Below are 132,853 nucleotides of genomic sequence, written 5' to 3' on the forward strand. Positions count from 1 at the left end.
GCTACATTCTTGTAAAATGGTTACTTTATGCTAGCAGTTATTTCAACAACGTCTGGCTATTATTGGAAATCAGACAGAAAGAGAAATATCTACAAATCTCTCCTGGCTTCGGAGCTGTGGTTGAAAATGTGCACAATGTGTGAAGGCAAAGTAACCCAAAGTGACATTTCAGGACCGTCGTGGTGGCTCAGGTACCTAAAAGGTATCAAATGCAAACTGATGATTTGAAAGCTTAGGGCTTAATCAAAGTGTAAAACAGCCTTTAAAAGAACAAGGAAGCATGTTATTCATTTTCTATAGTGCAACATAAATATTTGAAAAATCCATTAAGGCATAAAATAGTTTTCTACTGTACTTAATGTTTTAAGAGAATTGTATGAGTGAGTATGTGAAAAAACACATACTTGCTCTTTTAAGATAGTTTAAAGAAATAGACAAAAACATCAATACAATATGAAATATCAAGTGTATATATATATATATATATATATATATATATATATATATATATATATTTTGGACTAAATTGTGTGTTGATGAGTATTCAAAACAATAAAATGTGATTCATAGTTTAATGTAATCTAACAAAACCTTTTTTTTTTTTTAAATGAAATGCCGGTGGATTCTCAAAAAGTTTATCATAATCAATCTGTATTTGTTTCTTGAAGAGAGACGTGTTGTATAGAAACACTACATCAGCGAGAAGTCTTTATATTTTGATAGAATGGCCCGTTTCTAATAACTGCTTTTGTGAATATTCAGACAACAAATGTTCAGTTTTACTATCAAACAACACGGTTTGAATTATTTTAACAAAAGTAATCATAAATTAAAGGCTGATGTGTTGGGCGTTAAAAGAAGCATTTTTATGGTAATACCAAAGTACTTTTGAAAAACCTTAGACGACTTCACATATCCAGTTTAATCTGGTTTTCTTTATCTGTCTTTGTGTTTCAATCAAAGAGGAACAATCTCTCCCAACATGCTTATCCCATCTAGTAGAATAACAGATGTTGACTTGAAGCTATGTACTGAAGAAGCAGAGGATTTTCTGGTACAACTTCACCAACTACCAAGGTGCATGAAGAGTGAAACGCTTAGAAGAGGTCAAAATGCTCCAACAACACTTGTAGTATGAAGAGCAGAGAATTTTTCAATTTTTTTATACTACAAGTGTTGCTGAGACTTTAAGCTATGTGTCAGGTTGGTTGAGGAAAAAATAATCATTTAGCACAAAATTTCTTATTTCTATACTAACTAATGTACCTTGTAACTTCTGACAAAGTCTAGTCTGTAGTTATTTTTACTATAGTCATTCCAGAGACTTTTTCCATTACAGTACCTACTGAACAAGTTTGATCAGATTAAAATATGAATCCCCAAATCATCACATAAAATTTGTTCCAGAGTATGATTTCAACACCTTATGTGTACTTTAGATTTGTCTAATAAGAATAATGTTGAAATATCAGAATGGGTTTTTGGTATAAATTTAGTGGGATGACTTTGGTTTGTCTCACATGTTTAGTAACGAAATCAGCTGTTTGAAACTAACTGCTGAACAAAAGTAAAAGACCAGACTAGACAGATCTGGAAAAGAGTAATCTTACCAACTTTATAATCCATCAGAAGCGTAGTTTTAATAATGAAAGTATCTGTTGTATTTAACCAAAATGACAGAAAGTTTTAACTTTAAAGTTTGCAGCAGCAGCATGTTCAGGAAGTTAAAAGAGCCAGAGTTCAAACAATCATCTGAGAGTCACATTTTGATTTTGTAAAGGAGGCTAATTTATTTTTTGTACTTTTCAATTAAGGAATAAAAAATCATCATTCTGAAAATAATTGTAAAGTAATAAGTGAGGCTAAATAAAAAAATAATTGTAGCCGAATGCGTATTCCACTATTTGCCTAGACTACAGTCAAATAACTCTCTACAGAACATAACTACAACACAACACTTTCAACTTTATTCACTCGGCTTATTAGAGCAGATTGCTGCTCATCGCCTTCTTCACAGAGCACCCATATAGCATAGCTGACAGCAGTAAAGAGAGAGAGACGCACACACCAACTCCTCACACTTTTCTACGCTAACCAGCTGTCCCCCTGTGGTTTCAGCCTCGGCCAAAGCTTTGAAACGTCCTTCAAGGCATAAAAAATAAAGAAGCAACATCATGCACACTGCTTTGGGTAAAATCCTATTTGTACACTGTAATTACGCTTTGAAAAGTTGCAGAGTTGAAAGTTTCAGGACCTTCATTTTTTTCTCCTCTCATTTCTGATATTGATTAGGCTCTAAAACACATGTTTCTAAACCACAGACTGTTCCGAAGAACAAAGAGCTTTCTCATTACGTGCTGCGCCTCAGACAACTTTGAATGTCTCACAATGGGTTTATCGGTGTTATCAAGGGAAGCAATCAGAAAGAATGCAGTCAATAATTTTGTTCACAACAATGGAACCACCATTCATTTCTTTTAAATAACCACACTAGAGGCGCTTCAGACGTGGTATTTCACAAGATAGATGTTTGGGGTGATAGGTGTCCGTTATGTCCTCAATACTAAAAACACAGAGAAATAAAATATCATTAAAGGTTGTGTGGTAAGTCAACATTCAAGCCTATTCATCAGGAATCAACGTTTTCATTCTTGACTCGAAAAGCTTTCAAAAATGGCATCAGAACCATTTTTATGTTGCAATAAAAAATGTTCATGTTAAACAAACATAGCATTTGCAACAAATCTTGATTACAGGACAAAATACCATTGCACAATATTTTCTAATCACCCAAAAGTACGGAGATGGGAAGTGATTAAGTTGTTTGGTTGCAATGCTTGTGTAAGAGTAATTCCAAGTGAAATAGTTATTGTAACATTAATGCCTGACCTTGTGATCATGTAATCTGTTTCTGTAGTTTTCATGTTACATTTTAGCCTCTTAAGTGCATCCAACATGTGTTTCATCATCACTTAAATATGCTTTAATTGAAATCACTGGTGGCGGAAACCTGCTTTTTAGATTAAGTTTGAGATACAGAGTTGGAAAGTCCCATTGTGCTTAAAACAATTCACTCATTTTTTTTTTTGTCCCTGATGTGAAATACAGTGACCTTTTCAACACTGACCTTTACTTGTGTTTCCTGAGTTTACGCTGGGGAAGCAGCGAGTCAGGCTGAGATATCAGGGACCACTCCTCCCTACAGTCATCTTTAGCTTCGTACACACCAGGTGCTCAGCCCAGCTGCTTCAATGGAGATGGAATATGAGTAGAGAAAAGAGAGGGGAGTTAGACACAGATGTATTGTTGTTATTCGTGCAAAAGAAAAAAGTCTGGACCAAGTTCATTAGAGGCTAAATTGAACGCACAGAAGGACTCATTTCTTGAAAATGAGTGCTACAAAGATGACAAGTTAACATTTGGATTTTGCACAGCAGAAAAAACAAACAGTTGTGAGTTAAGAAAAAGAAAGATGGTAATTATTAAATTGTGCTGACCCTTTATATGAAAGTAGCTTCGATAATTAAGGTATGTCTAGACCAGGGATGGGTAACTTTGGTGACAGCAGAGGCCACATTAATTGAATTCTTACTGCCAGAGGGCCAAACTATAGTATACAAAAACAATTACAATCAATTATGTCTAAAATTTAAATCAACATATACCAGGGATCAAATATTATTATGGACATATTTCTGGATTTTATGGCAGATTTTGTCATGTTTTCTTCATGTTTCCAATTAATTGATATGTAAAAATTGACCTGAGGGTCACGTTGAGGGTTGATGGGGGCCGCATGTGGCCCCCGGGCCGCCAGTTGCCCACCCCTGGTCTAGACCATAGACTGTAAATATTGGGTCTAGATTTGCAAAAATATAAAATGAAAGTACAGGTGGTGGTAGAATTAAAAAAATACATTTAGTGACCTGTAGCCTACTTGAGTGCAATTTTGAGATAATGCACTTGAGTATCACTTTACTATCAGTTATCAAGGCAAAAAAATACTTGTTTTCTGCTACATTATTTAAAACATAGCCTACAGTGACTGATTTACAGATTCATTTGACATCAAAAGCACATCAATGTATTAAAAATGCAAGATTGCTGCAGATCAATTTACAAGATGAAAAGGTCAAATGTTCACAGCAAGGTATAAAGCCTACTACAACACTTTTTGGATATGCTTTTTACTAGATTATTTTTCCTTTTTTCATACTTCAATAATAACCTTATATAATACTTAGGAAATATTGTGCGTTTTACAACCATTTAATATCATTTCAGAATACCTGCTGATAACAGAAGGCCTATTTAGGGAGAAGTCTGATCGCTATGCCTACCTCATCATTGAAAGGCTTTTTGTGTATTAAAACAGCAGTGATACTTATATATATTATTATCTTATCGTATGGCCAATATTGTGTTTAAATATCGAACAGTGTCATTTTTCAGCAACTAATTAGAAAACACTTTTTATGCTCATTTACCTGAGGAAGATATTGGACGCAGGACCTGAAATTATTATTATTATTTTTTTTTTTTTAAACGCAGTTTCCAATTCAGTCACAAACTAGGCCTACTGGAGCTTAAAATGAAGGACACCGCAACAATATTCTCTCAATCATTTGAAGGAAAACAAAACCTTCAACAGGTGGTTTGTTTTATCAGAAGAGGAGCCGCCGCGTTGGGCAGGTTGAACTATCACCCGGAAGGTCTCGCGATAACACGTAGTGGTTACCAGGGGAACGAGAGAGCCTGGGAAGTTGCGGTTATCTGCTCCGCTTTCACCCGGGGTAACATGGACACCGCAGATACTAGCGTTACTTTTCTAATTCACAGGTAAACAGACGTGCGTGGAACATCTTCGTCCATGCGGGACGTATTGTAGAGCCTGCTCGACATTACAGTTTATTCACCCCCAAGGTTTGTATCTTTGTTTATCGAGGAAAAACGTAAAGTAAGCCTGCTAACGCTATAGTTAGCTAACAAACTGTTGTTGTCTGCTTCTTCCACGACAACGTTACTTACTCTGTCGACCCCGGGATCCTCCTTTTCTAAGTAGTCTGACAGCTTTAACCGATGCTTGCTGGTTTAAACCTACTCTAAGCAGCTGTTTTCTGACAAAGAAGTTATAAATAGCCAACTTTACCAGGGTCAATATGGGTTCACGTTTACTTCGCCTGCGGGTGAAGTCATTGACGTTTCGCGCTAAAAAAAAAATTCAATAACGTCAGTGAGTGTTTTCTGTGAACTCACAGCAAGGACAGCTGATACCAAGCAATTGCAAGGTTTTTTCCTATCAGACACTGTGTTTACAACAACTTATTCGACTCCTCCGGGTACAGTACCCCCCCCCCCCTTTTTATTCACAGCGGCTGTGCAGGAAACACAGAAGCAAGTTGGTGTGTTGTAAACATTACTTCTTATTTCCACACAGGTAAGTTCGTTTGGAGAAGACAAGAAGCTAAATACACTGCAAAATGCCGTCACCACAAGTCCTCCAGCCTGTTCTTAAGATGAAAGTGGATGAGCTCTTTCTTAACTGGTTGAGTGATCCTGCCACACAGTCACTTCTCAAGGATTATCTTGACCTAATCAAAACTGGACAAGACATTGACCTGAGCAGTGGGGAACCGCAGGACAAAAGGTTGTTGACCTTCAACGAGAACAACAATGTTGCATCCCAAAAGAACCTGGCAGAAAAGAAGCCTGCCCACCTTGGTACTCCCTCCAGCCCCCCATCTGCCAGCACCCTGCCCTCTGGTAGTAGCAGTAATACAAGAATGACTGGACCCAATGGTAGAGTACTACGGCGGTCTGTCAGCACAAAAAAGGTAAATACAAACAGTAAACAAACAAAACTAAAGGAGTGTATCACCAGATTTTCTTTAAGCATGTAGCTCATCATTCTCATCAACATTGTAATGAAACAGTTAAGCAGGTTTTGCCAAGATTAAGAGGTTCTTAAATCACCAAGCTACAGGGCATCCAAGGTGGCTCTTTCATAAAATGTACAAAACAAGGTGTGTCTGGCAGTATGAGCCATCTTGAGATACCAATAACTTAAGAGTATGTTACACAATCTCCTTAAGCCTTGTCCATTTTTGGCAGCAGGTGTTAGCAATAAATTATAGGTAAATAAGGTGCAGATAGAATGTGGCATGTGCCATTATTTTTTTTTGTGTAAGTTTAATATAATTGAAACCCAGATTGATGATCAATTCACAGTTTCAAATGGTTCTTTTGTATTAAAGTAGACTGTACACCACTCAGATAGGGTGTAGGGTGTATTTAATGCACCTAAACAATGGGATGCATTCCAGTACTGGAATGAAGTTAATAACTGCCTCAGCAATACGCATGTGCTTTATACATCACTAAGGCCAAGGAGATGATGAAGGATTGTTATGCTCTTGTTTGTTTTTTAGAGGTTGAGTTTGAACAAAGCGTTTAGCTATTTAACACCTACAAAACATACATTAAAAGTTGCCAAAACTTAGTGCTAATCAGCCTTTATTTTTTACAGAAGACAGGCTTTTTTGCGGTAGAAAAAGTGCAGATGTAAGAATATTTTACTGAATGCTTAATTACATTTAGGCTCTTTATTATCAGGGTTTAATGTGTCACACTTACTGGGCTTACTTACCAACATAGGCGCAGGTAGTAAGACCTTTGCTTTTTCTTTTACGATACTTCAAAATGTCTGCTGTTAGAAAGGCCTAGAGAGGTATCTGCTATCTCAGATTATGTTGATCTTTACTATACTTTCTTCGTGTTTGTTAACTTGTGAATCCTGCAACAACAATATATTGTAAATTTCAAATCAGCAGACACAGAACGATACTACTAGTTATTGACTTCATAGTAAATCTTTCTCCTCCTGGCCAACGGTTTGAAAGTATCTTTCAGCCGAGGTACTGTAACTTAAAAAGTGCCCTAAAGTTAGAAAGTTCATTTTCCAAGGCTGGCCACAAGAGGCTGCTGAGTATCCTACAGGATCAGGGAGACTCAATGACTGTCCACCCTGCACCATCATAGTGGAGCCTCCATGTCTGTAGGCAAATGCTGTGATTGTAAGTCAAATACTTTCCAAATGTCCATGCCTCACCCTTGAGTGTGGTATGGGAGGTGGGAGTGTCTGAACCTAGCCTATCCCTGGTAACTTCTTTCGGCCTATGGGCTGCAGATTTTATTGTGGTGTGACTGAAGTCTCTAGAAGGGAATAGTATACTTGGGCCTGCTTTAATTACAGAAACAATCAAGCAGCACCACTACACATTTAAAAGGCTCAAATGTGTCTGTTCAATGATTCTGCCTCTTTCAAGAAGGGACATTGTGATCATAGTAAGGGTGATGACAGTGAGTCAGCCAGACAGCTGTGGCAATTCCTGTTAGGTACTCCTCTTTCTACATGTTGTTGACATGCTAAAGACAGGCATGAGGAGGCAAGTGGTCACTGGTGCGATATCTGTACTTACTCTGACTTAACAAGGAAAATCCTGTCTTTCAGATGATGATGAGTTGTTATTTGTAATTATTGTGAGACATATTTCAGTCTAACTAGATATTTTGTGGAAGAGTATTAAAAAGTCTTCAATGCTAGCAAAGGCATCAAAGTTAACGTTCTTGATCTTCTGCACACTAGAATTCCCACGTGTAAATTGACAAAACATAGTCTGACCAAGGCCTTTTTGTGACTCGCTGAGAAATTCTACATTTCTCAAACCACACAATCACAGGTGGAAGGGGCTGAAAAGGACATGATGTCTCTTCCTCCCATTGATTCTTGACCCATAATGCCACTCTCTCACCCCAGCTTAAAATAAAGCAACTGCTGGACAGTTTGTGTATTCTGCTGTGATATGTCATGGCATGTGGCAACACTGTGTCACTCCTTTTTAAAAGGATTGTGAGGATATATAAAGTAATACTTCTATTTTAAGACAACAAAATGAATTCCTGCATAGAGATGCATTCTTCAAAGGATTAGTGAAAAATTCAATTTATGTCAGGCTGGTGCAGCCTGGAACAGCTGGTGTGACTTTGACATCAGACACTGATATAGATAGCCTTGGTTCCCGTGTGTTGGCATTAAATACCCAGAACTCTAGCCAGTGAGATGAGGTGTGGCAGAACATTCATCCCTTGTAATTTACTCTGAAACAACTTCAGTTATATGCTGCTCATTGTCAGAATATGTGGTGGTAGATCTTGTATTTACATCATGTACAGTAAATATGAGCTCCTCATTAAGGCCAAACTGTCAGTGCTGCTGTGAAGCTCAGAATTTTCTTTCTTTTATTTGTATGAAGGTCACACTCAGTCACAGAGAGGTTAAAAATGAAGAGCATTAGAAAGAAAATAACTTAGGTGTTTACTTTTTAGTATGTTCTCAGCATCTAGATTTAGGATATGAGGTTATTCTTCAAGATGTGACTTTATTTTTAACACACTTCGTACGGCTCAGCCCTATTGAAGCTATTTGAAGCAGGGGTCCAGGGTCACGTTATCAGTTGCCTGTCTTACCCTCCTGAGAGAACTGAGTGTTAGACTGTTACCCACAAGTCCTTTTATTTTGGAGTCTTCCTAACTTGGGGGTGTTTTAGTGTAAAATGGCAGCTTTTGGGTTTTGGCTTTGACTGAGCATGTTAAGGCCCAATGTAAGAGTGTACAAAGAAATATGAGGTGTATGTCAAACTAGTTTGCATGCTTTAAATATTCCTTGAGCCTAACCCTTTTTGTTTATTTGTTTTAAACCTCTACAGAAGTACTGACAGGCTAATATAATTTAACAATACAGGCGTATCAAGAAACATCAGCATCTGTATGTTTTCTGATATGCACCAATTTTAAACCTTTTTTAACATTCAATTGAGTAGACAAGGCTTAGTGTGATAAAGATAAATAGATAAATTACATCAACTGAATGTCCTGCAAAGCTTGCTCCTATTTATGCATTAGCCTTAGCACTGCTTGTCTGCAGTAAACATAGATCACCTCAACTAAGCAGACTGCCGTCGGCACTAGAATTGGTTGATAAGGTTACACATACCTGGTAAAGATATTTGATTAAGAAAAGCAGCTGTTTAAGTACCTTGGCATAGTCATAAATAACTCAGAGCTCAATCCCTGAAGAAAGTACTAACTTTACTATATTGTCTGTAATCTGTGAATGTTTTCCCCAAAGATGGATGTGGTATTATTAGTCACAAAAGACTTGTATAAGTTGGGTTACTTTCACTGTCTGAAAAGTAAGTTTTATTTCCTCATACTTTTTTGTGCATATGATCCATTCATTTTTTGCCTGTGCAGCTTAATGTCACTTAAAACAATTATTTAAATTAAGTCAATATAGTACCAACTCTAAATATGAATATTACAGCTTTTGAGGAAAATTTGGCATGTAAGTTTTGGTCATGTCAACAAACAGAGTAGATCAATATTTGCATTTTCAAAGTTGCTCTATAGTAACATTTTCCTGTTAAATATGGACAGTATGTAAAATGCAATTAAAAGTAGTTAATGGTCTTGATCACGACGGCGGGTGTCTCTAAATACTAATAAACCGTCAGTGTTTATATAGTAGTAACACTTTATTATTGTTGTATTAGGTGGGGGGGGGGGTATTTACAGTAACCTCTTATCTGCAGATTCCTTCTTTAGTCTTCTGCCCCTTTGCTCCACTTCTGGTGCCATGTAGACTATGTAGACATCTAGGCAGACCTCCATGATAACTGTCAGGCTCTGTTTTTGTTTCACTGTGATGCAAACCAGCTGATCTGCCTACATCATGTAATGCATGTCAGCCTTCCCGGAGCCCACCATGTTGTCAGTCAATAGGACCTATTTTTGGGCCATGTTCACATGTATCCCAAATCCCAGTCTCAGACAGATGATTTTGGTGGATAAGCTTGAGCTTTCTGGATTTGGGTTTAGTACTCAATGTTGTGGGCCAGTTGTGGATCTACCCCATAGTCATGAGTTGCCACTTTAGGCACATGTCACTGGTTAAATCATGTTGCTGATGCAGACAAATATAGTATTTTTTGTGGGACACTGTGACTGTGTACGCTTGTATTGACAACATGGAGAAGCCTCTGGGGAGTTTTGATCAGTATTTGTGTTCCACCCATCTGTCATTTATTTCAAACAACTGTGGTCTGCTACATGTTGTGTCTTGAATATCAATGTTTTAAAGTATCTGTTATGAATTCCTTCTTGATTAAAGCTCATCTAACTTGTAAAAGTCACCTTACTGCTGGGAGCTCTATAGCCTAAACCTGCCAATAGTTACTAACTCATTTGTGTTTCATAAGCTCATCTGTTATGTAATGAAGTAAACATGTCTGGACACATGTTTTTGTACTTATCAAATTAATTACCGGTAGTTCACAGATTACACATTTTGTTGGGTCAGTCTGGGTTCACGTTGTGTTTGTCACACTAGACCATTAGAGTGTGAACATAGTACTTGGGATTTGGACAACCTTCCTGCAATTGGAGTAATTCAATACAACCCCCACCAGTATTGTAAAGGCCTTGGATACAATCACTAATCCATGAAGGATTTAGTATCAGGCCAGTTCATAAACCAGTCTGATTGAGAAATGTATACTCCCTCAAAAAAAAGTAAGTGCTTTGTTTTTTAGAGTTTAGGATTAATTCAGTGTTTAATTTCCCCAAAGTTGTTTTACCCAGATTAGAAGGCCACAGCAGATAGCTGTTGTCCTTGCCACTGTTTAAAAGTACTTGCCCAGGCCATTAGTGTGTGAATGTCTGGTTTCTGTGAATAGAAAGACTACCACCTAGATCTGCTCTTTTTGAGAATTTCCATGCAATAACTTTGGTTTGAACTTGATTTATACTCTGTAAGGGCAGATTTTGCAGTTTCAAGTATCAGAATTGGTTTTGAGTGGGAACAAATACAACCAGATTATCTCCTCCTCCACTAACTCCTAAGATAATTTTGTTACTTGGTAATACTTGCTGTAGTTTGTCCATTCTGGTTATTTAAAAGTCACATGATGAGGGGGAGCTCACATTGAGACTGTGTTGTGGTTGCTGTTCACTGGCTTTGCGTGTCCTTGATTTTAAAACATCAATGGTAGAGTTGCCTCATGTGTAAACAAACACATCATTATCCCTACTGCGTTGTGGACCACTGTTTGTGATACACACTTCAAATATTGTTTGCTTACGCACAAAAACAGACACAACGGTGTTCCATGCGAGTTGACAGTTCAATGTGATCTAACAGGTTATATTTTGGCCTTAGTGCTTCTCTTTCCATATTTGGTTTGAATTGATGAGCGTGAACAAAAGGCAGCCAGTGTGAGAAGCCATCATACAAACAGCTTATCAAGCGTGTGCAGTGTCCTGTGTGGTGGATAACAGGAACTGGGTTTGAGCAGAAACCGGTGGAAAACTGTGGACGCTATGAGCCTGTCAACTAAAAATACCATGGGTTGGCTTTCACTTTTATTGTAAAATAACAAAAACATTAACACATACAGGCTTATTCACGTAGTCTAATGATGTGAACATCTGGGTACGGTTCATTCAGTCTTACATTATGTAGATGTTGGGCTTTCCTTGTGTACAGTGAAGGCAACCCCCGAGCTGTTAGATCAGCACATTCATGGTGAATTGATGTAATTGCCATCACTCCCGGACATCAACCGGAAGTAGATGTTTGTTGGAGGACTAAAGATACACCCTTCTATCTCTGGATGTTGTTCCTTGGATTGTCCAAACTGTGTTTGCTGGCGCTATTAATAGACGCAGACTGGTTGGGACATCATTCTTTGAATTTGGCATAAACCCCCTACTACCCATCAACTATAATAAGATGTGGAATGGCTGGCAGCCCAAGCTTGCAAAGAGAAGGCAAAACACTGCCATGAGATCGGAAGCAGAATAGGTAATTATTTTCTCAGTGTTTCTTACTGTTGTGTGTGTATCATCAGGTGATTTGAGCCACACTCTTGTGAGCTCTTTTCAAGTTGTCATACCAAGGTTGTTAGTTGTTGTTGTTTTTTTGCCGAAGTCTTGTTAAGTATATTTTTTCTGCCAGTGCTGCTATTATGATACAATAACAGACGCTGGCTGATTTAGCAGAAGTTACACTTCTGTTTTTACACTCATTCACTTTATTGGATTTACTTGAATTTTTTTTAAATTTGCACCACAAGAGCACAAGTAAAGTTTCTCTGAAGCTTTTGGTAGCTTTTCAGAAGGCCATTGAACGTGAGCATTGTAGCATTGAGGTGCATCCCTTCAATTTGGTTCTGTAGCAGCAGCGTGCTGATACAACAGGCCTGTCTCTTTACATAACCTTCATGAGTTGTGAGGAATGCAAACTGGGAAGGGCAGATCCATTGCACACACCCCTCCTATTCCACACATACACTAAGTGACTCCCACACGCATACAGCCCGTCACTTCTTATCTCCCCTGCAGCTTTGAGGCAAGGGCTTCCTGACCCTGTGCAGTGTGTGTGCATATATATGTGTGTGTGTGCGCGTGTGTGTTCACATGTAAGGCAGAGACAGGGACAGAGCGGCAGGCAGAGCTAAGATTGTGCGACCAGATCTGGAATGGGAGAGAGAGTCACAGTAGCAGCTGCTCCCTTGCATTAAGAGGCTCTCACTCTGACAGAGGACAATCAGAGGGACACCACACACACAGGATCTCCACTGCTGCCACTGCCCCTCGCTCACAGAGCTGACTAGTACACTGTGATTTGTACGTTCAAGAGGATAACTCTGGATTGAGTGTTGTTTGTGTTTATGTGTTCCCCGTCCTGTCCGGAGCAAGGATGAGGATGAGGGAGCTCTCCCTGCGTCAGGACCCTGACCTGAGGAAGGAGTTGGCTCTGCTGGCACGCGGCTGTGACTTTGTGCTGCCCTCTCGATTCAAGAAGAGGCTCAAAGCCTTCCAGCAAGGACAGGCAGGTGTTTGTATGAGTGTACCCTCTTAACGTACAGGCGTTTGTGGCCCTGTCAGCCTGTGGGCATGTCTAATAATATGGACTAGTATTTTGGACTACATGTCTTAGAATAAATCCCTGGCCTTTAAACTAAATTAACTGCACTAATCCTCACTCTCACTAAGTATTCCTAACAAAGGGTAAATAAATAAAGCCAGTTTTATCCAGGACAAGTGAGGACCAACGCCCAGTTACATCACAGGAATTCTAAACTTTAAACATATAGAATATTACTGTGCCTGTGAAATCTGATCCCAATACAATCATTTCCCCCTTTGTAAGGGAATAACTTCTGCAGTTGTTTCAGGGAAAGGTATTCTTCTTTTGTTCAGAGAGATATGAGATTTAAGCCTTGGTTATTCGATTATGTTTAATCGTGTGTGGTATGTTACCCTCAGCTGCTTAACTGTCCTCTTTACAACCACATCATTGTGGATGTGCAAAATGTCACGGGGCTTAGCTGTTGTGCTCAAGAGCTCTGTTAGCTGTTAGCTTTAAGCAAGAGAGAGTGGGGACAGTGCTGGGAAGGGCAACAGGAGATGTTTATGTCCTTTTATAGCCATAGCTGACACCAGCACAGGGGACAGAGAAGATCAGAGGATCATCAGCATTTCTCATTTATTATGTTAGCCTGAGCAAGTTACCTTTAAGAGAAATTAGAAAGAAACAGTCACACAAATTCTTGTTGAAAAAGACTTGCTTTAGAGCCTTCATGCACTCCTCTATGATTTTGTGCTTGCTAAGCAGATTTTTTTTATTCGTATTTGCTGCAAACTTGGCTTCATTGAAAAATGGTATTTTTAGCTTTTAGCAGAGGGCCTTGTTTTTGTGTTTATGTGATTATTATAAGCCATGGAAACTGATCTAGTGTGCAGATTCCTGAGTCATGTAAATAGTCTTGATGACTGAGAGCAAAGCATTTTCTGCTTGGCCTGTTTTTAGTAACTGGCTAATATGCTCAACATAGAGACATATTTGGATACTTGTTATGTGTCTGGCTTTGTGTGAGTCTGTGATATTGTCTTTACTGATTCATGTCATTTATATTATGGACACACAGTAGATTATGATTGACCAAGACAACTCTTTGTCTTGGTAAATCCTACTGGTGTCGAACAAATTCATCAATACATAAAGAAGTGGCTTCAGTGTTGTTGAGTGACATAATCGTCACATGGCTTCAAAGCATATGCTTTAGAGACCTCACACAAAGCTGTTACTTTGGCCCTCTGGCAGATGTTGTTATTAGGCACACAGAGAAAGATCTAGGTTGTTACATACTGAAATTCTGTGTTACTGCGAAGTGCAGCACTTTGACATCTGTTGCATCATATGTCAGTCCAGAAAATTCAATGTACAGGGCTGTTACTGACTACCTGTGTGAGGTACATAGTTTTCTAAGGGAAAACAAGTTTTTGCATCATGACATTGTAGCCATACTAGTCCTTTAAAGGGACTGTCTGCTGAGGAAGCACTGCTAGTTTGTTTTAAAATTTGACACTCCAAAGGAGAAACAGAGCAGCTATAATTAATAACACTGAGTAAGTTTTCCATTCAGGCCTGTAGCTTCAAAGGCCATTATATTTTCCATGCTGGCTCACAGTCCTAGCTTACTGAGAGGCTCAAATGAACAAATAGGAATGCATTTTCTTTTCTGTAGTCAAAATCTCATGAAGGAGCAGATATATTGACTACCTTGATATTGTTCCTACAATTTAAGTGTGTATAAAATTTGACCACATAGCCGTTTAGGAGAGTTGGAGCATATCATCTAAAAACTGAGTTTGATTTATTTTTAATAAACAACCTGTGTTTTCCTTAACTTATGATTGGAAATATTGGTCTGTTTTTAAACATAACTAACCCAAAGAAAAACGTTAAAAGCATTAACTTATTATTACTAATAAGTCAAAGTTAGAGGTTGTGATGTGTCATGTGTCACCATTTCTCATGCTGTTTAGAGCTATCTCTTTGTTTACACTTAGATCATGGATCATGCTGTAAAATACCAGAACCTATTTGTAAACATTACCGTGATGCCACAGATGTGGTGATTATTATCCTGCAGTGATTTATCACTTATCTTCATTTTCAAAATGAACTGATGTTCCACTTTGTCACCCAACTTACATAAATGTATACTCAAAAGCATCCAAGTAACTTATTTATGTTCAAATGCTTGTGTTTATCATACAAAAGGATGTGAGGCTGTGTATCTGAGTAGATTATCATATACATATATTGTAAACATGTCTAGTATTTTAGTCGTGATATTACCTGCTTCTGTATCACACTCATGTCCTTACTCTTTTGACCATCATCATCATCATAATTTCCTAAACAGATGACGCTAACAAGTTGCAAACATATTACGGTTTGTCATGATTTCAGTCAGTTCATTCTACACATAAGTACATCCTAATTGACATCTATTACAATGTAAAAATGTATTAGAAAGGATTACTTCATTATGCAGCACAGTGATAGCAATTAAAGATAAATGGATAATGATTATGATTGCTCTTCCCTGATGGGCCCTGGGGCTAGTGAAAGATGTGGTTAAAGTAAAGCAGCGTAAACTTTGTGTTAAGGCGAGCCTGTGCACATGCTGGATTGCTTCAGCTGTGAGTTGTTAGCATTAGCCAGCATCAGTGGCTAACAGTTTGTATCTCTCTGTTTGTCTCAGGCCCAGGTGAGGACGGAGGAGCCCGTCACCACAGCGCTGAGTGAAAGCATTCCAAAGTTTTACTTCCCCCTGGGCCGGCCCCAAGCCAACATCAACATCGACAACCTCATTTCCAAAGTTGAGAAAATATTTTCCCAATTCCCAAATGAAAGGGCCACCATTGAGGACATGGGGCAGGTTGCCAAGGTGAGAATGTGATTTGCAGCATGGAGGTTCAGCTGCCACCAAGCAATTTAGCCCAACTTTCAAAATGTTTGCCGATTATAATTTTTTTTAAACCTCTCGGAAAATATTATCTCTGTCCCCATGATGAATGTTAGCAATGGCCTTAAGGGGGACCTGAGTGAAGAGTGATATGACAGTTAGGTTTCCTCAGGGAAGTCTTTAAGTGATGTAACCCACTTATGTCGTTCCGCTCGTTTCTGCCTGAAAATTTGCAAGTAAATGTAGAAAGTTTAGCATGTTGCTTAACTTGTTTTTATATTCTCTGAACACAACACACTGCCCCATTTCTCCCCAGGCCTGCGAGTGCCCTCTCTACTGGAAAATGCCATTGTTCTGCTTGGCTGGAGGCGACAGGACGGGCTTCGTGTCTGTTCACAAATTTGTGGCTATGTGGAGAAAGTAAGACAATGCCTCTTCTTTTCTCACAAGACCTCTAGTGTACTCACAGCCAAATGACACATACACAATCGCCTTTGAACAATGATGACCACTCGCTGAGACAACAGACGCTGTACGCAGCTGTCTACTATTATGACATTTGCCTTTTTATCTGCTAACAGAAGTAATTGAATAAAAGCCTCACAAATACCCACAAGGGAATGGTTGTTTGCCATATACAGTATTTGAATTAAAACATCCGTTCAGAGTCACATACAGATCAAATTGAAAGAAATACTGCAGGGCTTTTTGTAATGGCTGCTGCACACTTAGCAGTGTGGTTAATGCTTTCGTATGCAATAAGCATGCTCTTGTATTAATGTGTTAGCCTCCTGAGGGCTGCACGGACCTGGCCTTTGACTTGAGCTCATGACTGAGCCATTCTTAGACGAGAGGCCACAACACACACTTGGATTATTCCGCTGTTTCTACTTTAACACTCAACACTTGAAATCACAAGGCGCTGATTCAGAATCCTAATTTCAGAATGTATTAAAGTTGCACTTAAACATTTCAGGGGAACAGTTTTTAAAAACTTGCGCTCTTGAAAGGATGATAACAAGGATAGAGAGAACATAAAGGCAAAGGACTGAGTAACCTTGCAACCATCTGTTCTCTCTTTTCTTCTCCAGAACTCTGCAGACCCGTCACGACGACGCTTCTAAATTTGTGCACCTCTTGGCCAAGCCTGGCTGTAATTACCTGGAACAAGACGACTTTATTCCATTCCTGCAGGTACTGGCTGCAGCACACCCAGGGAGAGGGCTGGACTTGGCAAATGCCGGGGTAGCTAAATTGCATTGGCTGGGATGGTGCAAACTGGACTTAATTTTAGGACTGTGCTGCTGAGGCGGTGCTTTTTTAATGTGGTGGGGGAATCATTCAGGGACGTTACTGTGAGCCAGTAATAAAGAGAGGTTCCCCGTGGTGATGGAGTTGAGTTCAGCAGAAATGAACAAAGTCGAAAAAAGGAAGTGGAGATTTGTTTAATGTAAAACAAAAAAATGCCCCGAAATAATCCCTAAAAACATGGAGCAGATTGATCGAATTGTTTCATAGAAATAGTCTAATTGACTGTTGGTTCAGTCGTACCATGTGGACCTACTGTGCTAGCTTTTGTATTCTCACTCCCCCTGACAAGCTGTTGTTGCTCCACACAGGCCCCCGCCCTACACCTGATTCATTTTCATGCTGGCAGGAGTGGCTGGGCTGCACTGAACACCCGTTAGCATACCAACAGAGATGCCTTGTGGCACACGCTGTTTAATTTGTATGGTTCTGTTCAGCGTATCGGCTTTGACTGTTTTGATGAATGAAAAGCGGATTGCAGTGGAGTAGATTTGACTGTCCCCGCCTGTTTCCTGTGCCCTGTGATTTATGTGTTTCTCTATGATTTAATTTCTCACAGTAAGAGTCAAAGAGGCACGACGGCTGCCCTGAAATAAGGCCTTTTAATTTCATTGCCGCCTTCGCGTTTATGTCAACAATTCTTTCCCTCAGCAGAAGAGAAGGGAAGAGAAAAAAAAAAAAAAGACACAGGGTAGGTTCATGGCAGGGATTTAGCGAGAGTTCATTTAAAATGCAGCACACCCCCTGTGACTTTATGGCATGAGGAAGGAGAGAAGGTTAAGAGCAGTCACTGGCAAACGTCTTTACTATGGCCTTCTCACCAGTTAGCTGTCAATCAGAAAGGCTTAAGATCATCCCAAAACCGGTCGACCCAGTGTTTCCTGACTTCAAAGAAACATTTACATTTGATGGCCTCTCCCAACGAGGCCTGGTGCCTTTTATTTATACAGCCCAATTTATAAAGCATATGGTATGACATAATGACGTAGATAGACACTGACAGCTTCTGATGTTTGAATAAGTATGCATTTATATTCCTGCTCTGAATGTCATCTGTCCTGTCTACAAAAATAAGAAAGACAGATGTAGTTTGCCATTCAAGTCCTTTCTTTAACTGAACTCACTGTGTGTGCGCAGCAGGTCACAGAGTTGCTCTTTTGCAATTGTGTTTGTTAGTTTTGTGGACTTTGTTATGGAAATGAGTCAAACAATCACTACACACAAACTGAGCTGACTTTACTTTATGTTTGCAGGATGTTGTGAACACACACGCAGGCCTGGCCTTCCTGAAGGAGGCGCCAGACTTTCACTCAAGATACATCACCACGGTATAGTACCATATTAAATTACAAATAATGTTTTTTTAAAAAGTAGTGAAAATTTTAAATATTAAAATTTTGTTGTTTTTCAGCGATAAATGCTCAGATTGTGAACTGTTATTTCAGGTGATTCAGAGGATATTCTACAATGTGAACCGGTCATGGAATGGAAAAATAACATGTACTGAACTCAGGAAAAGTAACTTTCTTCAGGTACACAGTTTGTTTCTTTTCTTTTTTGTCTCTGTCTTAAGATTAAAGTGGTCTGTTGGTCCTTACGTCTAAAAACATTGAATGTTTTAATTACCCGCCTTTAAAAGTCCTTCAATTTCCTTGAAGTCAATTTGAAGTTATTGAATAGAATTATTTATTTCATTCGTCCAATCACATGGTTTGATTTTTTATTCTTATTCTTAAAGCTGAATAGCATATCTAATTGAGTGCTCTGTGTATTTTATTTTTTGCTAACCACTATGTTTGCAGGATTGCAGAATCCTTGTGTTAAAAACCTAATGGGGTTTATTTAGAAAATACTATTTTTAGGCCATCGTTACGATTTAAGTGTGGCGGCTGTGGCTCAGTTGGTAGAGTCGTCGCCTGTCACCCAGAAGGTCAAGGGTTCGATCCCAAGCTGAGCAACATGTCTGTTGTGTCCTTGGACAAGACACTTAACCCTGAATTGTTCCTGCTGCTTCGGTGGCGGTGTATGAATGGATTAGTGTTTTACTCTCTGATGTACGTCGCTTTGGATAAGCGCACTTGGAAACGTACATTAATATGTCAGCAGTTTCATCTGATTTTCTAAACAACTCTTTGTGAAGATAAAACCAAGCCCAACCCCATAATGTTGTTGTTCTTGTTTACACTGTCAAACAGTTTGCATTTACAACTGACAACAGTGGTCAGTCAAAGTCTAGTAACATGTTTGTCTGTAAAAGATATTGGACAAGAACAACAAACAGTTTTGATATTACTGACAGATGTTCACAGTTCATAATAAAGAAAATAACTTGTCTCAACTCAACTCTTATGTTTTCCCTTTCATCCCAGAACGTGGCTTTGCTGGAGCAGGAAGAAGACGTGAACCAGCTGACAGAGTTCTTCTCCTATGAACATTTCTATGTTATCTACTGTAAGTTCTGGGAGCTGGATACTGACCACGACCTTTACATTGACCAGAAGGACCTGGCACAGCACAATGACCAAGGTACATGACACCAGAACACACTGAAACTGTAGAATAATGTATTGGTTTCACATGTGGTGTGTTTGGATTCACTTTATATCCTGCCACATATGGAGAGAAAAAAAAGCAATGACATAAGACAAGTGCTGATAATTTGTCATACTCACCTAATTAGCTTCATCTTCCTGGTGTTTATTGTTCCAGTTGTTGGGATGAAAGTACAAGAAAAGAATTAGTAAATATTACTTGTTCTGCTACTGACATACAAACACGTACTCATGAGAAAGACTTGTCTTTGACGCTTTCTCCCCACACACTCAACACCACATGTTCCTGGTTGATGGCCTGCGAGTGAGACAGGGGAAATGAGACACGAGATCAATAAGAGAGCAGCGTATATACTCTGCTCGAATGACGCCATGTCTGGAACAATTTCTGCCACTATATGGTCAAAATGATGACCAGAGGATTTATAGCACTGTCAAGATAAAACAGAGCTACATTAGCTTCTCTGGATTTACAGTCTGAGAGAATGGATTACATGTGTTGTGAAAGAGAGAGCTGTTTTTATCCCCATGAGTCAGGATTGTAAGTAATCTGTACTTTTCTTCCCAGCCATCTCCCATAAGATGATTGAGAGAATATTCTCAGGAACGGTAACAAGGCAAGACAAAATGTAAGAAGAAAGCTTATCCTACCTAGTAAACAATTCATTCTGATTTAATTTAGGTTTTGTTCCAATAGTGATTGTGCTGTTTTTTTTCTTTTGTTTTTCTGTCAGAGACAGACGGATGTTTAAGGAAGGGCGACTGAGCTACGCTGATTTTGTGTGGTTCCTCATCTCTGAAGAAGACAAGAAGACTGAAACCAGGTATGTAGACACACAGGGTGCTTTTATTATGCTAACGCTCACCATAGTGACCAAGTTGTAAATTGTCTAAAAATCTAATCTTACCAATTACTGCTCATTGTGGACCACCTGTGCAAGGTCTCTTTGAAAAAAGGTTTATTTAAGAGTACAGCACAGACCTGCTCTTTTCACTTCTGTTTGACTGTCTGCTACATAGATACAAATTGATTGAATGATTGAAAAACAATTTCAAAACTTTCCACCCATCCCCCATAAATTCTAACAAACAGACAGAAAATCTTAATTTTAAAATGTAATGAATGAGATGTATTATTGATGTTGTTGTTTTAATCATTTATTGTCCTGTATTTTTTAGATCTGTTATTTTCTTTTGTAACTTCACATTTTATTCATTTGGATTATTGTTATCGGCGAAACAATAAATTGTCATAAAAATGTTATTTGAGTGAACCCGCGACAAATTGAAATTTAAAATTGTTAAAATGATTTTCTGAAGAGTTGGCTGTAACACTCGAGCTGGTTGCACATTATGTAACCTCTCAATATGTGAAAGTTACGGGAATAAAGTGTGTCAAAGAGTTTTTAGCTTACATTATGTAATTTGATATAAAAGACTTTCAGGTAGGGTACACCTGCGTTTCCTCGCTCTAAGCTCCTCCAGAAACCTCCTTGCTCTCTGTGTCCTTACCATACATTAAAGGGATTCTCCGTTATGTTAGAGCTAGAATGATTTCAGAGTGACAGGAGGAGAGAAGAGGTGATAAAGCATAGCTCCTTAAGTCACTTTACATTTTGTGTTTGTTTACAGTCTTTTCTCACATGTACCCTTGCTCACTGGCCTTTTTCTTTATTTGGCTCCAGTATAGAGTACTGGTTCCGCTGTATGGACCTGGACGGGGATGGGGTGCTCAGCATGTACGAGCTGGAGTACTTCTACGAGGAGCAGTGTCAGAAGCTGGAGACCATGGCCATCGAGCCCCTTCCTTTCGAGGACTGCCTCTGCCAAATGCTGGACCTGGTCAAGCCTGAGGTGGAAGGTAAGCCACAGTCTTTACATTTATACAACTTTCAGAAGTTTGCACACCGATCAATCTGACAGGCTCCACAGACACAGTTTCAGGCCGGGGGCATTGATCACAAGCTGAGTGAACAGTTATAGATGAAACGCTGGCTAACTGATCGGGACAGCCAGCTGTTGGTGTCATCCACACTGTCGACAAATTCCCTCCAGCACTTAGCTTTACTGCCTTCCCATTTAGAAGACACTGGTACATGGTGAGGGTATGCATGTTTAGTATTGATAGCCACCTCAAGAATGTGACCCTAAGTCGACCTGCTGGTATTCTGCAGTATAGGAGCTGTGTAACAGAACGTGTAATCTGAACCCTCCCCCCCCCGTCGATACATTTTTAGCCGATTTTTAAGTCTGCCCTTAAATTATTTTGAGATTTCTTGTCTGTGGTAGATGGAGATGTTATATTTGATGACATGGATAATGACTTAATATGCAGATAAGAGGACTATTATGACGTTTTCATAACAACCCAGCAAATGTCTGAAAAGGAACACAGAACTGGATATCTCTGTTTTTTTTCTACTCTTTAAAAAGCAAAAACTAAGATTTCTGAATGCTACAAAGGCATAAAAATCACTTTATTTAAGGAGTTGTTTGTTGGGGGAAGAGTTGAAAATAAAATCAAGTTTATGTCTTATTGTAAGTCCACCTAGACATCTCACGCTTTGTCAAAGTTGAACTGTAGCCACCAACCATCAGGCTGCAAGTCTCATTTGATGACTTAACTCAGGGCGCACTCACACTAGCAAAGTTGTCCCGTACCGTGCTTATGCACACCTCTTCAAAGTGAGCCAGGGCCAAGGAAGTGTACGGGACTTGAGCACGGATCAGAGCACTCACACCCAGACACAAACGTGTGTCTGGGCTTTAACAAGTAGTACAGAGCTTTTTGAGCAGCTTTATGACAGTAAAATCAACATGATATAATAAATATTATCCAGTTTATCCAATTAAGTCTGATCTTCTTTGAACAGTTGTGATGATTTCATATCATTGAGCACAATTCCAAACATTTCTGTCTAACAGATTTTCAGATGAGACACTATGCTGCTTTTTGTGTTTACATGTTTAAAAATGTATTTTCTTTGTTTCTCAATCAAAAAAAAAGTTTGAGGACTTGTCACTGAGCTCTGATAACTTGTTACAGACACATTGTTTTACATTTCAAAGAGTACAGAGAATTCAGTTAATTGGGAAAAAATGATTGACAGGTTAATAAATAATGAAAGAAAAAGATTTGCTGCAGCACAAGTTTGAACATCATATGCCAATCTTTGTAGTTTGATCAGTAAGCAAATAAAGATGTCAATTATCTGTTTAACAGTCTACAAAATGATTTATGGAGCTTGTCGGGGCCAAAACTCAATATTTACTGAGTCATCATAGTCTCAGGAAAATCTTGAAAGCTACATTTGATGTCTAGGTCAATATAACAATCCTTCCATTGAGCCCCTGTGTATAGTTTAATACCCACACCAGAAATAATCAGTCACTGCTTGAGCTCGAGTTTGAGAGTGTTGATTCTGTCTGAACTGCCTCCTTTTTTGGTTCAGGTAAGATCACGCTGCGGGACCTTAAAAGGTGCAAGTTGTCCCACATCTTCTTCGACACGTTCTTCAACATAGAGAAGTACCTGGACCACGAGCAGAAGGACCCCTTCTCCGTGATCAGGGTAAGAAGGTTCAACTCTGATAGGCTGTCAGCAGATGTGAGATAGCACCATGACTTGTTGTCCTGTCAGAGGTCAAGTGGATCATGTAACTGTTCATGTTTTTCAGGAGTTGGAGACAGACGGACAGGAGATGTCAGACTGGGAGAAATATGCAGCAGAGGAGTACGACATCCTGGTGGCTGAAGAGGCCGCCAACGATCAGTGCAACGACGTGTAAGTCTGCGTTTACATAAAGTGGATGTGATGTGTAGATGTGGCTCCAATCATCATTCTGGATCACAGATTATCAGTTTACTAACTTACTAATTAAATCAATTGTAAAGTTGGACGTTAACAATTAACCACTCTTCTTCACAATCTAAACAAATTATACCTCCTACATATTTAAAATGAGTTGCTGTTTAAAGGCAGTTGTCTGGTGTACCTTTTCTGCCAGCAGCAGAATTTCTTTATTTCTCAAATACAGCTTTCTTTTTCTATCAATTTCAGCCATTTTTCTTTTTTCATCTTTATTTGTTTGCTTAAAATACATGAGATTGTTATTCATTTTGCATATTCATTACAACAGGAGATAAGCAAAGTGTTTTACAAAAATAGTAAGGGCCGACCTATATAGGATTTTTCTGGGCAGATACTAGAACTGATATTAAAAAGAGAGAAAATGCTGATACAGATATATTGGCCGATATCTTTCTTAGATCTAGCTTTGATCTTTAGCAATAGATTGATATAGATACACACACATTTATTGTGTTGTTCCCTTAAACGCAGTTATCAAACACTTGGGAATAAGGTATAATTAAGAAAAAGAAAAAAGTATTTATTTTACAGTTGAATAAAAGCCTTTATTGGCCAGACTATCAGCAGTTCAGTGAAAGACTAATTTTTAGTAAGGAATTAACAATTATAAAATTATCATTTATGAAATAAATAATAAACTTAAATTGATTAAACCTAGTAATATAGACTCTTATCGGAGATCAAATTAGCCGATACCGATAGTCACTTGATTTGCTAATAACTGCCGATATTATCGTCCTTCTGATTAATCTGTCAAGCAAAATGTGAGGGCATTTATAAAGAAGAAATGGCAGATCCCTGATTGGCCATTTCTTATAGAGGAATAAAAATCAATAATAGGTCATTTGATCACTTAATATGTATTCCCGCTCTATGCAGTTAGAAGGTGAGTGTTGTCTTATTTCTGAGATAAGGAATGATATAATAAAATTACATTCAGGACTAATGCTAGCAAATCAGCAGTTGTGTGCCAGGTTAGCTTGTTTAAAACAGCAGATACATTTAAATACAAAGGGGTCCTGACTGTCGTTGTGACTGATTGATGTTATTACAAACAAATGATCCACATTATGAGTTCTGTAAAGCTACTTTAGTATTGTAATCAAGTGTGGAAAAATACTTTTGTTGCACATGTTTCTACTTGTCGCGGCAGAAACTGGATAATCTGAGAACATTTTTATGACAGTTTATCGTAGAGTAAGGCATTATGATGTCAAAGTTCATGTATGTAGATTATAATGCCTTTACAGTTTTTGATGTAATTTTGTAAAATCACCTAACACAAGGTGATCTTTCTAAGTATAGGATGTTAACGGCAGAATGACAGAGCTGAATGTCTCCTTGCTAAAGCCGGTGTTGTGTCGGGCAGCAGAGCCCCTCTGAGAGAGAGTCAGTGATAGATGAGGCTGTTGACAGGAATGTTGTATGGCGGTTTTAGGAACACCACCGACTTCTAAAGACAGACTGCTAACCAGAACAGGTAAGACACTCAGGGTACCAGCAGGGACTAAGTGTTCTCCTCTTCCTCTTTTAGAAAGTCTAGTCCTAAACCCCCTCCTGGCTTCTGCCCGCAACCCTCCAGTTGAATCAACCTGTTGACAGCAGATTGTAGTTCTGTCAGGCAGCATGGTGTGTGTATGTGGCACGTCTTAGAGCGAGGAGTCTGTTTTTGGACCGGACAGCTTTTGGTTTTATCCTTCCTCTTAAGAAAAGTCTTTCCTGCACCATCTTCGTCCAGCCTTTATGTACTACTCCTTTGTCCTTTCCAGTCACAATGATGAAAATGTCTTGAAAAATGTGTTGAAAATGTCTGTTTGGGAACAACTCTTATTTGCTGTTCTGCTTTTGTACGGTAAATATGAAGCTAAAAGCAGCCAGCTAGCTCCGTTTTGCATCAAGACTCGATATGGGGGAACTAGTGACTTGGCTTTGCATATCAGCAGCTCTAAAGCTCATCATTAAATATGTTTCAACCCTAACCCTAACTATTTAAACTGTCTCAGACACCACATAAATAACAGATCCAGGCTTTGCTAGAGTAAAGGTTTGGATTATTTATATATATATATAACTATATACTATACTATACTATAATATCTGCACCTAATTTTATTTTTATATTTAAATACATGCTGCTGTTTTTTATCCTGCACTACAACGAGCCAAATGCAACAAAATTTCGTTCTTATCTGCACTGTAAAGTACAAGTTTGTATGATAATAAAGAAAGTCTAAGTCTAATTATTTCATGGTTGGATTTGGTTACTTTTTGGATTCATGCTGGATTGGATTGGGTCACTAGGCAACCAGAAGGGACTCGTGTTTACAGATTATACAAACAAGAAGAATAACATGTATCTCAGTGAGGTTTAGGGGTAACTTTGGATAGACTAAAAGTAATCCCGTTTTCAGTCTTTGTGCGAGGTTATTCAACTTCTGGTGGTAGTTTCAAATTTACCGTTCAAATAGAAAGGTTTAGTTAACTTCTTACGCTTTGCAGAACAGCAAAATACTCATAACAGACATGGTTGTGCTGTTGCATAATCACCAGAGTAAGTAGTTCTCCTCACTGTGTTTCACTGACCATATTATGAACTAAAGCAAACTCTCCCTCTGAGTGCTATATAACCTTTTCTCCATGTTTCTGTTTAGGTATGAAAATCCTCTGAGCCCTCTAGGGCAGCACATCTCCACTGACCTGGGTCTGACAAAGAGACACTTCTTTGAGATCCCAAGTCCACACTGCAACCTCGACCTGGATGAATATGAATATGAAGACGACTATGAATGACCCGACATCCTGAAGGTTTTTTGGGTTTTGTTTTTTTTCACACATCTGCTGAGACACACAAAGTTATTGGACGAATCTCCTCAAGCTAGAAAGATTTGCAGGTTCAGGCCGGTTCCCATCCTGCATACCAGGCAACACTTCATTAAACTGGAAGTGATCACAGTGCCAAACGACTCTGTTGGAGCTCTGTTGGGTCGGATGTGCCGGAGGAATCTGATACCGTATTACACATTTGGGAAACGGGAGATGTGACGCGGTTTGAGCACAATACGGTATCACATTCCGATACCAACACCAGATTAACTGCCATTGAGTCTGCCATTATTACACAGATGTCATAACCAATTGGACCCCCAATAATGAACTGGTTTCAGGTAAATTATCATGCGACAACCAACAACAGTGGGGGGGTTGGCAGAGAGTATAAAGCTTAAGCTAGAAAAATGTCAGAAATCATGGTTTTTCACCAATTTGTCACTCTGTATCTGATGATATCCAACCATGGGTATCAGATCGATATCAGTTTGACATAAATGATATCGGAACATCTCTATTCTACCTGATCCCTTTTTTTTTTTTCTTTTTTTTTAAGTCCCAATACCAACTTTATGACACGAGCAGCTCATTCAGACCTTTGCTTCATCGCCGTGGCAACACATTGAGGGTTGTGGTTTGCATGTAACGCTTTGTACAGATGATGTGTTGTCGAGTGTTTTTTCATCAGCGCTGTTGTCACACTCACACGGGCTAAATCGCATTCTTTGCACACTGGAGCTCGCTGGATGTTTTGCACATAAAACACGTAGATTGGATTCAGGATCTTGAACTAATTCTCATCTGATGTCATTGGCTAATACATTCCAGTGATAACGGAAAACTGTAAAAAAAAAAAAAAAAAAATGTATTCATAGATGTTTTGCTGAAATGAGGAGTTTCTGTAAATGCCAAACAAGCCACCTTAAAGCCTGCTGTACACACGAGCACACAGTCCACACTGACACGCTGGGTATATTGTACAGGTCTGTATTCATTATGATGTCCACTTTCTGTCTGTGTGAGGTGGGGTTCTAAATTATTAGAGATGGATTTATAAATAAGTGTAAATATTTATTTGGTGCTTGCTGTGTTGTATATGGTTTTGGCAAGTGTTTTTAGAAATATTGTTTTTCTATGTTATGAAGTCATTTGAATGTACTTTCACAAAACAAAAGGAACCAATTTACAAACGCTGTGCTTTTCTTTAAATTCATAATAAAGCCTTGGTTAATTAAAGAGTCCAGAGAGAAACCTGTGATTTCTAACAAAAGCTTGTGCAGTTTAATTTCTCCCTGAAGATGTCCGACAGCTGAATACCAAAGGAAACAAATGGTACTAAAATATAACAATAGTTCAGTTTGAGGGATGAACTCATTTCTTTATTTCATTGACAATAATACATTAAGAGTCAGTTTTGGCAAACTTTAATAAAAAATAAAGTCCTGTAAGGTGCAATGATAAAGTGGCAGACAGCATATCACACATCTCATATTAAAGCAAGCGAGTCTAATCTGGAAATGAGTGTGAAAGATGCATCACTGTGCTAGTGTTGTACTCGAAATCCGTCTTGGTCTCGTCTCAGAATCAGAAGAGTTTTTATTCTGTCTTGTCTCGGGTTTAGACTAGTTGGACTCTGGAATTTAAATGAAGACGACCACTGATCGGCTATTTCTTTACATCATCACTATGATTAGTTCGGTTAGTGTGGTCTTTTATTACAACACTACTTTGTGCACACAGATAAATGTTTACACACACAGATACACTTTGTCAATAAATGAGAACGTAAAGTCTGCAAAATAAAAATACAGTAAACCGTAGTCTGAAATTAAAGCTAGTGTTTTGTTTTCATATCTCTGAATGTTTAAAAAAAAAAAACTTTTAAAAAGAAATCTTTAAATCTGGTAACAGGTCTGTTGTTCCCTTTTTATTAATACATAATCTTAATATGTTTTCTGAATAAATATTACCTCAACCAGAATAGAAAGTGCATTAGCTTTGAATTACCTTTAGCTGTATATAAATACATTGTTGGTGAGCTGGTCGGTATTTGTGGCAGCAGGATCTTAAATTTAGGGTAGAAGATTTGATAATGAACGTGGGAACTATGAGGTCACTATGAGGTCACACTGAGCAACAATGACCTGGCTGTTAACCTTGTGATATAGCGGGGGTCACTGATGTCTTTTGAATACATCATGGGCGACAAATAAAGTGTATAGCGCTGGTATTTAAAGTGAACGGTATATCAGACATTAGCCAAACACATAACAGAAGGAACATAATTTCTTTGATTAAGTTAAAAGAGAAATATATAGAAATAAAGTGCAACCCTTTTCTGAACCATTCATTCATTACGCTTCATTGGCAGATCATCAACACGTCTGTGGAGTGTGACGACAGACAGACTTACAGACCTAGAAATATAATACAAAACACTGAATAAGTCTTTTTTTTTGTCTTGTAACCACAGAATGTCTGTTCCATATTTGGAGATGATAGTTTAAAATATATAAGCAAGGTACTAAACAAAATTATGTAGACAAAACTTAATTTTGTCTTGGGGGGGGGGGGATCTTTTTGTGCCTCCACTGAAGACAAAATCAGGGAGAGAGAGATGGGAACGACATGTGGAAAAGGGGCCACCTGCTGGAGCCTCAGTACGAGGGGCACGTGGACTTACCACTGAGCCACCAACGCCCCAATGTAGACAAAACTTAATATAAGTTTATGAGACTTTGTTCATGGTCATACTTACAGACTGACTGTCTACTGGTCACCAGAGCGTAAAGCATTAAAGAGATTTAACGGGCTTTGTTACACAATGCTGTCCCTGTTTGAGTAAACTTTGAGGGTCAGGTAAAGCTAAACGTCATGCAGAGGGAAATCATAATTTCAGCTTCATCCAACCGTGTTCTGGATCAGATTTTGGAGTTAGACAGATTTGGACGGAATTCAAAGTAGATTGTAAAACAATCTTTAAAAAAAAATGGGCATGGTGTATACTGAATGGATTCAACTGGATCAACAACACCATAGAGATTAGGATCAGACATTTTCTAACATTCAAAAGTCCGAAAGTTACAATTTAAATGTAACATTATTTTGAATAAATTGCATCTAAATTGGCACTGCACCACCTTGGTTCCTTTAGCAATACATCGATAATCATCAGTGATTATCGTCTCTAGACTATCTCTCCTCCCCGTTACATAACATGTACAGGATGTGATCCCCTTCTCGTCAGAGTCCTTGGATATTACTTTAGGACACTCCAGATCGCCCGGTCACGCCCTACAGCTCATCTTTAAAGAAACTATGCTGCCGTGTAATCACTGATAGTTTGATCTAAACGTGTCTCTGAGCTGGCTTAGGGCTGGAGAGATAGTCTCTTCTCTTCATTCAAAGGTTACAATGTAACCCAACCATTTATGCTTTTAACAAAAATTGTAGGAAATAAAGACGGACTAAGGTTCTATTCATAACCATTAGATATCCTCATATAAAATATTAAGTGCTGCCTTTTTAACACCTGTATCGACAGAATGAATAAATGGACATTGGGATGTCTCTCCCGTAGTTCATCGTGTCACCTTAGGTCCAAACAGATGCACCGATTCCCTCCAAACCTCCACCTTCTCACAGTTCCACTTCCACAGTGTCGCTCTCCACCTCGTTGCTGGTGCCGCCGTCTGATCCTCCCATGTTTAACCTTTTTGCTGGCGGTTCCACAGGGACAGAGAAGGGGTCCGCGTCTGTCGTTTTTTCCTGACGGCTGAGAAGTTGCATGACGTTAAAGAAATGAATTAATGAGCAACTCGTAAAATAAAACAAGACTACTAGAGGAATAAGAAGCTGATTGTCCGTCTCACCTTGGACTGAAGTTTGATCTTTGTACTTTACTGACTTTGGAGTGGGTGGAGGTGAACAGGCCTGGGGATTTGCTGCCTAAAATAAAAATATACACATAAGGTGCTGATGTTTGGTGACAACAAAAGACACAAGGATTCTGCGCTTGATTTTGCTTTATTTTGTGTTGTACCTTCTAGTTTTTGTTTGTAAAAAGGAGAACGATTGGGTATGTGAGGCCTCCTGTCAGAGCTAACGTTGGACACAGCGTCCTCCCCTTCTCCCGCAGCCAATAGGGAAGCTCGATAGTGGATAAGAGGCTGCCAGCCCTCCTCCCTGAGGTCAATAACGTGCTCTGCGGTGTGCTTCTGCAGGTAGGAGAACCTGCAGAGACAAGAACAGTCTCAAAAGGCAAAGTTCAAAAAGACTTTCAAAGCCTGTTTGTAACTCTGTGCAGCACTTACACCGTCTTCTTGTCTGGTTTGAGCAGCTTGCTGGAGAATTCGCTGAGGATGGTCAGGTAGTAGAGGTAAAGGGGCGTAGGTGTTTCTGGAGTCTGAGTAAACTCTTGGAACACAAATTCAATCCCGTTCCTGCACATGTTACAACACACAAACCTTAGGGCTCAAAAATCCAGCAGCGTTATCGAAACATTGAGAAAAACAAGAGCCAACGACCGACCTGTGGATCACGACGACGCACTCGCGAAACTTGACAAGGTCGCCGAAAGTGAGGGCAAAGCGCCTGGCGAGCTCTTTGATGCTGGTGAAGGTCTGGACTCCTGGGTGAGCCCTGCCGCCGCTCTCCTGCTCTCGCTTCAGGCGAACAAAGAGCTGGGAGAAGTGGAGGAGAAAAAAAAAAAAAAAACATGTCAGAGTGCTGCGGCAGCCTGGGTGGAGCTGAAGTTCATTTTGGAAGGATGAAGTGTACCTGCTGCAAACAGAGCACCAGAGTACGAGCACTCTCTATCTTATCCATCTGCCGGGTCCGGTACATCGTCTCCTTGATGATGTCTCCAAAGTCACTGTAGTACTGGAGACAGAAAAAAGGAGCAACTGATTAAACAATCCAAACGGTTTTACTAACCATGAAGGAAAACTATAAATAAAGCCTGATGGTTGTGTAGACATAGACATAGATTTACTTTATTGATCCCAAACTGGGAAATCGTGGTGTTACATCAGCAGATAACAGATCAAATAAAACAATATAAGAATAAGTATAAGGTAATAAGCACTAAAAATATAAAATAAGAATAAGAAGTATATACATCAATGATTCCACCAAACATTCCTGTCACAGTTAACAAAAATGTGTCCAGACTCTGATAATAGATGTAGGGACGACTTTGAAGGTAACAAGTGGTTTGTTTGTTTTTTTTAAGCAGATTTTCATATATAAACTTGTTGGATTCTAGTGAATCATTTTTTAGAAGCCTTTTCAGACAGAAGAGCTTCCACAAACATGTGGAGAGAATAGGTTCAGAATATTCACACAATTTAATCCTTGAGTCCACGTGAACGGTTTTGACAACAAACATTACCCGAAGGCGTGCCTGCTCATTTTAAAGTGCGAGAATGCCGTGGTGGACGGACGATTAAGTTTCTTGTCTTGTCAGTTTGATACCTATCTTGCGTCTGTTTGTTTAATATGATGCTATAACCAGCAGTCGTTTATCTGAGCTTAAGATAAAGACTAGACATAGACTGCTCAGCGCTATGAGTACAAACAACACTACATTTGTCTGTTTTTCAAATAACCCTAATTTCACAAAATCCTTTTATGTAAGTTTATTAAGCCTTTTATTGTTAAAACATTTCCAGTAACCTGCTGTGGATTATTCAGTGAGTTATGAAGTTCCTGAGCAGCTAGCTGCCCTTTTGTGGCACAGTTTTTCCAACTTCTCCAAGAAGTTCTTGGTCCTCCAGACAGCTCAGTGTGATATTTATGTATTTACTGCCCCTATTGTGTTTCCTGGTGTCCAATGTGTTTCTTTCATTTGTTTGGGTGATCGTTTTGAGGCACTGCTGGTTGTAAAACAAATTTCCCGACGGGGCAAATACAAATATCTCTCTGGCCTGTATTTGGGATCACTTTTAATGTATTTTTTTTTTTCAGCCACGGCTCCCAACCTTATTTAAGACCAGCTTTCACTTGACGTACAGCTTTTATTTCAGGAGATATGGTTTTCATCATACAGACATCAGATGTATCAATCATCATATCTCACTGTAAGAAACTTTTTCCCAAAGTGTCCAACTATTCCTTTAAGGAGTCGACGTTTACCTTCATGTAGTACGTATACACCTCAGCCGCCATGCTCATCTCCAGCACTCCATGTATGATCAGTTTGCAGAAGGCCACGAGCAGATTTCTTCGCCTGTGCAGGTCCTCCAGCTTCTCCACTTCACAGTTTTCACTGACTGAGGGATCCAGATGGAGTCGAGGCGTGCGGTCGGACGCGGAGTGGTCGAGAACGAGATGAGAAGAAAGTAAGTGATTAATCATGAGAAATCATACAGCAGAGAGCAAAGAACAAAGTGGAGAGGGGGAGAGTGTTTGAGTAGGTTTCAGGACAATGGCTTTAGCAGGTGGAAATCAAAGATAACATAAGACTAGAGTTATAGTTGTGACACCATGTGGCTTCAATCTTTCACAAGGCTAATAAAATAGGCTCGGAGGTGAGCCAGAGTTAATGGAATTTTCTCACGGAAAGAGATTGGCCTGATTTTATGATTTAACTCTGTGCCCCTGCCCTCCGAGTGATCTCTGATCCAGCAGCTAATAGAAAACACTGTCTATATATATAACAAAACCATAACCAGGCAAATCCAATAAAACAATCGCTTTTTATTACATGTTCAAAAACCAATAATCCCCTATTGCATTTGGTTGAACATTTAAGAGATTCCCACCAGGACCGCTAGTGCGTGCTCTGAACTAGCCCATATTTGGATGCAATATGTCTCAGAAAGTAGAAGCTGTTGTAAAGATGATCCAATGTTTAGGATACAGTCAGCCATGAATGAAATCAAATGTTCACCTGCAGGACTTCAAACAGAGAACTCAGTTTATTCCCAACATCTTGTTTTTCTTTTTCTTTTTTTTAGAACATATTGCCACCAACAATTTACAAGCTTCATCACTTTTTTTATACGCCATGTCAAACATATTAGTGGAGCGTGTTCCAGTCTGGGGTTTTTTCTTAACTGGGGTTTCTTTTGGGGTAATTGAGGGTCCATTGTGAGGTCACGGTGGGAATCAGACCTGGTTTGCAGTCAGCAGGCAGATCAGCAATGAGATAATAAGCCTAATGTGTGACCGTGCATATAATACCACAGCAAGCTGAACACTGAATCAATGCTACACTCAGAGCAGACCTGAGAAACATAGTGAGAGCGCCATCTGCTGTGTAACAGTGCAATGTGTTTCCTCTCAAATGCACCATAACTAGGACGCTGTGTGTAAATGATAGTTCTCAAAGGTTTAAGATACAAAACATACGGTACGATTACTGAGCTCAGTTTGGTTGTAGTTGTGGAAAACACACTTTTATTCATGTAATGTAATCACAATTCATGGGTTCTTAACTCACACATCTTTAAATGTTGTTTTACATTCAAACTACACTCCATTTCAGAGGTCAACAAACTTTTAAATGTTTATTTCGGGGCTTTTTGTGTCTTTACTTTAGAGATAGGACAGTGGATAGAGTCAGAAATCTGGGAGAGAGAGAGTTAGAGAGAGAGAGTAGGGAATGACATGCGGGAAGGAGCCACTGTCAGATTCGAACCTGGGTTGCCCCCTTGGAGGAGTACACATGGGGCGCATGCACCAACCACTGTAAATATACTTTCATATATACTTACTGGAAGCAGCAGTTTCAACTTAATTTTCACACTCAAGCTTTTAAAATAAATTTTTAAAAAAATTGTAACAACTTAAACCCCGGATCTCCAAACTGTTTGGCCTTCTGGGTCGGTCTGGTAAAAGTCAGTCTGAAGGTAGGGCACCTTTATCATATCTTACATTTCTATGAGTCATTAACGTTTACAGAAAATTTAAATAATCAAAGAGGAAGAATTTAACGAAAGTTGAATGAAAAACAATGATTCTAAAAATGTGTAGAACAGAGTTGCTTTCTCTTACTCTATTCTCACTCTTAGAGAGTCACTAACTCACAGTTTGATACCTTCACAATTTGTCCTGAAGTAGGAATTGAATGCAGCAGGTTCTGATTTTGGTGTCTTTTTTTGTTCGTTTGTTCAATTACTTGACTAGTGTTTATTAAACTCAGGGAAGGATGTAGCCTGGCACCATGAAAAACAAATTGTATCTTTGTATGCCAGTCGGACCAGATTACATAATAAACAACACAAAAAGTGACATGAAGCAGCCGGCAGCTGCACCTAGTTTAAAGTTATTGAGGATGTGATCTCACCACTGCTCCGGCTGTCACACTCCGATCCAACAAAGGCGTGCTGGCATATAAAGGTCAACAGCGCCCTCTGCAGTTTGGGACTGGTAGTGTAGAGCAGGGGACCGAAGGAGGTGGGACTCCACACCTGAAGCTGGTAGGAGTGAGCCGTCAGAACGTCACACACACCCAGAAAAGCCTTACGCAGAAAGAAAAGGTGAAGTTAGAGAGGGAAGAAGACAGAGATGATGATGCTGTCATCTGTTAACAATAAGTGTTACCTGCTGTCGCACACTGGGGTCAGAGTGAGACAGGCAGTGATGACTCCTCTCACAGAAAAGACGCAGCTGCATTCTCTGGGCCACGGCTTTATCCTGAATCACACAAACAAACAGACAAACAGCACATCAGCGTTCGGCACACCAAATAAATACAGAAATGATGCAGCAATATGACTGAAAATGTGTAAATTACACCAAGGTATAACCTCTGTAGAGGGGATCAGGAGAAAAAAAACAGTTGAGAAATTCTTATCAAGCACCGTCACCACATGCCAGCTTCTAGATTTCCAGTCCTGCATTAAAACTCTTAAGTTTATAAGTTTATGTTTACAGAACTTTGGATATAATGTCAAAACTGACCACAAATAGTTCTTAGAATCCACGCTGAGCTCTTTAAATGCCTTGTTTGGCTGGACTCGATGTCTTAAAACCAAGAAATATGACTTTATCAACAAACCAGTGAGACTCAGTTCACTCATAAAGTGTTCTCTCAACAGACTTAACGATTGATCATCTGATATTTTAGCTCTACCTGTGTCCATGTTAAAGCTCTTGATATGCAGACACTCCAATGTTACTGGTTTTCACTGGTTACTAAGAATAAACTCTTATTCTATTAGTGTGATCAGAGCTGAAACCAATAACTGATCATTTAAAACAGTGAAATCAGTGAGCGAGAATGAGTTTTTCCTTTTTTTTTGCAACACAGTAGTACAAAAAAAACTGCTTTTTCTCCACCGACAAAAAGAGACCACCGCAACACTTATTCTAGCAGTAAATATATTTATCATTGTTCAAATCCCACCGTGGTGTATTTTATCCGTTTGTATTGCATTTAATAATCATGTTGCCAGATTCTTCTTCCATTTTCACATGTTATAACACTTTTTCCGTCCACCATTGCACCCTATATTTTCTGTATTATTCCCCAACACAGCTGTTCAAAAAAAAAACGTCCTATTTTCCATTCTCAAATTCTTTATTTGTGATCATGAAACTTAAAGGCAGCAGCGTATTATTATTATATCTTTTCTAATAGCTTTCATATTTTTATCTAATTCTATTCAAGCTGTCAGCAGGAGCTCTGCTGTTTTTATATTTCCTTTGTTAAGTCAAATTCCTTGGATGTGTAAATGTACTTGGCAATAAATACCGATTCTGATTCTGGTGAAAGTCTGTCAATAAAATCAGAGAAACTCACTCTGGAGCTGAGCGATTCACCACTCGTGTTGAGAGACCAGATCATTGAGTAACACAGACACTGCAGCACCTCCAGCAGCACCTTCAGAAAAACATAAAGACAATGATGGAGACTCTTTTAGAGCAAAACAGGGGGACGAATAAGTCCAAAGAACTTGAAGGAATTTGATGTCAAAGGTGATAAATAAGTACCTCTGATGGGGCTCCTCTCTCGCTGCCCTCCACTGACAGGAGAGGGGACAGCAGCTCGAACAGGTTCCAACGGGAGAGGTCATGACAGCTGACAGGAAGAGGAATAACCAATAAATCACTCCAATGGTAGAAGATAAGCAGCGTTAATTTCATAGGAGGAAAATCTTACTTGTGAAAAGCTCTGAGTTTCTTCAGTGTCGGTAGAATGTCTCCAGTGTGTTCCTTGTCAGCAGTGAAAGTGTCCGCCTACAACAACGAGACACAGGCAGATTAATATATCCTTATGTCACAAAGGGCTTTTTATTGTTTACATTCAGTTTCACACGAGCAGTTCAAACAAAGCAGTGACGTTGTTTCAGAAAGAGTCGAGGTGTTGCAAAGATAAACACACAAGAGTAGAAAACATAATACAGACAACGGCGGGCTCTGGTCAATTTGCGCCTTAAGCGACATTATGATATTGCACAGTCTGTATCACTTTAAGAGTATGCCATCGAATCAAACAAGTAGCCTTTAGCTTAACCATGGAGTGCACAATCATGATAAATCAACAATATCAACAATCAACCCTTCCTTCTCTTAGGAACGATGAGCATTGCATTTCTGTTTTTCCACACGCACCTGAACGCCCCATCATCGTCCCTCTCCTCTCTTCCACCTGTGCCGTGTGTTGGCAGCTCGAAGTGAGCGAGTGAGAGAGTGAGCTGTAAACACAGAAACATACACTGAACGTAGCTTTACCTTCAGCGCGTCCTGCAGCAGAGCGGTCAGTTTGTCTACCCAGCTCTGGACCAGAGAGTCTCTTCCAGTGTGAGCAGCGGAGCAGCAGGACGTCTCCTCCCCGCACAGACTGAGGTACGTGCGGGCTGCAGCCTCCAGGACAGCGGGGCCTGAGTGACGGCCCAGGACAGCTCCAATCTCTGCCAGCAGGTCCGACACCGCCTGAGGAAAAAACAAGAGGAATGAAGAAGAGATTGAAAATGTGTGGCTACATTACTACTACAACAAATTACAGCAAACACAGACTATCTGCAGGATTCAAATATGATTAAGTAGTAACAAGATAACACGGTTAGATCGCTGTAATGGCAACTGGGAACAGTGACCCCAAATGGAAAAAGAAGTATAGATAATGGATAAATGGGTGGATAACTATAAAATTCATAACTTTGCACAGTGCAGCCTTAAGGCATGAAAAAGGCATCACATGTTGCATTCTTTCTTGTCTGTGGGAATTTGAAGGCCGGTATGCAGACCTGTGTGTTTCCAGCTTTAGGACACTGTGGGATGAAGAACTGAGGAATCTTCATCAGGGAGGCAACGACGTCAGGACTATCTGAGAACTGCACAAACAACAACAACACACATCACAAGACCAGATGTTATCGGGACACAATGCCCAGGATCACATCGTGCAGCATAGAGGTCTGAATTTATCTGATTGAGTCTCTGACGTGTGAATACCTTGGACAGTAAGTTAGGAAGCACCACGATGAGATGTTCAGTGAGTTTAGTGCAGTCATCAATCTGAATTTTCTTTTCCCTGGCACTCATGACCTGAAATATAAAGAACACAAACATAGACCGACTTATCAGAAACTCAAGAACTGTATTGAAGTATTTACTTTTCAAGGCACGCTCTACAGAGTATCTACTCCCCTTTATCTCAGAGGTAAACATAATGCTATTTTCCACTACAATAAGTACAGTACTAGCTTTTGTTACTTTTCAGATTCCTCACTTTAAAAAGCTAAATGCAGCTGTAGCGTCATGATTGACAGCTCTGTTGACAACTGTGGAACTCCTGCAGAAATCTTTACCTTATTGTCAGAGCAGAGGAGGGAATGACGAGAGGAAACACCCCAACGCATCTCTACAATACCCAGGTGGTTTTCAATTCAACTATTTCTTGAAGATCAAAGATGTAAAATTAGCCAATAGTTCACAAACAGTACTAAAGAAGAATGCACATTTGGGAAACTCTTATTTTGTACTAAATAAATAATCCCAAGATCCCCCAGGTTCATTTTATGACCATTCAAATTAAGGACCCATCCCCTGGACTCGCAGCCTTTAGAAGCAACTTGAGGTTAAGGACCCATCGGACTTGTGGCTGCAGGAGCTGGGGATCGAGACAACCAGCTCAACCAACTGAGCCACAGACTTTTGATAACCTTTAAGAGCTTTTTTTTTATCATGTTATTGGTACTTTTACTGCTGTTAAGGTGATTTAGCGACAAAAATAAATGAGATGGATCCCCCTCTGACCTTCTTGGCTCCACTCCTTCCTGCCAGCACTGGTCCCTCCGCGGCCTGACGCACCGACGCAACCAAGATCTCCACAAGCACGGCTTTTTCTTCATGAGTGAGACCTACACCCACATACAGAGACACAACAAAAAACAACTTGATAAACTCAACAATCGACATAAAAATGATTTAAGAATGTAGAAATGAAAGTACGCTCTTTATCGCTGAAAACATTGCAGTTGAAGTTTCTGTGAGGAGCTTTCATTTTGTTCTGATTTTGGCGACACCCTAGACTAAAATCTTTGATTTTCTAGTCTGGTACATATTGAACATGCCATACATGTGATGTGTTCCCAAAAGAAAAACCATCTTCCTTCATCTTTTTAGCTGGCTAACATATTGCTCACTGTGATCATTCGCAGGGGAAATGAAAGTAAAGGCTCGTTCTGCTTCACTAATGATTCTGATTCTGATGACATTATTCTCTGACAGTGGACATGAGTCAATGTTCTAGCTGATGGTTTGATTTTCTTTGAGGCTGTTCCCAATGTAGATTCACAGTTCACTTGAAAGTCACACATTAACAGTTACCCTGACGGTGTGAGGGAGGGTCCTGCAGCAGTAAAGATGTGAGAGCAGGCCAGTCCTTCAGCAGAGCTCCTCCACAGTCCCACAGACTGTCCACCAGGTACACCACATGCTTGTGCAGCTGGAAGTGGACATAGGTACGCATACACGTTACTCCACAATGTCGTGGAAAACAACATACTTAAACCCAACTGCATTGAATCCTTCTGTGAATTTTTCACCTGAGACTCCTTGAAGAACTGCAGCAGGGCCTTCAGCGTGGAGAATATGTCTTGTTTTTGTGCCTCATCGTCATTTATTTCATCCTGAGTATCAGATGCAGGGACTGCCGTGTTGAGAAGCCTGTCAGAGACCAACGAATAAATACAGTCAAACTCTCCCCTTTTTAATCTAGTGTGGTTTAAAAAAAAAAAAAGTGATGGAGGTCAATGCACCTTGAGTAGAGCAGCTCCCCTGCAGTCACAGCTAGAGGGCGCTGTGACGAGTAAACAAACTGGAGCAGCTGTTTGTAGTCCTCCGGGCTCAGAACATCGTCAGAGGTTCTGAGGAGTCGAAGTGGATTGATGCAAAGAAAAGCAGCAGAAAAAAAAAAAAGATTGACTAATTGGAGGATGATGTGAAAATGCTTTTATTGGTTGATGGTGCTTTCATCTTTCATGCACCTTTCATGTTTTTAACATCGATCTGTTTATTGTTGTTATTTTGTCATTTTATAACACTGCACTCTAACTTTTTAATAGCTTTTTAAAATCAGTTTTAATTGCTTCCTTATCATGTTTTTTAAAGGTTTTTGGGGGGGTTTCGGTGCTTTATTTGAGAGATGGGACAGGAAAGGATCCTCCGGTCGAGTTTTGAACCCAGGCGGTCCGCTTCGAGGACTGTAGCATTTGTAAATGGTTTGGCGCACTAACCACTCGGCTACCAGCGACCCATAATGTGTTCTTTTTGTCCGTTCTCATGTTTTTCATGTCTTGTGTGAATCACTTTAAATTGCCCTGTTGCTGAAATGTGCTCTATAAATAAAGCTGCCTCGCCTTCATGCTAACCACCGTCTCCTGCCCAGTGATTAAAGGTGAAAGCCTTTCTGGCTAGCTTGGGCACGCTTGAAGAAAAGTTATTAATGTGTAAAGTTTCATATACTCATGTTTAAATAAACTGCAAACAGGCAACTCACTTAGAGATGATCAGTAGTAGTTTCATGGTCTGCACTGCCACTTCGTTGTCCTTATCCAGGGTCATGGAGATCATCCGGTCCTGGAACAACACAGGGAACATCAGGCAGGAACGCACACACTCTAAAAACTTTCATTCAGCTATGAAATTGTTGTTTGGTTCTGTTTTTCTGCACTCATCCACCTTCTCTCCAGCTTAAAAACCTTTAAAACAGCCTAACCCACATTGACATATCCTCACCCTTTACGTTACAAATAATTAGATGTAATATTTTGCATTTTTTTTCTGTGACAGGAGCTGCATACTACAGCTGGAAACAATGTTATCAGAGTGGTGGAAGTGAACCAAATCAGAGGTGTTGAAAACCACACAAATGAACAATCAGCTGAAACTTACTTTAAAGCTCTGTAAAGGCCATCTCTTTCACAGCAGTGTTACAAAAGCATACATCTCTTAATTAAGGCATCTTTAAGTCCACTGATGTATCTGGGAGTTGAGTTGTTTACCTTGAAGCGGCTGGTGAACAGGTCAAGTTTAGGGTGCAGGACTGGATCTCCATACAAACCCTGAAGACCTAACACACACTTGAGACGCACATCTGGTACCTGATCAAAGAAAAGCATGTTAGTGCAAAGACGGGGTGTAAAAACTGTTTTCTTTATTGCATCAGATGACATGTTTACCTTGTCGTGCAGCATCCAGCCCATGTATTTGAGGTAGCTATCATTGAGAAACGAAGAGCTGTAGAGCTTCATCCACAGACCCAACTCTTCCAGACAGATCGAACGGATTTCAGGAAGCACGTCTCTGCTCAGGTACACAAAAACAATTCAGCTCAAATACACGCTGAAAGCTCTGCTGACACTAGAAGAGTCAGGGAAACACTTACCGATGTCTTTTCAGAAAAACTCCTTTGAAAATGATGTCCATCATGCTCTCGATCTCCGTCCTTTTCTCCTGCAGCTGGGAGAGCAAAAGGAAACACACAAAGAAGCCAAACAATTAGTTCTACTCATCACTGGGATAATAATCCTATATTTTCAGTTGGACACTGGTCTCACCTCTGTGATCTTCTTCTGTATTCTCTCCTGTTGCAGCGTGCTCTTCTGTCTCAGCGTCTTTGTTTTCTGCACCTGAAACAGCTTCTGACTGTTCTCGATGCCGACGCTCAGACTCAGAGCGACGCTCGCCAGAGAGCTCAGCAACTTCACCGCTTATCACAGAACAAAAACAAATACTATAGATCAGTAAAGTGAACGGGCTTATGTATCTGTCTGTGTCTGCTTTTAATTCCTCACCCGCTAGTGTGCAGGTGTGCCTGAATGCACGTACGAACGAGTCGGAGAGCTCGGTGAGCAATGAGATGATGGCGTTCATCAGGTAACAGTCAAATATGACGCTGTGCTGACACTGAGCCACAAGCACCGATATGAAGTCACAGAACTCGGAGTGAAACCAGCGTCCATACGGCCCTGCTTGTGTCAGAGGATACTCCACGCTATCCTGCAGCAGAGAGAAGAAAGAAGGAGAAAAAACAGAGTACACCAACTTTAAAGGAAAGCAACAACCTAAAAGGTAAAGCAGCAAGTCGCTCTCAAGCCCAATTATTTGTTGGAGGTTCGGTGCCTTTGCTCAAGGGATCATCTGCAGTACTCGGGATGTGCCCTGGCACCTCTCCAGCTACCAGACCAAATTCCATATTATGATCGGCACCTGGACTCGTACTGGTGACCCTCAGGTTCTCTACAGACTGGGCTACTGCCGCATCTAGTGTAGGTACCACACGGCTACATTTCTTAAACAGTGTCCTGGGCCACATTGAATAAACAACTACTTCACAAATATACTCTGCATAAGTGTATCCATTCTATGTCTACTGCTCCGAATAAAGTACAAAACACAATGACAAACCACAAAAATAGACTAAACGGATTCTTAAAGGATGGTGTCTGATAATCATTTGGGCTCCCGGTTAAGAACACAAACAGAAATAACGTACTACGTTTGCATATGAGGTGAGAAAAAAAATCAAAAGTGGTAACTCAAGAAGCACGTGCAGACATTTTCTAATCGCAGGTGAGCACTGCTGTACCTGAGGTTAAGTACACTTTTAATGACATCGCCCTGAAAGCATGTGAATGCCAGCTGTAGACGGCGCTTTAAACAGGGTGTTCCTGTAAAACAGGATCCGTGCTCACTGAAACAAACCTGGATAAATAAAGGTAGGGAAGCAAAAGGTTGAGTGCACCAGAGCTTAATTTTCTTCTTTTGTTTACGTTCTTTGTCTTTCACTTTGTGAGTCTGAATTCAAAGCATTAAATAGATGTACTTTATGTCATTATAGACCACATCCTGTTTTCAAAACTGAAGAACAGCTTTAACCCCGATGACGACCACAACAACATGTTTGTCAGCTCATTAAAGTTACTGGAGTTTGACCTCTTCGACATCTTGTATGTGTGCGGGGTTTAGATGTGCAGGAAGAATTATACTCTGCTTCTGCAAATACTCAATGGAAGCATAAATCTAGTATTGCTTGTATGTACACTACTTTAGTTCCCACAATGCAATGCGTTTGCTCCACACAGTTTGAATCAACAGTGTCCCTGTATCTAAGATTCCTAATCTCTTCCCGATCAAGTAAGATGAGGGTAAATAGTGTCCAAATAAAAACGATTATATTGACTTGTATTATATATATATTAAGGCTATATACATTGTTTGGTTAATTACTGTTGATCATAGGTGAAAAATCTGATTTAATAATGAGCCATAAGGCACTGACTGTATCCATGGGCCAGGTGACGGTGAGGATCCAGGGAAAGGCCAGAAACTTCTTATACTGCAGACCAGAGACCTGAACACACACACAGTCACACAGATTCAGTTCAGAGAGCTGAAACTGACGCAACAATGAAGGAAAAGGAAGAAAACTCAGACTGTACCTCATCCAGCTCCTCCACCATCTTACTCATGACGTCACTGTCCTCTTTGTTCTGACACATCTCTGCTGTGACCAGACCTGAGAGAGACACGGGGAAGGTAAAGTAGACCCAGTATGTGCAGTGTTTTTCATTCATGTTTGTGTATGTGTTTGTGCGTTTGTGCTTGTGAATACATCTACTTGCCTTTGCAGCCACAGCACTGGATGAAGAAGCTGATGAGATCGAGGAGAGGTGAGTGTCTGTCGGTCACATAAGCCTCGATCCAATCATCAATCACGACCTGCTCAGACATCACAGAGAACAGATTGAGGTTCTGCAGATGACACTAATCATTTCTTATATCTGAAACTGGACATATTACCCTTCCAAAACCAGAATACATATCACGTTGTACCTGCATGGCGCCCCTGCCCATGGTGACCACCTCAAACAGGGTGACGGCCTCCACATGTTTCTGTTTCCTGCCTCTTGCTTTGCTGACACTGCCGCGGCCGGCTTTGGCATTCTTGCTCTTAACATTCTCTGAGGCCGTGTGCGCTTTTCTCCTTCGCTTCTGTGAGGTTTTGATAATGTGACACAGACACAAGTTCATGTACAAATAAGTTCAAACAATGCGTGCTGCATCCTAAACGGGCAAAATCAATGACACTTTTTGCATTAAAGTCCAAATACGAGTTAGTCAGGCAAGAGACATTTTCACTCCTCTTATAACGATTAGCTTTTAACAAACGATTTAAGCAGAAGACTTTGCTTTATTAATGAGGAAAAATCATGACATACTTTTACATTTGGAAAAAGAAATACAACTGCAATAAATTAGGCTCAACAAGTCTGCATATCTTTTGGTTTCAGGAGTTGGCAGAGTTGACCTCTTGTTACACAGAAAAAGTGGCAGACAAACTGTAATAAACTTCTGTTTTAGATCTTTTTTTTCTCCCTACATTTTATTTGAATAATTTAATAGTGATATAACTGATAGTAATCCCAGTCATTTCCACCTCTTCTTTACAAACTTTATCGTAGCATATTCTCTTACAAAAAGGTCAATTGTGATTATTACGCACGCAACATCACCAAGGAAGCCTCCTATTTATGTGCACTACTGTACGCATACTTTCTTCTACTTCTACTCGACCGATTCTGGCGGTAACCCGGCATGCATGCGTATCAGTGCATCAGTATAAAAACACCTTACACTCCTTCGTCTGTTCTCATTTCCAGAGTCCTCCCCTGAATGATTGACAGCTCCAGAGGAGTTTGCCCCACCCCGAGAGTTCTTCCTGTAAAAGTGAAATAAATCATTCAGTGAGATAACGTTTTGATTGTGAATTCAATGAGAACGTGAAGATGCTTACTTTTGCTCTGAGGACCTGGATGCAGCTGCTGCAGCTGTGGGCTCAGGTATCATCTCCTTCCTGATGTCTTTACACACACACACACACACACAACACTCAGGTGTGTGCCTGCATCTGGAGAGATATTCAGACAACCATAATTATGATTACTTAGGACAATTTGAATTCCATAAAGAAAAGAGGTTACCATATTCATAAATGTATGGCTAATAATGAACCTGGGGCAATATCCACTTTTGCAGAAAAAACACACTTCAAGTCATTTAATGTAGGACAGGTAGGACAGGTAGGAATTTAAAGGGTTGTTTAAGGACAGAGAGAGAGAGAGAGAGAGAGAGAGAGAGAGGAGATGCTTGAAAAGGTTAAATGTAACATTCTGCTTGTTTTTGACTGTTATTAAGCACAAATGCATGCAGAGATAAAAAAAAAAAAAAAAAAACATCCGACATTTCCTTATAAAGTCCAGTGTTGTTGTGTTCACTGTAACAAAGATTAAAGCTGACTGACAGACAGCTCGGCCGCTGCAAAACTTTTCAAACTCACCGTCTTCACCTGTTTATGATCCTGCTTCGGTATCCATTGATGTATCTCCTTTAAACCGAAATGTTGTCACATTCATAAAAATGAAACATTAACCCGAGTATCCTCCTTCTTTTCCCCACAGCTCTCATAGTCAAGATTGAGCAGACAGCCTAACCCGCGCTGATTGGCTGCTGCTCCAAAACAAACGTAGATGATTTGTTAGTCTGATACGTCACTCACTGTTTAGTCCCTCCTCCCGCGGGGTTTTGACAGACTACAGAGTGTCCGGTTTTGTTTTCTGTACACCACAGCTCTGAAAACATCTGTTGAAGACAAGCCTTTAGTCGTCTGAGACTTCGGCTAGTCTGCATATATGAATAATAACAAAGTGTTGTTTTTATTCAGGACAGAAAAACAACAATAGCACACGTGATATTGCGCCTTTCCCGCTGTTTTTGTGTGTGTGTGTGTGTGTGTGTGTGTGTGTGTGTGTGTGTGGTTAAAGAGGCTTTGTCTGTGTCTTCCTCACATTTTAAATGACCACGCCAGTATAATTCAGAAGGGAGCTGTGGTGGCATTTTCTGGAAATACACTACTTAAATGGAACAGCAGGGGGCGCCAGTCACTCATCATGAAATCAGAATCATAATATTGCAAAGTAGGTTTATACTTATGCATGCAACAAACTTAAAAAATACTTAAAAGAAAAACAGAAGGAAAGTAAGAAATAATGTGCTTTGAATAAGATTAACAGAGAAGCGATGAAAAATATATGAAATATGTACAACTTCTATAATTTTTATGAGGTTTATTCCTGCATAAGATAACTTGTATGGCCCGTCTGAACTGAGGTCATACACACACACACACACACACACTGATACCCGGGAGAAAGGAAACACATTTCTCTATTGCATTCAATTTTATTATTTCACTTTAGGTATAAAAAAAGCTCATAACAGTTGTTAGAACAGTAGTGCACGGAGGGATTTGCAACTGTACGTTCATTTCCATATAACCGACTCACTATAGCGACTAATATTCATCACATCCATAAGGGGAATATTAAAACCTGCAGGATTTGTAAATAAAGTAGGTTCTTCAATCCAACCATCGATCGGTTTATATACTTTGTAGCACCTTGTCACAGTCATAACATGTTCTGTTTATGTAGAAGCAGGCGACTCCTGCAGAAAACCTAGTGCATCCAAACGACATTCAGTGGCGTTTTTTTCTCCAGAGTCGGTCAGGAGAGGAACTGAGACACAAAAATCACAGCCTGGTGAAGGTCGTCTGTCAGCTCCTCGGGAAGCGACAACACCATAGATGTTAATTTTTGAGTTATTTCTAATATCCTGCAAGGAGAAGAGCACATGGTTGTTACAGCGGCGTCGGTTATCATCTCTGCAAAACTTGACATTTGAGTTTTAACTCACCAGTTGATGTAATGAGCCGCCAGCTGAGGTTCATGTCTGGAGTCTTCTTCTACCACGAGGCATTGTTTCATCTGTTTGAAGTTGGCCTCAATGTCTTTCTTTATGTCAGAGAAAGCCTGAATCCCTCTGAAACAGCTGACGACTTGCTGCAAAAATAAGAGACATTTCAAACGCACAAAGCTGATAGTGGAATTTAAAAAAAATAGAGGTTTATTAAATTAAGAAAAAAGTCTCAAAATGATTGTGTTGTGATCTGTTCTCCTTACATATATGACAGAGAGCTGGTGGGCGATGTATTTGTGACTTCCAAGGTGTCTGATATCTTCTTCCAGCTGTTGACTCAGCACCAGGAGCTGGTTCAGTTTGGCAATGTGGAAAAAATATTCTGCAAAAAAGTATCAGCTTATTATTATCATAATTTTTGTTTCTTTATTTGTGGAAAAAAAATGCAGTTTCAATAATGAGAAAACACTTAAATACAAGTTCTAAACAAGTTCTTAAATTCTAATTTAAACACAAAGCAGGATATTAAAATATGCACAATTATTAGAAACATGCAGGTTCTTACCAGTTATGCAGTTTCATTATTAATGCCTTGAACTGAACGCCAGTTGGCACAAAAGGCTTTCTAAAGCCATGCATGATTCGCCATGCTTAAACAAATGAAAATAAACGTTGTTTTTTCTTAGTAAAGTGTTATTTCCCTCTTAGATTGATCTCTTACCGTCCATTGGCGGCCTCTCTAACATGTCCACTGGGCTTCCCTGAATTAGGAAAACCTCCACTCGAGGAAACATTACTGACAGACCCATCATGTCCAGGTAGTCCTGAAAAAAAAACAGGCACGTAAAGAGGATCGTCTGGTGTTTCATGATGTAATGTAATAAGTCAGGTTCCTGTGGTATCTGAAAAGTATTGTTGGTTGTGGTACCTCCAGCTGGGGCATAGGCTTTGGTAGGTGTTCAAGGCACTGCAGCATCTGGTCAAGAATCTCTGAGCCTTCAAGGAAAGAGTCCAAACCAAAGTTAAATTCATGACAGCTGTACAAATTAAAATGATTTGCATCACTGACCTTGAGCTTGGAAAGTGTCCGACTCCTCTGGGCTGCAGCCTTGGCCTAACTGCTCCTGGAACTGCAACATACAAACAATGAATGAAGTCACAGAATAAAGAAGAAGCATGTAAACAGAATAATGTAAAATGCTTATTATCAGAAAGAGAGACTGCACATTGGACCTCAAAGCTGTTGCTTTTTTTTTTTGAAAGGTATCATGTTTGAGCCACCAATTGCTTTTCAGATTTAACGCTGCTTTCGTGTGCTGTTGTAAACGTCAGTGAGACACTCTGGGAGCGACTGATTTGAAAACGGTAAATGGACTTGAACTTGTATGGCAACTTTACACTACAGTAGCTACATGTCAAATTCACACATTCACACATTCACACACTGATGGTAGAGGCTGCTTTGTAAGGGGCCAACCTGCCGCTCACAACTATTCTATTCATGCTTCCACACAGCAATTTGGTGTCAGTGACTTTAGCTTAGTTTTATCTTGATATTATGACTGAAACTGATAAAAAAATACAAAAAAATAAGAAAAAAGTGGTGGTAAAAGTGAGCCTTGTCAGCATGTTAGGTCCATGTGAGTCTACCTGCTGCATCTGTGCCCTGATGAGGAGGTCCAGCTGCCCACACAGACACAACATCTCCAGGCCCACCTGCTCTGGACTCAGCTGGACCGGCATCAGAGGTCTCTTCACCTGTAGCTCCACTGACCACACAGCAACCAAATCAGTCTCGCACACCCCCCCCCCTCTCCTTTTCCTGCCTTCACCTCTTCACCAACACACATCACAGGGGAACCACTGCAGGCTATAAAAGGGACGTGCATTATGTCATCTAAAGCATCTATACAGATCCAAGGAAGGAAGAGGAGACACTTATAGGGATAGAAGGGGAGTGGTCAGAGACAGTTTCTGCAGGGTGTAGGTAGCCTACTCCTCGCAAGACGCAATATCATTCAAACAGAAGAAAAATATAAACAAAAAAGCTACCACAGCCTAAAAAAAAAAAAAAGACACTGATGCTGGGACTTACCTTTAAAAGCCTCATGGTAAACGCAAGGCATGCAGAGCGGCTCTGTGATGCTTACTGCCATATCTGATTGATTATCACACTGTTTTCCTCAATCTGTATCGCTAATAAAAGCCACATAAGGCAAGTGGAAGCGAAATAAAATAGCCTGGTTGAGACTATTTTACATCTAAATGTATTTTTAAGGCATTTGGTCGGGACTGTCTTTCGCAAGTGGTGCGTTTGAGTGTCGGTCGTTCATGAAGGCTGAACACAAAGCCGATATTCATCCGGAATTAGTCGTTTCCATGCAGGTGACGAACTTCACACGTAGCAGCAACGCGGATAATACATCCCATTACCCCGGTGGATCCATAAAGCTGGTGAGAGATTGATGGATAAAATAAAGCAATGCCCACGCCCTGTGCAACCACAGCCGTACAGTCGGTCTGCGATTTGCAGTTTTGAACGCCCCCCCCCCCCCCCTCCCTCCACATTCACACACTGAGCGCCTTACTGAATGATGTCATGATTTAGGGATGAAGATCTCAGCATCACCACTTGGTGAGGATGCAGACTTCGATTATATGCTGTCTATTAACAAACAAACACCTATTGTTAAGTAAACACGTAGGCTTTATTCATTCAAGTAGCCTATAACGTTTCACAGTGGAATTTACAGGTTTTGTTTCTTTACCCAGGTATTATTATCTTATCGAGGACATATTATAGCTTAGTTCTTACCCCAATTTTTTCTAGGGTTTGAATCTATGTGTCATTCTGGTATTGATAGCCACATGAGCGATAGGGTGCTGCTCTAAGGGAACTCTTATGTGCAGTTTTTAAATGAAGAAAGTCCTATATCATTGTAAAATCAATGCTGTATCTGGTTTTGTTTAACATGATTATCTGATAACATTATGTGTCACAATTAAAATATAATGTTAGTAGCCTAATAACAAATTGTTGTATTTGTTATAGGCTACAAACAGTATTGTCCCCCAAAGACTGTCAGAGCAAGACAGCTGGGAATGTGCATCTGAAGAGACAATAAGTAACAAAGGCAAGGACATATTTCATAATTTGTCACATTTTCATTTAGCAGACGCTTTTTGTCCAAAGTGACATAAATCTGACAACACAGACGAGTAGCCTAACACAAGCAAGGATCTAGACAGGAGGAAACAACATTAGTGCATACAAATAGCCTGAAATCAGATAGGGCCCAGGAGCTGACAAGCAGTGCACAGATGCCCAGGGTGTATAGAAGTATTTCTTATCAACTGCTTCATCCCCATCATCATCATCATCACTAGCATCAATATCATTAAGAGCGTATGTGTTTATAAATGACAGAAAGAGGAATGACCGGAAGAGCTGGGTGAACCTATCTTCGCATTGCAATGGTATGAGAAACCATGGGAACAGATGAGATTACTATACCAAGGGAGTTTGAGAAAAGAAGGGGGGACCAAGCACTGACCCTTGAGGAACTTCCGTGGATAAGCTGTGAAGCTTCCAGTGGACACTTCTCCCTTCTAAGAGTCTCTAAAATATCATCCTGCAACCTGGTAGGGTAGGGAATAAACCACTGGAGTGCTGATCCGGAGATACCAAGCTCAAAGAGGGTGGCGGGGATTTGGAAGTGCACTGTGTAATAGGCAGCAGCATTAGAGTTGAGGATCGACCAGTAGCTCCAAACGCAGTGATTCCGTGAGGTCAAACATGTTTTTCTTAAACAGGACTCCAGAGAGGGGACTCAAGTATTTAACATGAAAAGTAGACGTGAAACCAACCTGTGCTGGGTGGGAGAAAGCCAGAAAATTCTAGCTCCACACTGTAAGGGTTTGTATCCTGAACCCACTAACTATGAGGCAGCAATGCTTGCCTTTATATAGTCTCCTTTTCAGCTCATCAAGGTAGCCTATAGTTCAAAATCATGATCCAATCTGTAGGGGAAGATAGCCAGAACACTCGTGGGAATGACCAAACAATGGCTGGTTGCGATGCCAGGCCACAACTCAGTGCTACAGTCAGTGCTCTCATAAGAAAGCTCGGCAGCATCTGGTAGAAGCTGAACGATTTGGTTGGCCTACACCGAGACCTACCACAGCTACCACCTTCCTTGTGGGTTTTTCCCCGGGTCGCTCCGGTTTATCCCACACATCCAATTTGAAAAAGATTAAATATTATTAATTAAATATTAAGAACTGGTTCAGTCAAGTTATTAAAGAATCCTGTTGATTGAAATACTGATTTTTTTTTGCTGAGAATATCTGAAATGTGTTTTTTACAAAAAAGATTTCAATTTAAAATACAACTTGCAGCTTTTGTGCAACCTACCTAACCTGATATATCTGATATTGAATACAGGTTTGACTTTAATCACGCTTAATGTTTTCCAGGAAAGAAAGAGGTGTGTAAGAAGAACTAAAATAAACACTTAATAATATATTTTCTCTGTCTGTCTGTCTGCCTGTTGTTCTGTCTTTCAGGACAAAAAGCTGGGAAAGAAGACGGTTTGAGACTCTCTGAATCCAGTGTAAAATGAAAACGCTCACTTAGGTCAGGACCACAGAGGAAGACATGCACAGTAAGACACTCAGGTGTGTGTGTGTGTGTGTGTGTGTGTGTGTGTGAGAGAGAGAGAGAATCTGGGAGTAATTCATGCCCGGTCTCATTTTGGACTCATTACACTTAGAGCCATTGAACAGGCGCTCATGGGACATCTTGACATTCAAATGTGAAGCTTAGTTGCCATCTTTGATTAATGTACCCGTCAGAGCAGGAACCTGCACGGACCTCATGCAAGACTTAAAACCAAAAACTCATTGTCTGAAGTTGAATGATTATTCTCTGACCTGTCCTGTCTCATTAATGCCCACAAAGAAGCAGCCATTAGCAGGGATCAAAGTACAGCCTAATGAGTGGCGTCAGTCAGACAAATTTGCTCTATTCAAAGACGTCTGGTGAAAGAAGTTTCAAAGCAGCTAAGTACATGTCTGTGTATTTTCCAACTCTTTTAAAGCGTGAATTAGTGTTCCTACCCATTGAAGACACAGATTTAAACGACCACATTGGCTCGTCCATGATCAAAAGAAACATGATATTACATAATGGGAACCCTTTAATTACTGAGCTCAGGCCCCAACGCTCACTCTTACCTAAACATGGGGCAAAGCCACTGTGTGGTTGTTTACCAACATCTTTAAACAGGTAAAAAAAAAAAAGTTTTTTACCCACACATCAAGTTTTACACATGGTTACCCTTAAGGATTTTAATCATTTTCTCTTTGGCTTCTCACAGGGATCATATAAGTGACATTTTTAATAATCTAGATTTGCTTATTTACACAGATAAGCAGTGGTTGAGTCACATAACTCTTCAAAATGCTGATATTGTATTATATTTCCCACCATTGTGTGGTGTTCAGATGCATTATGCATCAGTTAAATTCGATGCCTTTATATTAAACACAAGTGGCACTGCTTATGTGTAGTTCTACAGTGTGTTGTTTGAATAGAGTAAAGTACCTGCAACATTTCCAATGAAAAACGGTAAGTATGATAACGAGGCAACCAGTTTTCAACAGGTTATTGAAAACTAAGCACATCAGAAGAAACACATCTGCTCACTGTCTTCTTGAAAGAGTGCAATAGTCTTTTTTTTTTTTAATTAAAAATCTTTTTACCGAGACGTACATTTTGAGTTTGAGGGTGATGGTTTCATGCATTCGGATTCAGCGGCTGCTTGCGTGTGGCAGAGGCTGTCGTTGGAGGTGGTGGCTGTTGATGTTGAGCAGAGGTTGGAGCTGGAAGCATTGGCTGCAGTGATCTTTCATATTCTGGTGATGGGAGTTAGAGGGGGGATGGGTTCTGGCAACGCCTCTCGGTGAAGGCAGCTGCTGAATGTTACTGGAGTGAGCATCTCAGTGGAAGTTTCAGCAGGTTGCTTGCAGAGGTTTTTGTTGGATTCGAGGCAGCCATCCTTTATATTGATTAAGGTGGAGGTAGATGAAGATTTAATGTGAAGACCTCTGTAGACTGTTGGCCGAAGCTTCAGATGGAGATAGGTGTCGCAGTGGCTACAGATGTCGATGGAGGTTGTTGGTGTTATTAAACAGAGGTCGGGGAAGTTGTCGGTGGTGGCCCAGAATGCAGCTATCAGCCGCAAGCTGCTTTGAAAGTTGCAGATTGTTGTGAAGTGGTGAAAGCTAATGGATGCTGTCAGAGATGCAGTTTGAGGATGCAGCTGCTTGGGTTTGGCAGAGGTTTGAGCTGGTGGTGTGCGCTGCAGCTGTCGGCCACAAAATGCAGGTTTAGGCAAATGTAGATTGCTGGCAGAGGTGGGCCTGCAGGTTTTTTTTTTGGCAGAGGCTATAATTGGAGCCAGCAGGTCATTTTGGTTGCTGGCAAAGTGTTGGAGGTAGCTGTCCTTTATATCATGCAGGTGAGACTGATTGTTTTAATCCATGGCTGCAGGTGGAGGCAGTACTTTATATTGTGCAGGTGGAGGTTGAGATGGTGGTGCAGGATGGTTTTTTTTTTGTTTTTTTTCCAATGGCTACAGGTATCCCAAGCACAGGTGGCTACACAATGGCTACAGGTAGCCCAAGCACCTAACATTGCTTGTGGAGGCTGCAGCTGAGGGCGGTGACTGTTTTTCTTTGGCAGAGGTCTGACTTGGAGGAACAAGCAGCAGGTTAACGCCAGGCTCTTGTTGGAGGAAGTGGTGACAAACAAGCTGCAGTTGGAGGCTGCTGCATTTTGCTGGCAGAAGCTTGAGTTTGAGGAATTGATGGCAGCTTATTCTCATATTGTGCAGGTAGAGGTGGAGGATGATATCTTTTGGCAGAGGCTGCAAGTGGAGGCAGTAGCTGAAGGTTGCTTGCTGAGGTTGAATGTGGTGCTGTGGCCCTGTCGCTGTCAATCACAATTTGAATGTTCACGTTACTTGTGTGGAGGTTTAATGTGATTATTTCTGGCAAAGGATGTAAATGAAGTCATACTGCAGCTTTCAACCAAAAACTGCAGATGGGAGCAGCAATTTGGCCTTGAGCGTCTGTCCCTCGTATGATCTGGATGTTGATCAGTGAAACTTTTCCCAACAACAGCATGTCTGGATGAAGACTGAGGTGAACATGCTGTGGCATCCACTTCAGCCACTTCAAAGACTCAGTCTATGAGCTGACTCCACACAAGTGGAGTACTTTCAGCTTCATCCATTTCTGGACAAACTGAGGAACAACTACGTGTTGCCCTGTCTTCATTGTTGTTCTAACCCCCAGGTAGCTTCCTCAGGCATTTCAGACAGGCCTATGAGTATCTGAATAACAGAGTGTAAACCCAAATTTTAAGTATAAATTTTTTTTTTTTAATAATGTGAAGCTATGTGGTTAAAAATTATTTTCCCTTAAATCATGTAGGAGGATTTTTGGCCTCAAAGGCAACATGGCAAACTTTTTTTTAATCATGCTATAAAAATGACAGAAGATTTTTTTAAATTCTGACCATTTTAACGAGGGCGCCTTACTATACAATTTGAATATTTTAGCTCTTATAGCTGTTTAGGCTTTAAGAAAATACTCCCACAGAGAACAGAGACAAACTTCTTCATGAGATGTAAGATTGGACGTTGGAGCAAAGTTTCGAGCACAGAGCTAGTGGAGTATTAAAGATTTGAGATACACCTTCATTACCTCTGATCCACTTACCTGTATCACTGCAGCTCTTTTTATTACATCTTAAGTTACCTGTTGCCTTTCAGATTAACACTTGTTAATAAAATATGAAAAACTGCTACAGAATTAATCACCCTAAATTGCATAAAGCTAGACAGCTTGCTCCTCCTTCCCCCACTTCATTACCAAGACACTTAAGAGGGCAAATTCTCAGAAAGGAGTTCACATTCCCGGTGCACCCACAACTTTCCCTCCTTAGTGGCAAGACATTGGTGCCTAAAGTAACAAATTTATAATTTTAAAGGTTGGATTTATCACAGGCGCGAGAATTATACTGCAAAATTGGAAGGACCCCAGGTGTCCCACTGTGAAGGAACGGACTGAGGAAATGGTTAAGATCTCATATGAATACATGTTGGGGAAAAAAGAATGTGGGAGTAAATATGACAGAGGTATGGGATCTGTTTTGACATGTTAAAATAAGGTCGTAAAACGGACTGATGTTGGTGGCTGTACCTCTTAAGTCTGTGGCATTAACTTTTTTATTCTTGTTATCTCATGACAGGCGGTGACTTCCATGCTCTGCCTAAATGCTCTGTACTGTTTGATAGAAGATGTGCTGCATTGTTTTAAATCTGTTAAAAGTTCATTAAGGTTACTTCAGGTACAAAAAAAGAAGAGCTGACAAAATGTCACAGTATGATAATGATACTGTGAACACTCTGGGGCCTTTCTGAATAATCATAATCATCAACTTTTGGTAAAGCTGTGTATATTTTCTTCTCACACGTCTGTATTTATTGTAAGTTAAACCGTGTTCATTGTATTGTGGTTTTTGCTACTTCAATGATCTTAGAACTTTAGGACTGCCAGTCGTAGATCCTCAAAGCACAAACCATCTCTTGGCTTGGTTTATTAAATAGCAAAGTCAGACAGGGTGTTTCAAATCCGTCACTGGGACTCAAAATGGGTCTTAATAAAATACAACTGGCTTATAAAGTTCATTGCAGTTTTCCAGTATCCAAAGTGTTTGAAACAAAAATGCAGACAAAGTAAAGGCAAGGAAACATTTAAATAGTGTGCTAAGGAATATATCTTCTGATACTACAATAATATCAGTCTTGCGTTATAAAAAAAAAAACTCAGACGTTCTCTAGCAAAAAATCTAACTCACCTGATTCTTTTCAATACTCAAATATACAACAATGTACATATTTTCCGTAAACAACCTTAATTTCAATAGATAATCTTGTTTACAAGTGCACCTGGAGAGAAAAAATAACATTTATATCCTTTAGCATGAGCCGTCCCTCCTCGTCCAAGGCGGACTTGAACAGGAAACCTTGTTTGTCGCTGCTATCAAGAATAAAGGCTGATATCTGCATCTGTACATAATTGACTCCCTTTCTTCACAGCAGTTATATATCAGGTCAAAAGTCCGGGGGTCTTTAATAGAGAGGACACAAAGTGGATTTTGACATCTTGAGACCACAGTCTGTGAGCTCCTGGGTTTCAAGGGGAGTCCAAGTTTGGTTCTTTTTATGGCTCTGGATCTGTTGTTTCTACTGACGGGTTCCGGGGGGTAGAGAGAGGTTGGCCATCAGCTCGTGAACAGAAGCAAATATCGTACACTCACCTGAAAGACAGACAGAAGACACTTAGCATCAGCAAAGAATGGGAGATAAAGCGATATATTCAACTTTTGAATATTCTGTTCTTATTTACATTTTAAACAACATCCCAAATATTATTCCTAATTGTTGCTACTTTGCTCTTGTCTACTCCTTATCTAAACAGGCTACTTTGTTATATCTAACTTTACTTTTATGTTTCCCATTATCATGTTTGAGAGTTGCTTTTATTGGTTGTGGATTACTGAATCTAGACAAAGAATGATTCCTGTAACATTAATGACAGTATTCAGGTCTCATGAAATGTCTCTTGTCCAGTCGTTCCACGTGGTTGGGACTATCTTTTGTACAAGATTTAAGTGCAAACTGATATGATCTTCCTTTTCAGGGAGTTATTCAGAGTGGAGCTGGAAAGTCTTACCCGGTCTGGCTGGGTGTAGTTCATTAAACCTCTTGAGGATGTTGGAGACCATGAGTGCTGCAGCCCCTGACGAGCTGTGCTGTCTTGGGATGTCCGCCTGCTGCGTGAGGCCCGTGGCCATGTCGTACACGATGGGCACGATGATACTTACGGGCTCCTGGGGCACTGGGATGCGCTGGGTGAGCTGCAACTGTGAAGTGAAAACAGACCAAACACACAGGGTCAGGTGTGTGTGTGTGATTCAAATGAGGCTGCACAGGTGTGTGACTTGTGGAGAACTATTGGTGAGGTTCTTGCTGAGACTTACAAAGAAGAGCATCTTTGACTTGAGCACCACAGCGATGGTTCCCGGAGGGGCAATGGGGGGAGCGCTGGGAGGGATGGTGAGGCAGAACTGGACGTTCCACTTCAGCTGTGTGGCCTGATCGGGGAACTGCAGAGAGAGGCAAGACAAGTATTTACCATTTAGTGTCTCTCTAACACAGAGGCTATTCAAAATGCTAAAAGAACAGGTACATTTATTTGATGTTTTTAATCTCACTTGTGGCTTCAACTCTCGATTAATGTGACAATTATTTTCTTGAAGGATTATTTCTATTGTCTAGACCATTTGGTATCAGTGTTTCTCAAAGGTTAAGATGACATCCTGAAATGTCTTTCTCTGCCTACAATCTAGATCCAATTAATCTTTAGTACATTGCATTCAATATTTCACATCCACAATAGAGCACTTGTTCTGTATGTCTTTTCACTAATATCTTACAGCTAGTATAACAAAGTAAGTGGAGGGGTCTTATTTAGTTTGCATGTTCATACAACTGTGACATTGTACATCTTTTTTTTTTTAGTAGATGAAAACAAACCCCCCAAATAAGCTGACAAAGCTTACTGTATCCTAAATAATGCCCCATTAAATGTAACGACCACTTGTCTCGGTCAGCTGCTCACCAGTTCGAGCTTCATGATGCGCACACAGTCCCTCAGGATGTTGGTGGGCGCCCCGAGCAGTTTTGTGAAGGCATTTAGAGTGTTGTATTTAAAGGGAGGACCAGCAACCTAGAAAGAGGACAACAACAAAAATCAATCACTGGACCAATATGAAGGAGCAAAATAGATTTATGCATTTGAATTATTTATGAATGAGGCTTTAAGTGGATGCTGCCAGCTCTTACCCGTGTCTCGAAGAACTTCTCAAGCACTTGGAGCTCCTCCTGAGACCAGGGACCGGTGTTTTCTGGAGTGACTTTGAGCTGCAGAGTCTGGTAGTTCTTTGGGTTGAGAGCCACACGGCACTTGAGCACGTCCGTCTTAAACATGATCACCCCTGGCTCATTCGAGTTCACGATGGATAACTGGAGAGGAGTAGACAGAGTGGGGGAGTTACAAGAGGAGCAGAAAACATTGTGTACAGAAAACATTGTGGTTTTTTTTTTGCACACTTACGTTTGCCTCCTGCTGGATGATCCTCTGCAGGTGCCGTCTCATGATCACTGAACCCAGAAATCTCTCCAGAGGAGAGCAGAGGTAGCTTCCTGCCAGGCCCGGCACCAGGCAGGGAGTGGGTGAGGGGAGCAGGAGAACATGCAAGGCATTGTGGGTGAGGATGGTAGGAATGGAGGCAGCCCAGGGACGCTGAGGTAGCTTACGGGGTGGAGGCATACTGGAAGGCATGACTTGCGAACCTAAATCAGAGACAGAGAGAAAGAGAAAATACATTTTTATAGCGCAAGCACATTGGTTGATAAAAGATCACAGCAATTATGGTATTTGTGTTTCTGCCCTCCAATAAGTAACAATCATTGTTTTATTATTATCCTCAAGATTATTAGGAAAAACATTGTTTCTGATACACTGCTTGCCCACCAGAGAGCACTGCAAGGCTACTATTTCAACTGTAAAATGTCCTACTCGGGCTAAGTCCTACTCAGGCTATGTTTTGGATAAAAATCTGTGGATGAGTATCATGATGATGTTTTAATGTTATCAGTTCACGAGAGCTGCAGTGAAGGAGTAGATATTGAACAGATGGAGACACTGGAAATCAAAAACAGCATAATTACATTACAAACCAACATGTTTAAGTTGTGTTTCTTAAATGTAAAAACTGACTATATAATGTTCCAGTGTCTGTGTGGAGAAAGATTGAGCAACAATCAGCAAAAAAAAAGAAGTGATGCTTCACTAATTTAATACACAACACACTTTGCAACATCCCAATGTTGAAAGTATATTTTGTGCATCTTTATTGTTTATAATTCAAAATGAATCTACAGGTTATTTTTACTCACTCCGAAATCCAAGTCAACATGGGTCAAAAAAACTTGAGAGGCAACACTGAGAAAGCAGCACTTACTGGTCCCCGCACGTGGAGAATGAGGGTCAGGGATAGGTGAGTGCAGCGATGGGTTACCAGGGGACATGCCGTGGATCCTTGCCCCAGGAGAAGGCCCTGAGACCTGGGGTGAGCCTGGCCACTGCCTGTGGCTGGGAGACACCATGGCATACGGAGAGCTGGGATCCAGAGTACCTTAAGTGAATGAGAGAAGTCAGACGTTAGAAACCAAACAATACTTAATGTACAACAGTACACACCGCTTTGTGCCCTCAAACAAGATACCATTTGTCGAATGTTGCATCTGCAGTCTAGAAGATCCCTGTGAGGATGTTAACTTCAGCCTATCTCCGCTCCTACCAGACCAGTGTTTACCACCACCCTGCCACTTACCGTGGGGACTGGCAAAGCTAGTCTGACCCATCGCTATGCCCAGAGACGATGGAGACGGGGTGGGCCCGAAAGGAGAGGGTGCCCTCAGAGCTCCACTAGGGGAGCCAGAGGCATGGATGTTCCCTACACAAACACACACACACACATATACACACACACACACACACACACACACACACACACCAAAAGGCTCGTCAGACTCTGAGGTTGACAAGTTATCCTTGCACACACAGACTCACTCATGTACACACACTCTCAAGCGGGGCGGAAGGACCGCAGTCTGTGGCTGGCGGGCTGAGATGGAGAGGAATGGAAGGAGCAGGACTCAATGCATGCTTTGTTCCCTCTAGGCTGCGAGGCGCGTGTATGTTGCATGAGAAACAAAACTGATCTCATGGTTCTACAGAAATCAAAATGGGCACACGTGGTTGATTTTTGTCTGTTTTGGGGGAATTTACACAATTTTGCTCTTGCAACAAATACGTAAGTCAGCAGGGTGGTAGATGAAAGCAGTATGACATAATGAAGAACAACTTTTCCATAGTTATAATCCTGTGTGGCAGCTTGAAAGGCTCAGATGAGACAAATAATATAAAAGATACACACTCACACAAACTTGGACAAACACCAAGAACCAAACTTGGTAACATTACCTGGTGACTGTGTGGGCATCATGGATGGCGAGGGAGTTACATTTGCGTGGTAGTTTGGCGGTGGTGAAGTGAGAGGAGGGTAAACACCGCCTGCGCCCCCTCTCATTGTCTGCGGCTGCTGTTGAGCTTGAAACTGGTTGATCAGAGTTTCCGTCACGTCCACACCCACCGGAGAGGGCGGGTTATCATCTTCATTGACAGAGCGCCGGCGAGCATCCTGATTACTGTCTACAAACATATTCAGGAATGTCTAGACAGTGGAGAGATGAGGAGAATTAAATTTAGTGCAAGAATTGGCCCAAATATATTTTTTTTTTTTTTTGGGGGGGGGGGGGGGGGGGGGATACAGATGTTTTCTTAAGTGGTGCTGATTTAAGAAGGATAGGAATTTCAGATATTACTGGACAGAATTTAAGACACTTTCACAAAATCGTAATGACAATAGCAATTATATCAGCAGAAGGACTGGAAAAGCAAAAAAATAACTGACATTAACAAAATCGCACACAGCGAGCTTAAAAAAATGGAACTAATTAAACCTCCATTAGCGAGACCTCTTGTTGTGTGATGTTGGAGTTAGCATCCTAAATCCTCTGCTGCACAACTCTCCAGAGATAATCTTCTAATAGCTTTACAGTTAACAAGTAGCAGTCAATGAAAGGGTAACTGTAAGGCATCTTAGGAATTAGATGAGTTCATCTGGAAGATCAGGAAAAAAATGTGAAGATGACTCTGGCAGGGAAAAGATGGAAGGGGCTCAAGCTTAAAAAAAAAAATAAAATAGCTCAACTCAAACCAGATAAGAGGGTGAGAGATGGGCTTTTTCCACAGGAGTTAAAAGATTTAAGGAGAGGTTAAAAGGCGGGATAATTTCTCTGTCAACTTGAGTGACTCCTGGAGTTCCAGTAAAGGAAAAACTCAAGATAAGTAAAAGCAGAGATACATCTTCCTCCTCTATACAGTTTTTAATGCGAAGATTAGATAACTCGCGGCAGGCAGATGCTTTATATTTCCTGGACAGTCATGAAAAGTAATACAAGTATTTCACATATTTGGATCTTTAAGCGATGTCATCAGGACAAGACTTCTGTTTTTTTTTTTGGATGGACCCTGATTAGCTTTCTCACACCGTCACATGCATGTACATAAGAACCACAAGTGGAATGATTCCCTTTGTCAGACAGATTAGACAGAAACCCTACCTTGAGTCCAGGAGCTGGGTAGAAGCCCTCAACAATCTTTGTGTTGTCAAAAAGACTGTAGGCTCCATCCCTGATGGCAACCACCCCACGGCTGCGGCAGTAGATGTCGATGCAGTACATGTTTCGGAACGCCAGGCGGATGTGTGTAGGTGACTGGGGTAGGATGGAGAAGCACTGGTAGGCAGTGTTGGTGCGCTGGGTCAGGCCCAGCATGGGCACTGTTGGTAGCTTGTTGATTGCATTTAGAGGGGCCTGTGTGTCTGACAGCACCTAATAGAGATAAAGAGAAACATCACTGAGTAAATCACACAAGACACAATATTAAAGTGAGAAGGTGGGTAAAAAAGAAATAAGAGATTTTAACACAGAGATAAGTAATGTTTTTTCATTGTTTTAAGCCATTTGAGGACCATGCACAAACAGCGCTGAATTTGCTTTCCTACTGATATCAAGCATCTATCAAAGAGGGTTACTGGTAAGGAAACATTTAATTGGGTCCTTAAAAGTCACAGGAAGAGTTAGCCAGTTGTACCAAATGATTATTCACATTTTGTGGCTTCATTTCCGTAACTATGTCATACCTGCAGAAGCTGCATCACATTTGGATTCTTGTTGAACATCTCCTGTAGCTGATGGAGTATGATATTGTGGCAGTTGGAGCAGCCAGAGTTTGGCCCCACAGTGCCCAGTGCGAGGTGGAAGCGATGGCTGTTGGCGTTCCACTGGATGGTGACAGAGCTGCCCTTGGTGGTGCCGTAGCACAGCACCAGCTTGCGGTAGTTATAGAGTCGCACCTCAGAGAACAGGCTCAGGAAAGAGGGCATCTCTGGAAGAAGTTCAGCCGTGTTAGATGACGAGCAAAAAGCTTGAACTCACTCGTTGTGCATATTTCTACAGCCACTTTAGGGGTCTGAACTTTTTCCAGAACAAAAGTAAAAACCAGGCTAAAAAAATGTTTTTGTTAATTTGAAGTTACATGCATCAACTTCATTGCAACTAAATAATCCCTAAAATGCTGGCAGATCTTAAACAAACTGATAAAGTGCAACCTTTGCTGATGGTCGTGCACATACCTGGAAGTGATCGAGAGAAGTTGAGGACACACTGATAGAGTTGGCTGATGGCACTCCAATCATTAAGAAACATCTCCACCACCTTCCGCCCACCAACCGGCTCCGACAGAGGGTTTTCATAGGTCAGATAGACGTGCCGCGTGGAGGCTAAAAGATGACACATGGGTTTGTTTAGACAGTTTTCCACATTCACATGAACGCCATATTTCAAAGGAGAAATATTTTTGAATGCAGGATATGCATTGGTTTTTATAAATCTAATCGACTCTGCTCTGTAGGCTGTAATCTTGTGTGGATTTCTTTTTGTGACCAATTTCTATACCTAGCAAAGTTTTTTGCCGTTATTTTATTCTATACTCAAATTTTTCTGGATAAATTAAGACAATTAAGTACAGATTATTTTTTAGTGGTGAACCATAAAACAGTCTATGTGTCACGTGTACCTTGCTCCTTGCTGTGTGTGCTGTTCAGAGGACAGTTGGCCAGCACCAATTCAGCCACCCAGGTCCGGTTGTTCCTGCCCTGCAGCCGGAATGTGCAGTCCAGTAGGGAGCGCTCTAAAGCCCTCCTTGTCTCCTCTCCTACACCTTTACACTGAGGAATCCTGCAGGATTAAACGATTACACCGTATAATTACAACTGCTTTTGTTTATCACGCTTTAAAGAAAAATCTGATTACAATGCACACGTGTATTACTTCAGTAGACGTATTGCATGACTGCTGCCGTCTCCCTCCACTTGGACACCCTGGTTTGGGATCTCCATGTTCGACAGCTACTCAAACAAAGACAGACAAACATGGAGCGTTAGACTGGGATTGTCAGTAGTAGCAGTAGTGTCATAGTAAAGCCGTTTAAGCCACAACTTTAACTGTAATTTGTACCTCTGTTCTGAGGCCAATGAAAGGCATATTGGTGTCACACATTGCTACAAGGTGAGCCAGCTCTTTGTTGAAGGCACACATCTCTCCAGAGCGCTTAGGCTTCTTCGGCTCAGGTTCACCCTGGTCCCCAGAAATCTGCAGAGCAACAGAGATGAAAAAAAAAAATCACAATTTAAAATGTTCTATAATATTCAGAACTCTGCATATTATACCTTTGAATATAACAACGATTCAATCGTCATTCACAAATTAATGTTTAGTTTGTAACTATTTTTTGCACCGATTACCTTTCTCTTAGTCCCAGGTTTTGCCCCTCTCCCGGCTGTGGGGTCCTGGACAAGGTGTTCTAAGTTGGGTTTGAAGTGCTGCAGGAGCTGAGCGCACATGGGTCCATCCTCTCCATCCAGCTGAGACACTGACAGGAAAGAGTACTTGTACTGCAACGCTGTAGGACTGCTAGGCACTTCAAGCATTTCCACTACCTGTATTAAAAAGAGATGAGGAGTAGAAAATGGAGGAATGGAAAAATCCAAAAGGGACAGAAGGGAAAACAGATGATTAAATAGTAGAGGAATTTTGTCAAGGTCTTTAAATAAAGTCTTGGTTAAGAAACTCACAATGTAGTACTGCGGAAGACGTGTGAGCTTAATGAAGAGTTTGTGTTTGGACAAGTTGCCAACGGGGTGAGAAGCAGAGTTGGACAGATGAAGGACATCGGTACACACAGTGGGAAGGTGTTTCACAGACTGTCGACTGCGCTGCTCCCCCAACCAGAACCTTGTCAGAGAGGAAAAAAAAAAAGACTCAGTGTCCCGCTCAAATCTATGTTACCAAACATCATAGCTCACACCAGTGCTCGCAGCGTTCACACATAACACAGAAGCCGACAATTCTTAACACCTATCTTGCCACCTGCTTAGCCAAGTTTTGCCACTGACAGCTACAGTGACTGAGTGAAATACTCAATTTTGACAAGCTAGAGGCAGGTGTCAGACTAACTCCTAATCTGCCTCTGCAATCAAAATCTGTTCAGATTTATAGACTGTTTTATACACACACATTTGCATTGTTTTTATACCTATATACACTTTATGTTTGAACAAGAGTGGTCAGCTTTAACTAGTTCATCCTGATTAATTAAAGTCAAGGTTAAAAGGTTAAGGTAATAGCCCTTTTCAGACCGCTTTTTTTTCCGTATAAGTGCCGTAGCTAAACTCAGCTCTCATCACGTCTTTGTACTTTCATATTGAGTCTGTGACGGCCTAATATTCTCGTCCCCGTCTGTGATTTCACATTGCGTTTCATCGTTGCAGAAACACGACACAGCGAGAGCTCCACATAGACACACAGTCAGACATGCGCACACACAGCGCTGCGTTCCCCTGCTGGCTCCACTGAAACCGCCTTGCCTCTGTTACTACCTCCAAAGAGAGTACAGAGGGGGGATCACTTCGTCTCCCCATTTCGCCTCCGTTACATTCAGTTTGAAGGCAAAACGCCACAGTGGCATAAGTATTGCAGCAGTCTGAATAAGGCTAATGTTGCAACCTTCTATCTACCAGAAGGTCCTTGCATGATTTCAAAATAATTTATCATTTATCCTTTATTAATCCAGCGAGGGGATATTCAGTTTTACACTCTGTTTAATGAACATGCTACCAGCTACCAGACCAATTTCTGGACTTGGTCTTGAACCGGCGACCCTCCGATTCCCAACCCAAGTCCCTACAGACTGTTAAATTTAACCAGCAAGTAAAGTACTCTCAGCTTAAAACAGAAATAAATTCAAAATAAAAGCCTAACAATTATAGATTTTTAAATGCAAAATAATGACATTTTAAATATGCAATTAAAAGCAGTTAACTATTGAAATGTAGGATGAATCGGGATAAAAGTTTTTAAGCGTTTGACAGCCCAAGTTTGAACCTGTAAAAATGTAAAAATTGAAAGATGGACTCACTTCAGTTGTTGAAGCCAAGATATGATCCGCTTCATGTCATCATTTATGGTTTTTTCAATATCATCCAGCATAGACTGATCTGCAAAGAAAACAAAATAGTTTCATTTAACAAACATAAAAGAAGTTAAAAGTTAACTCCCAGAGTAACAAAGAAAGAAAACACAAACACAACCTTTAAAAGTGACCTTATTAGGAACCAAGACAGTGAACTACCACAAAACAGAAAACAAGTTGAAGGGTCTTTTTTGCCATTACTTACCTAATCCATACAGCATTGGTTGGAACATGCCAGAGTGCAGGTCTACAAAAATGTGTAGGCACTCTGAACGACCACAAGGCTCGAGGATGGGAATAACCAGCGTGGGTAAAGCAGTCTCGATGAATGCTGAAAAAAACAAATGCATGCATCTCCCTTCAATACTGCAGATATCTCCATTAGAAACATGGCGAATTTACATATAAGACACAAAGATAATGGGGGTTTATGAGATGTATGAGCTTTTTTGGATTTTAAACATGCGATTCATCATAATTAAGACCCTGAAAAATCTCCTGTTAAAATTGTTTTAAGTTAAAATTGTTCAAAGACTTTCTGCATTTTGGGCAATACCTTTAGTTTCAAGAGTATTGAATCATCAGCTGCGGCTGCTTCAGGAGCTTACATGTTTTTTTCCCCTGTATATCCGATTCTCTATCTATAGATGCATACACTGTTTGTAATGATGAGTGAGTAGAGTCGATACTTACAGTTGTCGTTGGGATTGCTGGCCTTTAAAATGGCCTTGAGTTCCTGCAGCTTCTGATTGGACCGGGCATGCACACTGTCGATCAGAAGTTTCTCCACTGACAGATGGTCAATCTAAGGAAAGAGTAAGAGGGGGGAGGGGACTTTATACAACTGCAACATATTTATATATTTAGCTGTACTGCCCCAAATAATGGACAATACACAGAAAACATGTGACAACCTTACCTTCATAGCTCTCTCCATCAATCTGGAGTCACAAGCTGGAAGAGGAGGCTCATGGGATATTTGCAATGGCTTAGATCCATCAGATTCATCAATCTTGATAGTTACTTTATGAACTGACGCTGTGCCTGTTTTCCTCCCCAAAACCTGTTGGCTGAAGTGCAAGAAAAAGGGCAATTAGTTTAAATGTAAACTGTATGAACTAGCTAACATTAACATTAATTACAATTATAACGTTAGGTAAAATAATCATGTAAAAGCATCAGTTCAATAACTGAAGGTATACGCTGTATTGTGTTTTGTCTTTTATTCTGTAATCTCCATTTGTTCCCCATTTTTGTGAGGCTACATAGTAATGTTATTACATTTTTGATTGTGTTATGCACACCTTTAAAAAAATTGTTTGTATCAATTAATGAGTAAAAAATTAACAATGTGTCATTTCGCTAATATTTGTGTCAGTGAATTTTGGGATTTTTTTTACCTTTTCAATGTCTATATATATATGAAAGCAATTCCTAAAGTCTTACTTCCACACAGTGAGGGTGAGGTACTTGGCGGGCATGTATCTCTCCTCCTGCACCAGGTCGCCCCATCGTTCTCTGATCAGCATGAGAGTCTGAGAGTGGAGCACCTCTAGCTGCAGTGACAGACAGAAGGAGTCTGGAAACAATGCGGTTAAAGAAGATACATTGTGGGAACCTACCAGGTCCAGGTGAGTAGAAGTACTACACAGTTATCGTTCCATTAAAAGTCAAAACACACTCGCGCACACATATAGCCTCGAGACACATACACCCAGGAGGTATGAAAAGGGGTATTTGTGCCCAACACAGACTGCTCTTTGACACTGTGAGCTGCACTGCTAGCACTGGCTGGGGGAAAGGCAGAGCAGAGATGTACTGATTAGCATTGTGATAAGCACAGTCGTACACAGCTCGCATGCTTGATTAGGGTCTCTGATATTAGCATGAATGCTAACGAGCTGTTGTTTCTCTCTACATTTTACTAACAAGCCTAAAATGTCTGACAGTGGCGGCCTCTTCATAACAAATCTTCTTTTAGATACACAAGTTAGATGAACAACATGGAGAATGTCGAGGTTATCACTGCCTCTCAATGCAAATGTTAGTTGATTTGATTTGATGGTAAACACACTAATTAAGCCGTCATTTTTCCAGTTAAAGAGGAGACATTGCAAATCTTCTTGGTATAGTCTTGGGTATTGGAAACAAACATCTCCATGTAAAGTTATACCTCACGTGACCTGACTAGGTGACAGGTTGTAGGGAGAACAGAGCTGCCCTTTCCCTGTCATCGATAAAAGAGGGTTGTGTTTATTGAATGAAAAAGGGGGTTCAGAAGGATTCAATTCTGCAGCTGTGTTTCTCATTGGAATGCTGCACGGGTCTGCTGGACCAGCCAATACTCTATATGCTCAGACACCCCCCCACCCCACCCCCGCCCTGTTGCAGTAGTTCACACCAAACTGGGACTTAAGCCAATGTGTCTGTGTAGGACACATAAAATGTCTGTATATGTACGCCCTGATAGACGAACACTTGCAAAAGTAAGGATACGCAAACAGTTGTACATGTCCTGTAGGGGCTTTTCATCTGCACACAGACGTGCCTGGACCAACTCATGGATGAAGTTCACCTGCAAACTGTGGACCAAGGTTCGGCCATCTATTCAACATGGAAGAGGATAGATGCAACATAAGAATAGGGTTACATGCAGAAATCCAGTTGAGAGAGAATGGTAAAGACTAAAATATGCCAATGAAGTATACAACTGAATAGTACCTGCTGTGCATCATAGCTGGATAGGTGCATGACTTACCTCCAGTTTCCTTGTCCTCCACAAGAATCTCCAACTTCAGCAGCCTCCAGGGAATATCAGGGTCATCTCCCATCACCGTCAACGTGGCCTCAAACTCTCCTTCCACACGAAACTTAACTCGCCCATTCGCTACACACAAGGAAACACACACGTGAAGATATTCCATTTTTACAAATACAGCTGAAATAGGCTGGTAAAATATCTGTCTGAGTCTGCTTACCAACTGTGAGGTTCGCTAGCTGGGGTGGAAGGTCTGTGGTGACAAGGCGGTGTCGAAGAATTTGATTAAGCTGACTCAGGGTGGTCTGCTTCTCAGTCTTAGTGATCGGGTCTGGAGGAATTATCTTATCCTACGCAAATAGCAACAGAAACAGTTGTGCTTAAATACCAAAAACAAGCAAGAGAGCTGTATAAAGCTATGAGTTTGACCTCCAAACATCTCTATATATGTCTATAGATCAGCATTAGAATTAACTTACTCGTATACATGTGGGCAAGCGCGGATATGACCCTGTGGTAAGAACATCAATGGCAAAGGGGATGGCAAAGCTTGGCAAACGAGCATGTACAAGGGCATCTCTGGCCAGTGATGCTAGCCTGTCAGCAGTATCCACAAACAGGATGGTCTGCTGATCCAGGAAGCTTGAAATCATCTGTCACAATGGAGAGAGGTAACAGTGAGTTTATCTGTCTGCTAATGGAAATCAGACAGTTTGCAGTGTATACGAAACATACACAAAGATCGGTTACTTAAGTTAAAAAAAAAAAACGCAACATACCGCACACTTCTCAACTTTTCCTGCATTGCTCGCCCATTTCACTAGGGCAAGCAGACGCACAAATAGTTGCCTGGTACGACTGGCAAACTGGACAATCTCCATTTTCCTGGTACAGTCAAGAAATTAAAGTTTAAACAAAAAGACAATGACATAACAGTCGGATTTTTGACAAAAGAAATGGAATGAATGAATATGACATACCTCTCCATGTCTGTTTTTCTGGGAAGTCTGGAAAACACACATAAAAAATGTTTAAACTTAGAGTATGGATTGCTTATTGCCATTGGGTTATTTTACCTTTGCTTTTTTATTTTGGGGTGCAGGGGTTAGTGCGCACACCCGATGTATGGAGGCTATCGTCTTCTAGGCGGGCGGCCCAGGTTCGAATCCCGCCTGTCACGCATGTCATTCCCCCCTCTCTCTCTCTCTCTCGCCCTGATTTCCAACTCTATCCACTGTCCTACCTATAAAAATAAATCTTACATTTTTTTAAAGTATTATTTATTTAATTTTTATTTTGTGTGCTGTAACATTTTTCCCTTTGTTTATTTTATTATATATAAATGCAGAACTCTGCCCCCCCCCCGAACTCTGAACTCTGTCTCCCTCCTGAACTCCGCCCCCCGCTGACCCCCCCCCTTCCCCTGCACATCACCCCACACCCATCATCCCCCACCACTCCTCCTGGTCATACAGACACATCTCTCATCCACCTGTATTATAGTATGTTCATATCACCTCAGTAAGTTATCGACCTGTACAAAATGTCCATATTCTGTATATTATCTGTAATCTAGTATAGCATGCTCACTGCACCTTAATCTGTATATTATAATCTGAAGAATATACTTATATTTATATTTATAGCATTCCATTAATCCAGCCATATATACCCAATAATTCACTTTTTTTTTAGTATACATCTGTAAATTTTGTAATTACTTGTACATAGCACAGCTTCATGCTCTATCTGCTTATTTGCACTTCTGGTGAGATGCAAACCTCATTTCGTTACTCTATACTTGTATATGTGTAATGACAATAATACGTCCTTGACACTAAACTTCACCCCCATAAAACACTACCCACATGACCTGCTTCATTATTATCATTGTATTATTGTATTATTATTATTTAGCATATACAGTACATTCTAAATATTTTTATTATATTATTATACAACATTTCATTTTATTACAATATATTGGTCATATTGCACTATATTATATTATATAACTGCACTCTGCATTACTGTGGTACAACACTGCCTCTCTTCTCTGCTGTTTACATCACTTGCTGCTAATTTATCATACCAAGTCACTTTAATCACTTGTCACTTTATCTTGTCAGTCTCTGCAAATACTGTCTCAATTCCCCCCAGTTAAATGTATTCTATTCTGTTAAATGTGTATTTTTTTTAGCTTTCTTGTCTGTGCTGCTGTAACTTCTCTGGGGATCAATAAAGTATTATCCTAACAAAGTTGAATCTCATCTCATTTTGTTTTTATGTTCAGACACTTTGAAAACATACTGTGCTTACAAAAGCTGCTATGAATGTCAATTATTATTATAACTAACTTTGATACAAATCAAAAGAAAATCCCGCCCTAAGATCTCCATTGTGGCTTTAAATGATCAGGATAAGCAGAGGAGGAAAGCAGACTGAAGAAAGTGTTTAAGATCAAACTGGTGTCCAACATAAAAATCATTTTAAGTTTTACTTTTCAAACTAAATTGTTTTTGTTTACAGGTAAGTCTCCCCCCTCCCACAGCAGCCTACCACTGCATTTTTAAACCTTCAATTTATTGGAGCTTGTGCGAAAATGATCTCCTCTAATAGATGAGTTAGTTGGTGTTTTTTTTGTTTTTTTTTGAAGAGGCTGGAAGAAGAGCATCCTCTGAGTTTAGCTGATTAGCCTGCATGTTAGCCGGGTTAGCCCTGAGGCCTACCCCCGCTGAGGGTTCACTTACAGCTCTGCCAGCAGGGTGATTTCGTGGTAGGTCCTCTGGAGAAGGAATTCAATAAGCAGGCTGAGTCGGACCCCTTGAGTGGCCGGAGTCCCCGGTGGCGGTGGCTGTGGACCCGAGACCACCGGACCCCCGAGTGGGACGAGCTGCCCATCGGACCCAATCTGCACCGGAGCCATTTTACAACGACGACGATCAGGAGCTAGTTAGCTTCAGCGAGGAGCCTCCAGGAGGAAACTAACGACCTGCAATGGATAACTCCTCTTGAAAAGATTCTCTTCGCAGTCTCACAGCATTTCGTCATGAGACGTGCGTTGCGGGTTTGGATTAATTAACCCCCTTTTTTTTTTTTTTAACTGGAAAAAAAACAACAAAAAACGCCGAATTTGGGAGCTCATTAAGAGGAAGGCTCAACGCCGCTCAGCCGCCATCTTTGCTGTCGGGAACGCTTAGCAATCGGTGTGGTTGGAGAGAAAACTCGGAACAGAGTCTGAGGAGAAGGATCCACGAGTGTTTCTTAATAATGATTCCAGGTTATTTGTTTCAGACCCTGGTTAATGTAAGAAGAACACACAAAATGTTTAGTGTTTTGTATTCCGCAAGTGTTTTAGTCATCAACGGTTTTTTTATCAGTTGTCCTGGTAACGGATATGACAATATGTAGGGTTAAGGCATGTTTACAAATCAATGAAATGCAGAGTTATTTTCTATTCAGGTATTGTATTGTATTGTATTTTATTTATTCATTTATTCATTTATTCATTTATTCATTTATTTTATTTTATTTTATTTTAATTTATTTTATTTTATTTGTATTTTATTTATCTATTTATTTTATTTTATTTTATTTTATTTTATTTTATTTTATTTGTATTTTTCATTTTTATTAGGTGCAATAAAGTGACAAACTGGTGACATACAAATGAGGCACAAACAGGCAAGGTCATCACAACGACTCCAAAATACAGTAAATAACAAGATAAAACAAATAAAGACAGCAAAATACTAAGACATCAATAGACACACATCAAACTACGAACAGAAAAACTACAAAACGATATGAAATACCTAAGAAAGGATACAAAAAGTGAAAGAAGCGATAGAGAGAAAGGGAGGGAGAGAAGGTGCTTAGTAAAGGGGACTTGAGAGGTAGAAGAGAGTTGAGGAGTAGAGCAGTGTGTATGGTATGTGTTGAATATGTTGATGTTAAACAATGTTGTGGTGTGAGAGTTTGTGTAATGATTATGTTTTAGCGGAAGTTGACTGCAGACAGGGTTTTGGGTTTGGTTTGAGCGTTATCTGATTGGAGGGGAGGTTGGTTTTTTAATTTTATTTAAAGGTGCACTCTGTCCTAGCTTTGGTAGAGAATGGGAAAGTTGGAGAAGTGCACAGATTCTGTAGTAGGCCTATATGTTTATAACTCTATACACAAATTGAAGTTATTAAGTTAAATTTGACGTTATGGTGGTGGGCCGACAAGAGTAAAAGCGTTAACTCTCCTGTTGGTAGCTTTTAAGCTTTTAACAGTGTTCCACGGACCTACTCCTATTTCCTTTGAATAAAATGTGTATATTTAATTCAGAAAATATAGCTTATAGCCTAATTGTTTCCCTTCTCCAACTTTCAAATTCCACAACCAAATCTACACCATGCACCTTTAAACAACTAAATCAAACATAATTAAATTAACAGAATATCTCCTCTCTTTCATTTCTCATTAATCCGCTCAAGACTGGGGCGCAATAATGTTGTCTACAAAATACAGCAATAGTGCTCACTTGTATAACCCATGGTGGATAAAATGTGTTAAAGTGCCTTGTATGATTTCCCTGCGCAGAAGAAAATATAATCATCTTGTGTGCCCAGTGGAGAAAATGTGATGATGTGCCATAAAGGGTGTCATCCAATATTAGGGAGCTTTTTCAATGGGGAAAACGTGAAGCAGGGCCCTCTGGTTCCCAGTGAAGAAAATGTGATGAAGTAGGCTCCTTAAAGGTCAGACCTCGCCTATGTTCACCTCCATTGGGGAACATAATTAAGTGTTCTCTAGGATGCCCTATCTGTTGTGAAAATCATAGCAGAAAACCTGATGATTAGTCAAAATCTGAACTCCCCTTTAATGTACCCTTACAGTGAAGAAAACAAATTGCAGTCACTAAAGTTGCACTCTTACAGCATCAACTAAAATGCCTACAAAAAACACTGAAGATGTTAATTGATAATCAAGATAACATTTAATTATAGATACATTTGAGTTATAGCTATGACCACCAATAATCACAGGAGGCAAAGCTTGAAAGGGTGAACATGTACTGTATATTGTATATCAGTTAACATGAGCTGCTACATTAAATCACAGCACTATCACAGAAGAAAAGAACATAAGCTGAGCTAAGTGATGTGTATGGATTCCTTCATTGGCCTGACTCCCATTTTGCTGTGTCATCAGAGAAACATCTCTGGATATGTAAGCAGATATGTTGCCAGTTTAGTGTTTACTGTAATCCTTGTCTGTAGAATCACAATTTTAAAGCGTTTTAGGTAGGAAATTTAACAGGTAGTCATTAAGATGGTAATAACACTTATTTACTGACTTATTAAATACATTTTGTGATGCTATCCTAGTGGTGTATTTGCTGAAGAGTATATTGTCGTAGTGACATGGTATGTGAGCCAAATTGTTGTTCATTAAAAGAAACATGAAGCAAGTAATGCTAAAGCGGATTCATGTTTTAAGGGGCTCATGTTGCTCCCCCAGGCACTCAACACCTTGGGGCTTTCATAAGTGGGGGAGTGTTGTACATCGGGACACATAACACACAGGGTGTGGCAGGAAAAAAATCACAAACTATACATTAGCTGATTTTACTGATGCCAATGCTGCCAGTTAACTGGTAATAAATCAAACTTGCCCCTCAAAGCCATTTTTTTACTGCAAGCTGTCTTTTTTACTGCAGCTGTGAGAAAATAATGTAAAAAATTTAAAACAGAAAAAAAATCTTTAAAAAAACAACAACTCTATTTTTGTCTTGTAAGGTATTGATGCAGCTTTTGTGTACAATATGACTTTCAATGTTGTACTATATATTTCAGGAATAAAGCTTAAAGCTCTACTGGATCTTAAATGGTTTTATTGTGTTATTTGCAATTGTTTACTTATTGTCAGGTTACATTGCACTGTTTTTTATTTTCCTGGTATACCAGTGTATTTTCCTCAAGAATAATAGTTAAGAGGGGCGTGTCCAGACTTTTTGACTGGGGTGGCCTACCCATGGCACTTTGATCAAACCCAGATTTAACTCATTTATAAACCCTTTGTATCTCCATTAATGATATGCACTTGTAGTAACTGAATTTGGCAACACATACTATTATTAGCTTCATTATTTGAGGACTCAAAAAGAGGATGCATGTCCAAAATCACAATATAGAATTGCATGCAAATCTTGCACAATGTCTAACTTGCAAAAAATACATTTACTGGCAATGTTTCAGTAATCAAACATTAATAGTGTGCAAAGTGTTTATTTACAAATTAAAGTTCTAACCAAAACAATTATACTGCACTGACACATGAAGTAAACTACTAGCAGCCTGTTGCAACACAGCCAGAGTAGTTACGATGTCTCGCCTTTTATAAGGTATATAGCCCATCATCATAGTTTGAGATTTTGGGGTGGCCAAACAGATTTCAAATGGGGCCCATGCCACCACTGACCATCTGAACACGTCCATGCTTGTTAAGCAAACATAATATTGAGTTTATTAGCCATTATCTTAGTTTATTCTATAAGTCTAGTGTCTCTTTTGGAAAGCTAATTTTGCCATTGAGTATTTTGAAAAGCTATGTTTCCACCAAAATTATCTGGATTTTGTTTTTTACTTCTCTGACTTCAAGTCTCTGACAAGACTCTTCTCCTCTGTCGCCCCCCGGTGGTGGAATGAACTTCCAAACTCCATTCGATCTGCAGAGTGCATCTGCACCTTTAAGAAAAAGCTAAAGACCCAGCTCTTTCATGAATACCTACTAACTTAATGATGATCGTCTCCATATTATTGATGATGATGATGGTCATGATGATGGTTTTCGTTTGATAACGATGACTTATAAGATGGTTTCTATACTGATTAGAGCTCTCAAGAACTGCCGTCAATGTTGTGCTTTGCCTCTGGTCACTTCCTGTCAGCACCTGTGTGTCCAATCAGACTCAAAGCTGATCGTTTACTCTTACTGACATTGTTCCCTTTTTCAAGCAAGATCCTTGCTTGTGTTGTACTTACTCTCTGATGTACATCGCTTTGGATAAAAGCGTCTTCTAAGAGAATTGTAGAATTGTACTTTATGAGGAATTAAAAGGTTTCTTAAACTCTTAAAATTATTTGCATTTCCCCTATTTGGGATTATGTAAAATCCCTGGTAGGCTACTTTATTTTTACCCTAGTCCCTGCGATGGACACACACTTGAGTAGGCCTACCCCTAGAGTCCCTTCAACCATGGGACTATGATAAGAGTCCAAAAGAAAAAGAGTCCAAAAAGAGTCTGAAACTTCTCCAACTACATTAAAACCTATTGTTTCTTTATATAAGCAGACAATAAAAGTCATGGACCAGAAACCTATGAGATTGCATCACTGCAGCATTAAAAAAAAAAAAACACAACCTTTTCACCTTAAACAATTTTATGAATTTTAGTTTTCTTAAACTGTTTTATAAATGTGTAAATAATCATGTGTCACCACTGTTATCTGAATTAGCCATTAGGCGTCAGAGCTCTCGTAGGGCAGTCACACGAGCCTCCATCAGTGGTGATTGTCTTGTCCCAATGTACAAGACATCTTTTGGCCAGTCTGCTTTTTCTGCAAAGGGGGCAAAACTTTGGAACTCTCTGCCCACTGGCCTAAAACTAGAGAGCAACAGTAATGCTTTTAACAGAGGACTCAAACAATGGCTAAAATCAAAACAACAGTGCTCACATGAATAGCTTCTGACTGGTTTCTTGTTTGATCATGCTGCCTTTGCTCTTCAGTTTATGTGTATTTATTTATTCTCTCCTCATTCTTTTCTCAGTTTTATCACTTTTCTCCCTATCTTAATTGTTTTCCTTTCAAAAGCCTTCCTGTGGACAGGTGTTGAGAACGAGCATGCTTGCTAAAACACTTAAACCAGGGATGGGCAACTTTGGTCACAGCAAGGGCCACATTCATTTAATTCTCACTGCCAGGGGGCCAAATTGTAGGATACAAAAACAATAACAGTCAATTATGTCTCAAATTTAACTCAACATATACCAGTGATGAAGTATTATTATGGAAATATTTCTGGTTTTCATGATTTCATGGCAGATTTTGTCATGTTTTCTTCATGTTTTGATGTATAAAAATTGAACTGAGGGCCACATTGAGGGTTGATACCCTGTCAGTTGGGTATCGTGCACTTTGGGTTCTTTTCTGTTGAATTTTATTTAATTATTTTTAGTATTTTGCATTTGTTATGTTCTTGCTGTTGTTTATGTTCTTCTGTGTTTGGTTTAGTTTGCTTTGTTCTTGTTTGTCAAAGCACTTTGTAAACTTGTGTTTTTAAAAGGTGCTATATAAATATAGTTATTATTATTATTATTATTATTATTAATAATAAACAATGCATCTGGTTTGTCCAATGTATCTGTGATGGCTATGCCAAATAAAGTCTATTATTATTATTATTATAAAATGTCAGGTGTATTTTCATTATTTTTTTTGTTTCTTATTAAATGAAATTTCCCATTTTATATGATCACCCAGTGCGATAGGAGGCGATATAGTGGAGTCCTCCTGGTTGCTCAGGTTTTTTTTTGGTTTTTTTTGTTGCTTGGTTTTAATAAAACTATGGATGTGCATTCCTTCTGGAGCCGGAGTCGTGTATCGGAATAGAGAGAGGAGGGTTTTTTTTTGTTGCCCTTTCCATTTAGCGGGTGTTGTGCTAAAGCGGAGCTGATTTCGGTTGCAGTGCAAAACTCAAAGACAACGCGGACTGTTGGGAGTTTTCATGCAGTCGGTCTTGGCCTGTTTTTTTCTTGTTTTTTGTTTTAAACGGAGCAGCAATTTGTGTCCGACTTGCTCTTCCGCCATGTTGAACTGATTCAAGTTGTGAGTGACTTGGCTGGGACCGAAGTGACAAGCCCCAGAAATCGGGACTAGATAGAGTTAGGGGGGCAGTTACCGCGCCGGTGACGCAGGAAAAACACCCAAAGAAGAAGCAGAGGATAAAAAACGTAGGAAATTAGATCTTTTCTAGTAACAAATCCTGCCAAAAACTGTCACCGATATAGGCCACGTTTATGTAATATACGACGACACCAATCGTTCAAGGCTGGACGTAGCCCGTGAATAGAGAGGGGGGAAGTCATATCAAATTCCTGGTGAGTTGTTAGCTAACTAGCTCGGCTGCTGATTGTTAGCTCGCCGCGGCTAACATTAGCATCAGCTGGTGGTGCATGCGAGGTAACACTGCGTTTGGACAACTTGTGTTAATCGGCTGCTTTGGGGTGGTGTTTTTCCTCTGCTTGCTTACTCCTTTTATTTAAAAAAAAGACATTGTCAACATTGTAAACGGCAATTGATGTTTCTTGTTCTTGACAGTTACGTGTGGTGTAAATTAGCCTGAGCTAAAGCGCTAAGCTCACCCCTCAACATACGGGTCCTCGGGAACATTTCCTTTTAAAAAACGTCTCATGTTTACAACTTGGATTTTTTTTTACCCTCAATTTACATATTTAAAAGAAGCAAAAAAACGTTACGAAGACTTGGTTTGTGTTAGTGTGTTTTATTAGCAGGCGAATCCAGATGGTATTATGAGGTTGTTTTAGCAAAGTAATAACTTAGCAGTCACTAACATTTCAGGTAATAGACGACTCCCCCCCCCCACCTGTCACTTTCATCATTTTTAACGTTATCTTCACTTCACAGATGGCTTTGTTGACTTACGGGGGACGCTGAAATTGTTGTTTTTTAATCTTAACTGCAAGTATGAACGCTTGTTATTACTGAGTCATTGTCAGAGTAGAAACAAAAATGTGCATTCGTGTATTTACTGGTGAGCTAACGGCTAGTGTTTTTAGACGGCTTCTCGTTAGCATGTTAGCACAGCTCGCTGTTAAATGGCGTTTCAAGTACGATGGTGGATAACGAGTGAAGGGGAAGCTCATGTTAGATAGATGGATGGATGGATAGCAACGTGTGTTATTAACCAAAAACTGCAATTGTGTCTTTTTGTTGTATAGTAAAAGGTTTGATTGGGGTGTGTGTGCAATGTCAGGCCCCGGTCGAGTAACGAGGCCGCAGCGGGCTTTTTTGGTTCGACAAGGCCGTCGGTGTCTCGGCTTGTCGGGGCGGATCGCCTCGCAGGCTAAACCGAGCTTTTTTAGTTGCCGCAGCTAACTAACCAACCAGCAGCTGTTAACGGTTGTTTGACTGCGCTGGTTTGTAATGATAGTTACGTAATGTTGCCGTTTATATTACGTGCATCTGGATAGTTAAATATCAAGATGTTCTAAGGTGTAACACACACCTTTTGTTACATGATTTGTTTCTCCCACCATATGATGCTTTTTTTTTTTTTTTTTTTTTAAATAACATTAAAGCCGGTTCAGTGTAAAAGGCCGCAGTTGTTTCTAGTAAAAAAAAAAAAAAAAAATGGAAGCTGTTGTTGCTGCTGTGTGTAGGTTTTACTGCTGTTCTTTTTTTTTTTTTAAATAATGTCTTCAAATTATGTTGATTTCTTTTGGTTAGATGATTAGGAAAAACTTGAGTTGGAAGCTTTTTTTTATAGCAGTTTTTTTGTTTGTTTGTGGGGAGGAAAAAAGAAAAAAAAGACAGAACACATTGTGTTAAGACTGAACTTTGATAGGAGCTGGCAACTTTGTAATGTTATGATTTTTTTTTTTCAAAATGTGAACCACTGCAACTGAATTCTTTGGTGTTTTATAAGCCGGGTTGGGCACTTTGTGTGTGCATGACACGAAAATTCAATTAATCAAAATCAAAATCATCATATGCCACTTTTTTGACAATGTCTTTGGAGAATATGTTTTGAAAGCATCTTGAAGGAAACCCACCCTATGGGCATTGATACATAGTTAGCTACTAAGTGATAGCACGTATAGTAGCTTCAGATATGTGACACATCATTCTCAGCAAGCCAAAAACAGTTGCTTGGAATTTGCATGTACTAATGACTGTAAGATGATGTACTTTCTGTATTGACAGCTGCAAGTCAAATTGCTGGTACTGGAGCAGATATCAACTGGCCATCTGTAAAATAGGAAATAATGTAGTTTCACTACCCTTAAGCTCTGAACACAACGCAGCATAACACAATATTTATTGTTTCACCTAGTTCATATCTCACACAAATTCAACCGCTTCTCACTAAATAGTAGTAAGGTCACCACAAGTCCCCCTGTTTACTCATTGAAAGGTGCATGCTGTAAAACAATCGATCTAATCCTTTATCAATAGTCATTCCTCTGTCAGGCAGCAGAAAAGCACGTATTGTTCCTCATGATATTGTAATTCTCAAGTTACCCGTAGTTTTATTAGCATCATAAATTTACGTGAAATGTGAGCAAAGATTCTTTCTTAGTTCTGCTTGTATTTCCAGTCCTTTTTTTAAAAAAAAATCTGGTAAACTGCTGTTGTTTCTTAGTAGAAGACACCGTGGAGATGGCCTTTTGGGCAGTAAGAGAAACTGAGGTCATAGTGACTCATGAAATTGTGTCGCTAAGAGCTCGGATCTACAGACTTTACATTGTGATAGTATAGTCCACTGAGGCTTTTGGCAGGTCAGGAAAAATGAATGTTTCTTTTTTTTTTTTTTGTATATAGACATAACAAGCCCTTCTTTTCCCTTTACTGTGTCCTGCCCCTCATTACAGTTGCTTCTTGCTCCATTTCCACTCTGTAAAACTGATATAACATCTCACAAAGCTACAAGACTGAAAGGTGTGGCACTTATTGCCTTGACAGTTCACAATAGGATTGGCAATACGTTTGTTGCTCTTCATCCTGTGACTTTTAATGTATCGTGACTTATTTGTGTTTTATTGATTTTTAACAATCATGGTTTGATTGCTTTCCAATGGGATGTCTTGGACATTGTACTAACTAAACTAATACACAACCCTTATTGACTCTTTTAACAGTCTTGTTTGTCTTCCACCTAATGTGTCTACTGCTGATACAGAGTCTCATTTGCTGTGTGTCATATGTCACAGCAGTTTATTCAATATTTTTTTATGCATGTGGCTGCCAACCTTGTACAACTTTGCAACATGATGCTGCTTGAAAAAGAAAATGTAGTCATTCACTTTCAGTATTTAATTTACTGTTAGTAGACTATCTTGAGCTAGCGTCATTCAAAGGGCCATTCTAGTGTTGTAGTATAGTGTTGTGTTCTAGATTTGTCCATCAGTCCTATTGATAATAATTGCATTTCACCCACTCAAGTAATTGGTGTTATCTCTTTTTAAATATATAGATGAACTACCTGGCAAATATTTGACTTTAGTAGGAATATCTGCCCTACTAACTGCAGTTTTATGTGAACACAGTTTTCTTTGCTGTGTGGAAATATTACCAGCAATACAGGTTCTACCTCCCGATAAAGATGGTTTGATTATGTAGGTTAACTTTCAGTTTGTTTAAAACCATTTGATGTTTTAACTGCACACAGTTTTGACCCCGTATAACTGATATATTTTCTACATTTCCAGAAATTAACTTGTCAAACACAGTTGTATTAGTTAATATACTGGCAAAAACAATGGAATAGAGCCCAGAATATACTGAAGAGAATCAGAGAAGACAATATGGCATTCAGATAAAGTATGACACTAAGGATACAGTTCAAATGTTCTGAAGATGTTAATTATTCCTCTTTAGTTCTTAAATAATTAGCACAGATTTTAAAAGGGAATGCATTAATAGATAGGCAGCCAATAGAAAATTGATTATGTGAATTGCTAATGGCTAACTGTGTATTCTTTAGAAACCCGATATCACAAATACTTATATTTAAGAAAATAATTGTATTTTTATACAACTATTATTCATCTCTGCCATTTAGCCCTCCTGAGGTTGTAAGTCCATGTCTATTTGTGCAGATTTGAGGTGGTGCTGTTGATTTGTTACATACAATGTTGTATCTTGGCTGGCCAGTTTACTGTAAAGAGATCTGTATGTAGTTTTGCAGTTGGTCTTTACTCAAAGAAGAACTCAAGCAAATAGATCCAGCGACATTACTATTGTAAGAAATTAATTTGACTCTATTGTGTCCACTGAAGAGCATCAAAGATACAGTCATTATTAATGTTGAACATCCAAATTCTGTTTTTTTTTTGTTTTTGTTTGTTTTTTTAGGATTTTAATAACTAGGGGGTATTTGTTTGGAAAAAGAGGACACCTCTGTGTATCATTGAGTGAACAATGAAAATGGAAGGAATCCTAACTTCAAAAGAAGTACTGCATATACAAGCTACGCTAATGATAAGGACACCTCAGCTCACAGCCCCTCTGGTCATTCCTATTTCTGTCATGAAACGGAATTTTTAACAAGAAACTGTTTAGGTTGCTGAGCTAAGAAATTATATCTCATGGGAAACCAAATACTTTTTTTTTTAGTTGTTAATGAAAATAAGTTTCAGATCAGCACAAAGACCGGTCATTCTCCAATAGCCAATCCTTTCAGACTGTATCCAAGCCTTATCTGATATTGGTTTCGTTAACAGAACTACTCAAGTTTCAGCTTTCTTGAACCTGGCTAGAACACCTCTGTTTACAGCACATGTAGTTGGTCTCTGAAAACACTTCTTTTTTTTTTTTAGAAGCTTGTAAGGGAAATTAAGTAACTACCAAGCTAGGCCAACTTAAGATTCCTTTTAATTTTTGGTGTGTTAGATTACAACGATGATACCTACACACTCAAAATAAGAAAAGGAGCTTATAACAAATATTTGATTACCTAAATTGTATTTCCAAAAATTAAAAAACATGGTGCGTGGTTGTATTACATCTTTGTAACATCCAACAATCCCAAGCCATACAAAGAACAATGTAACAGTTTGTTAATCTCTTTTAAAGAAACGTATTCCCTTATAAACATTTTTTAACTCGTATTACAAGTTACTTTACCAGCCTGTTGATGCATTTTTATGTCAAACAGAAACTAGTCGAGTCCACCTTTGTATTTGTCCTTGATTATGGTGATGTATTTTACCTGAATGCCTCTGCTCAGAGCTCAGAGTCTTAATTTGCTGGACGGTGGGTGTCATGGTGCACCGCTTTTTTTTAAACCTGTTTTAGAATATGGTGGTGTTTTGTACATGCACGCCTTTGCTCACTGTCCCCATATGGTTGATACAACCTACCATGCGTCCTTGAGGTTCATTACAAACTGTAAAGCTCTGGTCGACCATTGTCAGTTGTGCTCTTTGCTAGGATGGACAGCTCTGGTGACCTGTAGTCTCATGCAGGTACACTGTTATTTACAAGGCAATTCTTGGTCTGCTCCCACACTTCCTATTAGGACCTCTTTATGCTCTCTGTCCCAAATGCTTGAACAGAAATTGTGAAAAGGGCTTAAAGGTATTCTGCACCCTCAGCCTGGAAATTGTTGCAGAGTGACTTGAAACTCAAGGTGCTGGTGTCCTTAAATGTTGTTAAATCTATAATGAAAGACTGTGAAGCAGACTCTATAGGATGTCCATGTTTTTAGCTTGACTGCTTGAACTACTGACTCCCAGATTTGACTTACAGATAGTTCTCTTTTAATGCAAATTTCAGTATCTGGGAATTGAACTTCCATCACCCTTTGTGTCTGTCTGTAACTTTATGTGTATGCTCCTGACCGTCTGATACCCTTTTTAAAGGTTAAAAAATAATAATAATAACAATTCTTAAGTCAACTGGACTGCTTTAAGTACACGCCGGTTTGGACATTGGTATTTTAATTCTGAAGGATAGAATCCACAACCTTCGTTCGTTTGACTTTGTGCAATTTGTTGTTCCTAAAGTTAGAACTGAGTTTGGGAAGAAAGATTTTAGGTTATCTGCATGTTTGCTTTGAACAACCTGCTGTCTGGTTTTAAAATGAATATTTTAAGTCCTTAGTGAGGAGTCTTAAATGCAAACTTTCTGAATGCAACTGTTTTATCTGATGATTTTATTATAATAATAATAATTATGAAATGTGCACTGTATGAGTTTCAGTGTTTTTGTTGTTGAAACTGTATTGCTGCTATCCTTAGCAGAAAGGAGATATCTGGTCTCAACAGGACTAACCTGGAAAAATAAAGGTTAAATAAATATAAAAGAAATACAATTATGACCTTTAACCCCTCTCTCTCTCTCCTGCTACAGGTTATGCAATGGTCTCAGCGGCACTTCCAGATCTCCAGGTGCTTGTATCCCTCTCTCGTGTGTCCGGGCTCTCTTCCCTCTGCTCTACAGCTGAGGTGGCTGTGATTTCCCTTCTGGCCAGCGCTCCCTAAGAGGCCAAGATTGCCAAGATCTGCCCCGTGGCGAGCATGACAGCCACCACGCGTGGCTCTCCGGTGGGGGGCAATGACAGTCAGGGCCAGGGCCAGGCACCTGATGCTCAGAGCCAACCCCCACTGCCACAGAACCAGGTCAGAATCCTCTTTCCAACTTGTACTGTACTTAAAGTTAGACATTTTCTCTTACTCTCTTCCAACACACTCACCTTATGCTATGTTATCTTGAATGTTTTTGATCTTTGAACTTTTGATGCCTACTTCTCTTTCGGTCAGTCTTCTGTATTTTGTTTTAAATGGAAGTGCATTACTGCTCTTTACAGGCCGTGGGGACATGCAATTGAATTAACCTGTGATTATTGAAAGGGTAGGTGTGTCAGATGTTGCAGTATAGGTTTTGAACAGAAATAGCTTGTACCTTACCACACATTGATGCCAAGATTGGGGGGAAGAGAGGGGAGGAGGGAGCGGAAAAGGGGGAGAAAGAGAGTGAAGGCAAAGCATCAATGAACAGAGCCTCTTGAGTGATGGATAAAGGGTGTGTGTGTGTGTGTGTGTGTGTGTGTGTGTGTGTCAGTGTGTCTATCTTTGTGCGTGTGCATGTGAAGGCCTGTGTTGGTTAGAGATGAGCTGTGGTGAGACGTGAGAGGCAAGCTGCCTATGTAGGTCAGCCAAGCAGAAGGAGCCTTCACCACACTCCCCCACATTTCATATTTCTCAGTTGTGCATCTCTCCCAACTATGTGTATCCTTCATTTACTCTCTCATGCACAGCTTCTCACAACACCTCTGATGTCCATCCACACTCTTAGATGTGGGAAACGCATAAGAAAGGAACATTTTAATGGTGCTTGAATTCACATTTATGGATGCACATTGTTTCTCAAAGACTCCCTCCTTACAAAATGTCTTTTTCACTGCAGCTTAACAACACTGCACCCACATTCTAACAGGGTTAGAATCGTAAAACAATCATGACTACTTTTACTTTTAGTTTCCTGAGCATGACTAGAATGGCTTTGTCTGAAGGCCTTTCAGGAAAGACACCTGCTTCTATTATACCAACACACATGTGCACTAAGTGACCAAAAAATCCTACCCCCTTTCCTTTTCTTTTAAATTGATATTTCACCAAGGAATCACGTGATTTTAAAACAAAGCAATTCATGTTCAACTCTTGATTTGCAGGTTGCATCTGGATTGTGCAAAGAGAGACCACTGTTGAAGGTCTCGTCGCGCCTCACAATTGAGCATTTTTACTCTGCCTGGGTCTGACTCTGGGTATTTAAATCAAGTCCGGTCAAGACTACCACTGACAGACTATATGTCCATGTCATTACTGTGATTAGAAGTAAAACTCCCCTTAGTGAAAGAATGAATAACTTCAATTCAGTCCTATTTTTTGATGATTCTTTCTTTGATATTTATTGTCTTGGTCCTGTCTCGGTCTTGCCCTGCCTTGGTCTTGGTCTTGATCCCTAAATGTCTTTGTCTTATCTCTCTTTCCGAGCCCTCTGGTCTCGGGAATGTCTTTGTCTTGGTCAGTGTGGTCTTGACTACAACACTACCAATTGGTATTAGCTACACAAAAAGAGGCCTGTCTCAGATCTCTCGTTTGTTTTGCCCTGCATACACCACTGATCAAAAACACCCCATTGTGCTCCATGAAATCACTGCAATTTAGCAGCCTTGTTAGGGAGTGACCACACAAGCACACAAATTAAATAAACAGCACCCTGCAGGTACAGCTAATGATTTGACAGTGAGTGTTATTGAGATTACAGCCAAAGCTTTTATGCCTTCCTGCAGTTCATCCTTCCCTTAAATGAGGCTGTTGGCTGAATACGGCATTTGAACTGTTTGCCCACTTCTGCTGGAAAAGGAGCAAAGCTGTCTAAATACCCTGTTTTTTTCCTCTTATATTTATAGATAAAGTAATATTGAGAAAAAAGCTAAGAAAAAGAATGCTCAAGAAGGTTTTTTGTGCATTGGAATTTTTTAATTCCAATAGCTCTTTGTTACAGCTATGAGTCCATAAACATGGACTTACATTTATAGAAATATATCAGCATTGGACTTTTTTAAATTTTGTCTTGAAACTGTCTTTTCACTTAAATGTACAGGAGGAACAAAGCGTTATTTTGATAAGTTTTAGAAGCCTTAGAATTGTGCGTGTTATTTTTTTTTCAACACCTGGTTGGTGAAGTTAGATTCTGATTTTGGTTGTACAATTTATCCACAAATAACAATAATGCATTGAATGATTTTGATTGTTTGTTGTTTTTTCTAGACATCATCCCCCAACTCATCAAATGAGAACTCTCCGGTTAGCCCGCCAGATGAGCAGGGTCAGGGGGATGGGCCCCCTCAGCTGGAAGAGGAGGAGCCAGCCTTCCCTCACACTGACCTAGCCAAGCTGGATGATATGATCAACAGGTACTAACTAGCATGTTGACATACTGCAGACTTTTTACAGAAAAGCCAGCATCTTAGAGTGAGATGAGTTTCAGAGATAGACCCCAAAAAGAAAGTTAAATGACCTAAGCAAAACAAAAAAAAAGTTACATTTCCATAACTGTAAAAAATGTGGATCTATCAATAAAAGTCTCGACAATAGAATGTGAACCACAACATTTGTGCTAGTCTGTTAAGGGAAGACAGAAATGCTGTTTAAGTAACAACTCCAAACAGAATTAAAAACCAGAACGTGTGTCATTAAAGTCATCACATACTATGTGGGTCAATGTCTCTACTCTTTGTTGACTGTTTTTTTCCCCCTCCCAGGCCTCGTTGGGTCGTTCCAGTTTTGCCAAAAGGAGAGTTGGAAGTCCTTTTGGAAGCTGCTATAGACCTGAGTAAAAAAGGTAAGGATTTTAAAAATCAGAAGTACGGTGAATGTTCACATTTCAGGAGTTGAAAACTGCAAAATGTTAAACTAATTGGAATTTGCTGGTTACATTTTTGGTCAGATGACGATGACTAAGAGACTGATGGTCGGTTTACCTCTGTACCAAATCAAAGATTTTCTTAAGTACCGTAATTACACATTCTTGCATCGTGATTGAGAGTGCAAATAGATGAATCGTGCAGCACGAGACTGAACAGACAAACTGACACCTTTATGTCCAAAATCTTGAGGATTCAGTATTGCTCTCGTATATTAACTTAACTAGCTTCTTCTTGCAAGGTACTTCCTTCATACGCTTTCATGAGTTTCTATCTTTTTACTTTATAGCACTTTTTGTATGCTGTGAAATTTCTAATATGTCTTTTCTTGTAGGACTAGATGTAAAGTGTGAGGCGTGTCAGAGGTTTTTCCGAGATGGTCTAACCATCTCCTTCACCAAGATCCTGACAGATGAGGCAGTCAGTGGCTGGAAGTTTGAGATCCATGTGAGTTTGAGTTTTTTATTTTGTATTTTTGGTATTTAAAAATGTCTTCTTCAAGCCTCAATCAATGCTTCTGTTTTAGGGTTTAATGTTAATCAGTTCACCCATTCTGAGTTTTAATGGTACAGGGTTTATGAAAAGAACAATGGCTAGTAGGCTATGTAAATCTCAAATAGTAGAGGTAAAGTCTGGGAGCTGCTCTTTTGAGGCTGTCTTGACTGCAGGGTGACAGAGCAGAAGCTATAAATAATATAGTGTTCCTCATATTTCCAGGTAGTGGTGGGCGATATAACGATCTTAGATCTTGAAGGATTTGGACATGCTGACGATCTGGCAAAGCAGAAAGATCGTAGAACCGGGCTTATGTGTTTATTCTAGCCTGCTGCAGTTTATGCTCCCGACACAGACACGTCTCCCCCGCAGCGGAGAAAGCGAAACTTTAGTCCGCAAAAACAACTCCATCCCGGTTATATGTAGCTGTTCTGACATTTTTCCAAACCGACACGGCGTGAGCAACAGTTAACTTATCAGCATAGTTTGCACAGTTAAGATTACATCTTGGATAGCGACACAAGAAACCTTTTAACAAGCCGGAGAGACGTTAACAGTCTGCAGAGAGACAGACAGAGTGGACCTCAGACAGACAGACAGTCAGTGGAGATATAACCCTGGTGTTTAAAATGCTCTCTCAGTTTTTAAAAGTTACTATCAAGCCTCTCCACCCAAAGCTCACCTGTTGTGATAACCGAATTTATAGGGATTAGGCTAAACGACGTTACACGATGTGTGCAGCAGCCATGGTGTCTGTCTGTCTGTCAATCAATGATGTCCCGCCCCCTCAATGATTTAAACTCTTCTTTCAGTAAAACTTGCTTTGATCATGTGTAACAGAATGAACACATTCTGTATTATGTTTGATTATATATAAACCAAACTAAAGTTAGTCAAATGATGTCATAAAAAAAAAAGCCTATAAACAAAGGCTGCAGAGCCCATATGAAGCTAGAGCTGTAGGAATTCTGCAGAGCTAAAACAGAACAGAAACACAAGAACTTGAAGTCTACATGTTTTTAAATGAACCCATCTCTGCGTGAAAATGTTCCTGATGATCACAAAAAGAGGACACATTACTAAATCATCATTTTGAAGTGGTGAGGAAAACCTTCAAATTGTAAATATGGATCAAATATGGGTGGGAGACCTCCAGACCTCCTACAAAGATGTTTTTCAAATAGACTAACTTGTCAGCACAGTTTTTGTGCATTTAAAAACATTATACAGGGAAATAGGTTCGGTTGAACTGGTCAGTAACTTGCAAAATAGTCTTAAGATCAGTAAGAAAACAATCGTGATCGTGATATTGCAAAGAAAAATCGTGATAAGACATTTTTTCCATATCGCCCACCTTTATTTCCAGGTACAGTTTATAATGGATAGGTAACTTTTTTGTTTTGTTTTTAAAAACAATATCAGGAACTTGGCACATGTGACATATTGGTCCACACAGTTGTATGAGATTTCACTTGTTTATGAAAAATGTTTTATCTTTTTATATCGTCTATATAAACATGTTGGGGTTAAGGCTTGAACTGTGGCGCATATATACCTTGTTGCATCGACTGGAAGAAGTTAACCAAGAGTGGGGAAACAGTATTTCTTGAGAAGCACATTATAATTTCTAGGTCTTCATTTTCTTTGAACTCAATGTATCTGTCTCGTGAAGTCAGATTGTAAATATGCCTCTTTCCATTTGTTTCACAGAGGTGTATCATCAATAACACACACCGGCTGGTGGAGCTGTGTGTGGCCAAGCTCTCTCAGGACTGGTTCCCTTTACTGGAGCTGCTGGCAATGGCCACCAACCCTCACTGCAAGTTCCACATCTACAACGGCACACGGCCCTCTGAGACTGTCCCCGCCGGAGCACAGTTGGCCGACGATGAGCTCTACGCCCGACCACCAGACCCACGCTCTCCTAAGGTGAGTCACTGCTACGACTTAGAATCATTTATTTTTGTATTGTGAAGATAATTGGGAATAATCTTGAACGAACAGTCATTTCCTCCTCTGGAGGACAGTTGGTGTGTCTTTTTGTCGCCTGGACAGAATCCACAGAGCAGCATTTTAGTCTTACCCTGAGGGCCATAATGAAACAAAGAGGATCCCTCTCTGGGGAAGCCTGATAATGAAAAACATGGAACTCACAGTCCCCAAGACACGTAGTGCTTGTGTCAGTAACCATATTGTATAAAAGAGAAGGTGGATACACCAGGGAGAGGGAATTTTACTGTGAAAGAGTGATGAATACAGCGTGGGCACAGGGTCAGTATGAACAGTACTGCAGTACTGCTAGCCGGTCTGCCTCTGTTGGCACGGGGCCCGGGACTACTTAAGGTTCAACTGTGCAATTATCAAGTCCGTTTTTCCACTGCTTTGTTTGATTGTGGTTCAAATCTAATAAGTAATTTCTAAAATTACAGCGCAAATGATTTTTTTAGTTCAAGTTGGCTTAAAAAAGACATCCCATATTTGTTCAGGAAGATTTTACATGTCTTTCTAAGTCCATTAAATGTCTTCCTAAAATGATTCTCATAGAGAAAGTATGCAGAATTTTTTTTGTTTTTTTTCAAGCCTGCTTTGGGAAATAACAAGGAATTCAGTTTATCATTTAAATCTCTTAACAGGCATTGAGGACAGTTTGTGATACTTTCTCTCAGTTGACTGGTGTGATTTCTTCCTTGTTTTGTCTTCACAGGGCTGGCTGGTAGACTTAATAAACAAATTTGGCACGTTAAACGGGTTTCAAATGTTGCATGATCGCTTCATGAGTGGCCAAGCACTGAACGTCCAGATCATCGCTGCACTTATCAAGTGAGACTCTTGTTCATTAGAAGTGTAACATTTGATTCAACGTGTCGATTGGCTCTAAGCATAATGTTGAAGTTCTTCCAAGTTTGTGTGTTTACTGATTATGTGTTTCCTGCTCTACAGGCCTTTTGGCCAGTGTTATGAGTTCCTCACATTGCACACGGTAAAGAAGTACTTCCTTCCAGTCATCGAGATGGTTCCCCAGTTTCTAGAGAACCTAACAGATGAGGAGCTGAAGAAAGAGGCCAAGAATGAAGCCAAAAACGACGCACTGTCCATGATAATCAAGTCTCTGAAGAATCTGGCTTCTCGTGTTCCAGGGCAGGAGGAGACCGTGAAGAATTTAGAGATTTTTAGGTTAAAAATGATTCTTAGGTGAGTATCAGAGGATCATGTCTGTGAGAGCTTTCCTTTGCACTTCGTTTTTGTTGTGGTTCATCAAAAAAATCAATCAGGGTTAGCTTGCAAATTACTAGCCAATCACAGCAAGTCTGTAAAGAGAATATTTTGACTTCTATGTATTTTTCTCCGTTGTAATGTTTATGTTGCCTTCCGGCAATGGAAATAGGAATTGATGTTAATCAAATAAACTTTTATTTTATTATCAGGTTATTGCAAATTTCTTCTTTTAACGGCAAAATGAATGCACTAAACGAAGTCAACAAGGTGATCTCCAGTGTGTCCTACTACACTCATCGGCATAACCCTGAAGAGGAGGAATGGCTGACTGCAGAGCGCATGGCGGTAAGCTCAGCTCAGCACATTTCTTCACTTTTGCAATTTGCATCATAGATTTTTTTGTATCTTAAATCCACCTCTTGTGTCTCATTATCCGACCTCAGGAGTGGATCCAGCAGAACCACATCCTGTCTATAGTGCTGAGGGACAGTTTGCATCAGCCGCAGTACGTGGAGAAACTGGAGAAGATCCTTCGCTTCGTTATCAAAGAGAAAGCGCTTACAATGCAGGATCTGGACAACATCTGGGCTGCACAGGTGCACTGCAATTAACAAAATGTTTTGATATGATTCTAATGATGAATTATTTTGAGTCACAAAGGTCCAATGCAAATCAACAAAACCAGAATATTTACTTCCTGGATGTTTATGAAGACCGTTTCAAATGATATCACTAGAGACTAGGTTAGCCGAAGCATACAACTGTGTTGCTGTAATGATCTAGTTTTTATTGCGGTGGCTTCTGCAGACTGCAAACCTTTGTGACGATTTCTTGCCAAGGTTTTGTTTTTAGACTGAGCTGAATTCTTTTGCAATTTGACCAAGATACTAGAAATGCAGTTGTGGATTGCAAATAAAAAGCATGCCGTTGAAAAAAAGTATAAAAGTCATTGTATTTGCAAGATGTCTGCATTTTAACTGCAGCCAATCCCTGACAGAGCTGAGTTGGTGGACATTAGCAATATCTTGTTTACCAAATAGTCGGGTTGTCTCTTTGTACCTGCAGGCTGGTAAGCATGAGGCCATTGTGAAGAATGTCCATGACCTCTTGGCAAAGCTGGCATGGGACTTCTCCCCCGAGCAGCTCGATCACCTTTTTGACTGTTTCAAGGTGAGAGTTGTTTTAATCAATAACTCAACCACAGATGATCAACATTTCAAATGACTGTTGTTTCTGCTGCCTTACCCTCTGGACTTTGTTGTTCCACTTGTGCAGGCAAGCTGGACAAACGCCAGCAAGAAGCAGCGTGAAAAACTGCTGGAGCTCATCCGGCGCTTGGCCGAAGATGATAAGGACGGAGTGATGGCCCACAAGGTCCTCAACCTGCTGTGGAACCTGGCTCACAGCGATGATGTGCCTGTAGACATTATGGACCAGGCTCTTAGTGCTCACATTAAGATATTGGATTACAGTTGCTCCCAGGTACATTTAGAGTTTTGGTGTGTGTTGGAATAGTTGCATGCAACATAACGGATGGAAGACTTGTTAAACTCAAAATGCGGTTTCATTTTCTCTCACAGGACCGAGACACACAGAAGATTCAGTGGATAGATCGCTTTATAGAGGAGCTACGAACCAATGACAAATGGGTGATCCCAGCCCTGAAGCAAATCAGAGAAATTTGTAGCCTCTTTGGAGAAGCCCCTCAAAACCTTAGGTGAGTTCATGGTGCAAAAATAACTGTATAACAGAATGATAAAACAGTGCAATTCTTAGTTTGGAAAGTAGAAAGTGGATATTTATTGTAGTGCTTTTTCTGAGTTATTCATATTTATTGTGCACTCATTGCATGAAAAGCAACAAGGCTCTTAATTTCCATATTAACACTCACTGAGAAGAGGGGAAGGCAACCTTTGCTTTGTCATACTGTAAATCAAATCTGTTTAAAGATAGTGTGGGGAATATTGATCGATTCAAGCTGAATCTTAACAAACCCAAATGCATGCTTTAACTTGCAACATGCAACCAGTTAAAATGCCCACCTCTGTCGAGTCTGGTGACTCACTTGACTAGTACATTTTCAGTAAATATTAAAAGTAACTTTTGAGGTTATTATTTTTTAAACCATTGGCCTTTTAACAGCTGAAATCTTAAATGGGTATAGCAGTAAAGCCAGAGGAAACTGATGCAGCTTAATGCATTCCAGCCGTCATTCATTTTATCACTAACACCTGTGCTTTTCCTGCTCTGATGTGTTAAGATGTCCTTGATGATAAAAGCCTAGTACTATTGCACTGATTAAAAACAACATAGGTTTAGCATACTTCGAAATCTAATGTAACACTGGTAGTTTTTTAAAAAGTAATTTAAGATTGATTAGAGGTCATATTGTCAAGCATTAATCATCAAGTATTTGATTTGAAGTTTCTAGCAATGTAGAAAAAAAAGTAGTATACATGCCTGTTGTTTTTCAGAAAGAAAATGCCAATTAACATACAAACGAACTTAGTGGGGTAAGTTAAGAGCTAATTTCAGGGTTCTACCTATTTCTGTGTTACGTCAAGTCTAACTTTCTCTTTGATATGTTAATGATGTATATAAGATGTTAATCTCTGCCATGAATCCGCTTAAGCAATTCTTTCTTGGGTTTCATCTCAAATGACTTATTCCTACGCACATTGCCTGTCTCAAGTCCAAAACACATAAAGTTTAGTTAGACAACAGAAGCCATGTCAGAAACCAAATTCACATTCTTGGTAGCTCCTTATCTTAAGTTTGAAGATCCCATGAAATCATAACAAGCTGGGACATGGCTGGTGCAGAAAACAGGAGAAGTCAGTGGAGAAAGCAGGACAGGGACTTTGAGGTTTTAGAGGTTTTAGGGGGAGGGGGGGGGGGTGACAGATGTGGCTTGTGTAAGATGAATGAATGGGATATGAATTCATATCTCTCTCTTTTTTTTAAATTTATTTTGTATGTGTGTTTGAAGCTTGTCTGATGTGATCTCTTAAATAGTGTACTGTAGACTGTTATATGGTATGTTATCATTTAGGTTGGGAAAAAGTAAAGTAAGTAAGACCCTGTGGTGGAAACCATGAAATTAATGAAAGAAATCACAGTAGATGTTAAAAGTTTTCTAACAAATGTTACTTGTGCGGATCACTTCACATTGGCCAGTGGCTTGCCCAGCAATGAAAAATAAGTTCTTCTTGTTGGTATTCCTTATATAAACTTTTTCATTTATGGAAACTAAAATAAGCAGTTGCACAGCTGAACCAAAGGTCCTTTGAGATGGAGCCCCATTCTTCCTGATGCCAGCTCTTTTAAGCATAAATCACTCAATGCAAAATATCAGAGGTATTTCATGCCTTGGATCCACTTTATACAAATTAATGCTGATGTTGTTTTCCCTGCATTTGCAGTTAAAGGATAAACCTGACAAATAAAGTAACACTGCAATATGTTATATTTACTAATACTACCTTTTCTGTTCATCTTAAGTGAGCCACTGCTAAACAGTAACTGCAGAATTTGAATTAATCTCAGCCACCTCTCTCTGATGATTATTTGGCATTAATAAATCAAGCTGATGTTAAAATGTTGCATTTTATTTATTACGAGGCTCTTTGTAGTATGCTTACTGAATGAACCAGATCAAGAACTGCAGGCTCATTTGGTTCTTGAATCCAGTTCTCGTAAAGTGGAAAACAAGGCAGGAAATGGCCTTTATTGATATGACTTCTTCTGCTGGTTATTCTATGATATACACACACACACACACACACACACACAAACACATCAACACACCAAAAGCTGCTTTCTTTAATGTCCCTGAAAGAAACAAATGAAAGAATCATTCATGCAGTGTTTTCTGAATCAGAATTTTGTTACTGAGTCTGTTATATCAGCTTAATCCTCTCTCTCTCTCTCTCTCTCTCTCTCTCTCTTGGATCCTGACTGGATTTATTTTTGTCCCCCTCACAACCTCCACTTTTCCTGCTGTTATCTCCTCAGTCAAACCCAGAGAAGTCCTCACGTGTTTTACCGCCACGACCTGATCAATCAGCTGCAGCATAACCATGCCCTGGTCACCTTAGTGGCTGAGAACCTCTCAGCCTACATGGAGACCATGAGGCAGTTCTCCAAAGGTACGTTGTCACGGCCCAAAATAGCTCCTTTTGTATGTTGGATATCTCATATTTGCAGCTTTTGGACCGATGATTTGGGGTTTCAATGAATGGTCCTGTCTCTATTTTTACAGAGGAACAAGCTGAGTTTGACCCCCAGACGGTCAGGCCAGGAAGCCGCTACAGCCATGTCCAGGAAGTACAGGAACGATTAAACTTCCTGAGGTACAGCATCACCTCGAACCTCTCAAAATCAAATACAAAAATACAAACTAGTCACTATTAACATCCCTAATTGTAAACAAGAAATTACCTAATATTTGGTGCCTAGGACTTCTAATTTGAAACGGGTATCTATATCATGTGAATATAGTATCTAGTATCATTTAAATGTATTGTGACATTCATAGTATCGATGTATTTGTGTATTTATATGTGGAAAAGAAAAACTTTGATAATATAAAATATGTGTCAAATATGACATACTCTGACACAACCTGTGTAAACTACACAGCACATTCAGAGTACTTACGCTGCTTAGTTGAAGTACCTTGTTCAAGGACAACAGTGCGTAATAATTGAGAAAGTGGCACCTAGAGACTTCACACTCACAATTATTACAATTCAAGACAACGACATCATTGTGACCTTCAAAAGCTAGCTTCTCTCACTTTGGGCAATAGGTGTCCACTATTGAGTTTCTTCTCTCTCCCCCCCCCCCAGGTTCCTACTAAAAGATGGCCAGCTGTGGTTGTGTGCCCCACAGGCCAAGCAGATCTGGAAGTGTCTGGCTGAGAATGCAGTGTTTCTCTGTGACCGTGAGGCCTGCTTCAAGTGGTACAGCTAGATTTTCTCTCTTGTCTTGACCTGAATGAATCCCCCTACTTTTACCAGTCAGCAAACAATTGTTTTAAATGCTTTGGTACTATTTCTTTAAAGGTACTCGAAGCTGATGGGTGATGAGCCGGACCTGGATCCAGACATCAATAAGGACTTCTTTGAGAACAACGTTCTGCAGTTGGACCCATCCTTGCTCACGGAGAATGGGATGAAGTGCTTTGAGAGATTCTTCAAGGCTGTCAACTGCAGGGAGGGCAAGCTGGTAGCAAAGCGCAGAGCCTACATGATGGATGACCTGGAACTAATCGGCCTGGACTACCTCTGGAGGGTGAGGAGATTTATTCCAACAGGCACACATAAACCCATGTTTTTGTTTATTTGGTGGTGGAAAGTGCTGTGTCAGTCTTTTACTTTACCCAGTTTTGTAATAGCTTTTAGAAATTGAGGAGAACTGATTTTAACCACCTTGAACACCACTCAAATCTATTGAACTAACAGAGACTTGTCTGAATTTGAAAGCCCTTGGTAAGAAAAATATATTTTTATTTTGGAAAGAGTGCTAAAGACTTTGCAAATACATTCGCTCTTGTTCAGAAAGGTCTCTCTCTGGCCCGAGATGTTTATTAAAGACCCCACATCTTTCAGGGGCAATTACTCACATAATGTACTCTCACTCAGCCTAGTTCTCTCTGGCACTGACATGTTACCTCATGCATCTGCAAGCCTTGTGGCACTTTTGTAAGGTGGAACATTGAACTGAGCAGGTGAGGGGTACGAAGAGAAGCTGCTCCCTTCCTCTGCTCCCACTGATATGATTGCATAAAAGTAGTCGACCTTTTTTTACTAAGATTTTATTCCAATATTATTATTTTTTAACAGTTTGTTGTCTTTAGTAAAGGGAAAGTTTTTCTTATATTATATTAAACGGGATTGCACAATGTTTTATTGTTGTATTTATTGTTAGGTAATACATAGTATGGTAACCCCTATATTGTTTTAGTGTATTGTATTAGTATATTGAATAGTAACCCCTGTATTTTATTATTATAATGAATAGTAACCCCCTGTATTGTGATCAATCTTGTTCTGCAGTAACTCTTGCCAATGCATAGCTTGAACTGTATATGGAGCAGATAGTCTATTGTGTTTCTGAGTCACTGTTGTACTAGTGTGATTATTTGAAGAAGATCATTTATTTTTTCATTCCTTTGAGTTAATGTATCTTTGCACTCTGATTGGTATTTTTTTATACACACACATCTTTGAGCAAATATAGACCTTTACACATTGAGTTAATGGGAAAAGAGATGAGTCCTCAGACCTTGTGTTCGTAGTCGGTAATAAGGCTCAGTTTTCCTGCGACTGGTCTGATACAAAGTTTTTCTTTGTGCCAGGTTGTTATTCAAGGTAGTGATGACATTGCCAGCCGAGCCATAGACCTGCTGAAAGAAATATACACCAACCTCGGACCAAAACTCCAAGTCAACCAGGTAAACTGACAGCTCTGCTCTGTAGTGGGTTCGTGGTTTCTATTTTTTTTTTTTTTTTTTAATATATAAATTTCATCTGTTGCATCTGTTTTCTCTCCACTCAGGTTGAAATTCATGAAGATTTCATCCAGTCATGTTTTGACCGTCTGAAGGCGTCCTATGACACCCTGTGTGTGTTAGATGGAGACAAAGATAGCATCAACTGTGCCCGTCAGGAGGCTATCCGCATGGTGCGAGTTCTCACTGTACTCAAGGAGTACATCAACGAGTGTGATAGTGATTACCATGAGGAGAGGACTATACTGCCTATGTCAAGGTACAATCACAATGACATTAACCTCATTTGTAATTTCATGTATTGAAATCAACATTGTTGCCTATGCAGCCAGTGGAGTGGCCCTTTAAATTATTGTGCATAATCGTTCTCAAGCATTTTAATTTGTTTTCCGACAAACAAGGACTTAACTGGTCTTTATTGATTAAATAAAACTGTCTTTTATCTTCTCTTGCAGAGCTTTCCGGGGGAAGCACATCACATTGATCGTCCGTTTCCCCAACCAGGGGCGTCAGGTGGATGACTTGGACATTTGGTCACACACGAACGACACAATCGGCTCGGTTCGCCGTGGCATCCTAAACAGGATCAAAGCTAATGCTGCACATACAAAGATAGAGCTCTTTATTGGCGGGGAGGTCGTTGATCCAGCTGACGATAGGAAGCTGATTGGACAGCTTAATTTGAAGGACAAAACGGTATGAATGTTGAACTCATCAACACGGAATCCGAATAATTGTGTCTTAAAATTGTAAACGCACTTAAAGAAACATCTGTCTCTCCAAAATCCCAACTGGATGAACCCATGGACACCATGGTTAGTTTGTTTATTTCTGTCAGTATTAAAACTCTGTCAAATCTTTGTGTAGCTGATTACGGCCAAGCTGACCCAGGTGAGTGCCAACATGCCCTCAAGCCCAGACAGCTCGTCTGACTCATCCACTGGCTCTCCTGGTAACCACGGCAACCACTACAGTGATGGGCCCAACCCTGAGGTGGAGAGCTGTCTTCCTGGTGTGGTGAGTTAAACAGCAGAGATTATTTGTGTACGGTATAAACAGATATTCCCTTCAGCCTTGTAATACATTACCAACACAGCAAGGGAGGAGTGATGTTTGACGTACATTATTAATTGAAGAATTCTTATTTGTTATTTATGTTTTGTCAAGCAAGTGCTCTTACATTAATATGTGAAGTCAAATCCATCTTCTTGAAGGCCAACATGACTCATCTGAACGTTAACGTCAATGTTTTGTGTTGTTCTGTATGTAAACGGCATCGTTCTTAACGTGCACCTCCATGTTTTTACAGATAATGTCGCTGCATCTTCGCTACATCTCCTTCCTGTGGCAGGTTGCTGATCTGGGCTGCAACCTCAACATGCCACTGCTTAGAGATGGAGCTCGAGTTCTCATGAAACTCATGCCCCCAGGTACATATACATATGTGTTTTGAATGTCAACCATTTTACTTTATGAAAAAGCACACTCGCACTGACTCATACACAGGCATAAGGAGCTCATTGTTGATGTTTCTGTGATCATTCTGCTTCCTCAGATAACACTACCGTAGAGAATCTGCGAGCTGTGTGTCTGGACCACGCCAAGCTCGGGGAGAATAGCCTCAGTCCTTCCTTGGACTCGCGCTTCTTTGGCCCCTCACCCTCACAAGTGCTCTACCTCATTGAGGTGGGTCTGAATGTGTATTTGCATCACAAGTTGTCATCTTTGAGCCTCAGTATACATGTTTTTTGTTTGTTTATTCTTAGTCAAGCATTTTAATAAGTATAATATAATTTTATTAATATAGTTATAATATTTCTAATCTATATTATTCCATTTCAATGCATGTTATTATTGTGTTTTATATGTTCGGGGTTAGGGTGAGGTTACACTGGTTTGAAGAGGGGGGGCTACAGAAAGTAACAGATTTGTATTATGTTCAGCTGTTGTACCGATCAGATTGATATTATCAGTAGACTAACTGGATAACTGCAATTCACTTTTTTTGCTCTTACTCTGCAAATATACCACAAAATACAATCCCTGTGTGAGACAGGCCCATAGTTTCTCTACCATGTCTGTTGTTCTAAAAGGAATTTCTGACATGTTTCTGCCCGTGTTCCAGGTTGTTTATGCTCTACTGATGCCAGCCAGTGCCACCCTGGGCGAGGACGCCAGTGACTTCCAGTACAACTTTTTAAAGAGCGGCGGGCTGCCCCTGGTTTTGAGCATGCTCACCAGGAACAATTTCCTCCCCTCGGCCGACATGGAGACAAGGCGTGGGGCTTACCTTAATGCTCTGAAGATCGCTAAACTCCTCCTCACTGCTGTAGGCTTCGGGCATGTGAAAGCTGTGGCTGAAGCCTGCCAGCCCAACGCTGAGGGGAATATTCCTGTCTCTCCGGTTAGGCCACACATATAGCTCACCACAGAGACATACCCATACCTGCATGACTGGTTCCTCCATGTTTGCCTGCCATATCTCTGACATCACTTCTGCTGCTTGTTTACAGATTAATCAGGCCACTCATGACCAGGCCCTGGTCCTCCAGAGTGCCCTGCAAAATATCCCAAACCCTGCCTCAGAGTGCATGCTGCGCAACGTAGCCATCCGCCTGGCGCAGCAGATTTCTGATGAAGTAACAGAAAATGTAAGAAAATCTACTTTTCAGTGGTTTGTAATGGTTATGAATTGAAATGGATAGTTTTTATTACGGTTTCTTAGACAGTTATTTAAGCTTGCATGACTGATTGGATAAGATGGTAATAAGAGTTGCATTAATTAAAAGAAAAAGATGTTAAGAAATGTCAGTTTAAGCAAACCCTAAATAGATAAAAAATCTATTTGATTGAGCGGTTGTGTTTGTGATAATGGCTTTTATGGGAATATTTTTTTCACCAGAATTTCTTCCAGGCATCCAAGTACATCCCAGACATATGTGTGATCCGAGCAGTGCAAAAAATAGTGTGGGCATCAGGCTGTGGTACAGTACAGCTCGTCTTCAGTTCAAATGAAGAAATCAGCAAGATATATGAGAAGGTAAGAAGCCTTTGAATGTTGCTGTTTCTGTGGACGTCTTAATTTTAGAAAACATCAGTATTATAAATTGAACAGTAATAAAGCACACTGTGTGACAGTTGTGCAGCACTGTTGTAGAACCAGAGAGACAAGACATCTCAGTCCCCAAAAGGTCTTTAAGTTGAAGCCAGACACAACCAGTGAACAAAGAGCTTTTGATGAACTTAGGGGACTTTCAGTGGATTAATAATAAAAGAATTTGCTGCAGATATTTTATCATAATGTTTTGTAATCTCTCTGTATCGTAGACAAATGCAGCTAAAGAGCCAGATGGGGAAGATGAGCAGGTGTGTTGCGAGGCCCTGGAGGTGATGACGCTGTGTTTCGCCCTCATGCCCACGGCTCTCGACACGCTCAGTAAGGAGAAAGCCTGGCAGACCTTCATCATAGACCTGCTGCTACACTGCCACAGCAAGTGAGTACACCTGGATGTGTTACTGAAGCATTATTGATGGCAGTTTCATTGTCTCTAGACGTTTCTATTACTTCATGAATATCTTGATGCTAGTGTTGTGATTTGTTGAAAACAGATCTGTGCGTCAAATGGCCCAGGAGCAGTTTTTCCTGATGGCAACACGGTGCTGTATGGGCCACAGACCCCTCCTCTTCTTCATCACCCTTCTCTTCACCGTGCTGGGGGTGAGTTGCTATATTATTTGTGTTCCTGTAGACTTTAATTAGCGCCTTCCCCCCCCTTTGATTACATGCATTGTAAAACATCATGATGGTCCTATCTGACTGCTTACAAGATCCTAATTTTAAACTGTGCCCTCTAATGTCCAGAGTACAGCCAAGGAGCGAGCCAAACATGCTGGAGACTACTTCACTTTACTGCGACACCTTCTGAACTATGCCTATAACAGCAACATCAACCTGCCAAATGCTGAGGTGCTGCTCAACAATGAGATCGATTGGCTGAAACGGATAAGGGTAAAATGCTCATGACCTCTTTTTAAAAAAAACTGAATTATTTCCTGTATTACGGTTTAGTACGTCCCATAAAAGGAAATTTGAGTTTTCTATTTCTTTGCCCTAACAGTTGAATTTGGGACTGAGTTTATGTTGTGTTTGCATTTTTAAGGACGAGGTTAAGAGGACAGGGGAGACTGGTGTGGAGGAGACTATCCTGGAGGGCCACCTTGGTGTCACCAAAGAGCTTCTCGCCTTCCAGACACCAGAGAAGAAGTATTACATCGGCTGCGAGAAGGGAGGAGCGAACCTCATTAAGGTAGAATCAACACAACACACCTTAAAATAAATATTGAGAATTGCATTTCCATTCTCCAAATTTCTGCCCTTTGTCAGCCTTTCTAAGAGATGTATTCCCTATTCCCTCTCTCAGGAGCTGATTGATGACTTCATCTTCCCTGCATCTAATGTGTACCTGCAGTACATGAAGAGTGGGGAGTTCCCCACTGAGCAGGCCATCCCAGTGTGCAGCACTCCTGCTTCCATCAATGCTGGCTTTGAGCTCCTGGTGGCTCTGGCTGTGGGTTGTGTACGCAACCTCAAGCAAATAGTTGACACCCTGACTGACATGTACTATTTGGGTATGGAAATACCATTGTTGCTTTTTCACTGAAGTATTTCACTGTTGATTCGTAAATTACATCATGCATGCGGCTCTTCTTCTCTCTCCAGGTTGTGAGACACTGACAGAGTGGGAGTACCTGCCTCCTGTAGGGCCACGGCCAAATAAAGGCTTTGTGGGTCTGAAGAACGCCGGGGCCACCTGTTATATGAACTCTGTCATTCAGCAGCTCTACATGATCCCTCCAATCCGCAATGGCATCCTAGCCATCGAGGGCACCGGCACCGACGTGGATGATGACATGTCAGGGGATGAGAAGCAGGAGAACGAGGTACATTGAGAGTTTCTGATGCAATAAAACCTTTTTGAATGTGGCTCCTTTGTCAGCACACTGGGGCTGTTAAATACGCTTATCTTGAGCTGAGACAAATGGATTAAAAGCATGATGTACGATCAGCCTTTTTTATTTCAATTTTCCTCAGCAAGATTCTCAATTAGTGAATGATTTGACATTTCAAGAAAGCAGGATTTTAATTTTTTTTTAAAAAACACTGCAGATTTTGTCTTGTACATGTACATAGTCATCAAAATCACAGACCATCAGCATCAAAAGAGAGAGCTTCTATTCTAATATGTAGATATCGTGATAGTAGTGAATTATGTTAAGGTTTACTGGTATGTTTATGTTGTGCATGTCTATATCAATGTTTCATTCGTATGTTTTGTCTCTACAGAGTAATGTGGACCCTCGGGATGAGGTGTTCAGCTACCACCATCAGTTTGATGATAAACCCTCCAGTAAGTCAGAGGACAGAAAAGAATACAACATTGGAGTACTCCGTCACCTACAGGTCATTTTTGGTCATCTGGCTGCTTCCAGGCTGCAGTACTACGTCCCGAGAGGATTCTGGAAACAGTTTAGGTATTTCAAAGTCATTGTGACTGGATTTATGTTGTGACTTATTAGCAGAAGCTGATGTGTAATACTGTCTCTGGTCCATCCTCATGTAGGTTATGGGGTGAGCCAGTGAACTTGAGAGAGCAGCATGATGCTCTGGAGTTTTTCAACTCTTTAGTGGATAGTCTGGACGAGGCTCTAAAAGCCCTGGGTCACCCCGCCATGCTCAGCAAGGTGCTGGGAGGGTCCTTTGCTGATCAGAAGATCTGTCAGGGGTGCCCCCACAGGTGAGTGCAGCCTTTTCTCCCCTGCACAGCTACTAGAAATATTAAAATACCTTAAATTAACCTGTGATTGCTTTGTTGTGTTCTCAGGTATGAGTGTGAAGAGTCGTTCACAACACTCAATGTAGACATCAGAAACCACCAGAACTTGTTGGACTCCATGGAACAGTACGTTAAAGGAGATCTGCTGGAGGGAGCCAATGCCTATCACTGTGAAAAGTGTAATAAAAAGGTGAGAATGGGGCAACCAGCCAGTCAAAGAATGTGCTTAAATGCAATGGAAGACAAAGCACTTCGGAGGTATTAATGGCTGTCTAATGTTTTACTGAGTATGTGATTTCCGTTACCTATTAGCTTCTTTGTGATGTATTTAAAGAGCTACAGAGATCATTTATGTTTCGTCTCCTTGTCAGGTGGACACAGTGAAGCGCCTGCTGATAAAGAAGCTCCCTCCTGTCCTAGCCATCCAACTGAAGCGCTTTGACTACGACTGGGAGAGGGAGTGTGCCATCAAGTTCAACGACTACTTCGAGTTCCCTAGGGAGCTCGACATGGAGCCATACACTGTAGCTGGTGTGGCCAAGCTGGAGGGCGATGACGTGAACCCAGAAAACCAGGTGATCCAACAGAACGAGCCGTCTGAGCCAACACCTCCGGGAAGCTCTAAATATCGTCTGGTGGGAGTGCTGGTCCACTCAGGCCAGGCCAGTGGCGGACATTACTATTCCTACATAATCCAGAGGAACGGGGGTGACGGCGAGAAGAACCGCTGGTATAAATTCGACGACGGAGATGTGACGGAATGCAAGATGGACGATGAGGAGGAGATGAAGAACCAGTGCTTTGGAGGGGAATACATGGGCGAGGTGTTCGATCACATGATGAAAAGGATGTCGTACAGGAGGCAGAAGCGTTGGTGGAACGCCTACATCCTTTTCTATGAGCGTATGGACTCACTGGACAAGGACAGCGAGCTTGTCAAATACATCTCGGAGCTGACCATCTCCTCCACCAAGCCACATCAGGTCAAGATGCCTGGTGTCATCGAGTGCAGCGTCCGCAAGCAGAACGTCCAATTCATGCACAACAGAATGCAATACAGCCTGGAATATTTCCAGTTCATTAAGAAACTTCTGACCTGTAACAGTGTCTATTTAAACCCTCCTCCAGGTAGGCAACATTTACGATGAAATTATGCTGATAAATAACCTGTTGGATGTAAAACATAACCTGTGGGTATTTACATGTTCATATCATTGAAAAAGGTACAAAACCTAAATAAATCAATCTTAAACATTTGTGGGATATTAACACGTTGTCCCCCTCCTGTATCAGGTCTAACCTGAACGAAGATTTAAAGAAACACCTACATAGATCTAAATTAAACCCGTACAATTAATAATGAGACCTTAACCAAGAAAATGTAAAAAAAAAAACATCTTACATCTTGAAAAGAGGGGAGTTTTCATCCAAAAATTGTTGGGGTTTTTTGCTGGTGGGTGTCCATCATTCGCTCCCTACATGGACTCTTGTCCAAAGCCAACTCGAATGTGATTGATAAATTTTTACTCAGTGAATAATACGTTATCAGACAGACCAAGAATATGAAGTGTTATTTTTTTATCTTGGCTATATAAGCATACATTTTTAATCAGATAGTATAGCTCACTCCTCACATTTACACAGTTGTTGCAGAGTAACACAAATGAAGCATGTGATTTAGTTTAATCTGCACAGTTTGACGTCATTCCTTCAGTTATGATTCTCCATATCCAGTGTATCTGCGGGGCTTCTTTGATATTTTGAGCTGTGACAAAGTCATGACTATGTCTGTTCTGTAGATTGCAAAGCCTCTCTCAAAGATATAGCAGCTGCCGTCATAACTTTATCACGAAATCTCTGCCTTGCTTGTCTTGCCAATAACTTTCATGGTGATGCTAACACACAGCATCTCTGTTGAAAGAAATGGTGGTCAGTAGCGTTTAACATGGACTGCCGAGAAATGCACTGCCTCTGTAATGCATTTTTAATGGAGCCAGAGCCCTGTAATGATCCACAGGAAAATAAATGTTTGGAGGCTGCATCCTCCTCATCAGCACTTGATTGGAATAGAATGATTCAGATTTGAAGAATATATAGTGTGGAGGGCGTATTGGAGTTTGTGAGTTTACCTAAATCCTTCTTTCGGCAGAAGCAAAGTGATTGAAAAATATGTAGCCTTCTTTTTATTTTTGCTAGATTTGTTGACCGTCCACCCACTAGACTTCATCTGTTGCTTGTTTTCAGCTGTGCTACATTCTGAGCCGACCACTTTAAAAATACTTAATCGTCCCTGAGTTTTACATTGTCTTTGTCTATGCTGCAGACATGATTTTCTGTCATGTTACTATTGATCAGAGCCGATATGCGCCAATTTTACTAGATTAATTCACCAGTCAAATAGTATTTCATCTGAGTTTTATTATTTTACACTAGCAGTTCTCTTGAATCAAAGTAATAAGTGTGTATCTATGTACTGTAGCTCTACACATCGAACTAAGAAAGATATCAAACGATATATCGGTATTGGAATTTTCTCTCTCCTCAATATCGATATCTGTATCGGCCACAAAAATCAGTCATATCGGTCGAGCCCTACTATTGATAATATGAATCATACAGAAAGTAAACTGTGTTTAACACCTGAAAAACAGTCAAACATTATTTATGTTGACTCTGTTTTCCAGCTAAATTAATTGATAATAAAGTTATTGTTAATTTCAACCTTAAAATTAGGTCAGAATTGCAGTCTTAAAGCTGAGAGTCAGCTCGACATCATCGTCATGTTGCAGACTTCATGTATGTTCATGTGGAGGATCAAAACCTACGCTTTGCACCGTGTTTCTCTGGGCCTTTTTGTGATTGTAAAAAGTATCAGGATTATTTATTATAGGATTTATTTCATTTCATCCAACGATAGGTACATCTTTCGACCTCTGGGTGCAGCTTCATAGACAGCTGATGTTATAGTGGTGGGAAAAAGTAAGAAAATAAGCTTAAATATTGTCACTGTTTTATATATTGTTGCTCGTTTGTCAACAGGACAAGACCATCTTCTGCCAGAGGCAGAGGAGATTGCTATGATAAGCGCTCAGCTGGCTGCGAAGTTCCTCTTTAGCACAGGTTTTCACACCAAGAAAGTAGTACGGGGTCCTGCCAGTGACTGGTAAGCTCGATCTGCCTCTGTTTATGGGGATCTTCTCTGGTTTTATCCATATAATCTCCTGATATTCACCTTGTCCTTCCCTCTAGGTATGACGCCCTCTGCATCCTGCTGAGACACAGTAAGAATGTACGCTATTGGTTTGCACATAACGTTCTATTCGCTTACCCCAACCGCTTCTCGGAGTACCTACTTGAGTGCCCGAGCGCTGAGGTCCGTGGTGCGTTTGCCAAGCTCATTGTCTTCATCGCTCACTTCTCCCTACAAGACGGCCCCTGCCCCTCCCCCACCGCCTCACCTGGACCCTCTGCTCAGGTTGGTGCCAGACTCTGACTAAACACTGTTAAAACGGGCTTCTATTAAGATTTTGTGAAACATTATTTAACCAATATGTGCCACAGGTAATTACTGAGAGCTTTCCAGACTGTGTCTTTTCAACTGATGTAACCCTGCTTGGTGTGTGTTGTTTTCTGAATTTGTGTATCAGGGCTGTGATAACCTCAGTCTAAGCGACCACCTGTTGAGAGCTGTACTCAACCTGCTCAGAAGAGAGGTTTCTGAACATGGCCGTCACCTGCAGCAGTACTTCAACCTCTTTGTTATGTATGCCAACCTGGGTAAGGAGCATACAGCAATCAGCCTCATGTCGTGAACATCTGTTTCTCACAGTTTTTTTTTTTTTTTTTTTCTAGAGTTAAAAGAATAATGGCTAAAATCACTGCTGTCTTTCTCCTTGTACGTCTCTCTGGTGCTTACACGCAGGTCTTGCAGAAAAGACTCAGTTGTTGAAGCTGAATGTCCCAGCCACCTTCATGTTGGTTGCTCTGGACGAGGGTCCCGGCCCTCCCATAAAGTACCAGTACGCTGAGCTGGGCAAGCTCTACACTGTGGTTTCCCAACTGGTCCGTTGCTGTGACGTCTCATCACGCATGCAGTCCTCCATCAATGGTGAGGTCCTTTTCTAAAGCTACATACAGTGGGACAAGCTCAGCTGATATTTGTCACTTAAAGACATTGAGCATGACCTATATTGATACAATATTATATGGGGGGAAAACTCAATTACAGTGTTCACTAATTACTAATTCACTATCTGTTGAAAATCAAGTCTGAGCAACCTCTGCTGGAATAAATCGTGACATGAACTAAACCACTCACCTAACAAGTTTTGCGACAACAAAAAGTTTAATATCAGGACATATCGGAGAATATTATTGTTCCAAAACAGGCCTTTCAAAAATGTATATGTAACAGAGACTATATTGTCCAGGCAAAATGTCATTCAGGCCTGGGAAGGTTTCAGGTGGGGAGAGTTTTAAGCCCAATGAGGATTTCCATCCTTGCTCAGGATCAAGTGACTGACAAACCAGCCACTCTGAGCATCAGCCTTGTGTAGGCGGAGCTTGGAGCTGAGGGCTTTTAGAGATGATGAAAGAATAAAAAAATATCTCCCTCTAATAACTACATGTATTTCAGGTCCAAGTTACCCTTATCCTCTCTACTCTCTCCAGGTAATCCTCCTCTTCCTAACCCGTACGGCGACCCCAACCTGACCGCCCCGGTGATGCCTGTGCAGCAGCTGGTGGCAGAGATCCTGTTTGTGAGGACCAGCTACGTGAAGAAGATCATCGAGGACTGCAGCAACTCTGAGGAGACAGTAAAGCTGCTCCGCTTCAGCTGCTGGGAGAACCCTCAGTTCTCCTCCACTGTGCTCAGTGAGCTGCTCTGGCAGGTAAAAGTCTCATTGTTCAGCAGAAAAAAAACATGTGCTTGTATTCACTAGAGCCTGTGTTCAAATATCCTGTGCTGTGTGTCTGCAGGTGGCATACTCCTACACCTATGAGCTGAGGCCTTACCTGGATTTGCTGCTACAGATTCTGCTCATAGAGGACTCCTGGCAGACGCACAGGTCAGACTCTTTGCTCAGTGTGTCAATTATTTGTGCAGCATCAGTTTGTAATGGACGCGAGGAGAGTTTATATTTCTGCTTCTTCTGTTTTTTGTGTGTAGAATCCACAATGTGCTGAAGGGCATTCCTGATGACAGAGATGGTCTTTTTGACACCATCCAGCGCTCAAAGAACCACTATCAGAAACGAGCCTACCAGTGCATTAAGTGCATGGTGGCCCTCTTTAGCAACTGCTCTGTGGCTTACCAGATCCTCCAGGTACATTTTTCAGTGACTGATTTATCTTAAAATGTGCAACATGGCGCAAAGAAATCTGTTTCTGAGAATTAGAATATGCTAGTGATCATTTCTGATGAAAAATGTTGCAACCCTTAAAATGAGGAATAAAGATGTAGTTCACTTGGTGTCAGATATTTTTATGGTAAACTGCCGTAATCTTCTGCAAAACTAAAACACACTCAAGTTTTGTTGATCTAATGTGAACCAGTGCTCTTTGGGAAACTGAAACTCGGCCCATAGATTTGGGATAATATTTCTTTCTTCAACAACATGGAAGTTTAAAAATACCCTGTTTCCCTGCTTTAATAAAGCCAACAGGATTTGTTTTGTTTTGCTTGTTTTCTGCAGAATAAACAAGCTCTGTAGCACACAAATGTTTAGACTTGCACGTTTTGTACATTATGACAACTTCTGAAAACAAACACCTATTTTATACAATTCACAGGCGCAAATGGGATTGCACAACATCAGAGTTTACACAAGGCTAGAAAAAATAACTTAAGCCAAAGTTGCATGACTTCAAAACCACCCACATTGATCATTTGACTCGTCCACATCTAATGAACTTCAGTGTTCCAGACAAGATGTTGACAGTCTTGACAGTCGCCTGTTCAGTCTCCTTTTTAAACCAGTAACAGTTGGATATTAAGGATTTTTTATTGAAGAACCACATTATAAAATTACTCTAGGCTTATATGAAACAGAGCTTCTTTCAGACATCTAACTAGAAACACTGTCAACAAATAACATTGTCAGCAATAACAGGACCAGAAGTGCAAAATTGTTAACATGCCAACTTTTAGGACTGTAATGTATGCTAATCAGCATGTTCTCTTCTTGTGCTTGCAGAGTAATGGCGACCTGAAACGAAAGTGGACGTGGGCAGTGGAGTGGTTAGGGGACGAGCTGGAGAGGAGGCCATACACAGGAAACCCCCAGTACACCTACAACAACTGGTCCCCTCCCGTTCAGAGCAACGAGACCTCCAACGGCTATTTCCTGGAGCGTTCACACAGTGCACGTATGACACTGGCCAAAGCCTGCGAGCTTTGTCCCGAGGAGGTAATGACGATGACATATTACCTTTCTCACACACACTGACACACATTTGGCTGTTATCACATGAAACGTATTTTCCAGCGTTAGGGATTGTACTCAGTGAGCCAAACTGTATTAGTATCTAAAGCTACAGGACACTGTTATAGTCTATATGTGTACAGGTACCATTTTGGCTTTGTTAAATTGTTCTGATTTGGAGCCACTGAACGGCAGAACACTAGCACCTTTTAACTGGGTGACATTTTTTGATAACCACTTTAGTATTTTCTTTTATTCATTAGAAATATGATTCGGTTTTGTAGCTGTATCTTTTTTCTAGAGTTTATTTCAAAGTCAAATTTCTTGAAAAAGTCATGAATGAATTGGTTCCCTTAATTTCCATCAGGCCATGAAATGTAGATGTCCTCCCTAAGCTACAGCTGTGACTTGTTTACTTTGCTAAATCTGTTTTTGTATTGATTCATGGCTGCAGTTCACAATGCATACAAATATCTCATATTTCAGTAACTTGTATTTTTATGTTGAAAAATCCAGTCCAATGACACACTTCTCCTGTAATATTCCATACACAGCTCAAGTGTACTCAGGGAAGCCCAGGGAAGGTCAGTATTCCAGGCACCACAACATAAAGGAAGAAAATGAAACAAAATTTTAATCATCACATCAGCAGGGGAAAACAAAAATAAGGCCAACGAATGTGCCTCGCAACACAATGAAAACACCTTTCCAAACCTACAACAACTGTTTTAAGTTTCCTGTAGCTTGGATAGTCATCAGTGGCAGAAGCTAGGAACACGTTCAATTCCTCAACTTTTCTTGTTTCATTTCTTTTTTTTTTTTGTTTTGATTTTTTGTTTCGCTAATTTTCTGTTTTCTTTGGAAGCCCATTTCTATCCCTAAATAAAATAAATATAAACAAGGAAACTAAGCCTTAGTAATATATTTTAAAAAAACTCCATGGTCATATCATATCTATTCCATGACACAATTAGGATAGAAGCGTTTAAATTAATCTATAATAAATCATAGATATGATTCTGAAGCCACATAATTGTATTATTATTGTTATTATTATTATTAGTCAATTAATGACATAGCATTTCAACATTGTAAGAAAAATCTTCATTATTGGATAAAAAATCTAAATCATGATTGGGCAAAGAAATTATGACAAAATAGTGAGAGCTTGTAGTATCCTCAGTGAGATAAAATGTCAAAATTATAAGATCAAAGCCGCTATTATGAAATGTTACAATAGAGAAGTCAAAATGATCATTTGAAATAAAATCACAATTATGAGAAACTTCAAAACTGATTTATGTCATCATTATGATATCCTAAATAAAAATCTTAATTATGAAAAGAATGTTCAAACTATGAAATAATCTTAATTATGAGCTAGAATACCAGAATTGAGATAAATCATAGATATGAAATAATAGAGAAGCAGTATTATAAATGACCTGGTAAAGAAAAAGGAGGTACTTATCATGAGAGGAAAATATAATAATGTGTTGACATGTCAAAATAAGAGAGTCATAAAAAGTCATTCACATGACATAAGATAGAACGCAACACTATCTCATGATGATGATCTAATATACTTCTTTAATTTGTATTTCTGTCAAACAAAAGTTATTCAGGTGTTTGAAACAAGAACTTAAAGATACAGTAAACACAAATGTTCTATACATGGTAAATAAATCAGCTTTATGTCAGCTGTATATCTTCTTATGTTTATTATTGTTAGATGTATGTTAACCTGCTGTGTTCAGCTCTATCATAGCTTCAATACGATATATATTTAATGTCTTTTATATTGATATTCACCTTTAAACATGAGCCTGCAAAACATCAGTTCCTTAAAAAGCCTACAACATCAATTTATGTTCACATCAATTCAAATTATTGAAAATCTTTAAAGGGAGTCAAATTAAACCCGTTTTTATTTGCAAATCTATTGAGAAATGATGAGCTTCAGGTTTAGAAAAACATGGAGTAAAAATAAAAGGATGATGTTTATTAGCACAAAACAAACCAGTGTTAATCGGCACCGACAGGTTCATTTGTTTTCCAACATATGCCTTTACATGTTGTTTTTGATGCTCTTTGGCACACATACACAACAGAAATACTGACATGGTCCCATGGATAATGTGTAGTGTTTAATGATGAGGCTGGAGTTTTTTGATATTTTCCTCACTGTTATCAATGAGAATAAAGAAAAAAAACAAAAACAGCCTTATTCTTTAGGAAATGAACTTTGGAAGGAATCCCTGAGAGGAAGCTCTCATATTTAGAGTCCACCCACTCACTAACTCAAACCAGATTTAAGCCTCATTTACTTGATAACACAGCACAGTTGGACTTTCCCAAAACAACCCACTCATACATTTACACTGAAGTGCAGAACATTTTACACACTGTTATGTTAGAAAGACATTTCTGCTCTAGATATATTAATACATATTTTTCAGCTTTGAAGGTTGAAATTAATCGTCATAACATTTATCTCATGTCTGCTAGGAGCCCGATGAACAGGAAGCACCTGATGATCAAGACTCGTCCCCACCTGAGGACACGTCTCTGTACCCTCACTCTCCTGGAACCACACAGTTTCAGCAGGTAGTGTATCAGGGTGCTGTTCACCTCACGTCCTCCGGACAGTTCGAGGTGTGTCAGGACACATCTTATTCTGCTGGAAGTTACATTTCTGATTTCATTCTTACCTTTAATGATCGCTCGAAGAAGAGAACATGATGGATGGAGATGAATCTCCTCCATGAATAATGCCTTAAGTTTGTAATGGACTTGAGAGTTTATATTTCTGCTTCTTCTGTTTTTGTTGCTATGGCAACGATATATTTTTTACCTCAGCATCCTTTGTGATATTTTGTGCCTTTGCGCGCACAAAACACGAGGAATAAGATTAATGTCAGTTTGTTCTAATCGAATACTGCCAGCAACTTTTTTCCTATTCTCCTATAAATTTATTTTTAATTTGAATGTTCTGAGGCGGAATTAATGAATATATCCAGTAATCTGTGTTTTAGGGTTTAGTGTTATCAAATCACTGAAACAGAAGCCCCTTTAATAAGCTATGGCAACCGACGGTTTTTACTAACTTGCTTAGGGTTATAAAACTGTTCTAATAAATGACAGCGTGACAGAGTTTTTTTCTTAACTATGTAACTTTAAAACTTCTACATTCCTGTGTTGTGATTCATTTAATGAGATCCAGTAAAAAGGTTTATCTTCATTTTTAGAGTTAAATTGTTCAAATCTGCTCATTTCTGTCCACTTTCTTCTCCTTTACAGAACAACCACCCCCACGGGCAGCCGTACACCGGGCCTGCTGCTCAGCACATGAACAACCCCCAGCGTCCTGGTCCTGCCTCTGCCCCAACTCCAGGTCCAACACAGACCCCGGCCCCAGCCCCTGGTCCCACTCCTAGCCCAGGCCCGCGAGCACAAGAGAACTGGGAGAGCACCGAGGAGGTTGCCCCTGCCCCTGCACCTGCACCTGCCCCTGCCCCTGCCCCAGTCACAGCCCCAGCTCTAGCTCCAGCTCCAGCTCCAGCCCCAGCCCCAGCCCCAGCTCCAGCCCCAGCCCCCACCCCCGCCCCCACAACCTCTACCCCAGCGCCTGCCCCACCCAAGGAGTAACAGTCCCTTCTCCCCTCCTCTGCTGTGCCTCGAGCCTCCATCGTCCCACTCTCCTTCCTCTCATCCTTCGGTCAACAGAGCTCCTCATCGGGCTCCTCTTTCTCTCTTTCTCTGGCCCCAGGGCAGGGCAGAGCCAGGCCTCCACTCTCCTCATCTCCAGGCCCACTTCTCTCCTGCAGCCTGCATGGGGGTTGCTCTTCCCTGGCCTGGGGCTTCCTGACCATCGTGGCAGGGGCCTTCTGGCGGCTGCAGAGGTGAGGGAGTGGACGAGAGTTCTACTAAATAAAAAACGAATTTACCCAGAGCCGACGATGCTGACGCGCTTGTCTACGTGACGAAAAGGTGTACATAGTATGTTAATGTTTTTGACTGTTCAGATCCCCCAGTAGCATAACTCTGCGTGGTTTGCTGTTGGGAGATGTTGCAGATATTATGAAAAACAAAAATGGATATTATAAATACGAGAAAAAAAAACCCAACCCAAAAAAACTTTAAGAAGACAACAACTCCTCTTTGTTTTATCACCCATGCTCAGCAGTAAAGTTTGTTCTACCATCGGACAGTTACTGGTCATTCAACTGTAGAAGGACACATTGTTATTATCATAATTATATTATTATTCTTAAGCTCCTTGGCAACCTTACGACCGATGCCAAATCAACTCACGAGCTGTGGTTGGTTTTAGTGTGAGATGTGGAATGGTTGGGTGGACTTTTACGGTGTTTGGTTGATGTGAAAAAGCAGTGATGCAACATTGTTCTGAAACTCATTGCCTTTCTTTTCTTTCGTTCTTTTTTTTTTTTTTTTGTTCTGGTTATTAAATTCAATCCTTTTCGAAGCTCTAGTTAATATGCTGTAACATTTAGCATGGCTTCTCACCAGAATAGTGTAGCCCAAGGGAAGACTTGTGATCATAACAACCTAAAAGCTGTTCTTAATCCACATCTCCAGAGGGGTGTTGTTACCCTTAGGTTTTTTTTTTTTTTTGTTCCTTTTTCTACTCATCTACCCTGTCTACAATGAGGGCGATATTTTGAACCAATGTATGAATAAGTGGCTTCTCAATTGCACATTATAATCCTCCAACTTTACATTCGGCAGTCAGTTTTTGGTGGGATAGACGGCTTAGCTTTCATCTTTAGGAAATCTGAAAAATGAAACACATATGCAACAGAATTGCTGCACTGGGCTTTCTGGTGTAAAATAGACTGTGTGGTTTGCTTCTGTCTCTTCAATAGAGCCTAGTTGTAGACAGACTTGTTGCCCAATTGGCTTCCTTTCTGTCACGGAGCTGGCCGGGTTTTGGCGCCTGGCTGCGGTTCGGGATAAAGATCCCGTGCGGCAGCCTCGTGCTCCGTGGAGAACTGGATCCACAGCGGGGTTGTACCGTAAGAATATCGGCTGGTTAGTCACGTTGCAACTTGAGCTAACTTGTAATTCTGTAGGAGTAAAAGGTAAACATCAGTAAATACTGTATTTAATTGGTAACTTGAATGCATGTATTTTTTTGATTTTTTTTTTTCTTTTTTTTTCTTTTTTTTTCTTTTTGTCTAAAACATACCAAATACTCCTGCAAATGAAAATATTCTGCCCATCGTATTATATTTAAATATTTTGCTCTTATTTTATAGAATTTATTTTGTTGTATTTCACTAAAAAATAGAATTTGATTTAAGAGGAACATTTTTGTCCTTGTGTTATTTTTAAAGAAGATATTGACTGTACAGAGTTCTGCGCCCTGTTTTTTGCCGACTTTTGTTTTGGCCATGGTGTGACGTTGAATTCTGGAGCTACAGTCGCGATGTGGACTTTCACTTTGTGAGGTTTTTTGTGCACAGAAATATAACAAAAAAAGCATTGCGCCCTTAGCAAATAAAGAACATGGAATCTTGCCTGTGTCTCATTTTTACTCGTAGACCAAACCGATAAACTTCTGTTGAGACTTTCATCTGTAAAAAGTGGCAAAAACAGTTTGCTGAAATGTATCTGTTTTCTTGAAGGTCACATATTATTCTCCTTTTCAACACATTAAAATATGTCTCAAGTTCCCAAAATGAGCTGTGTCTGACCACGCCCCCTCCGAAAAGGGTTTGGGTGGCGCAGGCTTTCTCGCACCATGTCCCATTGTTTACGGTAAGAAGGCAGACTCGGGGCAGAACAAACACCTAACTGTGGGAGGGTCATCCACCTGGGGGAGGGGTTACTGCCCTTTGTGATGTCATGAAGGGAAAAATCTCCAAACGGCCTGTTTGAACACACATTTTCTGAACAGTGGAGTCTGCATAAGATGAAGAGGATGGACTTTTGTCATCATTGTGGGGTTTGCAGACAGATTAGTGACACAAATTTGTGTTAGAAAAACATTGTAAAATGTATTTTGCATAATATGTGACCTTGAAGAAAAAGATTTGCTGGTTTATGCATCAAATGAGGATTTAAAAATGCTGGATTGTTTTTATGCAAGTGCTGATGAGTGTGGTTTGTTGATTCTGCATCAAAGAGGATTGTGAACAAACTCTGGGGACATTGTGTCGCTTTAAAGAGGTCACTTATCGCCTTGGAAGGGGCCCTACTCCCATTTAATGGATTATATTCTGTTTACTGAAGGCCGCGAGGAAACTATACTCATTCTGTGTTATATTTGTGCTCAGAATTTGGTGTTGCATAACGTTATATGCAACAGAAGGAAAGTGGTCGAGGAGAAGGGGTTTGACAATGGGAAAAAAACCGTTAAGGTTCCTCGAAGGCATTGGGGACTTTTTCCACCACAGACTTTACACATCAGTGAACTGATATTAAAGAGTGGCTGTATGTACACATCACTTTGATGCACGATTGCACAACTAGATTGATGTTGAAATGAAATGCACCAGGTACTTAAGAAATCAAAAAATGTTACATACCTGCCCATAACCGCTTTAATCCCAAACTGTCAGTCGATCATCGTTAGGAGGGCCTAATAAACTGGCAACTTGCTGTGTGATTTTTTTTTTTTTCTTCTGCTGCTGCAGAGGTGTCCCTTTAAAGTCTCAGAACAGGGGACTCATATATTGTCATTTCTTTAGATGTGCCTGTGAAAGACACTGCTACCTTTGAACTGCTCCACAAAAGATAAAAAGTTTTTGATCACAAAGATGTTACTGAGTCGAATCTCGGGAAGTTAAGGACACTTAATGTAACTTCTGCTGGTTCACCTCTTTTTAGATTTATTTTACTTTACTTGTGCCTTTATTTGATAACACAGTGGTTAGAGTAGCAGACCAGAGAGAGAGAGAGGGGAATGACATGTGGGAAAGGAGCCACAGGCCAGACCTGAACGTGGGCCCTCCACTAAGAGGACCACAGCCTCCTAAATGTGGCGCAACTAAACCACTAGGCCGTCTGCGCTCCTTGTTTCATGGTTTCTAAACTGGAGAAAAAGTTTAGTTTAAAACACACAAACTCAGGTTCACATACACAAGGTGATTATTTTTTTAGTTTTTGTGGGGGGAAAATAGAAAATTCTCACCTGAGTTTCTAAAACACACTTTCTGCATCTCTTTAAATGAAAACATTTTTTTCTCATCAAACATCACAACCGTCCAACAAAGGGTCAACGCCTTTGATATGTTCAAATAAATGGATATATGAGGTGTCTCAAGCTCAATAAACTTTAAAAACATACACCTTACAGACTGTTATAAAGATCATATTGCAATATTATATTGATATGAGAATTACAACCAGCAAACCTTTACTTCCTGACTGTCCTGACACACTAGCTCCCCCTAGTGTACAAAAAGTAAATTACCAGCAAGGTAAGAAACACCATGATGAGGTTTATTGTTTTGGACTCAACTCTGTAGCACATTGTGAGATTCTAGTTTGTTTTATTTAGTTGTCAAGATGATAAAAACTTGAGGTTATGTCTTAGAGTAAAATAATTCACAATAACTATTCAATCAGTTTTTCCATAAATGGGCAGAACGGATTATTTTGTACATGTAAATGTCAGTAAGTCAGGAAAGAATCAATCTAGATATCTTTGTAGCAGTTTTATCTTCTACATTTTGATTTCTTAATGAACTGATCATTTGTCAACATCACTTGTTTTAAGCCCACGACAGCTTGATTAAATCTTCGGTGCTGTAAAACTGAGAAACTCCAAACAGCAAGTTTTCTCTTTGAACTGGTGTTTCTAAACTCATCACAGCAGAAGCAGCTACATTACATTTCTACATTGCCACCTATTCAACGTTCCTAATACCCACAACACAGCGTTCTCGTACCTATTCTACAACTTTCCACCATTATTACTGAAAATGTGAAGTATTACATACAGGACATACCTGCCTTACCTGATTTTTTCAAACCAAGTCATTCTGATAGGTCCAACCATAGAGTGTCACTCCAAACAAGTTGGTCTTAACTCTGATGTTATCCAATGTTTTTTATAAAGCGTGGTATATTCACATTTTCTGATTTTGGTTTATCATTGTGACTGTATGTCAATTTCTTATCAGTTTATAATTTCTGTACATTATTTTTGTTTATATTTTGAAATAATTTAGTTGAAGGCCTCAAGTAAGCTCAGAATTTCCTACCTCATCATACTGTCTTTGCATTTACTAATTTAATGTGAAAATAAATTTAACTCCAACTAAACTATAACAGTTGATAAGATTTGACAGGTGAGCCGTGCTGCATGTCCTGAGAAAACATTTGTTATGATGAGATTCCTTTGGGATCAATCGTGAGATCTCCGACAAAAAATAATAAAATGAGCCAACTGTATGAAAGCATGTAAACCTAACCTTTGAATATTAACGTCATTAATGGGTTAGGAATAATCCTTTTGAATAAAAACTAAAATCAGCATTTGGTGCATGTAAAGGGTAGTCAGTTACAGAAACCTAGAAGTGAACCAGGTGGATTCATTCAGCAGTCATCAATGTAATGCTAACACCTGGGGGCTTTTGTTAGAGCAACATGTTCCAACCGTCTTCTTGAAATCTTCACATCTGTGGAACATCTCACTTTGTGTGTGAGAGAGAAAACGTAAAAACAAAAGGCAAGAGAAAGGATTCTTTCGGAACATGTTTTATTAACAAAGTCAGGTTTAGTTCTCCTTCTCCTGTACGGTCTTTGTTCCGCGCAGTCTGCCTGTACGACGGGCAGCGATGAGACCGACCTTGCGACCAGCGGGTGCGTCCCTCCTGATTGTTGAGGGTTTGCCAATATGCTGATGGTTACCACCACCGAAGGGATGCTCAACGGGCTGCGAGGAGAGAAGGGAAAAAAATATATACATGTTAAAATCAGTCCGAGTCCTTCACACACACACACAGCATAGAAGACCTCAGCCTCCACTTTCCTCCTCACTCACCCCCCATGCTGCTTCACTGTCACTTTAAAAAATATTTATCGAAGTTTTCACTTTTATTTCAACATCAATCGAGTTGTGCAGTCGTGCATCAAAGCCATGTGTAAATACAACCATTTTTCTAATATGCAAGTTTACTTATTTACAAAGTCTATGGATGAAAAAGGTCCTCAAGTGCCTTCAAGGAACCTTAAAGAGTTTTTTTTAGGTAAGAGGATCCTTGGACTACATATTGTGGAAACTGTTTCACAGATTGAATCCTGAGTAAGGCTTTTCATAGCACCAACACATCACCAGAACTGGAAACCAAAAGATATTAATTTTCCGACACACAGCCCGGCTCAGTAGCATCAATAAGTGCACACCTTGCATTCAAGTTTCTATCTCGACCTTAAGGATCTAATCTGCGGGTAATGATCCTTTGTCAGCATCAGATATCACGGCTGCAGTACATTCTTGTTCACTTACGTTCATAGCCACACCACGGACACGTGGCCAGCAGTTTCTCTTGGCCTTGTATTTGTGGTAGGCACGACCTGCCTTCAGGATGGGCTTGTCAATACGACCGCCGCCGGCAACAACACCTGAAACACAGACAGGACAGAGCAGGTCAGACGGAGAGCACTCACACAGGAAGTGAGGAAACAGCTCTGTAAGAGTCCTTACCAACGACAGCTCTGTTGGCTGAGGCGATGACCTTCTTGGAGCCGGAGGGCAGCTTGACTCTGGATTTCTTGGTCTCAGGGTTGTGGGAGATGACTGTGGCGTAGTTTCCTGAAGCGCGGGCCAGCTTGCCCCTGTCACCGGGCTTCTCTTCCACACAGCAGATGATGGTTCCCTCAGGCATGGTGCCGACGGGCAGGACGTTGCCGATGTTCAGCTGAGCTGTAAGATTAAAACACGGTGAGGGGCGGCTTCACACATTCACCAACAATGTGGCCCAAAAAAAAAAAAAAATCTAACACTGAATTATACAGAACAACCTGCTGTTAGGATTCTGATGTTTCCAGACTACGTCTTTGTTGCCTTCTATTATAGGACCAAAGTTTACACACAAACCAAATGTTGGGGCAAAACAAAATGAAAGATTCTATAAAATATGATCAAGATGCATCCAAGAAGATAAAAATGTATTAACCAAAACTCTGCTTGATTTAAAGACTATTAAAAATAAACTCAATACACAAAAGAATAATAAGTCCCCTTCTCCATAAACCAATGACACCTCGTTTATGTCATCACCTGTTTTTCTACAACAGTCTGAACAGGTGTTTGCTTCATCTGATTGCTTAAAGCGATCCCAACATAACAGCATCACGCAGCAGATTCAAAAATAGTCTTGATCTGACTTGTCTGTCCATATAAGAGAAACAACTTTTTTAAAAGCTCGACTAAAGAATGAGGACATGTACAACGTTTTTGGTTCAATCTCAATGCATCAGAAGATCTCAGCCCTGTTGGGCATTAGTAAAAACCCTGTCACATAAGCATCAAAATTAATTCTACAAACTTACAAACTCGTGAGATAACACGGTGGCACAAATGTATTTGCTTGTTGCAAATTAGCATCTTGGCATTTACGTTGATAGAATCATTTAGAAAAATCCACAACATTTTGTTTTGAAAACCAGAAGGCCAGTTGTTGAAATTTCATGAATTAGTTTATTACAGTATTCTGAAAATTATGTTTAAAGCTAATCAGAAAACATCCAAAACAGATTTGAAAAAAGAAAAAGGGAAAGCCGTTATATTTTAAAAAGGAACAGATCTTTAATAAAACGAGATTCAGAACCAAATTGAAAGAACGTTGTTTTACTGTGAAAGGAATAATCTCAGAGAAACTAAAGAATCAAAATCAAACATGATATTTAAAAGAAAAATTAACAGTTTGTTGAATAAATATGCCGGTGAGATGTACGGTTTTGTTTCGTGATTATTGTGATTTACTTTGTGGCTGTGTTTGCCTGCAGCCAAATTAATTTCATTTTAATTGTTTTTGAATTAAGTGTTTTGTTTTAATTAATGCTTTGTGAAAGAGGGGCAGATATTATAAGCTTAGTCGTCTCTCTGCTCCTTTTCATTCAAAATTTGAGATTTTATGTTTGTTTTTCTTGACTTTATTGTTTGTTTGAAATAAAATTTACAAATAAAAAAATAAATGTTGGATATTAAGCACTTCCAACATCCCACTAACACATTCTGAGTCCATAAAGCATGATTCAAACGCAGCAAGTTGAGTTATAGAGTCAGGATTTTCACCCAGTCTAATGCTGATCAGGAGACATCTTACTGTGGAGACAGAACATTTGGAGAAACTTTGGACCGTTTGTCCTCTTACCCTTCTTGCCGCAGTAGATGAACTGTCCAGTGTGGATGCCCTCAGCTGCGATGAAGAGCTCTGTCCTCTTCTTGAAGCGGTAAGGGTCGCGGAAGGCCACTTTAGCCAGGGGGGCACCACGGCCGGGGTCGTGGATAATATCCTGAGAGGAAGAAGAAGAAGAAGAAGAAAAGTCAAAACAGACACACACACAACTTTACAAGCAAGCACGGCTCCAAACCTGCCACCAAGAAAGACAACTCAACTCAATACAATGAACTTTAATTGTCACCGGGGGGCAATTCAAAGGCACACAGAGCAGTAAATTAACAACAGTGCAAGTAACCTAAATATAAAGCGTCAATTTAAATACAACTTAAAATATAAAAGAGTAGATATAAGTGGACAGTGATCGGACTAACAGATGTAAACAGAACTATGTGTAATAACCGAGAAATGTGTGTGTGTGTGTGTGTGTGTGTGTGTATATATATATATAAAAACAGAGCTATGTGCAAGTAGACAAAATACTAAATGATAAGTTAATAAGGTGAATAATGGATCTAATATAAACAATATAACTGTAAAGGTAAATAAAGTGACCTTAATGCAATGATGGATAAGAAACATCAGGAGTAAAGTAACCACAGCTGTTATGAATACTGATGGACAGACTACAGTGACGTAGTGACAGGTGAGCTCTTACCTTCACGATCCCCTTGATGTAACCATGGCGTTCAGCGAAGTCAATGTGTCGGAGTTTAGCGGCACCTTTTCTGTGCTTGACGTGGGCTTTGAACACGGAGCCCGCACCTTTTCTCTGTCCCCTGATCACACGTCCCATCGTGTCCTGGGACACAAGAACAAACACGCCGTTATTTACAACCCTGACATGTGAACGACCAACTTTTGAGGCCTCAAGATTAACACTCAGTCGTGAAAGTATTTCTTAAAACATCAATTTGACACGACAGCTTGGAAACCGGAAAGAAAAGAAAAGCGACTCTTGTTATTTCTGTGCTTGATTACATGTCACCCATTAGCTTAGCATGCTACCTGCTGAAACTAACGTGTATGTGAGTGTAACTGTACGCAGTAGACAGTAAAAAGTAATTCTAAAGTATTAACTATTACTTTTTAGTAACATGCAAACATATTAATCTCTACTTTTCTCTCGCAGCTCGACACAAACACGTATCGGCTCTGCGAGTAGCGGCTGCCGGCCTTTCAGCCATCACAGCGCCGTGTCACCAACGAGCTCCACAAAACTACTAAAAACACAACAAACAACAAGTCCGCAGCTGAAATAGTCAACAGGTCTTAATCTTTAAGCTTTAACACACGCTCAGAAATGTTTGTTTAACGCGGATGACTGTTTAAAAGTCATGATTTAGATCAGATTTAAGCAAGGGAATAAAATAGTCGCTGCCGTACCTAAACTCCGCTGACGGAAAGAGGAAGCATAAGGGCAAAACGGAGGTTTTCTTCCGGTGAAATCACCGAGGGGCATGATGGGAAATGTAGGCAGATGAACATGACCGCGTTCAACGTTCAAGACGTGTGCTGTTTCTTGTGCAATAGTCGCCGTCGCTCATTTGTGAAGTTAGTTTAGCACATTTTTGTGTTGATCAAGTGATTGGTGGATAAATAAGGAAAATTACAGGTGTATATAAGAAAAAGGGAAATAATTCATTAAATGGAAAAAAAGGAAAAGTAAGTACTGCTGCTAACTGTTCAATATTACTTGTGCAATAACTTAATTCACTGCTTTATAATTGTCTATTTATTTACTCAGTCACTGCACTTTAACTTTAACTGTCTATTTATTTATTCACTCATGGAGTCACTGCACAATAATAACTGTATATACTCTGTCACTGCACTATAACTCCACTTATTTGCACTATATCTCTATATTTATATTTGTTTAATTAATCAGTCACTGTAAAATAATAACTGTATATATTCTTTCAGTCACCACAACTGTCTATTTATTATTATTATTATCATTCATTCACTGAACAGCAATTGCTCTGGCCACTTTTTGCACACTTCTCTCTCATATCACCACAAATATATTTTTGTTGTTGTTGTTTTTGTAAACGCTGCTGTTTAGGATTGCTGCTAACGAAGTTTCGTTGTGTCTTTGTATACAATGATAATAAAGATTCTATCTATCTATCTAAAAGAGGTGTTTCAGCTCGAAAAGAGGGAATTTGTAGGCCTATAGCCTATCCCATCCTACACTAGGCCAAATGAGACACAAGTTTCAATACAAGTCTTAAAAGCTTCTTGAGTACAAAGATTTTTCTTCTTTTATTTAAAGGTTTCTTTTTGGACATTATAGGCCTCAAAAGGACAGTGAGTGGATAGATCAGAAACCGGGGAGAGAAAGAGGCTGCGGAATAACAAGGTTCGGATTCAAACCCGGACAAGCCTGACAAAATCCTAATAAAACGAATATTCATGACATTTTCCAAGAATTTCCCATTCAAGTTAGATAAAGATAGAAGTTGATCACAAAGCACCTTTCTGTCCGAGAGCTCCTGATGTGACCGTTAGATTAGTAAACAGTGAGGAGGATTTTAAAGAGGCTGGAGAATTTCTCAAGCTGAGGAGAGAAATAGAAAAATGTTCTCCAAACACTAAATGAAGAATATTATTATTATTAATAGATTATGGTCTGGCTTAACAGACAAAAAAATATTTAGACATTTCAATCTCGGTCTTTTTTTTCAGTGCAAAGTGAGACATGCAAGGTGAGTCCCTCTGGATGTCGTTTACTCCACAGGTGTGTCTAATCACTGATTCAAGAGGCTGCTGCACATTGTCTGTTCAAACATTTTGTATATGCTTTTAAAGTACGTCTGACAATAGTTCACCAGAGATTTTAGTTTCCTAGGGTTCAGAATTACACAATGTCTGACTAGATTCTATGATTGGGCCTAATCCATTTCACTGTCCTATATGCACATCATCACTAAGAGAGCACTTCACAAGCAATCACAGCTGAAAAAGGTGTCATAACTATAAAATACATTATTAAATATGAACGCAGGGGACGTGTAGCCTACTAAGGACCTCTGTGTTTGTGAAATTCTGGCCAACAGCCCCGTTCTGGATTAAAACACAAGCAGAGGAGGAGTTTGTGGAATACAATCTGACAATTTTAACAAAGGACATGCTGTGTGTTAATAAACCCCAGAAGATGGCAGCAGTGCAACACTATAAGGATTCCAGCTGCAGAAAGTGGAATACTTGCTTTTAACGATTTTTCCCTCTGGGTCCGGCCTTGCAGTGTTTAAGGCTCATTGTTCATCGCATTGTTGTTCAAAGGAAAGATGATTCATGAACGCCAGGTGCCATATTCACAAACCAATCACAGCTTCTGACAAAATGTGTCATAGCAACGGGGTCAACCACGCCTCCTCACTAAGATTTCTGTCTCTTCCTTGCTCAGAGTTGTTCTGAGAATGTTCCTAAATCACTCTTAAGCTCAGAGTCCTTTCTAGGATATTTTAAGCCCAGTTTGTAACAGATGAAAGACAAGAAAAACAGCAACTACGGAAACGTAAGGGCCCTAACCACACAATAATGATGTAGACATACAAGTAAGAGATCAGAATATTACTATCAGTTTACAATGTACAGGGAAAACATACAATTTTGCATTTGAAGGACATGTAATATATGTGATTTTAAAAGAGAAAAATCGCCATTGGGCAGAATATGACCTGAAAGAGGCAAATTAATATTTTTTCTCAGGTCGACCACTAGAGGGAGACATCCTGCCATAAAAAAGGGAAGAGGGAAGGAAATGACTTATTGTTTTTTTTATATTCAGGATTTTATGTCGCATATCTCCACCGATCATGAGCCAAGAGTGTGATTAATGTATACGTTGAACAATGATTCACATTTCACTTTTTTTTAAAGTTAAAAGTGACAATGCTTTATATCTGCGGTGACCTGGAATAACAACTTCTCTCCCATGTCAACAAACCACAGAAAAAGAAAAGGTGTTGGGCAACAGATGGTTCCCCTCCTCAGATCAGGTAGTCCCGCTGGAGGAACAACACCATGACTAATGAGAGCACACACTCACACACACACACACACACACACACACTCACACACACACACACACAGAGGAAGATGGCTGACACTGCAGGTGATAAATATGTGCTTCACCTATTATGATGCTACATTGTTTTATACAGTCCCACAGGTATAACATGCATATATACACACATACAAACACACCTACCTGCTCTTTATTCTTTTTGAAAACACCTCTGCAGTTACTCCAATTGATCAAAATCAGCCATTATTGTTTAAAAGACTCAGTGTAAATACTTAGAGCCTTAATAGTCCGCCTTCTGTTATTCTTCTGCTATTAAAGCGAAACACTTATTTAACAGACAAATGTGAAAAATGTTGACTTCGCAATGTATGCAGCACATTTTTATTTCAAATAAACACATAAAAAGTGCCGATGAAACATTTAGGTCACTCACAAACACCCAAAGGAGATGCAGCTGTGAGGAAAAGTCAAACTCAGATCAAGGTCAGATGTTGAACATGTTTTAAATTTAGTTTTTTTTTTCTCCTTTGTGTGAAGAGACATTAGCAGCAGATGCCAGAGAGCCGTTATCTAACTTCTAGTCAAAAAAGTTCTAATTACACTTATTACAATCCACTTGACAAGTCAAGAAATCATCTTTTTTTCTAAATATAACAAGGGGAGCGTAAGGCCTGGATTGCTTTATGAGTGGGAAAAAATAAAATATGGCAATGGGGCAAATATCAGAATGAAATGTGATGTCTTATTTCAAGACACTCTATAAGAAACATTTGCTTGCTCCATTGGCAGACTTGTTTTCAAACATATGTATCTCATATGTCCAGTATATGAATTCAACTTAAATAGTATTTGAGAATTCTTTTTTTGTGCCTTCACTGTAGAGGCAGGACAGTGGGCGGAGTCAGTTATCACGGAGAGAGAGGCGCAGGATCGAAGCCACAGGGTGGACCCGGACCATGATTATTCATCAAATGTCTTTCTGACAGGTTGTAGGAATATAAATCTGTGACTTTGGAAAATATTAGACTTCTACAGAAGTACAGTTTAGCAAAAAGGATTTGCTGTATCGTTCCTGACTTCAGGTGTACAGTGAAAAATCTGTAAAAACCAAGTGAATACCTGCTCACCATGAAGCTAGAAATAGCGGTTATCTGGTGAACATTGTGGAGCCCTTAGCAGCTAAACAGTCATAAATCTATTTTGTATGGAGATGAAAGTCAAACCTAAAAGGTGATTAAATATTGTCGTTACATTCAGTCCAGTTGGATGATTATGTTACGAAGGCATATTACATCTTAGCCAAATCATCTCTATGCATTTATAATCCCTGTGTTAATAGTATGTTTCCATATCCGCAGTTTTTATGATCACAGAACATCAAACGAACGAGTTGATGAATGATGGAAAGAGAGCCTGCGGAGGGTCGGTCTGTTTTCGGATTTAACTGGAAAACTTCCAACAGGTCTGCTGCTCCCCATGAGTGTGTGTTGGTCCTAACTGGGTCTGTCATGGTTAAGCATCGCACTGTATCCTACTCTGTGTGTAATACATCATCTGATGCGCTTTCTAGTATCTGTTCCTCCCTGAGATGCTAAAAAAAACCAACTTCTTTGTTCCCTCACAAAGAGTAATGTAAACTGCAGTCACACCCAGACTCAAGTTGAAGCTTTAAAAGAAGAAGAAGAAGAAGGGGCGAGGAGGAGAGGCGACCTTTGACATCTAACCTCCCACTGGTGGAATAACCTTTGATATGAGTGAGGAGGAAAAATGCAGAGAGCTGCAGATGTGCCAACAGAGCTCCATTCTGCTGTCCAACATCTAAACACTGCAGCGTCTGTGTGTGTGTGTGAGTGTTTTAGCCTCCTCTTCATTAATACAGTTAGTTTTGTCAGATCTGGGACAAAACAGAACAATAGAGCTGAACACCAACAACACACACAAAGACGATCGTGTATATTATATTGTGTCTGCTTCTGTTTCCCTCATGCAGTATTTAATAAGAAAATGTCCGGAGGTAATTCTACTCCTCTCCTTCTGCTCCAATAAGGTAATCGATTAAAATAAAGTGGAGGAACACAAATTTATAGTTCTTAATTCATATATTTTCTTTCTTTTTTTTTAAGTGCAGATGCATGAATAATTCTTTACATCTTTGAATAATAGATTCACAGGAAAGAGAACCAAAGGGCCTTTGATGACACTGATGTCATGTCCCCTGGGATTTTTGTGGGGAATTCCTGGTTTTATTGGAACTTCCCTTTCACAATAAAAGCATGATATAAATGAAATCACAATATGCTTCAAACTGCATTAGAATAATGAATGAATGAATGATTTATTTCTATTTTTATGTCAGGTCACTAACAAGACGCAGCCCACATTGAATTATTCTGACACATTAGCTGAGAGTCAATCAAATGTTCCAGCATGTCATTTGGCCGACATCACAACAGCACCATTGACATGAACCATCCCTCAAATATTAACACTCCAAGAGGTAAGATGTACAACCAACACCAACACAGCCCCCATAACACAAGGCACATTACACCCATACAAACAAAACATGTTAGAGTGGAAGTCACTTAGATAGATAGAGATATTCCATTAAATGACTCCATATATAACAATGATTGGAAATTAAATACAGAGAAAATGTGTTTCCTCTGATAGATTTTAAATAATATTTAAGACATTAATATCTGAATTGCGTTTTATTTATATATATAATTTGAAGTTAAACTTTTCTGTGCTTATATGACGGACAGCATTGATCTTACAGACAGTTACATGAAAAATAATACATTCTAGTTGAAGAGCAATTTTCTAAATCATAAATCACAAATTGCTTCAGAGATGCAGCTAAATAAACAGACTAGTCATAAAAACATGAGGATTCAAATAAAGGCGATATCAATATAGTCCTGACAAGACACTGGGAAAGGAAAAAATTAGATAAAAAAATACAGTGAAAAGAAGATTTGTAATTAACATAACGGAGCCAGTGTAAAGAAGCCGAGTGATGTCATCGTCTTAATGCTGAGTGTGAAAAATTAAACAGATTATATAAATATGTGTGTCTGTGTGTGTTTGTGTGTATATGTGTGTGTTTGTGTGTATATGTGTGTGTGTGTGTGTCTGTGTATGTTTGTGTGTATATATGTGTGTTTGTGTGTATATGTGTGTGTGTGTATGTGTGTGTGTATGTGTGTGTCTGTGTGTGTTTGTGTGTATATGTGTGTGTTTGTGTGTATATGTGTGTGTGTGTGTCTGTGTATGTTTGTGTGTATATATGTGTGTTTGTGTGTATATGTGTGTGTGTGTATGTGTGTGTGTATGTGTGTGTTTGTGTGTGTTTGTGTGTATGTGTGTTTTTGTGTGTATGTGTGTGTCTGTGTGTTTGTGTGTATATGTGTGTGTTTGTGTGTATATGTGTGTGTGTGTGTATGTGTGTTTCTGTGTGTGTGTGTTTCTGTGTGTATGTGTTGCTGTGTGTATGTGTGTGTTTCTGTGTTGTGTATGTGTGTGTTTTCTCCCACGGTCAATATGGGAACTATGGACAGGAAGGACAAGTTTAAACTTTAATTAGCAATGGTATTTATATGCACACACACACACACACACACACACACACACACACACACACACACACACACACTGTACGTCCTGATTCATATTTCACGTTTGAACTCAGTGTTTGTATATCCGTCTGAGTTTTTTTTCAACTCTTGTGACGTCATCAGTCAGCTGATTTAGTGGGACTACTTTTTCCAGCTGTGCGTATGAATACGTTCCCAGGAGGGAATATTAGAGAATTATTTAAATGTTGACTACCAGTAAACAAAATAAGTCTTTGTAATGGTGACTTTCTGCGCAAATGTTTTTTATTCATAATATTTATTTATTTAATTTCTTCAATTATTTCTACAGTTGTTTTCCTTAATCACAGATTATTTGTTATATACGTGTTCAATTGATGCCTTTTAAAAATATCTTTAAAACACTTTGTCGTCTTTAAGTGTCATACTTTTTTTTAAAGTCTTAGTGTTTGTAAAGTTCTGTAAGTTAAACCATTCTCTATAGTTTTATATCAAGGTAAAGTCATTGGATGCTACACAGCTGGTCACACCTGTTCAATCCTGATTTGCTCGTTTGAAAATCAGTGGTCCAATCACAGGCCACCACACTTAATATAAGAACAGGTGAGCTTCAGGCAGAGCTCCTCTGTGAGTGTGTGATTCTCTGTTATCTCAGAGCCTCAGTACATGTCTGAACTCACAGTTTCTCCTCTAGATCAGGTGTGTTTCCACCTGGTGTAACCCCAGACTCATTTTGAAATCACATTAACCCATTAACACTAAAATAATCTACATTTTTGCAGCTGGGACAATTGCCTTCCCCCGGTCCGGGCTCCTGCTTCCATCACAACCCGATCACTATTCATTTTTAGTTACTGGCTTATTTGTTGACCAGTGCATTGGAGCATGGACTAATACTAAAACTGATGCACTCATTCACCAGCTACTGAATTAGCCATGAGTGCTGACTGTTAAGTGTTCTTGCCTTCACTGTTTTAGTCCCCACTCTTTGGAGTCAACTCCCACAAACCTTCAGATCAGCAGAATCTTTGGACAGTTTCAAGAAGCAACTAAAGACAAACCTTCATGTAACCCCAAAAACCCTTTCTTGTGCCTACTCTTTTGTGTGTGTGTGCGTGTGTGTGTGTGTGTGTGTGTGTGTGTGCAGATGTTTTCCTGTTCTTAACCTTACCTTGTTCGACCTTGTGATTCATTTATGTGCATTTTCCTCACTGTATGAATTGTTTGATTGCTTTTATCTGTGAAGCACTTTGTCACCAAGTGTTTTAAAAGTTCTATATAAATAAAGTCTTACTTCCTCAAGCTTTGAAAACTGGATGTTTGCCAACCCCTCACTCCTCTCAAGCAACCTTTTTCCTCCAAATATGGTCACTTCTGGCCACAGAAAGCAGACACGGGGGTAGCCGCTTGCTGAACTAGAGGATTCATAAATGTTTGAAAAACCAGTGGGTGACAGCATGGCGGCTCCGTCTATTATTTATACAGTCTTTGGTCTTTAGAGCACTTTTCATTTAAGCCAATTTCAAAGGGATTCTGTTCGATGCTGAGCGTGTAGCCTACACTGAGTTAATAAAAGCTATTTTTGCTTCATGCTGTAAGTTTGCGGCATTGTAGGTGAGAAAACCAAACTGCAGTTATCAGTTCCTTTTTTGATAAACTGAAAAGACGTTTTAAAGCTTGGTTCCAACTCTCAATATTGTCATTAAAAAGTGTGACTTATAATAAGTTTGTGCTTCATAAAAAAACGACTGAAATGATCTCACACTCTTCTAGTTTTAGAAAGTGTCACAGAGCCGGTGAGCTGAAGAGTTTATAAATGAATGAAACATACAGTCGATACTCTTGTAATATCTCACTGTTAATACTAATGCGCTTTTGTACATAGCTAATTTTTTCAATAATCAGCGCATTAGTTAATTCTTCATTAACAGGCGCTTGGTAAAAAGCTGTATTTCTTTAACACTCTTTCTTGTACTTATTGCTTTATCTCTCTTCACATTTCTATGTATAATAATATATTTCTACTGCTACACTGTGTGTAAGAGCAGCTTTAAAGACTGTATTTTCCCCCTGGCGATTAATAAAGTATTTCTGAGTCTCAATACTGAAACTTGTAAACATGTGTGTTGTGTACAGCTGTGTGGAGCGGGTCACTAGGAAACAAATTTTGCCTAAATTTCAACCATCAACTAACTACAAGAGCGTTTCTGTCTGTCTAGTTCTCTCTATTTTTTTTTTTTCTAGGTCTCTCGCCCCTGGACAGGCAGCTGTTTTGCTCCAGAGGCATTGTGGGTCAGCGTTGCTGTGGCGATGCCTCCAGTTACGCCAGCTGTTGCTCTGCTTCCTGATGTCAACATCCCTACTAGCAACATCAATGAAAAACATCTTTTTAATCAACAGAGTCTCCATGGTGAGGAGTAAAACCTTCATTTGCATAAATCCGGGACATTGTGTGTGTGTGTGTGTGTGTGTGTGTGTGTGTGTGTGTGTGTGTGTGTGTGTGTGTGTGTGTGTCTGTGTGTGTGTGTGTGTGTGTGTGTGTGTGTGTGTGTGTGCTGCATCAGCCATTAGAAACCAAAATGTCCGATCACTTGCGCACCCACTCTTAGACAATAGAAAAACACTTTACGTCCATTTGAAGAGTTTCCCCTTGAGGAGGCTGCGCTTGAGACAGGAAGTGACATCACTACATCTCTGCTCTCTGATTGAAGGTTATTACTGCAATGCACTCCCCTTACAGGATGTCCCATTCCTGCTATTCAGTCCCACATCCTGTTTGTTTATTTTAACCGTGAAAAATAAACAACAGAGCCGGAAAATTTAAACAAGTGAAGACAGGAACACACACACACACACACACACACACACACACACACACACACACACACAGACACACACACACACACACACACACACACACACACACACACACACACACACACACACACACACAGCTGGCATAAAATACTGTATTGTTGTTTGGGAGAGATATAATGAACAGAAGATTTGTTATGTTCAGCAAACATTATGTTGATGGTTAAAGATGAGTTTCAATAAATAACAGACTTCATTATGAGTGTTGATCCAAACAAACATAAAGTTTGATTTGTAATGAGTACACTGTAAAGACTTTCTGTTGAAGCTCATGTGGGGAACCTTTGGGTTGTGTTGACTTTGGTGCCCTCTGGGGACAAAAGAAGGGCAATTTATCTTTGAGCCGATTTTGTCCTGCACATGTGTGATTGTTATTTTGTGAACAAAAACCTTTCCTCTCTTTATTTAAAATGTCTAACATGCAATAAAAATTTCCCCTGAACATTTCTTTTAAAACTCCTTGTAGGTAGAAGAGGCGCTCCATGTGCAGAGGCTACAGTCCTCGATGCTTCTGATCCCAGGTTTGACTTCTGATCCTGACGCTTTTGGGTGCATGTCTTTCCCCACTCTCTCTCTCTCTCTCTCTCTCTCTCTCTCTCTCTCTCTCTCTCTCCGTCTCCCAACATCCTCTGTCCTATCTGACTGTATGTGTTCGTGTGTGTGTGTGTGTGTGACGATCTGAACTCTTATTTTGACAGGTTTGACAGGAGGTCATAGTCAACTGCTTTTATTTTGACATCCCCGGACAGGAGTGGACCTTGACAGAGGTGAACTTCCTGTTGTAACAGGAAGTGGGAGAAAAGGAAACGGATGATGAGCCAACATCTGTTGCCGCGGGCGACAGGTTCCAAACTGTCTCCAGCGGCGTCAACTCAGCGGAGCCCACCAGTGTCAGAATGGGGAAGTTCTGTGGAGTCGCCATGGTTACCGTGGTATTTACCACCAAAACCAACTGTGAGAAAGCAGCAGTCAGTGTGGTAACCTTTGACCTCTGTCTGAATTCACTTTTTCTTTACCACAGGCATGTTTCCTGATTCTTTTTTTCAGAAAACTTTCTTGGTAATGAATAGAGAAGTTCAAAACCTGCCATCACAAACTGGATTTAATCAACTGATTGATTTTAGGAAGTTTCAAAATAGTTGGACCACATGTATGACATCATCAAGGTGTGGCGGAGACGGGGTTTCCAAAAACACTTTTAGAAACTAAAAGTCAGCGCTGTGGGAGCAGACTGACCTCTGACTTGATCTACAGTCATACACCTCTGTGAGGCTAATGCTAGCATGCCAACACAATTACGATGAGAATACCAACAGGCTGAACAAAAAAAAAAAAAAAATCCAAGAATAAAATCAATTTGAAAAGATTTAGTTTTCCTTTTAGATTTTTTTTTTTTTTTTTTTTTTTTTTACAGAATCCTGAACATTAACATATTCTCCCCACTTGTTTGTAGAAAACATGCCATGCATGCCAACATTTGCAAAACATCATTGAAGACAATTTCAGTGGAGTGGGATGAAAACATCAATTGCTCTTTTTTTTGTTGTGTCATGACACCCTTGTTTGCGGCTGTAGCTCTGGATCAAAGGGATTGACATTACCATCATGTGTGTGTCATATGAGAGCCGTTTGGCATTTGCGGTTACCATGTGATTTGTGAAGGACAAACAGGTCAAATATATAGTTAACTGCATAAACACTAAAGCTACAGGCGGTCCTCAGTCATGAGTTTAAAGTCCTGGAGGTCAGAAAGACGCACGAAAGGGAGACAAAAAACAAATAGCTATCAATGTCAAGACAATGAACCGTTTATCTGTTAGTCTGTGTCAGGCTCCGTACATTGTGGAGGGAAAAATAATCAGTGAAATACAACATTTCAGGACTCAAAAAAACATAAAACATTCAGCTGATAGAAGACTTTTAATTTCTTTCATCAATTAAAAAGGTTGATTAATCAAAAGTCACGCCCTCTGCCTGACGGTTACTGAGAATGATTTTTTTCTAAATCTAACCAACTTTCAGCCAACTTCAGTCGTGACCAAAAAAGAAAATGTTTTATTCTTGTAGCAGTGATTCGTTTAAGTTTCTGAGGCACTGACAATAACTTTTTAGGTGTCAAACTGGACAAATACAACAAGTTATTTTCTAGTGTAGTTCAGAGGATCTGTTTGTGCTGCATGCAGATTGAACTTCAAGACAACAACAAACCGTTAAGGTCTGTTTATTTGTCCGTCGGATGTGTTTAAGAGGCCTGAACTGGACAGGGGAGGTAAGCAGCAGGAACACACCGATTATCAGTCACTTCCTGTAGAGCAGACTGGTTTACATGATGAACTACAGCTGTGTGCGTCAGATGAGACTTTGTGTGTAGAGGACGGACTCTTAACAAAGCGTCACGTCAGGAGTACGAGCGTCACTCCCAGCTGAGAGTGTTAATGAATCACCGGCAGTTTGAAACCGGTCCGAGAGCTGTGGGAGACGACCCAGCTGTTAATGTACGTGTGTGTG

The 132,853-nt window shown here is 40.0% G+C and overlaps 6 protein-coding genes across 13 annotated transcripts; 2 read left to right on the plus strand and 4 right to left on the minus strand.

Annotated features, from left to right (window-relative positions):
- Positions 1-4,760: 4,760 nt before the first annotated feature.
- Positions 4,761-27,675, plus strand: ppp2r3b (protein phosphatase 2, regulatory subunit B'', beta). 2 transcript variants are annotated; one of them, XM_020633928.3, is made up of 14 exons: positions 4,761-4,923; positions 5,438-5,834; positions 15,675-15,860; positions 16,195-16,298; positions 16,970-17,072; positions 18,440-18,514; positions 18,632-18,718; positions 19,556-19,712; positions 20,307-20,367; positions 20,473-20,562; positions 21,424-21,599; positions 23,191-23,309; positions 23,416-23,522; positions 26,261-27,675. In XM_020633928.3, the coding sequence occupies exons 2-14, from the start codon at positions 5,481-5,483 to the stop codon at positions 26,397-26,399; spliced, it is 1,758 nt and encodes a 585-aa protein (XP_020489584.1). In that variant the 5' UTR covers positions 4,761-4,923; positions 5,438-5,480; the 3' UTR covers positions 26,400-27,675. The 2 variants fall into 2 exon arrangements, with proteins under 2 accessions (XP_020489584.1, XP_065818027.1); XM_065961955.1 differs by lacking the exons at positions 4,761-4,923; positions 5,438-5,834 and adding an exon at positions 12,450-12,949.
- A 117-nt stretch (positions 27,676-27,792) lies between these two features.
- On the minus strand, positions 27,793-45,353 carry si:ch211-269e2.1 (cohesin subunit SA-2). Of its 2 annotated transcripts, none has more exons than XM_065961954.1 (32): positions 45,238-45,353; positions 44,686-44,799; positions 44,526-44,610; positions 43,725-43,883; positions 43,514-43,610; positions 43,331-43,407; positions 43,171-43,242; positions 41,684-41,888; positions 41,447-41,598; positions 41,275-41,348; positions 41,069-41,192; positions 40,892-40,990; positions 40,387-40,466; positions 39,647-39,754; positions 39,434-39,554; positions 39,216-39,333; positions 38,643-38,746; positions 37,839-37,931; positions 37,631-37,717; positions 37,116-37,316; positions 36,544-36,620; positions 36,375-36,462; positions 36,184-36,264; positions 34,983-35,075; positions 34,726-34,900; positions 32,571-32,707; positions 31,215-31,316; positions 30,966-31,117; positions 30,749-30,877; positions 30,478-30,668; positions 30,308-30,383; positions 27,793-30,210 (listed from the first exon to the last, which is right to left on the minus strand). In XM_065961954.1, exons 2-32 carry the CDS (start codon positions 44,736-44,738, stop codon positions 30,075-30,077), a joined length of 3,546 nt encoding a protein of 1,181 aa, XP_065818026.1. In that variant the 5' UTR covers positions 44,739-44,799; positions 45,238-45,353; the 3' UTR covers positions 27,793-30,074. The 2 variants fall into 2 exon arrangements, with proteins under 2 accessions (XP_065818026.1, XP_065818025.1); XM_065961953.1 differs by having other exon boundaries at positions 45,229-45,344.
- Positions 45,354-46,110: 757 nt separating this feature from the next.
- si:ch211-218d20.15 (uncharacterized) lies at positions 46,111-49,187 on the minus strand. Of its 3 annotated transcripts, none has more exons than XM_020633944.3 (8): positions 48,742-49,187; positions 48,297-48,415; positions 47,716-47,776; positions 47,575-47,642; positions 47,368-47,470; positions 46,910-47,028; positions 46,644-46,789; positions 46,111-46,562 (listed from the first exon to the last, which is right to left on the minus strand). In XM_020633944.3, the coding sequence occupies exons 1-8, from the start codon at positions 48,800-48,802 to the stop codon at positions 46,454-46,456; spliced, it is 786 nt and encodes a 261-aa protein (XP_020489600.2). In that variant the 5' UTR covers positions 48,803-49,187; the 3' UTR covers positions 46,111-46,453. The 3 variants fall into 3 exon arrangements, with proteins under 3 accessions (XP_020489600.2, XP_065818028.1, XP_020489601.2); XM_065961956.1 differs by having other exon boundaries at positions 48,297-48,516; positions 48,742-49,186; XM_020633945.3 differs by lacking the exon at positions 48,297-48,415 and having other exon boundaries at positions 48,742-49,186.
- Positions 49,188-55,274: 6,087 nt separating this feature from the next.
- On the minus strand, positions 55,275-70,956 carry med14 (mediator complex subunit 14). Of its 2 annotated transcripts, XM_020633946.3 has the most exons (29): positions 70,509-70,956; positions 68,739-68,765; positions 68,538-68,643; positions 68,238-68,411; positions 67,979-68,108; positions 67,759-67,887; positions 67,497-67,604; positions 66,447-66,579; positions 65,920-66,070; positions 65,694-65,805; positions 65,206-65,331; positions 64,947-65,025; positions 63,604-63,763; positions 63,274-63,468; positions 62,987-63,121; positions 62,801-62,877; positions 62,547-62,707; positions 62,104-62,250; positions 61,612-61,856; positions 61,031-61,300; positions 59,829-60,078; positions 59,176-59,298; positions 58,804-58,977; positions 57,894-58,132; positions 57,623-57,802; positions 57,399-57,506; positions 56,758-56,883; positions 56,451-56,640; positions 55,275-56,034 (listed from the first exon to the last, which is right to left on the minus strand). In XM_020633946.3, exons 1-29 carry the CDS (start codon positions 70,682-70,684, stop codon positions 55,961-55,963), a joined length of 4,305 nt encoding a protein of 1,434 aa, XP_020489602.1. In that variant the 5' UTR covers positions 70,685-70,956; the 3' UTR covers positions 55,275-55,960. The 2 variants fall into 2 exon arrangements, with proteins under 2 accessions (XP_020489602.1, XP_020489603.1); XM_020633947.3 differs by lacking the exon at positions 59,176-59,298.
- A 5,450-nt stretch (positions 70,957-76,406) lies between these two features.
- usp9 (ubiquitin specific peptidase 9) lies at positions 76,407-114,001 on the plus strand. Of its 3 annotated transcripts, XM_020633953.3 has the most exons (48): positions 76,409-76,903; positions 82,899-83,167; positions 85,322-85,467; positions 85,816-85,895; positions 86,312-86,424; positions 88,183-88,401; positions 89,177-89,292; positions 89,413-89,664; positions 89,898-90,033; positions 90,132-90,284; positions 90,754-90,858; positions 90,964-91,170; positions 91,269-91,405; positions 92,163-92,201; positions 93,703-93,836; positions 93,950-94,040; positions 94,539-94,652; positions 94,755-94,983; positions 96,050-96,145; positions 96,250-96,461; positions 96,658-96,898; positions 97,070-97,219; positions 97,512-97,632; positions 97,758-97,888; positions 98,328-98,606; positions 98,716-98,853; positions 99,105-99,242; positions 99,530-99,696; positions 99,812-99,920; positions 100,065-100,211; positions 100,363-100,509; positions 100,624-100,831; positions 100,923-101,143; positions 101,547-101,734; positions 101,824-101,997; positions 102,085-102,226; positions 102,408-103,164; positions 105,076-105,199; positions 105,286-105,511; positions 105,684-105,813; positions 105,959-106,144; positions 106,708-106,928; positions 107,017-107,105; positions 107,207-107,363; positions 108,234-108,446; positions 109,016-109,045; positions 110,970-111,068; positions 111,762-114,001. In XM_020633953.3, the coding sequence occupies exons 2-48, from the start codon at positions 83,066-83,068 to the stop codon at positions 112,107-112,109; spliced, it is 7,962 nt and encodes a 2,653-aa protein (XP_020489609.2). In that variant the 5' UTR covers positions 76,409-76,903; positions 82,899-83,065; the 3' UTR covers positions 112,110-114,001. The 3 variants fall into 3 exon arrangements, with proteins under 3 accessions (XP_065818204.1, XP_020489609.2, XP_065818203.1); XM_065962131.1 differs by lacking the exon at positions 92,163-92,201; XM_065962132.1 differs by lacking the exons at positions 92,163-92,201; positions 109,016-109,045 and having other exon boundaries at positions 76,407-76,903.
- Positions 114,002-117,172: 3,171 nt separating this feature from the next.
- rpl8 (ribosomal protein L8) lies at positions 117,173-121,351 on the minus strand. The gene is made up of 6 exons (XM_020633969.3): positions 121,223-121,351; positions 120,495-120,638; positions 119,810-119,951; positions 118,138-118,356; positions 117,940-118,055; positions 117,173-117,366 (listed from the first exon to the last, which is right to left on the minus strand). Exons 2-6 carry the CDS (start codon positions 120,630-120,632, stop codon positions 117,208-117,210), a joined length of 774 nt encoding a protein of 257 aa, XP_020489625.1. The 5' UTR covers positions 120,633-120,638; positions 121,223-121,351; the 3' UTR covers positions 117,173-117,207.
- Between the last annotated feature and the right edge of the window lie 11,502 nt (positions 121,352-132,853).

The sequence above is a fragment of the Labrus bergylta genome, chromosome 13 (genome assembly GCF_963930695.1).
Source record: "Labrus bergylta chromosome 13, fLabBer1.1, whole genome shotgun sequence".
Lineage (NCBI taxonomy): Eukaryota > Metazoa > Chordata > Actinopteri > Labriformes > Labridae > Labrus > Labrus bergylta.

Bases quoted from the DNA above. Each gene is read 5' to 3' on its own strand.
- ppp2r3b (XM_020633928.3), top strand. From the start codon at position 5,481: ATGCCGTCACCACAAGTCCTCCAGCCTGTTCTTAAGATGAAAGTGGAT. The intron at 16,299-16,969 runs GTAAGACAATGC...TTTCTTCTCCAG, and splicing joins TTTGTGGCTATGTGGAGAAA to AACTCTGCAGACCCGTCACG. The intron at 18,515-18,631 runs GTATAGTACCAT...CTGTTATTTCAG, and splicing joins ACTCAAGATACATCACCACG to GTGATTCAGAGGATATTCTA.
- med14 (XM_020633946.3), bottom strand. From the start codon at position 70,684: ATGGCTCCGGTGCAGATTGGGTCCGATGGGCAGCTCGTCCCACTCGGG. The intron at 68,412-68,537 runs GTATGTTGCGTT...CCATTGTGACAG, and splicing joins GAAAAGTTGAGAAGTGTGCG to ATGATTTCAAGCTTCCTGGA. The intron at 61,301-61,611 runs GTATGACATAGT...TATCTCTATTAG, and splicing joins ATGTGATGCAGCTTCTGCAG to GTGCTGTCAGACACACAGGC.
- usp9 (XM_020633953.3), top strand. From the start codon at position 83,066: ATGACAGCCACCACGCGTGGCTCTCCGGTGGGGGGCAATGACAGTCAG. The intron at 86,425-88,182 runs GTGAGTTTGAGT...TTTGTTTCACAG, and splicing joins GCTGGAAGTTTGAGATCCAT to AGGTGTATCATCAATAACAC. The intron at 91,406-92,162 runs GTGAGTTCATGG...GTTGTTTTTCAG, and splicing joins GAAGCCCCTCAAAACCTTAG to AAAGAAAATGCCAATTAACA.
- si:ch211-218d20.15 (XM_020633944.3), bottom strand. From the start codon at position 48,802: ATGGCAGTAAGCATCACAGAGCCGCTCTGCATGCCTTGCGTTTACCAT. The intron at 48,416-48,741 runs GTAAGTCCCAGC...CTGTGTGGTCAG, and splicing joins TTACCATGAGGCTTTTAAAG to TGGAGCTACAGGTGAAGAGA. The intron at 47,029-47,367 runs GTAAGAGATCAA...ACTTTTTTGCAG, and splicing joins AGAGAGGCCGCCAATGGACG to AATATTTTTTCCACATTGCC.
- rpl8 (XM_020633969.3), bottom strand. From the start codon at position 120,632: ATGGGACGTGTGATCAGGGGACAGAGAAAAGGTGCGGGCTCCGTGTTC. The intron at 118,357-119,809 runs GTAAGAGGACAA...TTAATCTTACAG, and splicing joins CATCTACTGCGGCAAGAAGG to CTCAGCTGAACATCGGCAAC. The intron at 117,367-117,939 runs GTAAGTGAACAA...CTCTCCTCGCAG, and splicing joins TCCGTGGTGTGGCTATGAAC to CCCGTTGAGCATCCCTTCGG.
- si:ch211-269e2.1 (XM_065961954.1), bottom strand. From the start codon at position 44,738: ATGATACCTGAGCCCACAGCTGCAGCAGCTGCATCCAGGTCCTCAGAG. The intron at 43,611-43,724 runs GTACAACGTGAT...ATGTCTGAGCAG, and splicing joins TGGGCAGGGGCGCCATGCAG to GTCGTGATTGATGATTGGAT. The intron at 36,463-36,543 runs GTAAGATTTTCC...TCTTCCTGTCAG, and splicing joins AAACTCAGAGCTTTTCACAA to CTGTCATGACCTCTCCCGTT.